At 34.4% G+C, this 110,686-nt stretch overlaps 1 protein-coding gene across 3 annotated transcripts; it reads right to left on the bottom strand.

Moving 5' to 3' along the window:
• Positions 1–30,879: 30,879 nt before the first annotated feature.
• Positions 30,880–98,057, bottom strand: LOC128236720 (pyrokinin-1 receptor-like). 3 transcript variants are annotated; one of them, XM_052951787.1, is made up of 4 exons: positions 97,616–98,057; positions 39,049–39,582; positions 34,365–34,490; positions 30,880–32,691 (listed from the first exon to the last, which is right to left on the bottom strand). In XM_052951787.1, the coding sequence occupies exons 1-4, from the start codon at positions 97,944–97,946 to the stop codon at positions 32,096–32,098; spliced, it is 1,587 nt and encodes a 528-aa protein (XP_052807747.1). In that variant the 5' UTR covers positions 97,947–98,057; the 3' UTR covers positions 30,880–32,095. The 3 variants fall into 3 exon arrangements, with proteins under 3 accessions (XP_052807747.1, XP_052807749.1, XP_052807748.1); XM_052951789.1 differs by lacking the exon at positions 97,616–98,057 and adding an exon at positions 59,049–59,599; XM_052951788.1 differs by lacking the exon at positions 97,616–98,057 and adding an exon at positions 48,212–48,919.
• Between the last annotated feature and the right edge of the window lie 12,629 nt (positions 98,058–110,686).

Here is a 110,686-nt window from a genome sequence, read left to right as displayed (position 1 = left end):
TTGATCCTTAAGAATTCAACTTATGCTGGTGTTTAAAAGTCCCCCTACATCCACACATCCAATAAACACTCTATGTGTCAGATTTTGCGTTGACAATGTGTCAGCCAAAGACTTTATATTCTAAGTCAGCTAGATGACCTGAAGAAATATCTAAATGATTGCTCAACTCACTCCGCCCATTCATTCTAAATCATTTTTAGTTCATATCTTCTAGTATTTGATCAATAAGACTATAGATCGATGTGTTTTAAGTAAAGAAGCCGCGCAAAATGTAAACTTCTTCATTCATTTGACTAAATCTTTATTTTGAAATCAGTTTAGTATCTGTTAGTTGTACTACGAGAACATTACAACATGCGGTAAATGAACTATACACTATTGTCAAACAATTTATAACATATAAGAGGAACACATTCCCCACAACTATTTCCCTAATGTAATTCCATCAGGCGTAATGACTGTTCAAATTGGCACGACTTGCAAAGAGCCAGTTGGAATTACAGAAGTAATGATTTCAACAACATACACATTTTTGACTGAAATGCTCTTCATATACGATATTATTCTCCACTTTTTTCGAAAAAATTCTCGATACAGCGAAAATGATAAATCACAAGCCACTTTCATTTGGTGTTAACTGGTATTTGTTAATGTTTCAATGACTAGTGAATAGACCATGTGAGGCCTATACAGTGTCTGATGTCATGCTTATTTTATAAATCTTCCTTTAAAGTGTGGGTCAAGTTCAATACATTTCCAAACATCACTGTTTATTTTTTTTATATCTAAAACATATTATCATGAACGTCATGCCATCGTAGTTTTTATTTTATTATTGATTAATCTAACAATTTGATATGCAATTATTGCCAAATTATAAAACAAATGTTTGATGTATGGCTTTTGCATTACAAAGTCCAATAACTGGCCAGTGTCTATTAGATACGGTACTTTAATATTGAATAATCGTTTGATTTCCTTATCACTTTTTTTAAGAAATATCCAGGTATATGGAAATTAAACATATATCTGAAGAAAAACGGCAAAATGAATCGAATTTCATTTCCAATTATCTTTTTGAGGTATTCTAGTACGTTGAAACAGAATTTCAATGGTAAAGTTCTCAAAATATCGAAATGTTTCCGGTTTTATATAGATTGTGTTAAACTGAAGATAAACTAGTTAGGTATAAGATAATTTATTGGTTGTCTAATATATAATTAGGATAAGCCTAGTAGCCGAAAAATTTCCGATAACCGTATAGAGAGGCACAAGGTTAATGTGTTCCGAGGTGCAGACTGCTGTAAACTTGCGTCAGGCAACGCTACAGCTCTACCCCATGTTTGCTGACAGTCCAAAACGCCCGGGCACACATCATTAAGCTTTTCAAATAATATTTATATAAATAGATATGGTATTATTAGTATTGTGTTACTTTAACAGTTGCACGCTGTGCGTTTACAGGTATGAACGAAAATAAGAAGACAAGGTAGTATTCAAACGTAAAACAAGGTAAACCATTAACCAGAGTCTATACAAATACGTAATGACTTCCAATAAGTTAATTCGGTTTCATCCAGTTGGTTCAGATAACAGTTAATTTAATCTAGAATTATTATCAAAGACAACATTGTTAGGAAATAATGGTCTTTAAAAGCCATTCGATTTTTAGAATAGTATTACAAAGGATTGCCTCTAATAAGGTGTTTATTCTATTCAATTTCACGTAATTGTTTTATACAAATTAACAAACATCAAAGGTTGCTTGTTTAAATAACTAACATTTTATAAAAACGTATGTATCTATAATGACAACATATATATTTTCCCATGCATAAAAAATATTCTCAATCGTATGGTACATTTTAGAATTATTTTGTTAATTATTTCTCTATAACTATAGTTCGCATACCAATATACTAATATAAACACGTTTTTCTATTAGCCTTTTGTCCCTATTTTACCATTAATACAAATTAACATAACTACAGGGATATCAGATGGCTACTTGTTTCGAGCAGTATGTCATTATCAAAACGAAAAGCACGTAGGAAAGGAAAAGAACCTATCAGGCTTTGCATTGCCGTTTTCTGTTTTGTTTGTGAGCAGACAATATACCAACGACCTTATATACTCGACATTGTTTATGGATTTTATTGTCAAAACTATTACAGAAACACTTTTACCTCAAAGGGAAACTACTTTTGATAAGAGATTTCAATGACATGATAAGTTAGGGAAAAATGATCCGTCGTCTTATCAACGGATGTTAAGAACTAAAATATTGAATTGAAAGAGTTATGTGCATTATTTATCTTACTGTGACTTACGTGACCTATTATATATAACATTTAAAATTTAGTAAATGTTGTTAAGATGTTCCCGTAAGTATAAAGTACTCCCCACAATGTCTGACTTGTCCCCGTGGTATTCTTTTAATAAGTGCATATGATCGTCGCTTAACATTATCGAAGAAGAGATAATAAATTGATATAACAACGACTTTTTTAACAAGCCACTCTCTGCAGTTCTGCTAAACAGTCCAGGTGTTCATCAGCTTCTAAAAGCTTACACACGGGATGTCTGGACAAACGACCAGGGAACCAAACGAAATAAATATGGATACAAAGCTACCACACGGGAGTTCTGGACATACCGAACGATAGAAATGGCTAGTACACGGAAAATTTGGACAAACAAGAGAGAATGGATACACAGTTAGCTCACGGGCACGATCTGGACAAAGCTAGCGTACCGGCGATGTGGTCGTATCGATCGACAGAGGAATAGATAAAAAGTTAACAAACATTTTTTTAACAATCCAAACGAGAGAGGAATTGATACATAGTAAACAAACGCATTTAAACAGACCAGTGTACAACCTGGAAACACGCTTAACAAACTTTTTATTTTTACAAACCAAACGTAAGAGGAATGGATACAGCTTTAATAAACGGGGGCTTTTGACAATCAAAATGACAATCGGATGGATACACATTTAGTAAACGGAGTTGTTTCGCAAACCAAATGACAAAGTAATGGATAAACAGTATGCAAAAAACAATGAGTCATTGCTGCTTGCACACACACGATCAGAAAAAAAAACGAACGTTAGATGAATAGATTATACATGAGACATCTTAAAAAGCAGAACGACAGATGAAATGATACACAGGCCGCACACGGAAATCTGGACAAATCGAACGACTGGGGAATGGATACATAGCCAGCACACAGAAAATAAAACACACGACAGAGAGATGTACAAACAACTTACACATGGAATGTTTTGACAAACTAAACTGCGGAGGAATGGAAGCACAGCCAGTACACGGGAGGTCGGGACAAACCGACCGACAAAGAAGTAGATTCAGAGCTAGCTCACGGGAGATCTTAACAGAATGAACAAAAGATGAATGCATGCACAGTTAGCCCAAATGAGATCTTGACGAACCGAACGAAAAGGTAATAGATGCATGGCTATGTCACGGGAGATCGGGGCAAATCAATCGACAAAGGAATGGACACACACTTAGCACTTGGGAGATCTGGACAACCCGTAACACAGAGAAATGCATAAACAGTTAGTTCGCGGGAGATATGGAAAAAACGTACAAAAAAGGGGGGACACAAAGCTAGTGAAAGGGATTCCTTGACACACCGAACAACAGAGGAATGAATAAACAGCGATTACAAGGGCGATCTGGACACACCGAAAAAAGAAGAAGGGATGTAAAGCTCTAGCACGTGAAATCGGGGTAAACCCAACGTCCGAAGAATAAATACACAGCTATAAGACATGATATTTGTACGAACAAAATGAAAGAGGATTTGATACACAGTTAGTATACTTGAAGTCTTTACAAATCAAACGACAAATGAATGGATACATAGCTAGAACACGAAATACCTGTACGAAACAAATGACAGAGAAAGGATATATACACGGGATTTATGTACAATTCACACGACAGAAGTGGACATTTGTTACAGTTTCAACCACAGCTATCACTTTATATTAAGAAACAATTAATCATTATGTATGTATTAACATCAATTTTATTCATATGAACTCAAAGTTACAATGCATAAAGCAAAAATATTGTATGTCCGGAAAACCAATTAGATAGCATAAATTCACAGACTTGTTTAAATAAGAAAATGTTTTAAAGAAGGAATTTAATTTTACTTTCGATAAATCATAGTGTTTTAACCTGTTATGTTTCCTGTAAATTCATGAATAATATTGTTAATCATTAGTGAAACCAAGGTTTTATTATTATTATTAATGGAGTTGTCATCGTAAAAATGAATCGGTTTGAATGATTAACTGCACATCTAAATTTTAATTTGATCACAAAATCTATATATATAACACTTTTTGTGCAGTTAAATCGACCTCCAATTTTCTGGTAGTCTAGACAGGTGTCTGCCCCCATGCTTATTTTATTATATTCCACGACATTTGACGTTGGAAAAAAAGCAGCGGATTCGGGGTAATGATTGAAAACCGTTGGGACAAATGTGAGGTTATGGCCATAATAAGTAGTTTTAACACCCAGTAGCCCTCTCGTGTTTGAGAACACTCGTTTGACACAGACCCTTTCAATGCGGTAATCCCATCATTTATCAGTCAAGTTATTTTGATGCAACGGCTGTCTGTTTGTGGTTTTGTAATTGCGTTTGTGGTGGAAAGACATTTCTTTCTCTATTTAATTGTTGTTTTGACCCTTGCCTTTTGCCCCCAAATGTAATTTTTATATTTTTTATTATTAACTTCTGGGCTTGTCACTGTAGTTTTAGTAAATAACTGTGTTTCGGGTTTGGAAGGTAGAAACAGAAACGATTCTATTTTTTTTTACTTTAACCTGTACTCTTGATTTTGAGATGACGCCTCTAGGATGTCAGTTCTCCACGTCGTCTAGATGTATTGTAATTTTGACGTTTCACGAAAATCCTTTAAGTAGTTCATGAAATAGGAAGTGAACATGAAAGTGTGACAGACAGATGTACTGACGGACATACGTTAAAACAATACATCTCCTCCTATATATCTGAGGAGGCAGATTTAATTCTTATTTCATTGACAAGAAGTACAAAACTATGACTCATGTAACATGTAACATGTACAGTCATTTAAAGTCTGGACATTTATATATTCAGGTTAAACGGATTTCCATTTTCTAACTGCGGATTTATAAGCCATGTAATAAGAAAGAGAGAATTTCTTGAAATTGATTAATTTTTTTACCGACCGAATGAACATTTCTCATTTCGTACAAGAAATGATACGCAATTAACTTCCAATAATTTATCATTGAAACAGACAAGAAATGAAGACCGTAACACATTTGTTTTAGATCATAATAGTTTAAGTGCCTTCATCAAATTACCTTCAAAATGTTACCGGAACACAACTTAAAGCACCTGCCATAAACACTAAGCGCGGTAAGCAAGCACTTCACTTACATCGCAAATGTTTTGAATTCTTAAGCTACAACAACTGATCATGTTCTTAAGATGACAGTAGAGTTTTATGCATCTGTTGTAGTGTTTGTTTTGGTTCTTACATTTATTTACCATCCACTACTTAGCAGTCTTTTCTCTCTCTCTCTCTCTCTCTCTCTCTCTCTCTCTCTCTCTCTCTCTCTCTCTCTCTCAAGCTTCCATACATGAGTCCCTTCTTCATGACCTGATTATGGTGATGATGATGATGATGCTGCTGCTGCTGCTGCTGCTGCTGCTGATGATGATGATGATGATGATGATGATGATGATGATGATGATGATGATGATGATGATGATGATGATGATGATGCTGCTGCTGCTGCTGCTGCTGCTGCTGCTGCTGCTGCTGCTGCTGATGATGATGATGATGACGATGACGATGACGATGACGCTGCTGCTGCTGATGATGATGCTGCTGCTGCTGCTGCTGCTGCTGATGATGATGATGATGATGATGATGCTGCTGCTTATGCTGCTGCTGCTGCTGCTGCTGCTGCTGCTGCTGCTGCTGATGATGATGATGATCGTCTTCTTTTAATATCATTCCGCCTGGAGGACGCCGGTGCCCGACCTAAACATCGAGTTACCCGAGTTACCCCGAGTTTCAATTTTAGTCCGTAATGGAATGCCTTACGTTTGAAGTCGTCTTGTAGTATTATGCCATATTTATATTCGTTTTGAAGCTCTAAACTTTACTTTATCATCCATCATTAAAAAGTAATTTCTTTATAATATTCATTATAATATCATTCTATTTCCAACGGTTGTTTACTTCACATTGGCACCGTTCATGTCTTGTGGGAATTGCTCTGTGCATAAGCTGTCGTATATTAAATGTGAACATGTGAAAGTTAAACAAAACAGTGAATAACTACCAAAGATTTTATGAAAAACACTTTTTTAAACAAGCAACATTTAATGTCATTAATTGAATATCGGTTCCGTGTAGTTTCGTAAAAATAAGAATGGATGATTGGCGCATCTTGTCTATCTCGCGGACTTATTTGCCATATTGCAAAGCAAGGTGAAAAGAAGGCCTGTTTAGAGATTTCGATGTTCTACCATTATGGTAGGAGTTTATTCATATGTGAATTACTCATTTAAATTTTTCACAAATGAATTATCATCATAACCTCTTCACTAGTATCTTCTTACCTGCTCTTATCAATTCATATCGGGCATGCGTAAATGCGTAATTATTGGTTTTAACATCTTATTTAATTTTAACAGTTTAACTCTTACTGACAAAGTAATAACCTTTACGTGCAAAAATTTATATCATTTAACAGTACAAACAAATTGCATATAACGTGATATATGATTTATATCAGAGATTTTATTTGCAGCTGCCATATGACATTTAAATAAATTTTTATGATTTATAATATGTGATTGTTACTGAAATCAAATAACTTACACAGGTGAGACTATCACCTTGTGGTGGACCCGTAGTGTAGTGGTAACACACTTGACTGTCAAACCATGATTCGCAAGTTCTATTCCCAGCCGGATCACATAAACACGAATCTTCTTCCGGGAAGGACATTAAATGGAGGTCCTTTGTGACAGTGCTATACACTGGTGCACGTTAGAGAACCAGGGTAGCTCTATTTAGGGTTAAATTATGTCTCTCCACTATGCTCCAAAAAAAAAAGTCTTTCAATCTTATCGGAGCACTCTCCGAGCAAGGCCCGAGTGCGAGTATAGATAAGCTTACATACATACTAGCGCTTTATTTTTCAGGCAGAAAACTAGGATCACCAGGAACCTGCATCACCAGTTCATAGACGAACTTCATTCACTTGTGAGGTTTTATGCCTGTATTGGATTAATGTGACACATCTCGTGAGTATTCGTTCAATTTGTAAAGCGATATATTCTTTATTTGACATTATGTGATCTCTAGAGATTGCGCTCTTGATGTTTTCGTAACAATTCAGAGCACCTAATGCAAATAATTTTCAAAGATACGATGCAGTCATCGTTAGAAACCAAAAACATCACACACAGTCTGCATTATAAAATAAAAGGTTTAAAACTGTGTGATCATAGAGTTTCATAGTAAAAAGCATAATTGTACTAAAACTGGGTACAAATAAAGAAAAACGTAAAGTATTTGAAGAAAAGTCACAGCCAAAACACTCGGAGTCAGTCAACACGTGTCCGCCAAAAAAGGTTTTAAAGATAACATGAATTATCAGATTCTTCATAAAAATCAAAGGACTGAAAGTTTAGTTATGAAAGGATGCTATATTCAACCCAATATTTTGTTTCAGGTATTCATCTTCAAAAACAAGACGGCAAGTGCTCTTGTGTTTGTGATGTTTGTGATGTTGTGTTCTATGTCTTTGGCGTTTGCCCATTGCCACTAAACGGGTTTATGTTTAAACTTTTTGCTACTGAGCATGTTTCTGTAGCTTTTTACATATATATTGACAATAAGTATTTATTTGGATATTGTGTTTTTGATAATATCTAGTCCACTGTAAGCACACGTGGTTACATGTTAAGCTTATTGAAGTATTGTAAAAACCCTGCATACATGCTTTTTATTCATATATATATATTATTTTTTTCTGGTATTGTCGAAACAAGTTCATTCGTACATTTACTGCGCAAACAAAGAGTACCTGGGTAACACATGACAAATGACACAGGGTGAAATAATGTTAAACATGATAAATATGTAGTTAGGTGAAAACTTCTGATCAGGATAGAATGAACGTACTATCATCGATTTTAGGTAAAATATATATTATTTCACTGGTAAGTTCGGAGTAATTACAAAATTAGTTTAAACATTATACATTTTAAAACGATTGTGAAGAAAGTTATGATAACTTATACTTATAGTCGCTCTCGTTTGCATGCTGTTGCGCGGGAGTATGGTCATCTGTTGTGGGGAAAACAGGAGCACCCGGAGCAAACACACTTGTCCGGCTTGGTGACCACTAACAAAACTAACATGCACCAGAACTTCATTTGCACATTTGCATGACATTAGAATGAAGCGTTCTTTTAATCACAAACCTAGATAAATCAGGCGGACAAAACAAACAAAACAATACTTTTGTGCAAAACTACAAAAACAAGCCCAGTAGCTAAAAGTTTAAACATAAACCCCGTTTAATGGCACATGGTAAACGCCATAGACAAAGAGCACAAAAAACAAAAACATCACAAACAAGAAACATGAAACAGCAGCACTAAACTCATCAAACAACACAGTGCAAATATACTATATATAAAACTAGGTATGTGTATTAAGGATTGTTAGGTACCGCCTTGGAACGGTCAGTAAAATGTAAATGTACTGGGAGTTTAAACCAGTTTACGTGCACAAACCTCACTCCTATCCATACACTCCTGAATAAAGACAAAATAGTAAAAGGTTAATCTTATCAAAGTATGCATTAGCCTGAGGAAACTTAATAATAAACGAATAATAATAAACAAATACGAAAATCCCAAGTACTTCAATGATTAGATATCGCAACTGTGTTCGCAGACGGAGGAATATAGTTGCTCGATGGACAAAACTCGATGGACAAACCAATGCAACTAATGGAAAAACAAATGGAAAAGCAACTTGATGCGGATATCTTATTGTAGTATTATAAAAATGTATTCAATTCCAGCCGGAGTGAAACCAATAGAGACGCCGTATGCTCTTGAAATGTATTTGCTTTACTTTTAATAAACAATTACATATATTACTTAAATACATAAACAAATGATACGAGTATATCTTATCAATAAATATGTCTGAACAGAAAGTTTCAGATACAAACAAATTAAAACAGATTACGAAAAACTCTACAAGCGACGACTTTACCTTGTCCAATACATATTTTAATTACCGATGTGATACATTTGAATGTGTATGCTATATGTGAAGTTGTTTCCTTATGAGTCGACCAAAAACAGTCATGCTTATCGACATTTACACTCTCAGCGTTATTCTTAGTATCGGGGCATCTGTGGTCGACTCATATTCGTACGTGTCAACCCCGTCGTCTCGTATCAAGGCATTTTGTCTGTTTGGGCTTGCCGTGACACCTTGACGCCGCAGTGTTTCAATATCCTGAAACGATGTCACTTATCCATTTTGTCGCAGCTTTAAAGAACTTTGTCGTCTGCTCATGTAGCGTTTATGACAACACAGTGCATGTAGCCATCCGTCGGAATGAGCGTGCGAGCTGCACGTTGAACTTCGGCTGGTTTTATTTAACAGCGTGTCACGTGTCGACGGTTTTTCTAGCATTTTGCGGCAGAGTAGTGCCTGTTTCTCATTTTTGTAATATGTGACGACCCTTACCCCTTGTTTTTCCTGCGCCGGGCAGCTAATGGATGGTCCCCGAGACGAACCCGCATCACTATCAATTTTTATAAACTTAGCCTTGAGCATATAAAAGGTTGGCAGAGAATAAGCACTCACGAAACATCTGCACAATGTCCACTTGAAAGCCCGACGAAATTTTCTCGACAACAAATTATATAAAATTGGATTAACAGTTGAGCTGAAGAAGTACAGGATTCATGAAAATCCAATATATAAACATGGGTATTAAATTTGACTTTGACGTTTTGAAAACATTCGTCAAAATGAACTTCCTTTTATCACAACATAAATATCAATATTACCTATATATTCGAATAAAAATCTAAAGCTATGAAGTAGATGAAATGGTTTCTATATCCTAATCAAAGTTTATGGTGGTTTGATGTACTAAGTAGCATATATACCCTGTCCAAGGTTTATGTTTATTTGGCCTAAAACATATTAATATTTCATTGGTTGAATATCTTAATGGTGATTAAATTTTCCAAAAATAAAACAAACTCATAAAGCCAGGGTTGTGGTGAAAAGTTATGTAGATTGTGATCTACTTGTTTATCCGATAGGACCCACAATACAATTCGGTATAGAATTCAAAGAAACACACATTTTAACAATGTTCATGAACATATCTAAAGCTAAATGAAAATTATACAAAATGACCTACTTAATCATGCATTACCCTAATTAATATATATAAATACTAACAGTATAAGTTATCGGCAGGCCGGATAAGTGTGTGTGCAATCTGGGTACACCCTTACAAAAATTCGAACCATACCTTGGCATAGAGAGTGAGGAAAAAATGTTGTAATGGCTTTTTTAGAATTGTTTGTACAAGTTAAACTTAAAATGTTATTAAATATTTTTATTCATGATAATGTGGTGATAATAAAATCCAAATATCATTATATATGCAAAATCTCTAAAATTTCAAATTAGCTCAAGCATTTATGTTTAAATGCAATTTGTTTTGTATTACACTGTATATATATTCTCTTATATAGAACGTATATTGCTTTTGTCGATATTTGGTAGAGGGTATTTTAAGGCTTTGATTAGTAGCTTTTAACAAGCTCTTAGTTTGATTCATTTACTAGTAATATCTTCAATGTAGATTACATCGTATTAAATGAATGTAAAATGCTTCCTCAGCGACATGTGTAGTCCCTTGGAATGCACCTTCCCATACTGACATTAGCGAATTACCTCTTGACATTTGATCTATGTAGATGGCAAGTTATCAAGAAACTTAGAACAGTTCATTATTCGTACGGAAGTGGAACCCAACTAATGTTCTTATTACCTCAATAATTAATGTAGATACTTTCTGCCTCTCAATGAAATAGAAAATATTAGCTTATTAAAGCTAAAAACAAATTTCTCATGATGGGTTTCATCGAAAGTAAGAACTATGTGGAAGACTTTTTATAACAACATTGTTTGTTTAGATAATTGAGTAAACCTGCTGTGTTACTTGGTTTTTAACTGAAGAAAACATTCTTCTAAATAAAATGCTTCTACTTTAAAAATAGAAAACCATGAAAATTAATGAGTAACGCACATAATCAACATAGCCTACGGCAACTGGAACCATAGTTAATATTTGACCTATTCGAAAATAATATTATTGTCTTCCACAAGCACAGAGATTCTATATATCATATCCTTCCACATACAAATGGATTGATCAAATTCTACAAACATTGATCTTCAATATGGATTCATTTAACAGAAATGGCTGTTAATACATCCGAAGTGTCTTTTATAGCATTAGAAACAATAAAATCATATATTGCAATAATAATAAACATTCTCAAGAATTAGGTTGACGTTCATTTAATTATTATAAATGTCAAAATTTCAAATACTGGCAGCATACATATGAATTGTTTTTTAAATAAACTTAAAACAAAACCCAATTTGGTTGCAGATATAAACAGCTATTCAATTTAGTTGGACGAATAATGTGAAATTGAACGTTCACTTACTACTAAACTCAATATTTATATGAAAAGCTAGGGAAACAAGCTCAAGACAAAATACTTTAAAAGTTCAAAAAGGTATTCTAGAAATATCACACCTTTATATCAAATACTATTGTTTCGAAAAACTTTTATCCATTTTTACAAGAATCGACGATTACGAGATAAATTCGAATGGAAATCACGATACTTTCTGTATGAACATTTTGAAAATGAATAGTTACGTAACCATGGGGAAACTAATTTGGAGTATTTACTTGTTATTTGAAAGATTGTCTTTGTAAATGTGTTATATGTCTTTGGCGTTTACCCTGTGCAATTAAACGGGGGTGATGTTTGAACTTTTGGCAACTGAGATTGTTTCTGTAGCTTTCCATATACATACTTAATGGACTACTTGGACTCTAAACACGGTTTTATCGTTTAGCGCTTATAAACCAATTTCTGGTCTACAATACATTTGGTCTTGATATGTAGTATAAACAAAATACTTTTTTTACAGTATGTTTTCATAGGCTATAAAGTAAACAACCAATATAATTGCGTTATAATTATTTTAATGGAATTTTAATTGCCATTTAAACAATCCATGAGAAATAGGGTATTTTCATTTTATTGTTTGTATGATTTTGTTTAAAGCATAGTTGCAATATGTTTTAGTAAATCCATCAGCACCTAAATATAAATATTATATACTCATCTGATTACTGCTATTTCTAAGAATAATATTCATAGAGTATGAATACTTGTTTTTATAAAAAACACAACGAATTGTCAGTTTGGCTATTCAAAACAGGAAACAATTAATATACGTGAAGTAACGACCTAGCGGCGTGAAATTAGCGGCCTGGCGGCCTGGTGGCTTAGCGGCATACAGATGAAACGCAAATACATATCTTACAACATGAGAAATGGCTTTTTAAAAATGCTGATAGTCGCTACCGGATGTTAAATTATGCATATAAAACGTTATTCTTCGGAGAACGCATACAAAAACTTTTTTTATTAAATGAAGATATAATAGTTTGGAGTGTGACTTCTTTTAAATGTAAGTTCGAATTTTCGAGAAAATGCTGATAATCGCTACAGGACTTTACCTTTATTTGTTTTTGAAAAAAAAATCATATTCTTTGAAGATGTTTTGCTAGGCCGCAAGGCTGTCATACCGTTAGTAAGAAATACTGCTTGTCCGGCGGGCTCTGGTGGCGATGGCCTTGCCGTACTGTGGGCTGGCGGGCACCGTGAGTTCCTTTGCCCGCAACCTGACGCCGATAAGCATGTAAATGAGCGTTTTGACAACCAATAGGAGAAGGAAATATACAAAAGTGAACAGTTGAAACACCGTGATCATTCGGTCCGTCCATCCATGTGGAATGTTACAAAGAGGCGAGTCCGCGATAGGCCTTTCTGTACACGGATCGCTCAGGTAGTAGAACGTCCGTGTATGTACCGGGTACGGCAAGGCACTAAACGTCGATATAGTCCAGATAACGATGATACAACGAGTCGCACGTGACACGTGAAAACATGGTTGCACTCTAATGGGATGACATATGGCCATGTAGCGTTCGACGGTAAAACCTGTGATGGTGAGCACCGTTGAATATGGAGTCACCTCCATGACGAATGTCTTAATGATGCAAAACGGCTCTCCGAATCGCCACGGGTACGCATCCCATATCGAGTTGACTCCTGGCGGCAGGGCTGAAATATACACGTACAAGCACATAGCTGGCAAATATAGAACGATACAACAAAAGACGTTAACAATATAACATGATATGTCGTCGTTTACGCATGTTTTAAGTTAACACATTATAGTACTTCCTAGACGGACGGTGTAAACACACCATTTACAAAATAGCTTAAACCACTGATTCATTTTTTAACAGTATTGAAGTACTTATACACAAGGACACTTATGAATGAGAAAATTTGGCGACTTAATTCATTTGTTAATATACTGTAAAGAACTGTAATTTGTCAGTAATAAATGAGGAAGTTGTAGTTGGTAAATATTGTTCAAAGAACTGAAGGAGTTGGTGATTTCGAAAGATGCCCAATACGACAAGACCTCTCCCTAGACGCCCGGAAAAAAACTCTGATTAACAGTCGGATGAAGTATACCAGAGATACTACACAGATACATGACATAGAGCTTAATGTCGTGTGAACAATTAATATTCCCCATGAAAGTACAGACCTGATTTAATCAGCCATGTTGTACTTAATAAAATTGTACGTTCACATAAAGCCTATTTAAACGACGTGGTCTGTTTTTTGGACATTTGCGTTTTGTCAATTTCGTCTTAGAGTCTGCGGACACATATATTTAGAAACTTGCTTGTCGTTTGTAACCAATTTATTTTTCATGAAACAGAAACTTGAACCACACGTATATATTTTGGGAAAGGCCCAATGTGTTGGTGACTTATTTTGATTAACTGGTGAGACTCGGCCTCAAATGACAAACAACATTAAAGAAAAGCCAACTAGAACAAATAAAGATTAAATTCTAGTTTGTTAGTCGTCCCGACATTGTCGAAAAAATCTGTTCCGACTTTAAAGACATACATATAAATTTTACACTTATTTATTTTACAACGATCGGAGAATAAGTTTATTATAATATATATTAAACACCCGCGTTGAAAAAATGGCTTGCAGACCGCAATCCAAACGCAAATACATTCAGACCGACAACCAAATCCGATAGGCGTTGAGTGTGCTGCTAACTGGACAACAAGCTAGGGTAAAGAGTTGTTCAAATCAGAAAGACAAAAGAAAATATCAAAACACAAGTGGTTCCAAAAATTAGCTGTGATTCGTTGGCAGACGTTTCTTTAATGCAATGAAAACTACAAGCACAACGTCTTTTACGATCAGTATTTTTTCACTTATAACAAGATGTCGATTGCTTAGGGAACACATTTACCTTTTTAATTTGCTCGTTTATTATCCTGAAAACGCATTTAAACATCATCATCAACAGAAAGCAAATTATATTATTATATATAACGTCACTTTAATACAGTATGTTAAGCACATTTAATTACTCCAACAGATTGCATAGATATGCAGCAACATTAATATAATTTATCTTATTAATATTTGCATTTACTTTATTACATCCTGTAGATGTAAAAGTATATTGTCAACGTCATCGTTGTTTACTTTCAAATCGTAACTGCACTTGGAGATTAATGAATACACTATGATCTGCAGTTATTCTAACAAGAATCGACACAACTATTTCAGTTGAACTTGTTTTTATTTTAATATGCGAACGCATCATCGAAAAATTCACACTTAAAACCTAACGTTGTAAACTTAAACAAAGTTTTGAACAGTCGGCCGATTGTGTCTCATAAAGCGTAAACACATAAGAACTTACACTTATAAATACGAACGCCGTTTAAAACGAAACATGAAATTCATTTCAATTTTATTTTACATAATTAGATTATTCATAGTATTACTCGGATATGATTTATCAACGAAAGCACCACAAGCACGTGCATCATCACATTTCCTACAAAAACTCTACTAAAAATCATGGCGTCGCTAATGTTGATATTTTGCGTTACAACACTCACCAACGATACCTGTATCATACTCTTTACGAAGTGTTTTCGCTATTATCTAAAGAAAATGCCTTAAATAATGAGTTAGGCTGTACTTTCGTTAAGGTTAAAGGTTTAAACTTGCATTGTAATATTCAAAACGATAAGACAAGATGTATCAATCAAAATGGGATAACAGAGCTGAATCGCAGCACTGCAAAAACATGCAAATGGATTTTGTTTTCATATTACCCATTGTATATCGTATTTTATAACATAACTTACGGCGCTGGAGTGATATAACCACATGCAATAATTTACATATATAACTAGTGTAATGACTATGCAAATTACGTAACCGCATCACCTGAAATGTATTCATACACGCTGTAAAAAATGTAATCAAATATTAGAAACGATGTTTCAAAGAGAAATCATGTAGGTGTCAACAATCGCAATTCTACGAAGAAATGATTGGTGAAGAAGGCTTGGCTTAATCAAAACAAACACATCACTGATCATAACACATTTCATCAGACACAATATATTCACTTTATTGTTTGATATTTCTTAGATATTAATCGTCAAAGCAGCTGTGTCACATATACCATGCTTTTACATTCATTTTGTCAATGAAAACTCTGGTGCCAAATTTGGGATACATGTTAACAAACAACACGTTGATGGCGAAATAAATGTATGAGTTCCGTTGGATTTAAAGACTTAAAGAGATTCCATTGTCCTGTTCATTTCACAAAGGTGTTTGACTCTCCGTCAAAATAAACGTTACAAATAATTGGTGTGGTATAAAGCTAGGAAATAAGGGTACCAGCGAAATCACCAATTTAACTTATTTAAATGAAATGCATAACAAAAACATAGCTTACATATAGAATATAAAGTATTGGTCTCAAACACGCTCTTCTGTTGCATTGCATAATAAATTGCCCTCTTTTCATTACAGTCTGTTTTACTGCATTACAATACCACAACTATTTGTGACATTGAGTGTTAGTAAATCTTACAGTTCAAGATATTTCGAGGATAATTGGTAATATGACGATTGACTAATTCCTCTCTTCAGACGTTTTCACAAATCTTTTGAACGCTTAATTAAATTCCTTGTTATAACAATTTCGATATAAGCAGCCAGTGAGGCGAAACTGGTAATCCTATTTGATTTGGTTAAAGGTGGCGTTAATGTTTATTGATTGCTCAATAGTTATCAAATTAACCCAACATTTCATGAGAAATCTTGTTTAAAAATATTTTGTGGACAGCTTATCAATCTGTTATACAATTGGATGAAGGAGACTTCTATGCACCTAGATTATATGTTTCAAAAGTATGAACATATTCGGTCTGATATGTGAGAGCTTCAACATCATTTTCTTCTTTCAACAAAGCGAATAGGATATACTTGTACATGGGTGGTTAAAATGCATATTATAATCTTATAATGTTTCGCTGTGATTCTAAGAAAGGATATTCATATTTAAAAGCATTGTGTAAACATTTATTGAAGATTCACTTCAGGTTTATTGTTAGTAATAACATAAAACATTTTTGGAACAAATTATTCAAATAGAGCCAACTCATAAGCACTGTTACAGTTTGTGTTGCTTGACGTTTGTATTCCCAGGGGATCAACCGCATTGTAGAATCGGTTGCATCATGGCTACGTGACTGCATTCAGCTACTTCAGCCTAAAGCCCCTCGGCCTTGGAGCTGTATTGGTTTCCCATTTAAGTTCTTCTCAAAGAAGCGCAATACACTAGTATGAAAACTCACAATCAATTCGTCATTCAAGATATTTGCTGTCAATGAACACACGCCGGGTAATCATTGGAGCCATAACATTTTGTTATGTGTTTAAAATGCTCCAACGCGTCTTCCGTTATAGTGCCAATGAGTGAAATATGGATGTAAACAGTGAGTATGGTTTCTTATTTTTCATTTTTAGAGGTTTATACGAGTAAATTAAATAAATTGAGAATGTAGTTCCACATAGGAATGGCCATGAGTTATTCTAAAGGTAAAAGTTCTGAATAAAATTTAATATCTGATCGTCTAGAACTTGCATAACTTGCTAGACGCTAGTGTTGACAACGTAAAAATCTGGATTTCCGTGAGAATTGTTCACATACCTTAGGTTTAAGCATTTTCTTTACATGTGTGTGGCTTTTTTATTGACAAAAGGTTGCCGCGTTACAAATTTTAGAACTTTATTTGTTATACTTGCTGCACTTCGCTCGATTTTCTGAACGTTGTGGTGCCAATGAATAGGTTGTGGTGCTGATGAATAGTAATTTAGTAGGAAACGAATTGTGAAAAAACTGAAGCAATTTCATAACATGAAAATAAACAATTAACTGAATAAAAATCATTTTCGATCTTTTTAAAGTATGACCTACTACCACACTGCTTCGCGGACTTTTAGGTTCATTTGGTGTCTAATAAATTAATACTTGATAGCAAATGGTCGTCGCTATTCTAATTATGTATTTCCAGGTATTTTAAGGCAAAAATCAAACGATTATGTTTACATATTTTCAGATTGGTGTCTTTAAAGGGAAAAGGAGGCGGGATTATTCATGTCGAGAACAAAAATCACTCCGTAGCTCAAAATTTGCAAGAAAAAGTATTTTACAGTCATTCACCTAAATAAACAAGCACTCCCTTGCCATCTCAGAAAAAAAATTCCTCCCTTGTAGCATTGGAAAAAAGATAGTAACTAAACGAGCACGGTTTCTTTCGCCGATAACACATGCTGAATTATCTACCCACAAAAGAGAAATCATCCAATGCAAACAAAGGAATCTTAGAAACGTGTAACCTTCAGTTTTATTTTCTTCTTTATTATTGTGGTTATTGTTTTTTTTTATAAAACACACTAGGTGGTAGATGTAAAATAAAAGGTAGATTACTTTACCTAATTCTCGAGTTATTAAATTTGTTAGTGCGATGCACGAGGTATATACTAAATACACTGCAATTTAAGTCACGAGGATTTTGTGAAGTAGCTCATATCAATTCCAATAACATTCAAATCATTTATATCCAATGTTTCATTTACCCCCGTATAAGAGCATCTTGATAGAAACATACATTATACATTGTTTGCTTTAAATATTAATGAACCTCCATTTTCTTTACCTGCTGTATACTCCAGAAATAATAGTCTATAGTTGGATAAATAATCATGCAAACAGAAGCATTCTTTTGCCATTGCAAAGGCATGAGTTCAAACAGATTATTGGTTACCGGTAAATGTTTGTTCGAAATTAAATACTGTCAATCGTCCACATTGTAGACTTTGAACAAACGCGATTTGAAATGTGTTTACATTTGCAATCTTTTCAGTGACCGTTAATAAGCTTTTCGTCATAAAAACAGCTAGGTTTGGTATGTGTATGGCTCAATTATCGTTAAAAATGAATTTTAATTATCACATTATTTATTGTCATGTTTGTTTGTTTATTTATTATGATGTTTGTGTCTCATTTAATGCATTTTTTTATCTTATTATACTTTGTTACTATTGAATTTTCTTTCAAACTTGGATTCCTGTTGACAAGCTACACGTTGCTTGCGGGTCAATAACGACGATACACCAATATTCGCTCGGTATCAAATAGGATTAAACTAATGCACAACGATAAAAAACGCTGTTAACTTATCGGATTATAACACAGCATAATGCGCGTCAATGAATAATTGCGCGCATACGTGTTATAAGACAGGAATTAAACCTGTGTAAGGAAATTTCAATACGTGATAGATGAATGACAAGATTAATTGTGCATTCAGCGAAATTTATTCCTCTTAATATTACAGGGTTATCTACCCAAGATCTTTGAAGTTCCTTACAAAGTTTAAGGAAGACAAGGAAATAAATATTGTTTTGATAATTACTGCCTTTTATTATAACATTGGTTTCAGCACTGCATTCGGGTCAATAACAACGATACATCAAAAGTCGCTTGGTATCAAATAGGGTTAAACAAATGCAAAAAGATAAAAACACGTTGTTAACTTATCAGATGATGATTAGGCAATATATATTTTGCTATAATTACTGCCTTTTATTATAACATTGGTTTCATTGCAGAGGGGTACTAATTTTGAGAACCATAATAATTTAATGAACATCAACAACAGAACAAACAATGTTTTTAGGGTAGACTGTCGCGAATATCGCGATTTATTCGTTGTATATATATATGATAAACACATTTCTTATACATTGGAGCGTTAAGTTGCACCGTTCTTTTTGCACCGTTTTTGTTGCACCGTTTTAATTTTCCCGCCTTTTAGAACGGTGCTGTTTATGGAGACTAAACTGTCACGTTTTCACTAATGCATATTTGCACCGTTTTTAACGGTGCTCTGTGTGGTATATAAATGAATGTTGTTTTGTACTTGAGGGCTCTTTTTCTACTAGATGTTATTTAGACCACTTTTGGATGTTAAACTCGCAACAAAGAATTAAAATAAATTATTTAAATTATAAATTATAATGATTAAGGTGTTTGCTTCGCCAATTGACTTTCATGCGATTGGTGAATCGCAAAGTAAGTAATTTATAAATTCATGTTTTCCTTAACAAAGTTCAAACATCGAACACCGATCACTACCGCTAGTAATTCCAGTCAGGGAATAGTGGTCTTTTTTACTGGCGCTGACCGTGTTTTAGCAAATACGAGGTCACACTTTGCTAACTCTTCTGATGATTGATGCAGGTATATCATTGCTGAATATGCCTTTTCCAATGTTTCGCAGAAACAAAGGAGGCGATATTCCACTTGTTCAGGATTTGATATGCTTATATTTCTTCGAATTTAACACTTCGACACATTTTTAAAGTTTTGATCAATATGTTTTCACTCTTCTATGTCTTCATCAGACAAAAGTTCGTCCCAATCAACTCTATTGTTCCAAAGTTGCTGAAGAAACACTTTCCCTTGTAAACCAACGGGGCTTAGTAGACCCAAGGGATCGAACACGGAGGCAAGCTGTTTCATCACTTTGCGCTTTGACACGCCCCTTTGAAATATTTCCGATGATGATGATTCGATTGATAAGGAATCAGTTTTCAAATCCAAATCGTGACCTCAAATCTTTGTCGCTTTTCCTTCCGCTTTATCTGTTGTTGCAAAATACAACTCTTTTGCCTCAGAAATATTATTTGTACCAGTGATCAGATTGTCAACGTATATGTCTCTCTTAATTGTCTCCGGTATGTCACCATTATACGAGTCCAGGTGTGATTCTATGGTGGCACCTATGAAGATTACCACTGATGGATGGTACAATATTCACTGTAACTTGCAAATGTTTCTCATTTGTTAGTTTCACGTTGATTTTTGTGCATTTTGTCGACACCCGTTTCGCTGTTGTACAACCGAATGTAATAAGATCTATTTCTTCTTCTGCTTCTGTCCGTAGGGCAAGTTTTCGTGCAAGAGCTTCAGTAATGTAGCTTCGATGTGATCCTGAGTCCATCAGAAGTCGGATTTGAGTCGATTCCTTCCTCATTGGATTACATACATTTGCCAATGCTGTCTGCATTAAAACCATTTCATTCATAGACATAAGTCCAGTTTCCTCATTTTCCTCATCAGACTGTTCTACTTCATTCATCACATTTGCTAATGAATGTGTTAACTGAAACTTCTTCGGACACAAACTTCTATGCTTAACATTCATTTCACCACAGTAAACAAATATCCTGTTGCTTTTACATTCCTTGAATAAATGGCCATTCTTCAAGCACTTGTAACACCTCCCTTAAATTCGATTTTTCGTTCACTTATAGTTCTATATTTATCACACTCGTCACTCCAGTGGTGTGCGCCACAAAACTTACATTTCTTAACTACCTGTTTAGAGTTCCCGTTGCCTTGTCGTGTTGAGGAACCGGCAGTTAGCACTTGAGCTGATGAGTGGGTACGCTTATAATCGTTACGTATCGATGGTTTCTGTTGGGAGACTGATACAAAATTTCCCGCCCTTTCGTCGTTAGTACCTTTCATTGCCTTTTCACGAACAACAACGTATTCGCGTAATCGTTCAGTGAGTGCCAATACTGTCCACCTTTTTTCAACACCGTTCTGGACCTCAAGCTGTATCAATACATCCTCGTAACTTTGAACGAATAATAGACACAAACACGTCCTGATTGATGTCTTGTTTAAGGACTTCCAAACTTCGCATGTGTTGTTCGATATTGTCTAACAAGTCCCTCAGACTGTTCACTTTGTTTGATGCTGCATGCAAGTTAAAATTCAACCCACTTTGTTTTTTTACCATTAAACACAGGCATTTCAATCTTTGGCAATTTCACTTCACTCATTTGGTCTGCCTCCTTTTTACGTGAAAACTCATGCTGCTGCATTTGAGCTGCCAAAAGTTGTTGCATGTCCCGTTGCAACTGAACGATTTCACTGATATTGGACTTTTCTTGGGACTCATCTTTAGGTAACACATCTTTCTTTTGGACTTCAAACAACTTTTCTTTAAACTGTTTAAGATCTAAGCAAATATCCATTGCATATGAACATAGACTACACTCTTCATTCATTATTGCATCTATTCCTTCACTCTCGCTTTCGTCCATTCCCGATACCAATTGTTCGCTTTTCTCCTCAACCTTTCCAATATACACTTGTATCTTTTCAATACACTTTGTCGCACCGGCTATGATTTCCTCTTTAACCAATTCTCTTTCATCACTTTTAAGTAAATCCTTAGCTTTTTCAATTTCCGATTCCAATATATGTCGTAAACGAGGCCTCGTACCTATAATATACGTGATACCCGCCATTATGCCACTAATTTAATGCTGAAACTTTAACAAACACTAAACATACACCCTTTTACACAATTTAACCTTTAAATATCTAACATATTCACTTAGATACTTGGACACTACTTCATCACGCTTTTACAATCCACAGAGTTTCTTTAAGTTGATTGTTAACACATTATTCGCACTGTAGACTGTAGACACTGGCCTCGTATCCGGTTCGCGGGACCATTCAATGTGGCGAAGCAAACACCTTTATAATTTATTCGACTGTAAAATTTAGCTTCGACTTTGCACATCGATATTTATTTTCCTTTTAATCAGCGTTTATTAACAAAGAAGAAGAATCACTTTTCAAACTTATAGCTTTTTGCATATATATTGTAATTCTTTGTTGCGAGTTTATCATCGAAATGTGGTCTAAATAACATCCAGTAAAAAAGAGCCCTCAAGTACAAAACAACATTCATTTATATATCAAACAGAGCACCGTTAAAAACGGTGCAAATATGCATAAGTGAAAACGTGACAGTGTATTCTCCATGAACAGCACCGTTCGAAAAGGCGGGATAATTAAAACGGTGCAAAAAGAACGCTGAAACTTAACGCTCCAATGTATAAGAAATGTGTTTATCATTTATATACAACGAATAAATCGTGATATTCGCGACATTCCGGACACAAGAAAAGAAACAACTAAAACATTTAAAATTCTAAATTACAATCAACAAATACACTTTTTGTTCATTGTATGTGTTATTTTCATGATCGAATTTAGTATATTTCGTAAATTCATTTGTACATAGTCAAATATATTCTTAATGTTGTTTTTAACATGGTTTTCACAAATATTCTTAGAATGACCAATAGAAGCTGACCTAACGACCTATTTAACAACTCCATTTTTCATTTTTTCTGTTTTTGATAAGTTGAGGTTTATTGTAGTTATTAACACATCGTCACAATCCTCATCACTGCTTATAGATACCACACTATCTTCGGCGTTTATGTTATAATCATCATCACCATCATCTACAATATCTTGAGCAACACCCACGTCGACATCACCAACATCAACGATAGAGTACCACTTATGTCAGCGTCCACACCACCAATGTCCCCTGAAGCTACACCAACGTCAGCGCCATAAACACTGACGGATACTGGGGAATTACCAGCCTTGGTGATATAAGCGTTAACCGCAATCCCTCCCGTCGCGTCACCAACGTTAACATTATCTAGAGCCCCCTCTACTTCAGCGTCACCAATGGATATCCCACCGATTTCATCACAAACGTCGGCGTCACTGTGTCCCACAATAAGCTGCAATAACTTATTGTTGTTGTTGCTGTTACCTGACACTTCCAGCGGCGTCACTGTGTCCCACAAATAGCTGCAATAACTTATTGTTGTTGTTGCTGTTACCTGACACTTCCAGCGTGACGTATGCGGGGACGTCACTAACGTTAATGTCTTCGGTGACGACATCAACGTCGCCATTTTTATCCATAATGGCGTCCTTTGTAAAGACTGCCTCGTCGTTCCCAACAGATTGTCGACGATGGCGTCGTCATTGCATGTCAGCACTGTTATAGTTGTGATATAATCGATAAGTGAACCAAGATGGCCTATTGTTGATTTGCATGTTTCTACATCCGAAATCTCATCGACGTCAGGCTGATACTTCTCACGTATACTAGTGAGAGACGGAGCGGGTAATTCAGGTAGTTCGTCATCATTTATGTCCTCTAATCCAAATACATTGTTTTGCATAGTTTCCTTTATAGGTGACATTTTAACACTTTTCACTGTTTGGGCTAACTTTTTAGCTGACACCCTTTCAAAATTATGCACTTTTCTTAAGTGAGTAGTGAGGTAGCCACGTCTTATAAAACTTGCATTACACAATGTAATAATGCAATGTTTCAAGTCCACATGCTTTTCTTTCACATACCTTTTGAAGGTTTTCGCATGTTTGTATTCCCTATGACAAAAGTCGCACACATTTATTTTGTACTAATTGTTGTGATGTCAAATGTAGAGCTTAAAATAAGCAACTTTAATTTATACATAGTTTGGGATCCGTTACACGGGTATTTGTAGATTTTCTATGCACTAAAGCGTAGTAAAGAACTATCGAGATTGGAACCGTTACATGAACTTAAAGTAACCGTTCCACTTGGATCGTTTATACTTCAGCGAATTTATAGTTAAACTTGTATACTGGACATTTTTAACTAAGTTTGCAAACAACTCTTAACTTCATGTTTTATTTTGTAGAAGAATATGATTTAAAATGATAATTTTATTCCTGACCGCTCGTCAACCATTGTTTTATTTTCTTTGCAGCTTTCTTAGATGCATCTCTTACAGGTCTGATTTTGCGTGTTTTATCAGAACATACAGATGATGCTCCATCTGGACACTTATTGTTAACAACGTCTTGATCTGATACTTCTAACGGGTATAATAAATTGATAGGTCGTCGTATTTTCCGACCTGAAGGAACGAGTACCGATGCTGATTTTATGCGGTTGTCTCTACTCTTTGTCAATTTGATCACTTTTCCGTATTTACATTGCTTGCCCACAAGAACACGTGTCTTTAACAATGACGAGATCATTTACATTTGGTTGAGAAGGAGATTGAATTCGCCCAGTTTTAATGTTAGTTTGCATTCTTTCTCTTAAGCTTAGTAAATATTCCTCTCTCCAAATTTTCCAAAAGAATCAAGCAGTCTCTGACCTTTTTTCCACAGTGAAATTAATTTTTCAGTAGTTTTCTATTTTGGTTGGTAGTCACTGTCTTCAGAGATTTCTAGATCAGGAATGCCTGTGTTTGGATTAAGTGTGAGGAAGTGTGATGTTGTAATAGCAATACTAGAATTAATATCATTATCGATGTACACCAACGGTCTTGAATTTAACACAGATTCGATTTCTTTTAGCAATGTTTGAAACTGGGAAATTGTCAGTAATCGTCTCCCAATTGTTTTTCGTAGGGATCGCTTAACTAACTCGACCAAACGTTCGTAGAATCCTTTTACCAAAGGAGCGAGCTCCACATATGTTGAATCGATTTTCTTTTCTTGTGTCCGGAATGTCGCGAATATCGCGATTTATTCGTTGTATATATATGATAAACACATTTCTTATACATTGGAGCGTTAAGTTTCAGCGTTCTTTTTGCACCGTTTTAATTTTCCCGCCTTTTTGAACGGTGCTGTTCATGGAGAATACACTGTCACGTTTTCACTCATGCATATTTGCACCGTTTTTAATGGCGCTCTGTTTGGTATATTTTGAATGTTGTTTTGTACTTGGGGGCTCTTTTCTACTGGATATTATTTAGACCACTTTTGGATGTTAAACTCGCAACAAAGAATTAAACGTTTGAAAAGTGATTCTTCTTCTTTGTTAATAAACGCTGATTAAAAGGAAAATAAATATGTGGAAAGTCGAAGCTAAATTTTACAGTCCAAAAAAATTATAATGATAAAAGTGTTTGCTTCGCAAACGTGCTGTGGTATCGCCCGGTCCATCCAATGTGCCATTTATATCCGAAGAGGAGTTGTTAGCCGGTCATGTCGACAGTGGCTTCACGACTTTGTAATCACCATAGCTGCCAATCCTCAGTCACATACCCTTCTTGTCCATTGCACTGTCTCGGTTATTATTAAACTATGGTCGAACTGTTATTATGGAAATGGTCGACTACCATTGTGGTTTTCCCATAGAAACATTCAAATAACATTTCAGACACAAAGGAGACAGCCATATTTGAAATTATTCTGTTCCTAATAAGAGAACATCGCGTCGCGCACATACTTTAAATTAAACGATTGCTTACGACATTATTTAAGTGATTCAATAAACTGTTGCTCTGACAGCTTGAAACTCAAAAGTAAATGAGGCTCGTCTATCAAAACGCATTAAATGTACCCCTGCCAATAATGTGGTGCCAGATTTCCAATACAAGAAACGATGGCTGGAAGGTTTCGCCCATCAAAATCGTTCTAGTTGTTCTTATACAACACAACGTGTTCATTTACCATATCGTCCTATTAAGCTGTTTGCTTAAAATTATTTCTAAATTGATAAAAGCATTGTTTTCAATCAAGTCATTCACTGTTTAAACATATATTTATCATTAAAGCATAACACGAATTTAGAAAAATGATGCACTACTTTACAAAACGCAATCAACTCTATGCCATTAGGAGTCGGGGGATGCATAGATTGAAGATAAAGACTCAGTGTAGGAGCTAATTTATTTTTTCTCAAAGACTGAAATTTGCCATATAATCAAAAATATACAATCTTACACGAAAGTGACTGATTCGAGTTTTCGAACACACCAATTCACGGCCTAATAAAAAATCACTTAGCCAACTTAAATGGGACTTGTTAACTAAGTTGATTCATTGTTGAAATAATTGTGGAAGTATATTAGAATTGGACGTAGAAATGGCGGCTGTTTAAAGTAGATATCAGTCATAATGTCTTGGATTAAAATTAATAAATAAAGATTTCTCTTTAAAGATGCACTCTTACTCCCAAATAAGATTTACCACAATTAAATATATATTTTAAATTCCAAAAAGGATGAATAAATGTCGAAAACAATGGTTCTTATGAAAGATACCGAGTTTAATTTGAAAGAAATGAGCATAACACACGGCCTTTCTACCTTATAAAACTATAGTAGACAACAGTAAATGTTTTAGCATTCACCAATCATTTAATATTTTTGCACTTTCTGCTATTAAATACACGGTTACAATCTTTTTATCAGTAATAAATATGTTCCATAAACGCATAATTTAGTAAGTAGTTAAAGGTTTATCAGATAACATTTATGTTAGTTATGCATGTGTATGTACTGATTTTGAATAAGAGTGTCACTTTAAAGGGGCTTGACACCAGATGATCCAAATATCGGCAGATATATTATTTCCACAAGACTAGCCTAAAATGGTCATTACGAGCTAGCATTAGGTCGTTAAGCATCATCATTCCAAATGATTATAATACTATTTCGTCGCTGTCTAAGCTTAGTTGACCAGTTTAAAATGGTATGTATATTTAGCATGTGAAAATCAGAAGATAAGTAAAGATACAGATACCAACGTATTTTTAAATGTACTGGGATCTACGTGGTAGACAACAAAATATTTCAAATTGGAAAAACAAAACAAAAAATCAATGTTATGTTATGTCATTTCTCGTTTTTTCTTGCAAGTGTAGCATCTGGTGTTTAGTCCCTTCAAAAGTAAACCTGATTCTTAACTGTAGTTGTATTCGTGATAAAACATACTATATACAATAAAACAGTTCTGTTGAACTTACATAGAAGTTTGTTTGTTCTGATAAAATAAAAAAATGGCGAAAAGCCAAGCGAACCTAACTTATATTCACGAAGTGTTACGAAAGCTTAAAACACCCATAATTTACTTATTTTTTGGTGGATTTTAATTTAAGTTAAGTTTAACAATCTGTTTAATTCAAAGATCTGCATTTTAGTTTCCATGAAATAAATACAGAAAAACCAGATCATCCCATCATTGTATCTAAATATATTTAGTGTCCGAGATGGTTTTTAATGAGACAGCAGTATGTTTTAAATAGGTTGTAATAATTTATCTCTTTAAATCAGCTTCAACTAGGAAATGAATACTGTTTCTAAGCGTATCCTCATTATAAGCCTGAACTCACCAAATAGGTTGAATATACATTGGTCATTTATGTCTTAATTTTACAACTTCTTGTAAGAGTGCTTCGGAATATACTTGAGAAATGAAAGAAAAGAAAATGGCCATGTTTGGGAACATAATTTTGTTTGACAATTAAACATTGATGGTTAAAATTTGTATTCAACTCGACTAAGTTGTTTTGGAGTGTTTTTTTTTTTATGAAATAATCATTCCGTGAATCACTATGTTGTGATTCTTAAGGTATATTCCCTTCCATTAAAATATTAGAAATACCATTTGTTTTTAGTGGTTAACACCAACCTTAGGATGCTGGTTTTGCTTCATTTTTTTATTAAACTTAAAGCAATTTTTGCTGTATCAAAAAAAAGAGTTCAAGTAAAATGCTGGCAGAATCTGGAACATGAAGGGCATTGCAAGAGTCATTATTTATATCAGCTACGTTTAGTACTTGATGTAATAATATCTGTAGACATTTGTGCATATCTCGGCACATCTAGGCGTATGTCACTGCCAAGTCATGTTACCCATTAAAATAAAGCGAAGAGCGATATTGAATTGTTATAAGTATTAATCAAGGAGCATCTCCCAGCAAACACCATAAAACCAAACAGTATAATTCCAGCCTGACTTTCGCTGACTAAATCTTTATTCTGGACACGTTTCATCAATCACAGAAAAAGCTTGTTTAAAAAGCTCTGACAAGTTCATACCATTTAAGCCATTTGCTGTAAGTCGTAAAGGCAGAATTCGGCAATATCTGTCGTTCTTCAATTCACCTTCAATATATGACTCACTGTACTTAGCGAATCAGCGGGCCCTTTTTTGAGCGTTTTTTGAAAACAAAAGGTGTCTGGTCGTTTTTTAATGCAGTCAAAGGGCTTATACTGCTCTCGGGGGATCTTATTGTAAGAAGAAGTTTAATTACATCTCAGCCCAGCGGTGTCTCAATTTGAACCTCTTAAGAACTTGAATGCATTGATATCCGGTTCAATTTTAAATCTCTATAAAACCAAGTTATAAACGATCCTTTTTGCTTGTTGTTCTTAGAATTTCGGCAGTAAAAATATAAGTCATTAGATTGAATAAAAAGAAGCGCTAAATGTATCCGTAATTATTTATTTCACTTATAATATGACTTGTCAGACAAATAGCAAGTGTAAGGTCGTGGTCATAGTCATACTTGTTACAGCCCCAGTAGACTCGTGTTTCAGTGAACACGGGTTTCACCGTCTAATCCAAGGCCGTACTGCCATCATTTAACGCAATACGGTATGGCTTTTCTGTCGTGAAAAGTACAGTTGTAACAAAGAATCCAATAGTTGATAGTGCGTGACATTCGTGCAATCATTTTATTTTTAAAAATTGTTTTGCGCTTTCATCAGACTAGAATTAAATCAATTATATGATTTTGCTAGTGAAATAAAAACGTCAAAATGTTTAATTGGATTTAAATGTCACGATATTTTGATGGAACGTAAGCCTCGCAGAAATATCTAATAATTAATGTGTTTCAATTAATATGAGAGGTGTTCCGGTATTTGACGTCCTGAGAAATAATAAGATCTTGGTTCACGTTCGGTTCATTGACTTCGCTGAGTGTACTGTTATGCTTCTCGGATCGAGTAGACTAATCGCAGGGCTAAACATTTCAACCTTTGAATGATAAAATATCGACGGAACATTGCAGACTATACTAATAAAAGAAATTGATGATATATCGTCGACTTTTGCAAATTTCACGTTAAATTAGAATATTAAATTGGACAGACAGAGGGAATATGGTATTCGCCTGTATGTTCGGAGGAAATTTGAGGGTAAGATCGAACGCGTAAACAATATTTTGATCTCCTACCGAAATTCCAACAATGTAATGTTTATAAAAACATGTCTATTTAACTGGCGTTACTTGGAAATTCTTGACTTAATGTCTAGATGTCCTTTAATTGATGTCATTTAAAACATCCTGGACTTGGTGAAGTTAACGGTACGTCACTTTTATTAAGCAAGACGAGAATCAAATCTATGAGAGCAGTGACAATATGTAAAAGGAAGTTCCCGCTTAAATGAAATTAGTAACGGTGAAAATAAAATAATGATTTAACAAAAAAAATAAAACAGTATACTTTAGACAATCTTAATAATTGATACCGGTTCAGGAATAAAACACCTACACTGGAAAGAACAGGATCAGCTTTGTTTTAGCAGAATACTAGCATCAGATGATTATGCAGAGCAAATGAACATGTCGATTTAATTAGCTTCATCTTGTGACTTTGAATAGAAGTTCATTACTTCAAAGGCATAATATAAGTGAGACTTCGGGTGGCAAATGTGAGATAAAATAAATACAGCACTTCACTTTTTACAATATATCGTCTGCAAAAGAACTGAAAATACGGCGGCACCACATATTCACAAGGCTGTATCAGGGCATTCTGAGTCGACAGACAGACAGACAGAAACAGACAGGCAGGCAGGCAGGCACAGACTGACTAACAAACATACGAAGTGTATTCTTATAATCCCCTTCGCACTCCGAGGCGGGGGATTAATAAATCATTTCAGGTCGTTTTGAATGCAGTCGAATCGCTAAAACTGCTCTTGGGGGATCTTTTTATAAATTCAATAATTTCTGTCATGTGTTTACGGTCCGGATTGAGAACCGAAGGCTCCTGTGTTGCCAGGTAATGAGGCTCGCCGAGAGTCGGATTTTTCTATCCGGATCAGAAACACATATAATTATTATTTTTTCTAGCATACCTTTTATAGCATATCCTATCAGTTTTGATTTCGTCTATTTATAACTTGTAACAACTTGCTTAATTGATCGAGAAAATGTCAATATAAAACATTTATTTAAAGCAGTACCCTTGCGTTGTGATTCCAGTTTTCAACATTTTCAACAATTTGGTAATAACTGTACGTCTTAGGCTACAAACTAAGTAATCAATAAAAACGCCGTATTTTCTGGAAATGTAATGGCTTTAATTTCAATGAACAGTAACATATATCATTTCATTACAGACAATATAATATCTTATCAATAAATATGTCTGTACACGAAGAAAGTGATAGTGCAGCGTCAGCAAGTCTCAATGTCAGATAACAAACAATACGGTGCAGCAGTAAATGTTCTCACGTGATACATAAAAAAACGAATGAGACCGGGGCCGGCAGATCAAGCTATCGAAGAAGTCAACATTGCCTGGTCCAAAATAACTTGTTATACACAATTCGGTCGTCTGTTATAACTAAACCCTTAGTTTGTCATAGGATATAAGGTAAGATATAAAAATAACTTAATGCTCCATTCGTGTTGTAACTAATTAAGAATTATATTCAATACTAGACAAATAAAGAAGCCGAATGTTCTGGAAATGTATTGGCTGTACCTCATATAAACATTAACTTATATCACTTTAAAACATATAAAACGAGTATATCTTATCAATACATTTGGCTGAACACGAAAGGCAGAGTTTGTGCAGTGTCAGCAGGCGTCATTGTCAGATAGGGAGAGAAACGTTGCAGCTGTACTCGGTTAAAGGAATTAGACACCTGAAGATACAATTGCAAGAAAATAATAAAAATGTCAAAACTTTACTGAACGCTGACGTTGTTGTGTACAACGCAATGAGTCTTACTTACTGATGTGTTACATCGCTTATGACACATGCATCTTACGGTGCTTTTGAGCATTTTTCCAATACAAAATATACCCTACGGTAATTCTTGTAAGTTGTAAAATGACATCATTATGTTTATCACTCAAAAAGACATGACTTCAACTCGGAAACCATTATGCGCTATTGATTAGCGGGGAAATCCAGATGAGACAGCAACATTATTGTTGTGTTTATTGTTTAAATCATGTAAAATGGTGCATTATCGACCTCCTTTATGCTCGCATTGACAATTCTAGGCTTGTTTTGAGGAAAAAACTGAATTTGCCGATTTTTTCACCATCTGGTGTCTAGTCCTTTTAACGAGATACATGAGTTTCAAACAAATTGAAACTGATACCGACAGAAACCCGCAACTAGAGATAACGGCATTACCAACTAGTCCAACATATGTTACCTCTTCGATACATCTTAATTTGTCTACAACATGTACATTGAAACAGATTATACGTATAATAATGATACGATCTCGACCAACACAGCTGATTGTCATCAGCTACACTCTCAGCGTTATTCGCAGTATCGGGGCGTCTGTGGTAGACTCACATTCATATGTGTCATCCTTGTCGTCTGGTATGTAAGCATTTAGTCTGCTTGGGCTTGCAGTTACGTCTTTACGTCGCAGTGTTTTAATATCCTGAAACGAAGCCACTAATCCATTCAGTCGCGGTGTTAACGAGCTTTTCCGTCTGCTCGTGCAGCGTTTATGACGACACAGTGCGTGAAGTCCTCCGTCAGAATGCGCGTGCGAGCTGCAAGTTGAACTCCGGGTGGTTTTATTCAACAGCGTGTCTCGTGTCGATGGTTTTTCTGGCGTTCTGCGGCAGCGCGGGGCGTGTTTTTCGTTCTTGTAATATGAGACCAGCCTCAACCTGTGCTTCTGCTGAGCCGGGCGGCTGATGGACGGTCCCCGAGACGAGCCCGCCTCGCCATCATTGTTTATAAACTTAGCCTTGAGCATATAAAAGGTTGGCAGTGAATTCGCACTCACGAAACATCTGCACAATGTCCGCTTGAAAGCCCGACGAAATTTCCTCGACAACAAATTATATAGAATTGGATTCACAGTTGAGCTGAAGAAATACAGGATTCCTGAAAGGAGAAAATGAAAACATCTTAAATATATAAATATGGGTAGAAATGTGACTTTTGATAGGTTGAAAGTATTTCGGATCGTTCGACACATTGAACTTCTTTTTAAGTCAGCAAGAATATCAATTTGACCTACCACTTCTCTCAATCTTTTGAACAGGCTTATTCTTTATGGATAGACAAAAAGCTGATTTAGCCAAATCAAGATGTTTAGTGCTTCATCAAAGATACTAGCATTTACAATGATAATATACGGACAAGAAATAAATTTCTTATATAAAACATATAAAGCCTGAGCAAGGTTTATGTTGAATCGTTAGACAAAATAACTTAAAAAAGTCTGACCGATGTAAATGTTTATTAAGTAAACAAACCAGATATAAAGCCGACAAAAAAGCTTAGTAGGTATGCAATGTAGCTTAGTAAGCATATATTGCCTGCAGATGGTTTATGGTGATTCATTAGATACAAAGGCTTCCATTTCCTGGAGGTCAGTTATCAGACCTGACCGAAGTTTATTGTGATCAAGTAGACATGAAAGCTTATATTGCCTGACCAATGATTATGGTGGTTAAGTATACAAAATAACATTTATGGTCTAACAAATTGTTAAAGTGATAAAGGATATAAAAATAATAAAGCATGCCTGATCAATGTTTATGGTGAATAAGTAGACAAATACCTTACATAAACTGGTCAATGTTTAAGGTGATCTAGTATGCAAAACAGCTTATATTGCTATAGTAACTAGCTTACATAGCCTGACCAAGGTTGATGGTGATAACGTAGACAAAAAAGATGACATAGCATGACCAAAATTATGGTGATTAAATATACATACTAGTTAATATAGTCCCATCAATGTTATTGGTGATTAGGTAAACAAAAACGCTTGAATTGCCTAGTAAATGTTTATAATGATTAAGTCCACATAATAAATTAAATAGCCTGATCAATGTCATTGGTGATTAAGTATACAAAACAGCTTACATTGCCGGATCAATGTTATTTGTGATTAGGTACAAATTAACAGAGAAAGCTTTAAAACCTAAAAAAAAGTTATGGCCACAAGACCATTTTATAGCGTGGCACCTTGGAAAGGAGTACGAATAACTCAATGCGGTCATAGCTTTGTTTTAAAATCGTTTTGACTTGAATAGTAAATGATAAATGCTTCCCCACAGAAATGAGACGAACCTTTCAAGGTACTTGCTTATTCAAACCGTTACGTTTAACCTCTTGACATTTTCAAAATACTCGAGCTTTTCATCACTCAAATTATTAATATGAAATCCACCCCTTTTTCTCATTACGTAAACCATAAGTGCATAGTTAAATGTCATACTTTCCTTCATCACAATATTTAAGGTAATTGGAATTTATTTAAACTGAAATTGGGCTTTAGACATTTATTGACTTTTAAGAAAATAAATTAATAGCATGCAGTTTATCAATTAACTGATGTGAATTTAAATCCTCTACCGCATTCACTTTATATTTAATTGGACTCTGTGATAAACCACAGACGCTTGTTCGAAAATATGATATACTCATATGTTTGCTGTCTCTGTGTATTATGTTCTTGCTGTATTAACTCGTTGTTTGTATGAAGTAAATTAAGATATTCCAAACATAAAAACAAATAATTATCTGTTATCGTTATGCGCGTTTACCAGACACATAGAAGAGGTATCCCTGCACTTCGATGAGCTTTGAAGTCCAGTGTTCCACGTACAGGGTCATGAGTCGCTGAGCGTGGAAAGGAGCCCAGCACAGGAAGAACGCTACCACCACCGCCACTAAAATAAACACATTCAAATTTTGCAAACGTAATACGGCTGAACAGTATAGTAGTACTAAGTAGTAGCATCAACGTGGTGGAACGGTGCCCAACACAGGAAGAACATCATTACGGCCGCCACTGAAATATACACATATATAAACGTGAAACGGCTTAAGGATAAACTAACTAATAAAGCCATCAGCGTGGAACAGAGACCAGGACAGGAATAGTGCCACCCCCACAGCAACTGAAAAGTACAAAATTTAATATATAAATACTATATGGCCGAACAGTATCAAATTAGTTCTGGGGGTGTTACATAGTGTCTTCACAAGTAAGATAATAAATTATACGATTTATAGTTTCACGTGTCTGTTTATTATTAATGGATAACGTCCCGTATAATATCAGGGCAAATTTATTATCATTATTCTGTCGTTTGACATTTAAAACTTTGCTTTAGATTTATTTTGAGTAAACGTGCCAGACTTTCAGCCGCAGCAAAATCCAATAACTGGCTTTTAAGTGACATGACTGATTCTATAACTTTACAAGCAATAACGTTTAAACATATGCCCGCCTCTGAAACATATGCACTTAAATTTGTTTCTTGCTTAAAATCAAAATGGCTACCAGTCAACTTATCGGAAGAATTATATACTACACAAGCAAATTTTATTTATTTTTTCAAACATTGTATTTAACATAAAGGGAATCAGACGCGAACAAAGTTAAGGTTGATTAACAAAAGAAAGCAGCAAGTATTTCTTGAAGTAGTGTACACTATAATCATTTGATTAATAATATGTTATTGGTTGTAAATAAGTTAACACACATATTTCAGCATATACATATACAAAAGGGTTAGGCCATGAGATGTTACAACGTTAGAAATCCGCTCTCCACGTTTTTTGTCAGACTAATACCCTCAAAAAGAAATGACATAGCTATATATATATAATTACTAAGATGGGGAAAAAAGAAAAATAATAAAAAGTTTGCCAGAGTTTTTTTATTCTTTAGATATATTTGAACTTGTATAAATATGAACTCATTTTGTTTATTAGTTAAGTTATCACAGCCATACAATAATTTGTTAACGTTCTATCATATATTTTACACGCTAGAAGTAAAAGTGTTCGGCGCGTTCAATATCAGGTCCACATGCACATGAAGGGCTTTGCATTAAGTAATTATAATGGATGTCAGCTTTAAAATTGCCACCTTTGTTTCGCATACGCACAAAGTGAACAGTTTCTGAACCAAATCGTTCAACTGTGTAATATATAGGTATTGTAGGTGCTTTGTATAATTATTTAATTTTTGTTTTGAATTTTGCTTAGGATTCCGAGTCTCATGTTCATTAATTAAGATCATTTCATTGCTTTTGTCTTATAATTGTTGGAATATGAATTATAACTAGCATATTGAACATTATGCGTGAAAAGTTGACTAAAATATGAGGGTAACATACTGTTTTTTTCTCGCTATATACTAATATTAGTTTTTGTAATTTCCTTCTTTCCATAAAGGAAACCCACCCGATTTATTTGATTTAGTTATTAATGGAAACTGATATCTACAACCCCGTTGCAATTCTTGCAGCTTCATATTATATTTACTTCGTTTTCATGTTGTGTACATTATCCCGTTAAAGCGACGCATTTTCTAAGAAAAGAAATAAAAATAGGTTGTAATGATTTCCGTGTTATCTTAAACCAAATATTTTCATAGAGCCTAGCATCTATGAGGCATTAGAAACCATGTCAGTGATGTGATGATGCTATGAACCTTCTTGGCAAAGTGTTACTCGTAGATGTTCGTGAAAAGTGAGTTTTGTAGAATTAAAGGTAAGTCTTTGTAAGTTTCTCTAAAAACAACATGACCTTTTTTAATGGATTTAAGTTAAGGTGCCTCTGTTTTGGCCGTTGTAGAATAATGTCGAGATCATGATTTAATGTTTCTTGAAATATCTGGGCATCGTGACTTGATACTGCTAGAGAGTAATCATCAGCAAAGAGTCTAATAACGCTACTGAGTGACATTGCTTTCTCATTTACATCAACTAGAAATAATAAAAGGACCTAGTACCGAGCCCTGAAATACTTCGCCGTGTAATGTTTTGGCATCAGAAAAAATATTATTGACATTTAGTTTTGTTTACGATTTGTAATAAATTGCTCTAACGAATTGAAAACTTTCGCGCCAATTCCATTCTGTAAGTCTAAACAACACTCTATCGTGACAGACTCTATAAAAAAGCTTAAGAAATATCGCAAAATGAAACACATTTAGATTGGGGTTTTTTATCAAATGCTGTACATATTTGTTTATATCTATCGATGAGTTGATATACTGTTGAGTGACCTGGTAGAAATCAGGACTGTTAAGAGTAAATAAGACTGTTTAAATGCAAGTAATTATATACGTGTTTTAAATGTATTCGTTCCATGACTTTTCGGATACAACTCAAACAAATGAAATAGGTCTTTAATTGACGTGCTCTTCCTTCATGATCTTAATGATGGCGTTACATGTACATGTTTCCAAAATTCTGGATGAACACCAGTTTTTATTGAACGGTTAAAAAATACAGCTTTACAGAGGAAAGCACAGTGTTTCAAACGTTATTTTTAACATTCTTTGACCTATCTGGTCTGGACCAGTTGATCTGTTAATATCTAGGTTGTCCAAATTGTCAAATATTTACTGTTCGTTTATGTAAATAGGATTTAAACAAATATTTTTTTAAGTAAAACATTGTAATGTACTACTTGAGTCATTTACATTAGAAAATTTAATGGATGTAAAAATAAATTAGTGCCTTTGCCTTTTTCTTCGTATGTTTCCGAATAAATTCCATCCCTGCCTAACAACGGAAGTATATCCACATATTGTTACAGTTATTCTTTACCAACAATGTTACATCTTTCAAATACTCATTCGAATTCATTGACCAGGTTTCGTCCAAGAAATTATAGGCTTTCTAATCTAAAGCTTTGACATAAATGCTGTTTGTATTGTTTTTCTATGTCACGTGAGGATTTTCTCGTTTGTGAGTTGAACCACGCCTTATCGTTCGGTCTTAAGATACATTAAGTTTTATCCCAAAACCAACGATACAGTGGGACGGTCTATATATCTTGCATAATAAGTAGCTATTGTTACGATCATGAATTCTAATCCATAACGAGTCACTTGAATGTGATGTAACATCTTTCTAAATATGTGCTGGAACCCCTTCAAATCTAAGATGTTTTCTGCCATATTAATCTAGTTCACTTTCGGTGAAACAATGAATGCTTAAGTCAATTGTTCTTTGTATACTCTAGTGGTTGCGAATACCTCTTTTATTTCAATACAGATAAGATAAGCAGTGGTCATTGTGTACGACTGGTCCTGGATTAATTTCAATATCGTCAGCTCGGTATAGTAGTAAAATGTGCCAAACGTCAACGGAAGTTATCGTATTTGCACCTGTAACAATCACTTAAATGATATTGAAAAAAATAGTGTGATCATTAGTATGTTGAATAAAAAGCATCTATTTAATATCCACAATGTTTCATTCATTTTGCACATTTTCGTAGCAAAAATAACATTTTAAATATAATGAATACTAGGATAATCCCACAGCTGCCCGCTGCATGACACAATCATCATAACTTCATGCATCAAGAATACCAGGTTTCTGATTTTTATAACAGAATTCTGTTTTCCATGCTACGATGTATATTTATTTATTAAGATGTGAACCGCAAGACATAAATTATGATTACAAGTAATTTGTACAGAAAATATTCAGATAAGACAATTTAAACGTTATTGCAGCACTGCTGAGAGTATTAGTGTTATTCATCGAGAAAAGCATTGTTAGGAAAATTGGCAAATATATGGTTTATTTTATTCCGACTTGGCTTGCTCTCAAAATATAAGTTGGTCTCATCGTCGTCAAATCTAAAGAAGATATCAATATGAGAAAATCATTCAGATGACGTATCGGTTCCGTTTTATTTAAACCTCTAAAGATTGCCGAAGTTTGTGTGTACGTTCAATAACTCGGGATTTGGGTGCAGTAACTATAGCTTAGTTCTGTTTAAAGCACACAGCAGTGCTATATATTAAATTTTAAGTTGCATTTGCAACATTGATATTTAGCCGAAACTAACGTCGGACATAGCTTAAAAGTGTAACATAATGCATTACGTATTTGGCAATGTCTTATGTGTTATGCAATGTGTACCGATATTGGTGGTATTTTGTCGTCAAACTGCCTTTCAACGCTTTCCCCTACCTTAACTTGTACTTTGAGTTGGTCAGTTCAAAACAAAAATGCGCCAAATCTACCGTATACTTTTTATAACAGAAACGTGTTGTCATTTTGAATAAATGACCAGCAAAAAACTGTACTTAAACTTGGCATACTATTTTAGACGGAAAAATTACAATTAAGATTATTTCATTCATTAAGTAAATAAGTAGATGGTACGACAATGAACTAAACGTCTATTTAGTTCATATAAATTTTCTTAAACCAGACTAGTTGAAGTTATTGACTCACGTGTGTAACTCACCGAGCATTCTGAGGATGGCCCGGCGGGCTCTTGTGGCGGTGGTCTTGCCGTACTGTGGGCTGGCGGGCACCGTGAGTTCCGTGGCCCGCAGTCTGACGCCGATGAGCACGTAAATGAGAGTGATGACAACCATGGGCACGAGGAAATATACAAAAGTGGACAGTTGAAACACCGAGATCATACGACCCGTCCATCGGTGTGGAATGTTACAAACAAGCGAGTCCGCGATAGGCCGTCCCGTCTGCGGGTCGCTCAGATAGTAGAACGTCCTTGAATGTACCGGGTACGGCAAGGCACTGAACGTCGAAATAGTCCATATTATAATGATACAGCGAGTCGCCCTTGAAACATGACAGCATGGCTGCAATTTAATTGGATGACATATGGCCATGTAGCGTTCGATTGTAAAACCTGTGATGGTGAGCACCGATGAATATGAAGTCATCTCCATGACGAATGTCTTGATAATGCAAAACGGCTCACCAAAACGCCATGGGTACGCTTCCCAGATCGAGTAGACTTCCGGCGGCAGGGCTGAAATATAGAAGCGCCTAGATGGTATGTGTTGGACCCAAATGACACAGGTGCACCATATAGAACGGAATTTTTGCAGTCTAAGCATATTTCACGTAAATAAACATACAAAATTACATTCAAGATGGACAATGGAAAACACAATTTTCTTCCCAGATTATTCGCCGGGTCCACTTCAACAAAACAATATTATGATTATTACAAAGGAGAGCACTTTTAAATGAGAAAAATGTCAATTCGGTTCATATGTTATTATGCTGTAATTAGATTGATATTTGTTTATTCTAAATGAAGATGATTAAGTTATGTTGATTTGTGTCCATATAGGACAACAATTCAGCGTACATGTCCAGAAAGGAAAAACAAGTAAATAGTCGTGTGAAATAAACGAGAACAAATCTGCCTTGTGTGTCTTGTTAAGTGACTGTTGTCATTTTAAGCCGTTGTGTGTCTCGGTAAGTATCCCTTGTCGTTTTAACCGTTGTGTGTCTCGGTAAGTGGATGTTGTCGTTTGAGCCGTTGTGTGTCTTTTTAGATGTCTGTTCTTTGTTTGCCGTTGGGTGTCTCGTTAAGTGTCTCTTGGCGTTTTAACTGTTGTGTGTCTCGTTAAGTGTCAGTTGTCGTTTTAGCCGTTGTGTGTCTCGTTAAGTGTCTGTTGTCCTTTAAGCCGTTGTGTGTCTCGTTAGGTGTCTTTTGTCCTTTAAGCCGTTGTGTGTCTCGTTAAGTGTATCTTGACGTTTAAGCCGGTGTGTGTCTCGTTAAATATATGTTGTCGTTTTAGCCGATGTGTGTCTCGTTAAGTGTATCTTGACGTTTTAGCCGGTGTGTGTCTCGTTAAGTGTATTTTGACGTTTTAGCCGGTGTGTGTCTCGTTAAATGTATGTTGTCGTTTTGGCCGTTGTGTGTCTCGTTAAGTGTATCTTGACGTTTTAGCCGGTGTGTGTCTCGTTAAATGTATGTTGTCGTTTTAGCCGGTGTGTGTCTCGTTAAGTGTATCTTGACGTTTTAGCCGGTGTGTGTCTCGTTAAATGTATGTTGTCGTTTTAGCCGTTGTGTGTCTCGTTAAGTGTATCTTGACGTTTTAGCCGGTGTGTGTCTCGTTAAATGTATGTTGTCGTTTTGGCCGTTGTGTGTCTCGTTAAGTGTCGGTTGTCGTTTTAGCCGTTGTGTGTCTCGTTTAGTGTCGGTTGTCGATTTAGCCGGTGTGTCAGTTGTCGTTTGAGCCGTTGTGTGTCTCGTTTAGTGTCGGTTGTCGTTTTAGCCGTTGTGTGTCTCGTTAAGTGACGGTTGTCGTTTTAGCCGTTGTGTGTCTCGTTTAGTGTCGGTTGTCGTTTGAGCCGTTGTGTGTCTCGATTAGTGTCGGTTGTCGTTTGAGCCGTTGTGTGTCTCGTTTAGTGTCGGTTGTCGTTTTAGCCGTTGTGTGTCTCGTTTAGTGTCAGTTGTCGTTTTAGCCGTTGTGTGTCTCGTTTAGTGTCAGTTGTCGTTTTAGCCGTTGTGTGTTTCGTTTAGTGTCGGTTGTCGTTTTAGCCGTTGTGTGTCTCGTTAAGTGACGGTTGTCGTTTTAGCCGTTGTTTGTCTCGTTAAGTGACGGTTGTCGTTTTAGCCGTTGTGTGTCTCGTTTAGTGTCGGTTGTCGTTTTAGCCGTTGTGTGTCTCGTTAAGTGACGGTTGTCGTTTTAGCCGTTGTGTGTCTCGTTAAGTGACGGTTGTCGTTTTAGCCGTTGTGAGTCTCGTTAAGTGACGGTTGTCGTTTTAGCCGTTGTGTGTCTCGTTTAGTGTCGGTTGTCGTTTTAGCCGGTGTGTGTCTCGTTTAGTGTCAGTTGTCGTTTTAGCCGGTGTGTGTCTCGTTTAGTGTCGGTTGTCGTTTTAGCCGTTGTGTGTCTCGATTAGTGTCGGTTGTCGTTTGAGCCGTTGTGTGTCTCGTTAAGTGTCGGTTGTCGTTTTAGCCGTTGTGTGTCTCGTTTAGTGTCGGTTGTCGTTTTAGCCGTTGTGGTTCTCGATTAGTGTCGGTTGTCAAAATCAAATTCAAACTTCTTTCTAATTTCAAATGTTATGAGACCGACTCCGACTTGCTATTAGTATATTGTTTATTTTTCAAATTTCTCATTTAGTGATGTGAATATCGAATATTGAATAGCCAGGTATCCGTTTAGTATGGCTACAAAATACTGATAAGCTGTAGCCACGCCTGAGTCCTTATATATGAGAAACATTCCCGTAGTTTTTATCTCCACAATCACTAAAATGTCATTTACATCTTTTTATACTACGGCAATATTATCCGCCATTCCATTTAAGGGTCATTGCATTCTTGGCAGGAGAACGGTAGACTACTACATATTCCGTGAAGTGGTCCTTAATCTAACAGAACATTCGTCGATAAATTGAGGAAAAGTAAACTAAAGCTGCGTAATATAGCGTGGGAGGAACAAGGTAAGAGGCTGAGAACTCGTCAGTGGTTTGGCATTCTAGTCAGAAAAAAAACATGTGCATTTGAGTGTTAGTAAGAGAACATGCGCAAAGAGTTATGCCTCTTTGAGGAAGGTAATCATTAAGGTGTAAGAAAATGAAATGGAATTGTAAAACTATTTGAATGAATCGAAGAGCGGGGTCAATTTACAGAACACACATTTTACACACCACCGATAGCCTTCTGGCATTTAAGGTTACAATACAAACTACTAATTAATTTCCTTATATAGTTCAAAGTTTATAGGCAATAATGTCATTTCTAACGTTTACTGTATAAGACAACAAAATATTTCTTACATTTAGTTCAAATTTAATTGATTTCAGCATTAAACAGGTAAAGGTAGGTCATGTTCACTCACTTTGGAGATAAACAACGTTAATTTTCATGTGATCCGTTTGTATAAGGCCGGAAGTTAGCAAAATTGCAATCCAGCAGATTCCTTTGAACCATTATCCTATGCGATATATTGACCACAAATTAAACTTTATGTAAAAAGAAAATGACGGGGTAATACATTTTGAAAGGGAAAGCCTCAAAACTTAAAATCACTAAATAAATTTAAATTCAATTAAGAAGAAGAATGACATGCACCACAACACTTGCTATATTAGACACAACATTGACAATACGTAGTTTAGGCATCTCTTTCAGCACTAGGTTGAAAATAGCAATACACATACACAAACAGAGAAATAACACTTCTACAAACGTCCACTAAAGGGAAACATACAATCTATACGATCCATTGCTCTTTAGAGATATAACATAAATATGCTTTAAAGGCATTGTATTATCCCAAAAAAACATTGTCCGGGTTAATGAAAAATCTTTCAAAGCGCACGTCTTCATGCAACCGTATGGTTTAGTTAAAGCTCACATAATCAACAAATACTCAAAATCATGACGACGACATCCATTTGTATTTTGAGTTTGTTGGTGATGTTTTGCGTTATATCTCCCAAAAACAAAACTCGTACAACCCTCTATGCGCAGTGGTTTCGATATATTTGTAAAGCATTTATTTTCAAAAAACCCAATAGGAAAATCAAGCTTTGTCATTCAAAATTGGATAGCAAAACTTCATCGGAGCACTCCAAAATAATATTTTAATGCAAAATGATTTTTTGTAATTTTCATTTGCATCGTATTGAAAGCCCTTAATAATTACGATACAGTGCATGTTACAACATCCATTGAAAATAAATGTAAGAACAATTCATAATAAGCACAAGGACAATAAGAGTGGAGTTCAGTTAAGTTACTGGAGCGATGGAATATGAACTTCGGACTAATGTAAACACGTGATGTGCATGCCGATAAAGCTACTTTTCGGTCAACTGTTTGCAAAAGGATTTTCTGGTTTCGACTAGAAACGAATACTTGCCACACCTCTACAAAATATACACATTATTTAACTTCTGAATAACTATTTTTTTAATAGTAAAAACATGTATTTCAAGTGTGTCTATTGCCATTTGTCTAATATTAATTATAAACACTTTGTGTCAGACCATTTTATCAGGTTCATTTATTTCAATTATTAACATTACTGTTTACCATTTTTGAGATATTTGTCCTGTAAGCAGTATGTAACTTAAACCATGTTTTGAGATTGATTTTGACATGAACCCCTGGTGCCAAATTTTTGATTCAAGTAAACAAGCAACAAATCAATGACCAAACAAATGTGTATTCCGTTTTAAAAACAAGATAAGCAACTTGTCCTGACAGAAGACTTATTTGTTTAAGATGACTGTCAACTTTGTTTGAATCAAATTGAAATTTAAAGTGGTTAGATTTCAGTAGATCATTAAATTGTATGCTCTCAATGGTTCCAAAACGACGGACATGTTACAGCTAATGCTTGTTTACAAAGGTAACTCGTAAGAACATATTTCCATTAATATATATCTTTGCTTCATTTTTTTTAAAAACACATAATTTTATCATCCGCCAAAATGTTCGTAACAAAAGTAAGTAAGTGGTTTTTAGCTGGGAATAAATGGGAACAACAAAACATCAAATTCTAGGAATTTGATTAATATGTTAAGTCATATGCAAAACAATAATGTTTATTTCAATAATATGGCAATGCGAAGTGTTGGTCTAAATCACGGTCCTCAATTGCATTATATACTGAATTTCCCTCTCATAAAAACAGTCTGTTTTACTGCATTACAATAGCAATAATGTCTGTGGCATCGAGTGTTAGAAAATCTGAAAGTTAAGGGGGTTTCGAGGACTGTTGGCACAATCTTGATTTCCAAATTCCACTCTTCAGAAGTTTTGACAAATTTGTTGCATAATTAAGTACATTTTGTTTAATATTATTTTTTTATCAATAGCCAATTGCAGGTAATACGTTATTTGTTTTGACCGGGTTAAAGTTAGCTATAATAATCTGTGTACTTACCTATCATATAATTTTTATGTGCAGACAAGTCTAAACATTAGGTGGTCATCTCATTATAACTTTGTTCAATTGACTACAGAAGCCTTCAAGTTATAGATAGCTATGTAATTAAAATGTGTTGTGAAACTGTACAGAAGTATCTAATATGTTCCAAAAGACACAATATAGAAGAAGCAGTTGATAGTCATGTTGTGTAGTCAGTTACCTCCTGGAGTCTGAAGCCTCTTACCCTCCGTTCAAAGGAGCGCATTAAGCTGATACGTTCTATCACCATCAAATTGTTATTCGAGATTGTTGATGTCTATGAACAGTCTTAAGCAAGGACAAATACATTTTCCTTCCGAACGATTTCTATTCCTGAATTTATATGTGACGTTATTTTAATATCAAACACTTTTGATACGAGTAAGTGGATTCAGATAGCAAAACGTCATACGTAAATTAAATGTTAAAAAAAAATCAAATTGAATATCAGTTACCTTTGAGGATACGCTGGCACCAATTATGTTGTTTTGTATCAGTAAAAAGAGCCTTTTTAGAAATATATTTGAAATATCAAACGGAGTACTCCATTTTGGAAAATCATTAAGTAAATGCAATGGAATTGTCCAATCGAAAACAAAAATAATCTGAACCTTTCATATTGTTCATTTTCTTCTCCATTATTCAAGTAATTGTTTTAATAAGACATAATTAGAGGTAGAAATAAAACAAGAAGTGTTTCATTTCACCCACTACCCAAGAAAATGAAAATAAAAGTGTTATATGTTAGGTTTGTACAAAACTCACTGTACTTTCAAGCAGGAGAGCATGTTGTAGTGACTGGTTAATTCCATACATTTGTTACGTTCTGTTAAATCAGGAAATAACATTCAATAGTTGTACAAACACGAATGCAATCAGAGGCTCTCTTATGCAAACTGTATGAGTACAACCAGATTATTGTTCTCTAGGTGCATTTTGGTGCAAAATTGTTTACTGCAACTCTTTTACATTGCCAGACATATAACATGCACAATCTGGACCTATTTTTAGCCTGTTTGCATTTTGAATCTAATAGTTTTCATTTTCTATTTACAAGACTGAACTCATTTAAATGAAGATTATGTGGTATTTAATGAATTAAATTTAATAAATATCTTGGTATTGTCTTTAATATCTATTGTGCATCGCATTATTAATTTTCCTGTTTGTTTGTTGGATAACTATGTTGTTTGTGTCTAATGATATACATCTAGACGCATATATAGGGATACATGTTTGCAACTTTCAATGGGAAGGTGTCTATGAATACATTTAACACCTCTTACCTAAAATGAGTGGTCAAAAACTATGTTGATACGCAAAAAACTTCCAAATCGGCCTATAACATAAAATTAGCCTTATGTGGTATAACGAGCTATTATTTCACAAGGTTAAGTAAATCTCATACGAGTTGATTATGTTGAAAATATTTACATTCTACTAAACGATTTGTATACACGTCCTGCAAGTAAATAAGCATGTCAGAATATACGGACATACTCTGAATAATAGTGTCTGTATTTGATAAAAAATATTAGCGACGTATTAAGTGACAAATTTAAATTTAAATGAGGCCAAAATAGTTAATCTTTGTTTCTACTAACATCGCCAAAAATGGGGTAGAGAGGTAGGCATATTTTTCTTTCAATTTGTTTGAGAACGGGAACCATTGAAGAACGTTTTGAATATATAATGGTCAAATTTAAGCATGTAAACTAAATTAAATTCATTTGTGAAGAAAAGTACTAAAACATATCTATTAAAACGCGGAAAAAAGTACAGGGTTCGGAAAAAAGGGTTGGTCGGGTAAATGGAAAAAATACACAATCCATATGATTTAAAAACAACAATATATTTAAGTGGCAAACACGAAGCTTATTGCCTAAATCTAAACTAACTTGATTTAAAATGAAATTTCAAAGCTTTATTAAACACGATTTACACGACTTAAAACAAACAAAATATGATAAAAAAGAAGCCGAAAAGGACCAGACGGCATTGACCCCACACCACTGAGTTGTATCGGTGATGACGTAAGGTACCATTCTAGATATTCGTTTTTGAGATTACGAATGTCTGAGATGGTCGAGTTACTACGATTATAGTTCGGATATGTCAGTGCTCATTTGGAATGTTTACAAATTGCCATGTCACAACAGTATAACAACTTAACCGTTAGTTGCCCAACACGCGAGTACCCTCATGTGGACATCAATAAATATACAGTTATATTCAATAACACCCATTCAGCCTTGTATCAGCATTCATATAGTAATACTCTGAAATATTGTGTTGTCTTTAAAAGCTTGCGGATCAATTAAATTGCAACGATTTATCAATATCCACACGGTTTCAATTGCAATGAAACTTATACAAACAAATTAATAAAAACACGTTGTCTATTTATGAGATTGGTTGAAGAAAGTAACATAAATTTCCGAATGAAGAATTGTGCGAAGACGCTTCTATTATCATGGAAGTAAGTATGTGTTTTAGAATGATAATGGATTCCGGTGTTTAATTATGCAAAGCGCATTACCATACTAAGAGAGATAAATTCCTAAATTAAATCAAATCATGTTATTTGTTGAATAAGAAATGAATAAATAAATATATGACCAAACGACGAACAACAACAACCTTTATTGCATAGACGATTATGAAACGGCAAACATAGGCTTCAGTTATTAAATATCGGATGAGGGTATCGAAGACAGAAGCATAACAATTGCAAATAAAATGAAATATTGTAAAATCCTGGAGGGAACAACGAAAGTAACTTTCAGGTTTCAACATTATAACTAAAGCAAGCGAAATATCACAGTGAGGTCTTGCAGATAGTACATTTTCCAAATGAACAATACAACAGCATAAATTCACCTTGATATCAATATGCACGGTAATATGCAAAGAGATGCTGATTGAATTTAGCATCAATTGAGAGTATTACACACAATTTTACAGTAAGCCATAATCTGTTTCACTAAAGAACAACCATTTCACTTAATTTATGAAGTTTATGAAATTTGACATACATAAACATAGGTACAAGTATAAGCCTATTATTGCGTATGTTATGCAAAACAACTCGCAAAATTGAGTATTTGAAGTACTTGTGCCGTTTGCTATGGGAGTGACTAGAGACAATTAGCTGCAGATGATGCACGACACGCGCGGGTCGTTTTCAAAGGGATATGTATGAAATTTTTCTAATGTAATGTTTTAATATATGTATACAGTAAGAAGCCTTGTAAAATCAAGCGTACCACATCTGTATTTTGAAGTATGAGTTTTGTAACGTAAATGAAATGAAAATATATTTATACTAATAAACACATTTACGATTTGAATACAAATAGTAGCCCCAGATATAAATTTGTTTGTTATCTATGAAATGAAATAAGATTTTAATACGAAAGTTAACACACCTAAAAACAGAATTAATTAAAGCTCATATGCTTCGAAATAAGTAGAAACTATTTTGATGTTCGTTCAGAGACCCTTTACACATCTGAACATGTTCATGGTCATGTTTTTATAAAACCAATTGTAGGCCGATGCCAAGGACAGGAGTAAAAGAGGCTCGTGTCGCCTTTTACGTTAACAAAACTATTGTCCAAAAAAGAAAAAGCTAACCGATGCATCTGCAAAAGGGTGTTGGAAAAGGGAGCTGTACATATCCCGGATTGGGTTTGTTTTGAACATGAAAGCTATACGTACCGATAAAAAGGGTAAGAACGTCTGACACGGCAAGATTGAAAAGGTAATAGTTAGTCACCGAGTGCATGTACGAGTTCCGCCAGATTACGATACACGTGCTCAGGTTGCCTAACACGCCCGTGATAAAGATTGCGGTGTAGATAATTGTGAGGAGAATTACTGTGGTCACTCCCTTCCGGCGTTCTCCGAGAGTCCTCAGTAGTAGGGCGGCGTGGTCGCCAGAACTAGCCCACGTGCCGTTCACGTACGCGGAGGTGTTGTTGGCCGGTCCAGGCGACATCTGCTCCACTATTTTGCGATCCCCATAGCTACCCATCTTCACTCAGATACACTCCGAGTCCCGTATCCTTCCTCCATTGTTATAGCTACTATTAACGAACGGTTAATAGACACAAGCGTTGACTTGGTTGAATACTAAGTACTCCCAATAGAAACATTCAAACAATATTCCAGACAACGGGAAACATCCATATTTATATCAATTTGTGCCTAAGAAGATATGCATCGCATTGCGCACATAATTAAGGATTGCTTACGACATTATTTAAGTGATCCAATAAACAGTTACTCGGATAGCTTGAAACTCAGAAGTGAATGGAATTCGACTAGCAAACCGCGTTAAATATTTCCAATAGTGATCTGAGAAGATGCCCTGCCAATAATGCGCTGCCAGATTTCCAATACAAGAAACGGCGAATGGATAGTTTAGCCCATGGATGTCGGTCTAGTTGTTCTTGCACAGCATACCTCGTAGATAAGATGGCTTCAGAGTTACCGTATATTCCTATCAAGCTTCATAATCATGTACGAATAATATCATTCGTTGTTTGATTAATGTATTTTGCTCCAGCAACTGGCAGTTTCAACGTGAATAACATATTAATCATTTAGGCATCGGAATAGAAGAAATGATACTAATTTACAAAACGCACTCTACTATATGGCATTAGGAGTCGGGGTTGGATTGCTTGAAGATTGAGATTTAATGCAGCTGCTTATGATGTTGTCAGTCAGAATCCTTCTCACAGACTAAGCATTTTGGCATAATCAGACGTGAACGATCTGACACGAGAACAACTGGTTTTAGTTTTCGTACACTATAAATCACGATCTAATAAATGGACACAGAAAGTCACGATATGAGATAGCAACTTTTTATTTAAGATTTCTCTGACGTGAAAACTAAGTTAACTCATAATTAAAATATTTTCTGAAAGTGTCTAGAATTGGACGGAGTCATGGCGACTATTTAACGTGGTTATGAGTCACAATATCTTGACAATATATATTTAAATTAAATTTCTTTTTAAAAGTAAGCATATTTTGATTCTTGGCAGTTGTCTCTGTTATTAAACATTTCTTTTAAATAAAACAGTTAGGATAAGCTTGCAAAGACACGTGTTTGTTCTGTTCAAAGAAGATGCAAACACTGGCGAAAATCAACGCCAACCGCACTTATTCATGTAGTGTTAAGAAAACTTAAAATATACATATTCTTTTAATTGATTTGAATTTAAGTTAAGCTTAACCATCTGACCAATTTGAAGATCAGTATTTTAGCTTTCTTAAACGAAAAACCGAAAAACCAGAACATACCAATCTTGGTCCTGAATATATTAAGTGTTCAAAATTAAATGTTTGCCAATGAGATAGCAGTATGTTTGAAATAGTTCGTACATTTATTTCAGTAGATCAGCATAACAGGAAATGAATATTGTTCATGACTACGCCCTTGTTATAAGGATTTACGCATAGGTTGTATAATAACTAGCCAAACCTGATTTAATTGAACAAAATGTAGGCTTATCCTAATAACAAATACATTGCTACTCATATATCATCTGCTATAGATACAAATAAATGCTTAGCTTCATTAGATTAATATGTTTAAAGTTATGCCAGGCTATGTTATGGGTCATACTTTTACCATTATGACCACATTTTGATAAAATGATTTCATATCAATGTCAATACCATTTTCTTTACAATAATGGCTTAGTTTAAACCATAAATCCTAAGATATTGAAAATTTCAAAACGAGAGGTTCTAAGTTCTTAAGTGTCTATATTACTATAAAAAAATAACATATATTGCTACTTTTGAGTTTATATTTAAATAATATATTGTTAATTGGTACTATGCATGTAACCTATCTATATTGAACAGAACGTATAGATAATACTTAAATAGCACTTATACAGCGAAAACAATATTCTAATGAAGATGTTGTATACACCTTTACTAATTGCACTATGTACCAATCAAGTTTAATTATGAAAACAATAGTGTTCAGTTGATCCATATCACAAGTAAAGTAATTTCGCCTTTTCTCGGAGTCAAACTTAAAAAAATAGGTTAATTCATACGTCAGTGTGTTTAGATTAATTTTAAGTCTCCATAAATTACAGCAATTAACAGTTCGTTTTAAAGACGCGGGCACTTAAATGTTAAAGGTTGTTTAATTGATGGGTTTGGCACGGCGCTCGTAGAACAGACCCACCCCGAGATTCCCGCCGGCATATAATTGGCATGACAAGTTAACAATAATCAAACAATAATGCAAGATCATGATTTGCTAAGTGCATTCCGGTAAAACATTCCATTGTATGCACTAGTATAGCACATTGTTATTAGGCACATTTCAGGTGCTTTGATATTTATTGTATACGCATATGTAGAGTGCAAAAAACTTGTATCATTGGTACGTATTCTACTGCGTTACCACAGCGTATATTCCCTTACAAGATAGCACTATTTTAAAAAGAAATGTTTGATATAAAGAATGTTCCATTCAGGTCAACAGTTTTTAATAAAAAAAATAGGAATGCAAACGAATGGCAAAATTGATATTCGAATATTCGGTAATTCTTTCGATCGAATATTCGAATATTCGATTACCGAAATACATATTTTGGAAGATGTAGTAAACTACTATTATTATTCACTTAAGTAATAGCCGTGGCAATTTGACCCTATTTGTCGTAGCGGCGGACCCCGAGTTTCCCCCAAATAAGACTTTGAAATTCGCAATTTTCAGGAAGAAAAATAAACAACATTATAAACAGACAAACAACACAATCGTATAAATTCAATTCCGCTGCCTTTATATGTGTAAACAATGTGAAATTAGATGGATTCCTAGTCAAATAGAGTTTTGCGCCAACGGAGGGTCTTTTCGTAGGACAAGCAGCCTCGTTCTGAGATTGATCTTTTAATTGACTAAATATAACTATGGAAAACCCAAACCAACTCGGGAACTAGTAAAATTATAAAACGAAAACATATCTGGATATGACTCATCCAGTGTTCAACAATAGAGGAAATATATCCTAAAACGCTATACTATACATTTACATTTTAAAGCGCGAACATTGTATCGAAACATGGAAAACAATTTAAAGCACATATATGTAACAACATTATTTTAGCACATGGTATTCATATCATCACGGCGATTTGAGCTATGTCGCCCAGCTTAATTTGCAGCCAAGACAAAACATTGGTGTTAAAGCCGATTTCTAGTCAGTTATTGTAAAAGTAAGGGGACTTTTTACAGTACCCGACGATATGTCCTTTAATGACATATGACACGTGGTTCACATTCACACCTCTGGCATTAGTCGTTGTTAAAACAAAACAAACAAACTTTTTTCCGAATATTCGAATACCGATTTTGACATTCGAATACCAAACGTTTGATCGAATATTCGAATATTCGAATATTCGTTGGCATCCCTAAAAAAAATATTAGTAAGCCCGGTTGACAGATAATGAATAAGATTTCCAAACTACCCACAAATATGCAGTTGTTTGACTCCATCAACGGAAGCAAGACATTTCATATTCAGCATCCTTGATTACTCTTGATACTTTGGTAGGTATCAAGTACTGTTATAATATGAGCTACGTTCAACACAATATATTAATGTATACGGTTTTGTATACCGCAATGCTGCAACAATAACGCCGCAGTTTCCATCTAAATATCATCAATTGATAAACGCGTTAAATTGAACGTGCAAGTTAATTACCAGAAAAATACGCCTTGGCATATGAAACAACATATGGGTTTTCATTGTCAAATGCAGTTGTTTCAGGAATAACCACAACTACTGAATTCTACGCAATTTTTAACACGAATAATTCTGTTAAGTCGAAGAAATCTTTCAATGTTAGTGACGTTAATTTCATTAAAATATTTTTGAAAAAAGGATAATAAAATAATTCTTAACATGCAAATGACTATGCTATTTCCTGCTAAACGTGTGCATGAAATATTAATGAAATGCTCGTATGTTAATGTTGCAATCCTAGGCAAATTTTCAGCATTGCATCGTTCTACGAAGTCCGTCAAGTTGAAATCGACCGCATAGGCTCTCTGAATATCTTACAAAATGTTTCACAGCACCATTATAAGCAATTATTACCATGAATAATTGTTATGTCTAAAAATCACGTAAAATTTCAGGGAATAATAATTTGATATTCATGAAATTCCTTAGACAACAAACAAATCAGCAGTCTTGATCTATGTTCTCCAGTTCGCAGGACAGTATGAATATGTATAGAAGATATATATTAGGGCAAATCAACCCAACACATCAACAAAGGTTAGTTACGACTTTCCATGAAAGTTGATTACATATTTGATTGTACAAATACGTGCACACATTTTTTTGGAAGCACAATACAAACAGTAAGTGTACGTATTGTTTTAAACATATATGTCTGGGACAATTGTTCTAATAACCTAAAGAAGACATCGAATCCGTCCAAAACAAGGCTGCCATAATAAACAAAGGAGCCACAAAATTCTGTTATATCAATCGGCTACTTAAGGAGCTTAACTAGATTTCTATGGCTGAAAGAAGACGCCATCATAGGCTCATACATTTTTACAAAATGAAAAACAACCTCAGCCCATCATATTTATCCAACCGCATTCCTGCTCACAACAACCAAGTCTACTTGCTCCGCTCTGCCAATGACGTTCCAACAATACACACTCGAACACAATCCTTTGGTTCCTCCTTCTTGCCCCTTACAATCAGGGGATGGAACGCACTTCCTTTTATTGTGCGTTCAGCGCCAACACTTCGGGCATTCAAAACAAAACTACAAAGCAGAACAATACCATGGTCAGCACATCTTTATAAGTTCGGCACTAGAAGAATGCAGATCTATCATACACGCCTTCGTCTTGGATGAAGTACTCTGCAGTTTGAGCTCCATCGTCGTGATCTATCCGAAACTCCCCTATGCATCTGCGGTGCAACTGAAACTCCCACTCACTACCTTATTCAGTGTCCAAGATATCAAGATATCCGTCCTCTATACTTTTCTGACTTGCCCTGTGCGACAACTGCTAACAACCTCCTGTATTGCAACGAACATCTTTCACAGGAGGAAAACAGACATTTCTTTACACGAGTCCAGAACTTTATTGCTGCAAACAAACGGTTTAACGTGTGGCGTTGAGAGCGCGGTGCGGGCTCACCATTGATGACGGACAGCCGGTCAATATGTGTGACATCATTTCTTACTTTTTAACATTTTTGTTCTTTCTTTAAAGTAAACCATACTGAATCAACTCATTTAGTATGCACACTCACATACAATTATTATTTTTATAACTCACCACGTTTCTGCTACTAAGCATGTTTCTGTAGTTTTACGACACATTCTAGTCCACACCCTTATCAGCTATATTACCGAACTTCATTAAAATCTAGATCATGTAAACTTCAACACGGAAAGGAACTCATATAAGCATTCAAAATGCTTGTCATCCAATCTGCTCAGAATCATTTTATATTATACATTCGTACATTGTGTATTGATTTCGTGTGTTTATTAAACTGAACAAATATGTTTAAACTTAACATATACATATTCCTTTTGCCATTTAAAATGAATATCTGACTTATTAAATACTTAAAAACAAATGTTTCTTAGCAATACCTGAAACTAATACCATTTATTAAATTTACTTGGTCAGATTATTACAATGCATGAGGAAACAATGGCTTAAAAAAGTTTGCGGCTAACCATATGATGGAAATGGCCTTTTAAGAAAACACCACAGGTGCTAATACTCATTCTTTAAGTGTTTAAGATATCATTGCCAAACTTTCAGTTTGTGTTGCATACAGCCTGAAATTGAACTATAGGGATTTTGAAGTTTAAATGCAAAAACATTATATGCAACGACTGTTTAGAAGAGAAAAGCCAGGTTAGTGTTTATATGAAACATTAGCTAAAAACAATTGTGGTCTTGGGCCATATTTACATACTTTTAACAAAGGTGACTTCATTTGTTAGTGTGATAGCCTCTTCATCTGTGTCAATGTGAACAAATTGACCCTTGTGTATTACTTCAGTTTGGTGTTAATCTGTTTCAGATCGGAATCCATCACTTCGGTACCGTATTCATCAGTAACGCAGGATACCAGATTGGCATCTGGGATTGATCTCTTCAGTACTGTATTCACCAGTAGTGTTTTATCCAGGATACCAGAGTGGCATTAGGGACTGATCTCTTCAGTACTGTATTCACCAGTAAAATTTTATCCAGGATACCAGAATGGCATCAGGGATTGATTAATTTAGTACTGTATTCAGTAGTAACGTTTTATCCAGGATACCAGAGTCGCATCAGGGATAGATCACTTCAGTACTGTATTCAGCAGTAACGTTTTATCCAGGATACCAGAGTCGCATCAGGGATTGATCACTTCAGTACTGTATTCAGCAGTAACGTTTTATCCAGGATACCAGAGTCGCATCAGGGATTGATCACTTCAGTACTGTATTCAGCAGTAACGTTTTATCCAGGATACCAGAGTTGGCATATGGGACCGATCACTTCAGTACGCTAGTATACCAGAGTGCATATTCGATTTGGGATTGATGACTTAAGTACCGTCATCACAAACATTTAAACAAAGAGACAAGAATTGCATATGCATCTCAAAGTGTTTTCAAAAGAGCATCATAAACTCTAATAAATATCTTTTTAATTTTGATTTACAAGTGAAAGTGGTTAAATTTTATGAAAAAACTTCATTTAAACACTAGTGTTGTTTTTTCGAAAGTGTTTGTAGAACATCTTTATTTCCTTTACAAACCTTTCTAATCATATTATAAATTATTGAAATTGTTTTAAACATCTTGCAGAAAAGTTATTTGTCAGTATTGTAGAATTACCTTTCATGATTTTGTACCATATGATGGCACATCTTCTTTAGCTAAAAAACAGGTCCTGATTCCATTATATTTCCAATTTTCATAGATATTTGTTATTGGACGTTAATTTTTGTTGACAAATGCAGGGCTAATTTGTCCATTTTTTTGCATAGTATTCCCTTATCGCTAGATCAATACATCATGGTTTATTTTAGTCATCTGGTCAGTAGGCCACTAATCCCTTGCCAGGGGAGGGGGCAATTAACTTTGTATAGAATACCGTGCGTTGTTAAAATTAAAACTAAGCCTAGTACGTTCTGAACAATTAAGTGTATTTGCAAAGGATATAGTTTTAAACTGAATGAGCTAATGAATGAGCTAATGTAAGCATAATTATAGTACATTCTTGTTCTGATTATGTTGTGAACTGTTAAACTGCTATATTCTGAATATATTAACATATATATATATATATATATATATATATATATATATATATATATATATATATATATATATATGTTGTAAACTTGTAATATATTCACATATATATATATATTTATATTATATTAATATCAATAACTCATGTTTTGTTGAATAATCTATGTGCTTGTTTTTAAAAATGTTATTAAATACATATTTCAACTATCAAACCGAGAACTCCATTTGGCAAAACACGAAATAAATGCAATGGAATTGTCCAAAAATAGTGAAACTACACTTTATCTTTTATAAATAATGTCAACCTTTCATTCTTTTCATTTTGTTCTTCATAATTATTGTAATTGTTTTTATAAAGCATACTTAGAGGAAGATTAAAAACAACAAATGTTTTATTTCACCCACTACCCAAGAAAATGAAAATGAAAGTGCTATATGCAAGGTTTGTACAAAACACACTGTACTTTGAAGCAGGAGAGCTTAGTGTAGTAACTGGTTAACTCCATACATTCACTGAAACGCAACTTCGCTACGGTCTGTTAAATCCGGAATTAACATTCAATAGAGTTGTACAAACACGAATGCAATCAGAGGCTTCCTCATGCAAACTGTATGAGTACAAACAGATAATTGTTCTCTGGGTACATTTTGGTGCAAAATTGTTTACTGCCAATCTGTTATATTGCCAGCCACTGAACATGCACGATCTGGATCTATTTTAAGTATGTTTTCACTTTGAATCTAATAGTATTCAGTGTCTGTTTATAAGACTGAACTCATTTAAAACAAGATTATATTGTCTTTAAGGTATTAGCCACGTAATACAAACTTTTTTAAAGTTTTAACCATAAACATAGTTATAATCATGGTACACTATGGAAATTTTATCCATATTTTAAAGTGTTACCGTCAAGTGCTATAAAGAGCGACAAGTAACTATTTTGTTTATATTGAAAAACAAGTATGACATTATCAGAAATTAAGAAAAACTTCAGTAAACAGAAATCTAAAATTCAAACGAAAACAATATTGAAAGAACTGAAAAAATCATTTTGATTGATCTTGTGACTTTTAGGAATAGAGCAATTTTTCGATGTTTGAAAATATATCGCAGTTTTATTATATTCGTAAAACAATAGTTAAGTATAAGGCCAGCTGGTGAAATCATTTTCAATATTTTTTATGATGTCTATTGAACATCTTAAAATATATTTTTTGATAGTTTACCGTCCAGTCTTAAAGAATATATATATATATAATGTCATGTAACCATACATTTTTATACCTTATTAAATGCTTAAAAATCAACCTTATTCTTGTAAACAATAATGAAGCTCAATTTAACTTAATCTTTAAATGTATTCTTTCAAAACAGAATTTTACTTATGATATTAAATCAGAATGCAGTGTTAATAAGTGTACTTTTTAACTGAAATATGTAGAAACAATAACACTTAAGCGGGTGGAAAATTGTCCTCCAAAAATGTCAAAGTGAAAGTTCTCGACTATGTTTTTAACATGTAAAATATGTTTGACCATCTGTTTTAATATGTCATTTGTATTCTAACATTTAGGTTTTTACAATATTTCTTCACTATTAAACAACTGATGTTTGGTCTTTTTCCCACGCGTTTGTATTTGTAGAGTGTGCACAGACGATAATTAATCAATGCTGAGTTAATGCTGATTTGGTTTACATGCCGCTTTAGTTGCATTACCCATCAATAATGTTATGCTGTAAAGAAACATAGTTGTACCTTAGAACATTTCTTACTTATAAGTATAGATAATTATGCCGGCATACATATATAAAATGAAAGATACACAGTTTAATATTTCTTCACCTTATTTTTAAAAACAAGCTGATACATATAAATTCATAATGTTTATCAGAGCTGTGCGACTGATGAAATTAATTGATACATATAAAGTTATAATGTTTTCAAAGCTGTGAGACTGATGAAATTTATTGATACAAATAAATTTCTAATATTTTCAAAGCTGTGCGACTGATGAAATGTGTCGATAACCACCACCAACACTTCATTGAGGAAGTAAGTAGATGTTTTATATACTAGCTAGATGCCGATGTTTTCATTGTGTTGAACGTATAACCATACTAGGAGATATTAATTTCTAAATCAAATCAAATTATCTGTTGAATAAGAAATGAATGAATCAATGACCAAACGGCGAACAACAACAACAACAATATTTATAGCATAGACGATTATGAAATGGCAAACATGGGCTTCAGTTATTTATTATCGGATGAAGTATATCGATGACAGAAGCATTTTAATTGCAAATATAATAAAATATTGTAAAATCCTGGCGGGTACAACGAAAGCAGCTCTCAGGTTTCAACATTATTACAAAAGCAATCGAAATATCTCAATGAGGTCTTGCAGATAGTACATTTTCCAATTGAACAATACAACAGCATCCATTCACTTTGATATAATCATGCATGGTAATATGCACGGGAATATGCAAAGAGAATGAATTCATCAACAATTGAATGTATTACACACAATTTTACAATAAGCCATGATCTGTTTCATTACAGAACAGCAATTTCACTTAATTTATGAAATTTGACATACATACACATAATTACCAGTAGTATAGGCCTATAATTGCGTATTTAATGCAAAAAAACTCGCATATTTGAGTATTTAAAGTATTTGTGACGTTTGCTACGGAAGAGAATGGAGAATATGAGCTGCAGATGATGCACGACACGCACGGGTCGTTGTCAATGGTTTATTAATGTTTTTTTCTTATGTACTATTTAAGATGTGTATTCAGTAAGAAGCCTTGTAAAATTAAACTCTTCGTTTTTTGAGGTATGAGTTTTGTTAAGTAAATGAAATGAAAATGTATTGATACTAGTAAATACCTTTACGTTTTGAGTACTAATAGTATCCCCAGTTATGAATTTGTTGGTTATCTCTGACTTGAAATAAAATTTATACAAAAGCTAACACTACTTATGTGAAAAACACATAAAAAAGAATTAATTAAAGCTCTTTCGCTTCATAATAAGTAGAAGCTATTTTGATGAATGCTCTTTCAGAACTCGAGTCGCTTTTCACGTTTATAAAACTATAGTCCCTTAAGGCTAACCGATGCATCTACAAAAAGGCTTGAAAATGGAACTGTGCATATTCCGTATTGGGTTTGTTTTGAACATGAAAGCTATACGTACCGATAAAAAGTGTAATAACGTCTGACACGGCAAGATTGAAAAGGTAATAGTTGGTCACCGAGTGCATGTATGAGTTCCGCCAGATAACGATACACGTGCTCAGGTTACCTAACACGCCCGTGATAAAGATTGCGGTGTAGACACTTGTGAGGAGCATTACTGTGGTCAGTCCCTTCCGACGATCTCCGAGAGTCCTAAGTAGTAGGGCGGCGTGGTCGCCCGAACCAGCCCACGTGCCGTTCATATAAACGGAGGTGTTGTTGGCCGGTCCAGGCGACATCTGCTCCACTGTTTTGTAATCACCATAGCTGCCCATTTTCACTAAGATACTCTCCGAGTCCCGTATCCTTCCTCCATTGTTAAAGCTACTATTAACGAACGGTTAATAGACACAAGACGTGGGTGGATACTAATTACTCCTAAAAGAAACATTCAAACAATATTCCAGACAACGAGAAAACATCCATATTGAAATCAATGTAAGCCTAAGAAGATGTATATCACATCGAGCACATAATTAAATTTAAACGAATGCTTACGAAATTATTTAAGTGATCCAATAAACAGTTACTCGGATAGCTTGAAAGTGAATGAGTTTCGTCTAGCAAACCGCGTTAAATATCTCCAATAGTGCTCTGAGAAGATGCCCTGTCAATAATGCGCTGCCAGATTTCCAATACAAGAAACGTTTTTCCCATGGATGTCGGTCTAGATGTTCTTTCACAACATACCGTATAGATAAGATGGCTGCAGAGCTACCATATATTCCTACCAAGCTTCATAAGTATGTAAGAATATAAGCATATGTTGTTAGATGAATGCAGTTTGTTCCAGCAAGTAGCAGTTTCAATGGGAATAACATATTAATCATTAAGGCATCAGAATAGAAATATGATACAAATTTACAAAACGCACTCAACTATACGGCATGAGGAGTCGGGGATACATAGCTTGAAGATTGAGATTTAATGCAGCAGTTAAGAATGTTGTCAGTCAGAATCTTTTTCACAGACTGAGCATTTTGCCATAATCAGACGTGAAGATCTGACACGAGAGCAACTGGTTTTAGTTTTCGTACACCATAAACCACGACTTAATAAATGGACACAGAAAGCCATGAAACCAGCTTAGATGAGATAGCAACATTTTATTTAAGATTACTCTGACGTGCAAACTAAGTTAACTCATTATTAAAATATATTTTGAAAGTGTCCAGAATTGGTCGGAGTTATGGCGACTATTTAACGTGTATCTTGACATTATACTCATAAATTAAAATTTCCTTTTAAAAGTAAGCATATTTTGATTTTTAACAGTTGTCTCTGTTATTGAACATTTCATATGCATAGAACAGTTAAGATTAGCTTGCAAAGACACGTTTTTGTTCTGTTCAAAGAAGATGCAAAAAGTGGCGAAAATCAACGCCAACCGCACTAATTCATAAAGTGTTACGATAACTTAAAACATACATAATTTCCTTATTTTTTATTGGTTTGAATTTAGGTTAAGCCTAACCATCTGACCAATTTGAAGATAAGGATTTTAGCTTCCTGAAACGTAAAACAGATAAACCAGAATATTCCAATCTTTGTCGGAAATATATTTAGTGTTCTAAATTATATGTTTTCCAATGAGATAGCAGTATGATTGAAATAGTTCGTACATTTCTTTCAGTAGATCAGCATGATAGGAAATGAATGTGCCCTTGTTATAATGAATTACGTACAAAATACGTTGTATAAGAAATAGCCAACTATGATAAATGTAACAAAATCTTATGATATGTGATAAGTCTTATGATCATACTAAATATATTGCTTCTCGTTTATCATCTGCTATAGATAAAAATAAATGCTTGGCTTCATTTAATGAATATGTTTAAATTTATGCCAGGCTATGTTGTGGCTCATACCTTTTCCATTATGACAACTTTTTAATAAAATGATATTAATGTGTTGCTTTTCAATTTTCCTTTTCACACAATTTATATTTTCAATGAATACCGTTACTTTGAGTATCGGCAATGTTTTATCTATGCAAATTCGTAACATATTTACTTAAATTGTCTAACTACATTAATCTGGTAAAGGTAAATCGACGGTAGTAAACAGATGCAATATTTTATAGTCTTTCGTATGCGCAACATGAGTTTACAAACACAATATAGCAAATCCATTTGCTTGATATCACACTAACGAAAGGTAAAGCTTGCATTTTAGTAGTGCATCAATGAGCTGGTTTGTCATTGTTATGCTCAAACTAAAATATATTTAAAAATGCATACAGGCAAGACCTTGGAAGGGAGTAACACTTGAGACAACACAATTTCCCATAAAGAGTTTATTCCGTAGCCAATTAAACGATTGCTCACGATTTATATCGCAAAGATCCAATACAAGCAGGAAACCTCATAAGTGAATATAGTTCGTCTTTGACACTGTGTTTAATTCGAGAAAAGTCACTGCCAATATGGGTTTGAAAGATTTCTAACCGTAACGTTTGTGAACACATCCGTGGTTTCTGTACAGACACAACTTTTCTTTGGTCATTTCATTTTTTAAACCACAGTTACCATATTCATACAGTTATTTTAATGCGCTAAACAATACTGTCATGTCGGAATCTTCCTAGTTTAAGGTAAAGGGATAATTTGGAAAACAATATCCACTTTATATTGAAAAAGTGATATTCTTATCATAATACAAATACAAAACAACACTTCCAAAGAAACATGAATAGAGAATATACTTAACCCTGTTTTCAAAACGATATTAGAACATAGAAACATCTGTAAAAGGTGGACGGTGAAAAGTAAGGCATATCAGCTATAACTATTTGTATACTCACATGCGAACATATACATACACGCGAGCGCATATTCATTCCAACAACATTCAAGCACGCACGCTTGCACGCACGCACGCCCCCCACCACACAAAACACCATACAACAGGGTTATAGTAACTAGAGAGAAAAGAAGAAAAAAAACAGAGAAGGATGGCCCTGTTATATTTGACCTAATTTATACTGGTAGGGTTCAATTTTTTTAAAGTGTGACTCCGAATTGTCAGAAAAGGCTATTTGTGAATAGAATTTATTATAAGTATGTTTGAATAGTTCAGATATGCATTAAAATGTGGTTTGATATTCCTGTTTTTCATATTAAAAATAAAAGTTTTCAATAAAATTATCATAAAGATATCACATATTTGCACTAATGTCTAAATTATCCAAAGAAAGCTTTACGTCACGCTATACCACTTTCAATACCATTTTCTTTCCAATAGTTGCTTAGCTTAAACCATAAGTCCCGAGTTATTGAACACTTCCAAACGAGAGCTTCTTAAGTGTCCACATTACTATAGCAAAAACATATATCGCTACTTTTGAGTTTATATCTAAATAATATAATGTTTATTGGTACTATGCGTATACCAATCTATGTTGAACAGAGCGTAAAGATAATATTTAAATAGCACTTATACAGTATTTTTTTTTATTCTAATGAAGATGTTGTATACACCTTTACTAATTGCACTATGTACCAATCAAGTTTAATTATGAAAACAATAGTGTTCAGTTGATCCATATCACAAGTAAAGTAATTTCGCCTTTTCTCGGAGTCAAACTTAAAAAATAGGTTAATTCATACGTCAGTGTGTTTAGATTAATTTTAAGTCTCCATAAATTACCGCTAATTAACAGTTCGTTTTAAAGACACGGGCACTTAAATATTTAAGGTTGTTAAATTGATAGGTTTGGCACGGAGCTCGAAAAACAGATCCACCCCGAGATACCCACCGGCATATAATTGGCATGACAAGTTAACAATAATCTAACAATAATGCAAAATCATGATTTGCTAAGTGCATTCCGGTAAAACATTCCATTGTATGCACTAGTATAGCACATTGTTATAAGGCACATTTCAGGTGCTCCGGTATTTATTGTATACGCATATGCAGAGTGCAAAAAACTTGTATCATTGGTATGTATTCTACTGCGTTACCACAGCGTATATTACCTTTAAGATAGCAATATTTTAAAAAGATTTTATTTTATATAATGACTGTTCCATTCAGGTCAACAGTTTTTAAAAAAAAAATGTTAGTAAGCCCGGTTGACAGTTGATAAATAAGTTTTCCAAACTACCCACAAATATGCAATTGTTTGACTCCATCAACGGAAGCAATACATGTCATATTCAGCATCCTTGATTACTCTTGATACTTTGGTAGGTATCAAGTACTGTTGTAAAATAAGCTACGTTCAACGCAATATATTAATGTATACAGTTCTGTATACCACAATGCTGCAACAATAACGCCGCAGTTTCCATATAAATATCATCAATTGATAAACGCGTTAAATTGAAAAGTGCAAGTTAATTAACAGAAAAGTACGCCTTGGCCTATGACCCAGCATATGGGTTTTCATAGTCAAATGCAATTGTTTCAGGACAACTCACAAATGCACTCTAAATAGTTTACAATATCATCAGCTGCTGAATTCTACGCAATTATTAACACGAATAGTTCGAAGAAATGTTATCAATGTTAGTGGCGTTAATTTCTTAAAAATATTTTTGAAAAAAGGAAAATAAAATAATTCTTAACATTTAAACGACTTTGCTATTTCCTGCTACACATGTAAAATATCTATGATATGCTCGTATGTTAATGTTGCAATCCTAGGCAAATTTTCAGCTATGCATCGTTCTACGAAGTCCGTCAAGTTGAAATCGACCGTATAGGCTCTCTGAATATCTTACAAAATGTTTAACAGCATCATTCTACGCAATTATTACCATAAATAATTATTATGTCTAAAAATCACGGAAAATTTCAGTGTATAATATTTTGATATTCATGAAATTCCTTAGACAACAAACAAATCAGCAGTCTTGATCTATGTTCTCCAGTTCTCAGAAAAGCATGACAATGAATAGAAGATATCTATTAGGGCAAAACAACCCTACATATAAACAAAGGTTAGTTACGACTTTCCTTGATTGTTGTTTACATAGTTGATTGTACAAACACGTGCATACATTATTTTGGTAGCACAAGACAAACTGTAAGTGTACGTATTGTATTAAACATATATGTCTGCGACAATTGTTCTAAAAACCTAAAGAACGACATCGAATCCGTCCAAAACGAGACTGCCAGAATAATCACAGGAGCCACAACATTCTGTAACATCAATCGGCTACTTAAGGAGCTTAACTGGATTTCTATGGCTGAAAGAAGACGCCATCATAGGCTCATACATTTTTACAAAATGAAAAACAACCTCAGCCCATCATATTTATCCAACCGCATTCCTGCTCACCACAACCAGGTCTACTTGCTCCGCTCTGCCAATGACGTTTCAACAATACACACTCGAACACAATCCTTCGGTTCCTCCTTCTTGCCCCTTACAATCAGGGAATGGAACGCACTTCCTTTTATTGTGCGTTCAGCGCCAACACTTCGGGCATTCAAAACAAAACTACAAAGCAGAACAATACCATGGTCAGCACATCTTTATAAGTTCGGCACTAGAAGAATGCAGATCTATCATACACGCCTTCGTCTTGGCTGTAGAACACTGCAATTTGAGCTCCATCGTCGTGATCTATCCGAAACTCCTCTATGCATCTGCGGTGCAACTGAAACTCCTACTCACTACCTTATTCAGTGTCCGAGATATCAAGATATCCGTCCTCTATACTTTGCTGACTTGCACTGTGCGACAACTGATATAGAAATAGAGTAGAGTTGCTGACCAATTGCTGACCATATAGACAAAGAAGGAAAAAAAAGTTTTGAAATTAAAGATTTTTTAAGAATTATTTTGTTTAATTTATTTTATATACTCCTTAAAGTGTACTTAAAGACGGATGTTTGTGTATTTTTATTGAAAATGGCAGTTCATTGAAATGAATTGAGTATTTTTTTTGCTGGTTTGGTAAAAAGATGAGAAGATATCACGGATTAAATTACTTTTTTAGGTGTTTCATTTACGATTGTTTGAACCAATTATTTTAATTGTAAATGTAGCTTTAAATGTTAGTCTCACAACTATCTGTACTACATCAAAGAACGATCAAAAGAATGTTGTTTGCCAATCCATTATTGATCATTTTAATTAAGAAATGATTTCTCTTTAATCTGTTGTATTTTCGAAGTTGTTTTTGCTTTCAATGGTTTATACAAATGAACTAGTTCATGTATATGGAAAGGAATTACTTTAATCCCATTGACAGCTGTGCTTGTGCAAGAACTGTAACTTTGGTTCGCCTTATTTATGTCTTTCGCCTAGTAAGCAAGAAACATATTGATTTAATGCTGTTTGTCTGTCAAAAAACTTTGTCCCCTGTAAAACTTATAGTTGTACTGAAACCTGGAAGAAGTGTTTAATATAAACTGTAGTTGTGCATAGACTAATGTTTTACCAAAATAGGTCTCTTTGAATTCCTTCATAGCCTTGACTCAACATTAGCCATCACCAACTTCAAAATATTTACATGGTAGATCTGTTTGTGGGCCCGCTGTGATACTTTGTATTACAGTTTTTCTTGTACTTATTTAAGCTAAACATTATTTGTTCTTAGATGAAAGTATTTTGTACAAGCACGTCAATTTGTTATGGTGGTTTCAATGTGTATAACATATTTTTCATAAAGGCATCGGAACAGAAATAAAGCGATACTACTTTACAGAACGTAATTAACTGTATGCTATGATGATTCGGAGGATGCATAGATTGAAGATTGAGAGTTAGTGCGGCGCAATTTAATGTTGTCAGTCAGAATCTTTCTCAGATTGATCAAATTGCGATAACCATACGTGAACAATCTGACACCAGAGTTTCTCCGTCCACTTTTCATCCACTATAAATCACGGGCTTATAAAGGTTTACAGAAATCCACATAGCAAATTGAATTAGATAGCAAATTTGTTTTTTTCTTTACTTTACATACTTTGTACTTAGCGAGTACAGCGAATTAAAATCCTGTGATGATGACAGTCATAACGCAGAAACATATAAATACTTCAAATTTAAAAAGACGTAACGTACGAATGTTTATGGTTTTCAAGGTGCCACGTCTTTGTTTTATATAGTACTTATATAGTGCTCTTATGTTGCAATACCCATATCCTGATTTGTTTTTCATCATTCTATACATTTAATATGTTAACTTATATTTACTAAACGATCAAGTATTGATTTGGCCATCTTAAATGGTTTTATCGCTCCTGTATGTTACGCTAGAAGTAGGAAAACGTTGTTATTTTAAAATACTACTTATAACCGCATTTCTACAAAACATTGACTTAATCTAAGTTTGTTTCCTCTTGTTGGTGGATGATAATGCCTTCAGTTAATCGTTTTATTTTTGTATGAAGGAATATAAACTTGGTCGGAATAAACTTCTTAATCTTCAGCAGTGTATTTGGATTTCGTGTCACAAAATTTAATTTGAAATACGTGCATTTATATTATAATGACAGGGGTTGGAGGTCAATATACCACTAAACGGTTTATAGATTTTGTCTTGTACTTTGTCATGATAAAGCACGCACAATTTAATCACGAAGAAAGTAAGCGAAACAGATAACGAACAGGGTGCAGGAGCTCACTATCAGCTTCTATATCTTTATGCAGTTATTAATTTATTGCACTAAGTGATGAGGAGATGTTACTCAGGTATGCATCTTTGGGTGCAGATTGGATACAGAACGACTGATCAGCGAAAGGGTACATTTAGTGCCGTTTTTACAGGAAGACATGTGTTTTTAGGACAACAACATGTCCATGCACATCATCATTAATTGACGTTGTAATGTATTTAGCATAAAAAAAATTGTATATAGTATGCATGCACTGTGCTGTTTGTGGAGTTTTGTGCTGTTCTTCCATGTTTCCTGTTTGTGATTTGCTTTTGTTTTTGTGTTCTATGTGTTTGGCGTTTACCCAGTGCCATTACACCGGGTTTATGTAACATTTGGCTACTGAACTTGTTTCTGTATTTTTTCGCATAAGTATTATTATGAAAACAATCTTGTTCAGTTGATCCACACGACAGTTATATTAATATTGCTTATCACGGAATAAAATTAATTTAAAGGTACGTATTTAATAACGTGAGTGCTTATATATTTATTAAGTTTCTGGTAATGACGTAGATTATTGTTCTATTTTAAGACACGGGCACTTAAATGTTAAAGGCTATCCAATCGATGGGTTTGCCACGGCGCTCTTAGAATAATTCAACCTCGGGATACCCACCTGCATACATTGGGCTTGACTAGTTAACAATAAACAAACAATCATGCAGAATGCTGATAAGACGAGTGCATTCCGCTAAAACATGCAATAAGATTAATCGTTTGATAATCTAGTAAGTATCAAGTACTGGTATTATTTGAGCTACAATTACATACAATGAGGCAAATCAAATCAGAGACAATGTAGTTAACATTACAGTCTAGGTGGATGTTATTGCGCTCTTCTTGTTGTTACTTTTTGTTTGTAATCATGTTAATTTATATTTGCTATTGTGCTTGCTATGGTGATTATTTTGATGATCATAAGCTGTATATGCTCGTATCTAAATATATGCCCTGCTCTGTTCAGATATAAAAGATACAACAAAAAAACAATGCAATCATTACAACATTTTAATGTATACAGTGTTATATAAAACAATGCTGCAACAATTACTTCGTAGTTTCAAGCTAAACTACTTCAATAGATGAAACGGTGAAAGAAAAAAGTGCATGTTACTTAACGGTAAATTAGTTATTGGCACATAAATCAGCATACGTTTTTCCATTGTTAAATGCAATTTTTTCAGGGAGACACTCAATATATCTTCAAATATGTTCATCTTCATTATTCTACGCAATTATTACCATGAAGAATAGGTAGGTGTGTTGTGGGTAACTTGATTTGATACTCATGAAGTTCTTTAGACAAAAAATCAAATCAGAAGTCTTGATCTATGTTCTCTAGAACGCAGGAGAACAAAAATATGATAGAAGATATCCATTAGGACACATCAATCCAACACATCAACGAAGATTAGTTACGATTGTCTATGATAGTTGATTACATAGTTGATAAAATAACGTGCACACATTCTATTGGTACCACCAGACAAACTTGTTAATGTGAAGAACGTATTGTATTGAAAATATACTTTCCGATTGCCTTTGGAAATATTAATATCTGACTTATTACTTATTAAGGAAACATGATTCATTTTTAACAAACACAGATATAATTGAATAAGTATCTAAGATGAACATGCCATCTAGGTGTAGTGTCTGTTTGATTACTGTATTCACAGGGAGCCATATATTAATCTTAAAACAAGGCCGTCAAAATAACAAAAAGTAAAGGAGCTTGTCACGATTTAGAACAACATAAAATAAGTCCAATTTACCTCCAGTGTGGCATATGTACGCCCATCTCGCAATCTCCCCTAGAATACGTTTGAAGGAAGAAGGAAGGAAATTAAGCATTTTACCAAGGCGGCAGCGGGTTCGATTTCCGGCCCTGGGGTATGTGAGTTTGGTTTTTGGTCACCAAGCCGGATAAGTGGGTTTTCTCCGGGTACTCCGGTTTCCCCCACAGCACAAGACCACACTCACGCGTAACATCGTGTCAACAAGAATGATTAATGTATACTTAGTAATAACTTGTTTCGCAATCGTTGTAAAATAAATAAGTTCAAACTAAGTAGGACATTTAAGAAATGATATAACATATATTTAAGACATCGAGAGAAATATTGCTATTGGTACGCATGCTATCAAATAAAATATACATCGCTTAGACTATTAACCGATTTCCCACGAGATGTATCGCAGTTAGCCAATACAAGCCTGAAACTCTGACAAGTGAATGACGTTCGCCTTTGAGACAGTGTTCACTTACCCCAGTCGTGATTCGAGAAAGGTCACTGCCATGATGGCGTTGACAGATTTCTTACACCAGCTTTTATGATCGCCTCCATGGCTACTGTAAAGTTTAAACTTTTTTAGGTCATTTACTTTTGAAAACAGAAATATTTTTATACAAACAATACTGTCATATTGGACTCGTAAGAATTTAAGGTTATTATGGAAATAAAGAATATCTATTATAACATGCATTCCGGTGATTTAGTGGGACATATCAGTGAAATGAAAATGCTATTTCACCGTCTCAAATAATAAAATAACATTTTATGTTTTTCACTGTTTTTTCACTGTTCAAAAATAATATTTTTTCACTTTTTTGTCTACGAGAGGTTTAAATCAAATGTCAGCGCGCACAGGGCTGGTACACACATACAACGCTGTCAATTTCGAGATGAGGTTACATACAAATTTTCGCGCATATCTAAGAAAGACAACTGCAGTTAACTGTCATTTTAAACCCTTCTTAAACATATAATAGAAAGCTCGTGAAATAAAGCCTTGAGTGCTCAATAGGTGAAATATATAACACGTTCTTTCACTGAAACACATATTTATCATATGTGTTTTATATGATGAAAAAGCGATATTTTTGCATAATAAAAATACCGAACAACATATAGTGCATGTTAATAAATGATAAGGTACGTATTGGCATAATATCCAGCATACGTTTCTTCTATGCCAAAATGCAACTGTTCAATTATTACCATGAAGAAGTCCAAGACATTATGTTATCGGTAAAATTGTATTTGATATTCATGACGGCCTTAGTCAAACAAACAAGAAGTATTGATCTGTGTTCTCCAGTACGCAGGAAAAATCCAACACACAAACAAGGTGAGTCACGATTGTCTTAAACCGTTTTTTACTTAGTTGATTGTAAAGTAACGTGCGCACATTAGTTTGGTTGAAAAAGAAAAAAATAGTTAGTGTGAAGAACGTATTGCGTATTGTGTTGAAAATATATGTATTCCTATTGCCCCAAAATTATAAAATTGTATGACTTATTTAATATTAAATAACATATGTTTCGTATGTATAGAATAAAATGATACTCTTTTTAAAATTCCCTTGCAGTGATTTGCAATATATATTTTCTTTTATAAATCGGCACAGTTTAGTTAATTAAGGGCGTTCAACAATGCGAAAGTCGTTTGAAGCACCAAAACGAAAAATGTTAAAAAATCGTTTTAATTTAGTTTTGATGTTCAATTTTAAGCAAGCACATTTCACATATCCGTTCAAAAGGCATTAACATTATTACGGACTTGTCTTCATACAAAATGAATATGTCAAAATTGTAAATTTTCCCAGTTGAAAGTCTCTTGAGGCTTTGTTGAGATTGATTTTTTAATATGATATTTGCATATTTGTAACCAGGAAATGAATTGAATCCACTTATTTAAAAAAATCGTTTTAATAAGATCGTTCCTAAAACTAAATAAAACAGAAATTTTCAAAACGTTTTAATTGTTGGCCTTCTCCACCCACAATTTCAATGTGGAAGGCAGTTAAAAGACGAAACACGGTTAAAGAAATCAATTTTCGGAAACCTAAAACGTTATGGTTTCTCCTGCTATCTTCGGTATTTTACAACTTAGGAATATAATTGGATGATTTCAAAAGAAACACATCCTCGTTATTGAGCAGTTATTTTTAATTGTCAGGTTGATTATCATGTTCACAGGGAGCCGTACTCCGATCGTAAAACAAGGCCGCCAAAATTTGAAGAAGAAAGCAAGCCAGATAAGTTTTAGAACAACATGGAAACCATCCAGTGTAGTATACGTACACTCATCTCGCATTTAGTTCCTCTTGAATACCGACGAACAAATGACTGAAAGGAAGTTAGCATAGTAAAACAAAACTGCAAAGCTTACCATTCATCAAATTGTCATCACAAGCTAATTAAGCTTGAATAACCAAGTCGTGTTGTGATCTGCCTCATTCCTAATAGTTTCAGATGGACCGGTTAATGAGTAGCAATATATCGAGGATGCCTGATTAGTTCCTATACAGACAAAACACTTGTGTAGCGGATATGATTGTAAAGGGTCAGATCTTAGGTAATGATTTAGGTAAATATTTCTTGATGAACTCTTTCCTTAATTTCAGCATGTCAAAAAACTTGCAAGGTACACGAATACTAAATATATTTAATATTGCAGTTCAGATCATAAATGTTTCCGCAGAAGTCTTCTGGTTGTGTCGGTAGGTAGATAAAATAAGGCATTATTCCGATGTGTCTATGGTATTGAACTACTGCTACATTTGAGTATTAAAAGTATTTGTGCAAGTTGCTGTAGGGGTAAAGAAGATCACAGGTCGTTATCATTGATAATTGAAAGAAATTGTTCGAATGGCATAGCTATATGAAATATGAAAATCAAAGAAGCTCCAATATTGACATAATAATTTTGAGGTTAAGTTTTGTTCTATAATTGAAATGAATAGCAAGTATACTAGAATATACAATAACGATTTCAAACATGAAGTAGTAGCACCAAATGTAAACTTGTTGGTTATTTATATATTGAAAGAATACATTTATTATTTTAGTATTACGACAAAATTACCACACACAAAATCAAACTAAATTCAAACTCTTATCATAAATACAAAAAATAGCTATATTAACTGATGGCCATTTGTAGAAGGGCAGAACATAAACGAATCGGGCGTCGCTTTTCATGGTCATCAAAATATGGTCCAAGAGTGAAAATTCAAACAGATGCATCCGGAAAGAGGGTTGTACACATCCCGGTAGGGTTGACTTTCAAACAAAAATGCTGTATGTACCGAGGAACAGGGTAAGGAAATCTGATACGGCAAGATTGAAAAGGTAGTAGTTAGTCACCGTGTGCATGTATGAGTTCCGCCAGATAACGATGCACGTGCTCGGGTTGCCTTACACGCCCGTGATAAAGATTGCGGTGTAGACACTTGTGAGGAGAATTTCGGTGGTCACTCCTTTCCGGCGATCTCCGAGAGTTCTCAGTAGTAGGGCGGCGTGGTCATCTGCACCAACGCAATTGCATCCAGCGGATGTGTTGTTGGTTGGTCCAAGCAACATTTGCTCCAGAAATGGGTATTCCCCATAGCCACCCATCCTCATTCACAAACACTCCGAGCCCCGAATCCTCTCTTCATTCTTAAAACTACTAAATCAATAAACGGTTATTATAAATAAGTATGGATATGATTGATTCTACGTATTTCCAATAAAAACATTGAAACAATATTCACTACAACAGGTAAACATCCAATTAATTTATGCCTAAGAAGAAATACATCGCATCACTCACATAATTAAACTCAAACGATTATTTCCGACTTTATATCAGTTTTTCAATTAACTGTTGCTCTAACAGCTTTAACTTAAAAAGTGAATGAAATTCGTCTATCCAGCCGCGTTAAATAACTCCAATAGTGATCTGAGAAGAGCCCCTTCAAGTATTGCGTTGCCAGATTGCAAATTCATGAAACGGTGGCTGGTTTAACCGATGGAAGTCGCAATAGTTGTTCTCGTACAACCATAATCATACGTAAACGATCTGAAACGAGAATGACTGCTTCTAGATTTCGTACCCAATAAATCACAGCCTAATAAATGTTTAAGGAAAGTCACGTAGCGAACTCAAATGAGATAGCAACTTTACTTTTAAAGTGAAAACAGCGATTCTGATGTTGACAGTCAGAGCGCGGAAACGTTTAGATATAAAAGTTATAAAAAGACGTAACGTATTAATGTGTATGGTTTCTAAGGTGCCACGTGTGTTATTTGTTTAACGTAATTACACAGTGAACATTATTCTTACAAAACATTCACCTGACATTTATACCATCATTCAATGAGGCTTAACATGTTTAACAATGAAGTAATGGTCTGGACATTATCACTCAAGTATTTTACGCTAGAAGTTAAATTAACTGTGTAGTAAAATACTCGCCATTACTGTATGACTCCAAAACATTCACTGAATCTGTGCTTGTTTATCATGTCTGCAGTAATGTTGGTTACATTCGTACGAAGGAATGGAAACATGAACATCAGTTCAACAGGGTAACATTACCTAGTAGGTTGTTGTTTCGTAAGCTTTACCTGTATATTGGCACCTCGTGTCATAAAATATATTGAAAATATGTGCACTCATATTCTTATATAAGGAGTTGGATGCCAATATAACAATAAACGGCTTTCATATGTTGTCTTGTATTCTGGCATAGTATAACACAACAGTTTTAATTACGTGCACGTGTACATTTTTGGTAAGAATGCTGTAATGTATTCAGCAAATAACTTTAATGAAATAGCAAGATGCTGTATATATTTTTTCTAGTAACAGTGAAGAATAACTATAAGAGTTTCATAACGTACAAAATTTATTCTAGTTAAAGTCTCCGGAAATTGCGACAATTTACAGTACGTTTTTAAGACACGGGGGCTTAAGTATTAGAGGATGTTGAATTGATGAGTTTGGCACGGCGCTCTTAAAAGCCTTATATCCTAGATACCCAGCTGCATAATGTGCATTGCAAGGTAACAGTTAGCAAGCAGTAATACAGAATGCTGACTAGCAGAGTGCATTCTAGCAAGACTTGCAATAAGGTGCCACTTACCACTTCATTTCAAAAGAAAATGTGATATTTATTCGTAAACTCCATTATGCATATTATGTTTCTACCACTCTACAGTATTGTGTTCTTCCATCGGTCTCAATTAAGTCGATCCAATTACAAATATACCACGGCAGCAACAACCATATGGGCAGTAACAAGAACAACAAGGACAGGAACAGAAACAGCAACAGTAACATCAGCAGCAGCAACAACAGTAACAGCAGAAGCATAAACAACAAAAACAACAACCCTTTGATTTTAATTCGCAATAGCAAGTTGTGGAATAAATCAAATGACTACTGTATTATTTTGTCGGTAATATACAATAATGTTTCAAATAAATGCAAATGAATTGAAGCAAGCTACCATGTTATCGAATTAAAAGTAACTTTGAAGAAAATAAGATATCAGTCTCGTGTCCAATAAATAATTGCAGTATTGATATGATATGATATGATGTGATTGTGAGTTCATTAATGAGGAAAACATCGTTTGTTTTTTTTCCAAACGTAAAGACCGTATACTCAATATATAGATTCATTTTATTTCTGGTCTGACACGTTTGTCAAACAAACGGGTCAGCAAAACGATGGTAAAAAAGCAAATAGTGTTCAAATAATATCTTTCGTAAACCGAAATTCATGAAATGTTATCATAGTGGAAATATTTAGACTTCTTTCTGCAATTTCCCCTGCTGACTTCATAGCATAGCATACTATATATACCTATTCTGCAAAACTGGACAATCTTACATCACAAGACAGGAAACATCTTGTAGTAAGGTCAATATATATAATTTAAAGGGACCGGAAACGTGAGTGAAACTGGGAAGTTGAAGGTAGGAAGGTTTAACAGATAGGTGTGTTGGTGATAAACAATAAAGCGTATAGATATTGTTTTGAATATTTAATATTTCAGTGAGAATTGTCGTTTGGAATAAACACTTGCATTTTATAATTTACAAACTTGTATTTTCTTGTACATAAGAACGCACAAAGCCAAAACAAGTACCTGTATAACACTTTGTCATTCACAAGCGTTCATTGTATTAAAACAAATTAATAAGAAACAAAGCGAAACACTTAACATGAATGTTTCTTGTGAAACTAACAACACATCATTATAGTTAATTAGAGTCAAACTATATACAGTTCAATTTGAGAAAAAAGCGCAAGCCTCAAAAGTGATCGTACCGTCGGAATTCTCTGGCAAGGAAGAAACCAGATCATTAGAAAAACATTAAACACACTAAGGATTACAGGCTTATGATCTTGAACCGGATAATGCGTGATTTAAAGGTTTTGATTATCTAAACCGTAACATTAACGTCAAGGTTTGCAAACAAATCTCAAATAAACGATATGTGATGAAAATAATTTAAAAACAAAATCTGCAATGGTGGTTAAAAGAGAAATAATAGAAATTCTTTCATTCATTTAAGCAAACCACATAATTGCCAACCGCACAAAAATTAAAGATATCTTATTGCAATGCATCAGTCACAATTGCTGCGGCGGATATTGGGTCAAACATATCTACGACCAATAGCACTGCAGCATTCCCTCAGTGACATACTGTAGCAGTCACAAATGTTAGGGTAGCCGCACAGAGTATGTTGACTTTGTGGAGACAGATAGTATATACGCACACAACGAAGGGTCGGTTATCAAAATGATTATCAGTGGTGTAGCCCACTATTCCTTAACCTCTTTGGACATATTTGGCACATTTTTTCTCCTACACTAGCTCATTCAGGTTGACAGACCGATTCTTTTATTCAAAACAACTATGCAACCCCCCATCCCACGTTTTCAATCTCCTTTCACTTCTCATACCGCTGTGTGATCATGTATTAAGTTAATATTCATTAAACAACACAAATAAAAGCCATTTTAAAATTGTAACCTTGACTGGTATTAACATCGGAAGCTAGGCCAATAATTTCACATGTTGAACTATGATTCTAAATAATGTTTATTGTAACAATTGTGCGCCTGGGTTGTTCTGACTTATTTTACGAACATATTAAAACAATGAGTGCGGTGATTCTGACAGTGATCTTGCTAAGAAGGCTGGGTTGACTTTACATGAATGATGAGGAGATTTAATTTCGGAATCTTTTTTTCATATATCGGTCTGACGAGAACAATCGTTTGCTCTTAATATATCACGAATTAGACGAATTTCTACGGCAGTTCATTGTTGCCATCTAATATCATGATGTCGCGGCAAATGATTTTATTTTGTAAGTCTCGTAAACTAATGAAATAAATGAAAACTGTAACTGAAAGTATCTGTTGGCGCTGTTCGGTTGCTGAGCGACCTTTTGATGCTATCGTTAACTGTGATTTAATGGCTTAAAGGTTTGTCAATGTAGTCTCAGAGGTTTCATGAACATTCGAATAGCATTTGCGTGTCACAGAACCTCATGGCTGAATAAACAGTTACAGTTTTCAGTCGGTTTTCTCTAGAAGAATATATATCTCAAAATCTTATTTGAATGTTTAAGGCTTACTTTTGTTCCTTTAAAGAAATTGCCAATACATTGGTTCTTAGACGGCAGTAAGAGCGTTAATGTGTATGTCGTTTAAGGAATAAATATACTGCTATAATAATAGCTACTGCTTGGAAGTTGGCATGTCTTTCGAAGACTCATCACCGAGTTATCCACCTATTACTTTAATTTAAGATCACAATAACTCGATTGAAGTCTTGATGAACATGTACATACCTTTAATGGACTTATCAGACGCACGGATAGTTTTTTTTTATCATTTTCGGTGAGGAAATCATAAGGCATGGAAACAGTTTTATATTATAGTTTAACTAAAATTATTTACACTCTTGTGAACACATATAAGTTTTTTCCTTCAAATAATGCGGAGTTCGAAACTTCAAGAAATTGCGTTGACTTGAAGACCATCGAAATTGATATGTTAGATAACTATATCTCGTAGAATTATGTAGCCATTTATATTCCCCAGGCCAAATCTGCGGATCAACATGTTGGCCTTTATGCTGTTTCAATTAATCTTGAACTCATTCTTCGAAGAAATTTCCCTCCTGGTACTTGTCCGCTATCGGACTCGTGCCAGTTTGAAGCTTGGTGTATACCACCCGCTTTGGGTTGTATTACTAAAAAAACACGGTTCCAGGGTAGCTCGAAGGTGCTGCGATCAGTCCCTCCAAGGGCGTGACACACTCTCTGGCTTATACAAAAACATATGTTAAATATTCGCAACTGTTTTTAAATTTACATTTTCATCTATTTCAACCAGTTTATGTGTTGAACTTCTAAAGCTTTAAATATAGTTCTTTGTTCAGCTCTTTTGGCAGCAAAATTAACCTTATCACTTGTGATTGCCTTTCCCCCAATGCAAGAATGAATCAAGAACAATTCCGAGCAATTTCTTAAAAAAACTTCATCTATATATAAACGGGATATCTGAGAACATAATCGGTCTCCATAAAAGGACGATTCAGAGAAAAGATATTTACGATTAAAAACAATTTCATGTGAAACGGAAATAATGTAACGCCAGACAAGCAATTATCGGTATCTAAAGAATAATAATAAACCTAGAGTTTTTGTTACCAGTGATTTTTGCCGAAAGTGTCTTTTAGTATGAAGTATTATAAATGTTCCTTGTCAGCAAACTGTTCGATAACCCTGCTATATTGTAATAAAGATTTATTGTTTGATATATAATTATGTGTGAACTACTATATGCACGTTGAGATATTGGATTTGCGATATCATTCAGATGATCCGAATATCCGAGACGATGGATGTTTACAAAATAATTTATCGTATTTGTGACACAATTGTGTGTGCAAAAGATTAGGAACATCAACTTTCTAGATCAGGAACATAAATCTTGACAAAATAAGCTCTTTATAACAATACAAATGTCGAAAATACAACAGACCAAGTAAATACAAATAAGAATGGCGTCCCTCTCTTGCGATGAAGGCGAGGGATCCCTTTGGGTAGCGTAAACCCGCCCCAGTGCAATGGTTAAAACATGAAGAACCTTTTTTGATGTTGTTAATATATTGGATCAGACACATATTATATTAACTGGGTTGCAGAGACTGAATTGGTTCTGGTGATATAATCTTGATAAGCTAGACAATAAAGTGGCATTGATGGCCTTAGAGATTCCATTTAGTGGCAGAAACATTCAGGTCATGAAAACGAATTCAGGCCGCCTAGGGTTACAATTTGAAACGAGTGTAATATTAGAAACATTGCACTGTATTGAGTTTAAAAACATTGCAGCGTCATATGTGTAAGGAAATATTGCACGGCTTCTGAAATAATGAATTAATATAATCATATTTCTATAATCTGTAAACATAACGGTCATTGTTCGTCGCAGGAACGGTTCCTTGTTATAATATTTTAAAAATAAATATTGTCCTTTATCAGTAACGGAAAGGATATCATGCATAACATTTTTATTTAGTATAGTGTAAAGTCTGGCCTCAATTGTTTGTATAATAATAATCATGTTTGGTATTGTTACATGCATTACTAACAAACAATATGAGTCTTGCCGTCATTATACTATAAACGCTTTTATGTCTGAACTGTCGTTTCGATGTCGTGTAAGCAGACATATGGACTACGAGCTTTCATTATATTTTTATTCCATCTGATAGGTATTGAAGGGTATCTCAAATAAGAACTGAATACTACAATATTATGACACATTGAAACTTATATATTTAACACATTTTCTCTTTAAATATCCAAGGATTAAGACAAAAACGTCATCGATGTATGCAATATCTCAATAATCAACGAGCCGAAGTAGCATTACAATTAATTCCATTGACAACGAGATTAGTAGCTGGAATACTTGGCATAGCGTCATCCCCGTCCTATCTTACCAGCATTGTCTCTGTCCCACCTTACCAGCATTATTCCCGTCTTATCTTACCAGCATTATTCCCGTTTTATCTTACCAGCATTATTCCCGTCCTATTATGTCAGCAGTATCACCGTCCTATATTACCAAAATTATCGCGGTCTTATATTACCAGCAGTATTCCAATCCCATTTAACCAGCATTATCCCCGTCCTATGCTACCAACATTATTACCGTCCTATCTGTCCAGCATCATCTTAGTCCTATCTTACCAGCATTACTCCCGTCCCATCTTACCAGCATTATCCTCGTCCTATCTTACCAGCATTATCCCGTCCCATCTTAAAAGCATTATTCTCGTCCCATCTTATCAGCACTTTGTCCGTCCTTTTTTACCACCATTATAAACGTCCTATCTTTACAGCATTATCCCAGCAATATCTTACCAGTATCATTACTGTCCCAATTACCCAGTATTATTCCTGTACTATCTTACAAGCATTATTCCCGTCATATTTTGCCAGCTTTATTCTTGTTCTATTTTGTCAGCAGCATTCCCGACCGATCATACCAGCATTATTTGCGTCCTATTTTTCCAGCTTTATTATTATCCCCTTCCTATTTTGCGAGCTTTATTCCCGTCCCATTTTACCAGTATTATTCCCGTCCCATTTAACCAGCAATATTCAAGCCCTATATTACCAGCATTATCCCTGCCCTAACTTACCAACATTATTCCCGTCCTATCTTACCGGCATCATTCCGGCTCTATTTTATCAGCATTATACCCGTCTGTATTTCCTACATTTTTTCCAGCCCTATCTTACCAGCATTATCCCAGTCCTATCTTGTCAGCATTGTCCCCGTCCCATTTTACCAGCATCATTCCAGCCCAATCTTACTAGCATTAACCCGTCCTATCTTGTCAACATTATCTCCGTCCTATTTTACCGGCATTACTCCAGTCCTATATGATCAGTATTATCCCCGCCCTATCTTACCATGAATAACAAGGTACTAAGAATATTGGTTCAATATTTGTAGTTATCGAATGAACGCATCTGTATGGTGTTTTTTTCGAATCGTATTGATATGGGTGTTTTGCTATGAAATATAATATGTATTACAAAGGCATTGAAAGCATAGCAGTTTATTTCGTACAATATTGTAGCAAATGCTTGCTCATTGGAAGGTCTAGTAGATGTGCATGCGGTAAAAACTCGGGGAAAGGCAGAAGCCAATTTAAAAAGTCGGTCAGATGCTTTTTCATAACAAAAACACTGTTTCTGTATGTTTTCTCTTTGTGGTATGTTATCGTGTCTGCAATACAGGTTGTTAATATATATCTGGATTAAACAACAATGGTGTGCCCAGGTGTGTGCGTGCAAGGATTTCGCATGATTTAGGATGTTGTGAAACTAATATGTTATTTTGTAAAATAAAAAGGATGGATTTATTTGAACATGGTTATTATAGAAAATACATTGTCATAATTTGCTGGCAGATTTCATACAGTCGTTAGCAATATGACAACTGTTAAAATGAGTTTATAACTTAATGTATTACGCATTTAACTAAAATATTTCAAGGAAGCGTGTTTCACTTTGTAAAATATTTCTGATAATGTTTCTGAAGAAACAAGATAACAAGATATACTAAAATATTTCTGCCCCTACATGTTTGTCAAATATAAGAGCAAGCAAAACAATAGTTAAAACAACAAATAACGGAAAGTGAAATGACGTTTCAGAAACCGAAATTCATGAAATGTAAGCATACTGAAAATATTCAGTATTTTTTTCTGAAGTTTCTCCTGTTAACTTCATAGTATAGCGTGCAACACACCAATCTACTTGGTTGAATATAGAAAAGGAACAAACCCCCTTTATTGGGAATTTAGTTTTTATTGTCTGTATGATAACCATATTTACAGAGAGCCATAGTCTGATCTCAAATCAAGGTCACAGCAAGCTGAAGATGAAAACGAGCTAGTCACGCTTTAGAACAACATAGAACCTGTCTAATCAAACCATCAGTGATGCCTGCGTACACCCATCTCGCGTGTTACTCATTTAGAATATGGAATTAAAAATAATGTAAGGAATGAATCATAATTTTAATTAAAAACATTTTTAGATAAACAAGTTATCTGATTTTGTTCTTCCATCTATTCCAATTAACAACGACAACAACAACAACAGAAACAACAACAATAACAGCTACAACTACAACAATAACAGCTAGAACAACAATAGCAACTACAACAATATTACACAACAACAAAAACGACAACAACTAAAACAACATCAACAGCAACAAACTTTATTGCAGACGATAATTAATCGCAAGAGCAAATTGTGGAATAAATCTAGCCACTATCGTAATATTTTTTTATGATTATCATGCAAGACTGTTTCGAATAAATGCAAAAGAATTGTAGCAAGCTACATTAACAATAACTTCGAAGCAAATAAGATAATGGACTCACGACTCCCACTATTTATTTCAATCTCGTGTCCATTCAATCATTGCAGTATTGATATAATTCAGAGTTCATTATTTGAGGAAAATAGCGTTTGTTTTTCAAAATGTTAAAACAGGCAACTCCGTAATTCTAAATATTGATTGACAATTTAAGGGGAAACCGTGAACGGAATTGGGGAGAGACAAGAATGAAGGTGATAACTGTTGGTGAAAAAGAAAAAAAGAGTATATATATTATTTCATATCATTATAGCAGTGAGAATTTCCGTTTGGATTAAACACTTGCATTTGATCATTCACAAACGTTTATTTCTTTAAAACAATTATAACACACCAAAGCAAAAACACGAATTTAAAACATAATTTACGCAAATATCTGCAAACTAGTGATATAATACTGCTGACAAAATATCGGATCGCAGAATTTCATAATTTCGTTCAAAAATTAACATTTTATGTCTAAAAGCGTTACTAACGGTTTAGGAAAATACATAAAACATCAATTTCTTTACTTAAATATGGTTTCCACGCATTATCGCATGATTCGTTCCAAGACAATTTGTTTTTTTTGTCAAAACGTTTAATCTGTCAGAGTGCAGCTTTAAAACACTCAACATGAATTATTCTTGCGGGGAAACTTGTCATTATAATTGTAAATAAGAGATGAACTGTATATTGTTTAAACAATTAAGCTGCAGCCTCACTATTGATCGTACTTTCAGAAATAACTTGTCACGATGACAACAGATCGTTAGAAAAACACTGAACGCACGAATAATCAAAGCTCTAATCTCCAACACACGATACGTGGTGAAACTAATTATGAAATAGTTTCTCCCATGGTGATAAGACGAGTAAAAAGAGATACTCTTCCTTTCATTTGAGCATATCACATAATATGCCAGCTAGACGAATATTAAATATAACTAAATTGAATACATCAGGCACGTTTATCGCGGCGGCCATGGGGTTCAAAATAACTACGAATTATAGTATTTATATGGCCACCACAGCATTCAATCGGTCACATACTGTAGCAGTCACAGTGTAGGGGTAGCCGCACGGCGTAGTTTGAGTTGCGGAGATAGATAAAACGAGCTTCCTCGAACGTTTCTAAAAAGGGTAGGTATGTTCATTGGATGTATTCCGATGTATCTATTCCATTGAAAGTTTAATTCGTTCACGTTAATTTTAACATAAACCTAAGGGCATAAGAAAGCCAAATAAACACACACGTACAAAAAAACGGGGGGGGGGGGGTAAACAAAATTAATTATCCGTACGAAGTTAAATGACTTGAATTGTATTTTGGACAATATTTGGCTTATTTCGTCTTCTGTTCTTGCTTATTTAGGTTGACAGAAATATTCTGTTATTCAAAGAAATACAAGTATGATGCATTGCTTTAAATAATTACACTTGTCTTGTGAATCGAACAAATCCCTAAAATATACACAAACCGTCTTAATTTCTCATACCGCATGGTCATCATGTCAGACATTGTAATGGTTAAAGTTCATGAAACATGGAAAGACGAAAACCATCTAGAAAGTGTAACCTTGCCTGGTGTAAACATAGGAAGCTTTGCCAATATCTTCACATCTGGAACTATGATTTTTAACCACTCTTATTGTAACAAGTGTGTGCCTTGGGATGTTCTTGCTTTTATTTCGAATATTTTTAGAAACTTGAGAGCCGGATTCTGACAGTGATCTTGCTAACCAGGCTGTGTAGAATTGGCATGAATGATACGGAAATTATTCTTTCAGCTTTCGATCAGACGGGTGCGACCGTTTGCTTGATGCATCACGAATTAAACGAATTGTTGACACCCAATATGATGAAGTCGAGGTATAATTATTTATACTGTATGTAACGTAAACTTAAAGAATTAAATGAAGACCTTTGCATGCAGTTGAATGAATGCGCTATTCGGCAGCACAACACACTTTGGACGATATTGTTAACCCCGGTAAAGCGTGTCACCGAGTTCATTGAATGTTTACTTCACGACTGAATAAACAGTTACTGCTGTCATTAATGATGTGATCAGTCTATGCTTATAGAATAAGGTCGCTGTGTTTTTCAGTTATTTAAGAAAACTCGATTAAATTCAGAATTACATTTCAATAATTAAGACTTGTTTTCGTTCCTTTCCTTTTTTGTCAATACACAAGTGTTAAGAATTTGGTAATTTCGTTAATGTCCTCGTTTTAGAGACGAAGCAACTGTAATTACAATGACTATTAAATTGGGTAATGGCATGTCTTTTAGAGACTTTTTCAACACCGAATTATCCATTGTCGACAACTACAGTACTTTATTCCACTACAGTTCATACCTACTGTGGTAAAATGGATGGGCAAAATCTGGTTTAAATGAGCATGCATGAGGAAAAACAGCTATTCTTCAAGTGAAATCATATGCTACAATTGCATGCGGTGGTTCCAATGACTGTTTTAAAATGTTAAGTGATTCGTCGGACCGAGTTTAAATGGAGCTTTCACCGATATACTTTTCTACCAGAAAACGTAAGTATGAGTGTCTGTGCATATTTCCGCATTGGTTCCCTGGGCGTCAAATGAAACTGCTTCGTTCATAATTAATTACTATATGATTGTTTTAGCCAAATCGCCAATGGTACACAACGGAGCATAGAGTCACGTTTCGGGTTACGGTTGTATCCAGCAATGTGGGCCATTTTTGTCAGAGAGTAAAATATTAAGTTTTTTCGATCATACAACGGTCTGGTGAGACGAAATGTACTACTAAATGCTTTTTACAAACTCGTTGTTCCCACAAACATGAAATTTATTCACGTTTAAAGCAAACAAAATATTAATTGAAACCAGATTGGCCGTGTGTAAAACTTATCAAATGCCGTTAAAAAGAAAGGAAATAAATCGACACCTGCCCAAAAGCAATTTGTTAAAAGGCTATGTTTCAGTATCCTTTAAACCTTTATAAGTGATAGTGTAAAGTCTGTGTTTCGAGGCTACGGATTTATTTTTTTGAATACCCCACTCACCTTTCCCTTCCCCCAAATAAACTACCAACACCGATATATCTTCCTCAGAGGACTAGCCAATAAATTAGCTCATATGTTGGCACATATGATTGTTTAGCTTATGATAAAAACCCTCTTAAATAAAATAAAACATCAGATGAACAATGAAATACATTATACAAATGTTAACATGGAGATTGATATCCTCTTAGTCAATGTAGAGTCATAAAGGACGGAAAAGCGCAGCTTAAAAACGACCCGCTTATATAAAAGATAAATGGATGATCTTATCCACTATGGCATAAAAATGTGCCTGCACGTGTTCAAAATTTCAGAGGATGTTCCTTGGGAGGATCTGAAAAAGGAAATACCTGACCGTGCTAACATAAAGGGTTTAAAGATGACCAGGAATGGTATTGACAGGATCCATGAAATGGGACGACCGAGAAATATGAGTTATATGACTAGTATTATGAAGTTCTCGCACTCAAAAGCCAAAGATAAACTGTATTATGTTTGAAAAACCATGGGCTATGGCAGTTTTGTTACCGAAAACCTAACATCGATGAGATGAAAGCTTGCATTTGGAGCTAGACAACTTGAGAGACAGAAGGTTGCAAGGTCAAGTGTCAGAGGCCAAACCAGCTGATGAGTAGGATCATCAGAGATATGATTGACATTTAGTGCCTTCAGGGAGGGAAACATCTCCCGGCGTATGAGAACTGAACTATTGATGAACATTGCTTAGGGGGATTCTTGATTGCGTACGTAGTTATGTTTGGTCCAATTAAACATTGTTTTCATAGTAAACACTTCCCTCTGTTTATCACTATTCATTCCAATGTTTCTCTCTGATAATTATTTTAAAGTCCAAATGTGAAAACACTTGAATAGATCACTCTGTAAAATTAACTTTCACCGGAGTATTTGACTAAAGGATATGCATCACCTATGATAAACTTAGTGTTGTTCATCTTTTCACAACCATTTTGCAATTGCGGGTAATTCTTTATGACCTCCTTCTTCGTTTGTTTTAGTAAACATTGTTTCTAATATACGCCATCGTTCTCTATTTTAACTAGAATAGTGTTTACACTTATCAGTATCTAAATTACTTTGTACACCATTGCCCCAGTTGTTGGTACAATCGCTAAACACATAGCGATGACGATTATCGCTATTTTGACGCGTTTCGCTAAATATTTCGCTAAGGCACTCGCTAAATTATTTAAGGGTTGTTGGTACATATAGCGATAACGATATCGCTATATTATGGCATGTTTAACGAAAAAATATAGCGGAGCATAAGGGCTTCGCTAAACACACATAGCGAATAACAAAATGGCTGCCGTTGTTGCTGCATTAAACAGAGTACGAAAAGAAAAAGATTTCAGGGCGCACAACTTACATCTCAGTTTCACAGAAGATGAACTCAGAGAAAGGTACCGCTTTGGCATGGATGGGATTAGATTTTTATGTGAATTATTGGGCGAAGACATTTGCAGAACAACCTCCAGGAATTGCAGTATGTCCGTTGAGGAGCAAGTGTGTATAACACTGCGATACCTTGCCTCCGGTGCATTTATGCAAGTTGTAGGTGATACTTTTGGACGGGACAAGGCAACTGTGTGCCGTGTCATACATTGCGTGGCTGACCTCATCGCCAGCAAGTCAGAAATGTTCATTCGATGGCCTGACCAAGCTGAGCAGGATAGGACGAAAGCGGCGTTCAGGGATGTGGCTGGATTTCCTTGTGTCATCGGACTCATTGATGGAACCCATGTAAGAGTGATGAAACCCAGTAAAGAGCAGGAGAGGGGATTTATCAACCGTAAGGGGTTTCCATCAATCAATGTGATGGCAGTTTGTGATGAAACAGGTACTGTTAGTTTTTAAAAAATATCACAATAGTTGTTACTTTTGTAAAACTGATATCTTTTAAGTTTTATTCAAAATGTGACATTTGATTTCTCAGATAAACTCATGATTTCCTGTACTCAAAATGTAAAGATTAATTATGCAGTAATGCTTACCAATGCTGGTATGTCAAATTTAACACATGTTCCAAAGTTGAATTTCATCAGTTAGAACTTTTTACACCCGATAAATGTGTGGAAAAGCACTCACCAATGCATTTTGTTATCCGAAAATATATTTTGTTTCTTAAACGAAGGTCAAGGTTACGAACCATGGTTATTAAGACAAAACGGCGACATGGGTAACGGTGTATAATAGCTTACTGGTAACTTCTATGCATATTTGGTGCTTAATTGCGAATCAATTGCCAACTCGATTAAAACCTATTGTTCCATTTGAATTTTGTAATCGATATAAGTTCTTTATAATGATGCATACAGTACATCAGGTTTGATGAGCACTTACAGAACTGATACAAATGTGTATTCAAATGAAACCTACTGATTTATTGCAGGGAAGTTTATGACCATCAATGCCACCTGGCAAGGGTCTGCTTATGACAGCTTTGTATTTAAGTCATCTGCCTTGGGGGCACACCTAGAGACACAGCATCGCGGCCTTGAAGATGGTATCCTTCTCGGAGATAGTGGGTGTGTATTCAATTTACGTCGGTTCAAAGAACATACTTATTCGTTTGCATTTAGGAAGTGCATATACAAGACAAAGGTTAATTTTTTACAGTGTACCACCGAAACCCTATAGGCAAACAAAGTAAAGTTTTATATGGAAGCAGACCTTCATTGGATCAACGTTTGTAGACGCACTGCAATGCCTGAATTCATTGCATATATAAAAGTGTGGATATAACATGGATGTAATTGTGCCTTTTTCTCATGGAATGCTCCGAAATTGCACCATTTTGATTCTTATTTAGAAAGAAATGTTTTATTTGTGTGTGTGTGGGGGGGGGGTCTTATCCCTAAACTCACCTAAAACCATCGGACCTCCAAGTTTCTTTAGGCCTTTCTACGCCCCTGGATCATATATATATGTCCGGTTGCGTAAATGCCCATCAGGGAAAATACTCTGTTTTGTAGAGTTTGTAAAAGACGTATTTGACACCTCTGAATAATTTTGCAGGTATGCATGTGCCAGATATCTTTTGACGCCATTCAGGACAGCAGACACAGATAGAAAAGCTGCCTATAACAGAGCACACTGCCGAACTCGTGTCATTGTGGAATCCACATTCGGGAGATGGAAAAGGCGCTTCGGCATACTACATGGCGAGGTTTGTTGTTTCCATTTTTTATAATTGGATGAACAAAAGACAAATAACTGAAATCGTTTATAATTAATATACCTCTATATTAAGGTTTATTAGCAGTAATGGCATAACCAAGATGATGTGTAAGTATAACAATTAAACTGATGATGATGATGATGATTATGATGATGATGGTGGTGGTGGTGTTGAGAATGATGAAGACATCGACGACAGCTACGACAGCGACCATGGCGACAACAATGATATCTCATGTGGCTAATAATTCTGAAATTCTCAATATAACAGATGTTGGAGTCCCTTATACGTCACTTTGACAGCTCCTTATCGTTACTTACTATATGCGTTGTGTTTTAAAATACAGTGAGCTCCAAACCGACTGTGTGAATCTAGTGACACCCAAAACAGTTTTTATTAGAAGTTTTTAAGAAACTGCTTACACATTTATATTTTGAGTGCTGGAACCACATGAAATTGTAACACGCAATGTTGATGTATGTTTGTATTCTCAGGTACGACTAATCCCTGAAAAGGCATCAAAGATTATCATGGCATGCGCTGTTCTGCACAACATCGCGATTATTCTTGGGGAACCTGAGGTAGAAGGAGATGGATTTGGGCTGGATGGAAATGTTGGACAACAGTTCATCGGACGAGAGACTGGCTTTCACACCAGAGAGTCCATTGTGCAACAATACTTTTAAATGTTGGAAATATGAGACATTATTAAGAGTTAAAACACTTACCTCTCTCATCACTGAGTATTTGCAGGAAGCTACTGGCTTCTTTTTGTTCCAAGTCTTTGGTTACCCTCTCAAAAAAGCGTCGCTTTGCTTTTGATGTTGCAATCTCTTCTATCATGAGTAGCTTTTACAGTTTCACCTTTTCAGTTTGTTCTTTGAAATAGTTAAGTTGTGCATCTTGAAGCTCTTCAGAAATAGACCTGCAAAAAACATATCTTTATACCAAATTGTTTTATCACTTTCATGTCACCTGAGCACAATGTGTTCAGCGTAAGCTAATATTTATTGGGTGAATGATCTTCGTAGTTGTCCGTCAACATTTCCCGGCAAACAAGTTATCCTCTCTAACCCCTTGGTCAGATAAATAGCAAGTATATATTTACCATGTGTTCAGGGATTTCTTTTAAATATTAACAACACTCTTCTTTCGGCAGTGCGGTGAATATTAAACAATAGATCGAAAATATAATCTATCCAACGTTAACTATCAATAACATAAGTAGTATTTTAAATGTGATCGCATACATATAGCAACTATACGATTAAAACTCATTTTCGCTTCTTGGAAGATTGGCTAGAGCTGCATTGCTTCTTGTTTACTTGTTCACTGTCCTGAAATATAGATGTTTTTCTGCATCGAGTTGCTTAAGGTAAATAAATAAATATGACAATAAATAATCAATTACAACATAAAACCTCGGCTTTTGACGTCATCAACCGAATGGCTTAGTTTAACTTTACAACACTTATTTAATTAAAACCCTCACTGGCTTGCATTCATATTGTACAAAAATGTTACCTTAATGCTTACTATGTTCATGCAAGTACTGGCACTGCTACAGCCAGGAACCATAAAAGGGGTGCTTGGCATCTCGTTTCTTTCAATCAGTACCTGGAATTGTTGAAGTGTTCATTAATATTCATTTTTAAATGGTTACTGTTATAAATACACGTGCATTATCCTTTTCATACCTCGTAGAAGGTGGAACATGGCAAGATTGAATTGAAATGGTAATACTTAAGTTTAATAACAGTTTGTATCAATGTATGCGAGCCTATTGTGATAGCAGCTGAAAGGTTAAAGAAAAACATAGCAAGTATCTTAAGGTGTATATACCCATATAAGCTGACTGTTTTAATTCAAGAACTTTCTTTAAATAAATTTAATCCATTACCGACATGTTCATGTTTTACTATTTTTGGGGGAGGTAGAGTGTATGTGGGGTGGTATGATCTTGCTACCCATCAGAGGGAAAGCCACAGTTTTATCAAAACAAGTCTTTTAATTTGTTACCTTTGATTTAACATAATCAACCTCATCAGATGACCCAGAGCGGACGATATTAACATTCAGCAGTTCACTCTTCGTCGGGGCTGGTCCTGAAAAATGCAATAATGTTACACCGTTTATTTCGAGAGACGTTTTGACTACTACAGCATTATCAAGGATATTCGACCCATAGACGTTTCCACCCATGGATAATTAAGTATTTCAACCAAGACATTATTTCCTTATAGTGAATGCATTGAACCCCTCCATTGCAGTGAAGCCATTTCCACTAACGGATCCATGGTGGTGGTGGTGGTAAGGGTCAACCCGGCGCCCAGGCCAAGCCCCTTAAAATGATCTAAATATACCTTTATTTTCAATGAAGATATTGTAAAATTATCTTGGAGGAGTACCCCGGCCTAAATCCATTTACCAACACTTTAATTTTTTTTAATGCAGTTCTCAACAAGGGGCGCAATTCAGTTACATCTAAGTGACCCCCCCCGCCCCTTCTACTGTGAAATCCTTGATGACCCTTGATTTCAATGACAATCCGTTTTGAATTAATAAAAGTGTATTATAACATAATCATGGGCACAGTTGGAGAACAATATTTGATAAGCATATGGAGAGCTGAAGCATATAGAGAGCTGATTTTCATTCTTGTGTACAGGTGTTCTTGTTACAAACACGGAACTGTTATGATTGGTGCCGACGGGAATATAAGTCAAGTTTGCCAATATATGAAGCAATCTCTTGCCATAGTTGCTTAATATTATATATGCATACTTTTTTCCTTTAATTGTTTCATTTCCTGACCTGATATTAATTTCGAAGGTGTCAAGAAGGAATGGGTTGAATGATTCAATTGTAATGGGGCTGAATAGTTCACGTTAATAGTGTAAAAATGTTAAAAAGACAGAGAATTTAAATTATTTATCACACAAGGGCTGGTGTATCGGGGTTTGCAACGTCTATGGGTTGAAACGACCTGACATTGTAGTTATCTCCCCTAGATAAAATGGCGCATTTGAAATTGAATAACGCGCACTTTTGATTGTTTCAATTGATTCATGTTGGAATGTGATATACATGGCGAGTGTTTTGAAATAGGGTAAGTGATGTAAACATGTTTAGCATTTCTAACTATTATATATTATGAAAATGACCGAAACAAACTTGAATAACCGGTACATCTAAAATCTATTTATAGTAACAATAACAAAGTTCAGAATTCCAGTTTTTAAGCAATGCTTGCAGACGATCTATCTCAATTCTCTTCATTTGTACTATATGAAACTACTTATAACTGCTTAACTCAAGATATAAAGTTCATCATTCATTACTTGGCTTACCCAAGCAGATCTTTGTTTGGTATCCACCAGTTATCCCACAGAATGACAGGTCATCTGCGCACAAGTCCACCACCCTCTGATGCAGAGCTTCTTCTTTCTTTTCCTTCACAGGCAGTCCTTCTCCTCCTTCATTACCCTTTCTTGTGTGCTTTCCTCCATTTTCCCATGCATTTGTAGGTTGTCCCATTGGTTTTTTACATTAATTCCCGTTCTTCTACAAACTCCTAACACAGACAGCTGCTCTGCAATCCCGTCCCATATCATTCCTTTAACCTCCAGGCTGGTTTTACTCGACCGCAGCTTGTCTTTATTTTCTTCATACAGAATCAACAACAAATCAATCTCACCAGATGTAAAATTTACACTTTTTACCTTCTTCTTACTCTCAATTTTCAGGCACACATCAGCAGAAATCAACTTTGATGAACAGGAAGTAACCAGTAAAACCACAAGCCAACAGTAACCGGAAGTTATGTCAATTTAGCGAGTTCGCTTTATATTTTAATGATTTCGTTATGTAACGATGATCGCTAAATTGATACCAACAACTGAAAATTTAGCGACTCGTCAGGTAACGGTAGGTCAGATATGTAGCGACCGTTAAAATAGCGAATCGTCAAAATTTAGCGATTGTACCAACAACTGGGCCATTGTTCCCGATGTCTATTAACCATTTTACATTCCTGTTTTAAGTTGAAGCAAGGTTATAAATGACTACCAACTCTTTGGCTATTTATCGTAATGTACATTGTACACAAGTGGCTTTACCTTATAAAAATGCATAACGAAGTCATTGCATTATAAAATGTTTAAGGTCACATACATTAACTCGACAATTATCTTTAAACCAAGAGGAGTCCAATGCATCGTCACTCGATCAGTATTTTTTATATACTCCGTTCTAATCTTTAGTCCTATTTTGATAGAACCTGAAATATGTTTAATTACGTCATTTGTCAAATAGTATTATTCTTCAAAGATAGAATGCACGACGCCCTGTATTCTTTATTCTAAATTTCGATAATACTTAATCACAAACACCGTCTTTGAAGTTTTTTTCATGTGATGACGAATTTGTTTTATTTTTATTATTTTATCAACCATGTACATCGTCTTTAATTAATATTTTATCTCAGACATGGTTTGTATTCAATAATGTTTTTTTTTCTGGTATGTAATAACAATGTAACAAATCGAATTGCCCGATAAAAATAACTGACCTTTACAGTGATTGGAGTCGGTGAAGTATGATCTTATGATTGGGATAAAGATAAAGTTCCATATTGAATACCACAGCTGAACTCGTTTTGCGATCCTATGGCTATCGCTTACAACTCAAGTGTATTCATAAGCCTTATACCAATATGGGAAATGATGAAATGGCTTTGCAGGTTGTCATTGGACTTCCTTATAGGTGACTTGTTTAAAGAAAGAACTACGTGAATGTTCAACACTTCTGACCAATATTATCGAACATTTCTTACATGTTCTATTTTCAAATAAATGACTTCCTAATATTAGAGGTGTAGCAAAGAAGGTGTTGTCAACAACTCATGAATTCGTACTGAGCGTGGCTACTACTTGTATACAAATTAAATTTCTGCACAATTTATATGTATCAATTATAAACAACTACTCATGTTATTGTATGGTAATTTGGAAAGCAATCATGATCTCGAAAACAGTACTAACGGATTTTATCAATTGCCCACGAGAACATAAGAAGTATTCGCAATAAAGTACAATATACTTAGGCACATTTCTGATTACAATAGTCTATTGTTTACCGCAACACAATTAACAAACGACAGAAGCGACGATGACGTGTCTGAAGGCTAAAGACACATATTTCGAAAAGAAGTTACACCTCATTCCAGTGGTATTGCCGTATATTCATCTGTACAGTTATGTCCCAAAATGATTCACCGATAAGATAAATATACTACCAGAGTCGTTATGTTTGAAAATACGCAAAAAAATCGGAGTTATTCTCTATAATATATGTGTTGTCTATATACCTTAACAATCTGTTGGAACATATTGAACACGGCTATCGACCATATGAGGGATAAATACGAGAAAATTATTATGCTTGGAGAATTACATAGGCAAAAAACATTGAAAGGTATAACTTTTTCGCAATGAAGTTAAAAATGTGTGTTCATTGAAAGGCTCATTTGATGGGCCTGCGTTTAAATCTGAGGAAAAGAAAGAAGATAAGTTAAAGTCTCGATCAGATGCTGAGAGACAGGTCAAAAAAGCTAAATTGTGTTAAATGATATTGTTCTGTTTACCGCAACAAGACACTTAATAATTGTGTTTGTCTGTTGCTGGTGTGTTGTCATGTCTACGATAATGGCTGTTATCTTAAATGAAAGACTGAAAAAAACACATTTATCATCTCAATAGTATAATGATGCAAGGTTTCACCAGTAAGCCAATATTTTAGCATTTGGTTTTAAGTGTTTTTGGATTATACAATTATGGTTATATTGTGGGCCCAGGTGTGTGCGTGCAGGAATTTCATTCAGAATGTTGAGAAATTGAATGAAACGTTTGAGTCTTAATAATAAGAGATAGGATGGATTTAATTAAACATGAAAATACTGTTAGAAACATTGTCATACATTGCTATCAAAATTTAAACAGCCGTAAGGGATATGGCAATTACTCAAATTAGCTTCATAACTTCATGTATTACGCATCAAACCAATGTACTCAAATGGAGCTAAAACTTTACGTTTCTCCAGAAGAAAATCACTTACAAGTTTATACCTAATCAATGCAAACACTTGCTCCTTAAACATCTCATAAATTATTCCGAAGGGTCATCTTCCAATATAAACAAATGCTAACAGATTCATTAAACAAATATTATCCCTCACATTTCCCACAAGTTGTAACACATATAGACCATATGTCGCATAAAGTCGTAAACTATTTATGATAAAGCTCCCATGAAGGCAGCCAAATGTATATAATATTTTGTCCTACATGTTTGTCGAACATACGAACAAGTAAAACCATAATAAAAAAAAAACTTATGGCTGATGATTTATTGTCAAATGTCAACTTTATTTGCAACAAGGCTTTTATTTTTCAAATAAAATGCATTATAATGCAAACTTGCAAAACAAACACTCGTGTGGTTAATTTGTCAATGACAAAGTCGCATATTTCTGGAGACAGTATAAAATAATAAAATCATTTCAACACATTGTCTGATATTTGAAACTCTAAGCGAAAGAAATATGACATATATCATCATTTTGTACAATTCTATTGTCAATCAATTTTATTATTTTTTATTACCCAACATTACCCAACATAGCTCTCAATATACACAAGTCCATTTTATTTCGAATGATCTTCATTGAGTTCAAAGCATGATATGGAAACTGGCTATTTAAAAACAAAACACGTGATTAATTAAGATTTTAAATACAAATTTCACGACGTGTTCAACTGTGATTTTAAATAACAACATATTGAGATTAAAAGATGAACGTTTGTTTCATACATGTTACTTTACAACTTCCTAGTGAATGCCAACGGTGTGTTTGTGTATTTTATTCTTTATCGACGTAGAATTTCCAAATAAATGCTAATATTACGTTATGTATACTCCATTGATTGACATCGATCTGGATAATGCCAAAGGTTCATATGTGTATTTATGCATTGAACATTTCCAATATCCAAGTTTATATGTTTAGAAAGTCTTTATCGATTTACATGCGTATTTTGTTAATGTATAGTCAAACGTTTTGATTTCTGTATTAATATTGAGTGACAATGGTACGTATGTGTTTTTATTCTAAATCAGATCACAACTTCAAACACCAATCCATTGTTTCACATCCAGGGCAAATTCGTCAATGAAATATGAATCGATTAACGATTTATATACGTTCATGTTTTTTTAATCATGTAACCAAATAACAAATAACAAATATAATTAACAACAGCATATAAACGTCAAGAGGGCTTTCACGTTAAAAATGATAATTATATATTTAATTAGCATACGAAATTGGACAATTAAAGTGACACTCGTATTTAAAATCATTACATACACATTTATAACAAACAAATTATCAGTGATTAATTTTCAACTACTTATTAAATAATGCGTTTATGCAATATATAAATCACTCATTCCAAGATTGTAACAGTGTACTTGATAGCTGAATACGCACACATATTAAATGATTGGTGAATGCTAAAATAATTACAGGGATCAACTATCATTTCACGTGTTTTCTGCACCTTTCATTCAAATTCAACACGGAATCTTTCATAAAAACCATTGTTTTCGATATCTTTTCATCCTTTTTTTGTAATTAAAATAAAATGCATTACTTTAGGTATAACTTATTTGGGAGTAAGAGTGCATTTAAACATTCAAAAATGAATATCGTGCTGATGCGACATTACATATTGGACATTCAGAAAATGAACGTTGTGCTGCCAATACATTGTGCATTGCTTATATATTCAGTGTACGTCGTACATTGCTCATTCAAAATACTCAAAAAATGAAAGTCGTGTTGGCAAGACGTCGGACTTTCAACAATATATAAAAAAAGGTCATGCTGGCATCACATTTCACAGAACGACATTCATTTTTGAATGCCCAATGTTCAATTTCGTTGTTTTGCTAACTTGATACAGCCATCAACGTTGTTAAGGAAAGATAATTTGGTTCAAATATTCCTCCGTCTGAAGATAGAGTTGATCTCTAATCATAGAAGTACTTAAGGTTTACCTATAATTTTATTATTATTTGTTTCCTCAAGTTAATGCATACTTAGATTATTGCATGATAAGATTTACCATTTGCGTTTTTTTTTTCGTTTTTTTTTAGGATTGTTGGGATTTGTGGGTTTGTGCACTTACACTGGTTTAACCCCCCAATAAATTTACTGACCGTTCAAAGGCGGTACTTAACAATTCTTGATAAACACCTATTTTTTATATATATATAGTATGTATGCACTGTGCTGTTTGTGAAGTTTTGTGCTGTTCTTCCATGTTTCTTGTTTGTGAATTTTTATTTTTAGTTTCTATGTCTTTGGCGTTTACCCAGTGTCTTTAAACCGGGTTTATGTTTAAAAAATTTGCTACTTAGCTTGTTTCTGCAGTTTTTCGCATAAATATTGTATTAATCTTTGGTAAGAATTTCAAGATAAGACAGGGTTCGAGAAATATAGATAGAGTAACCATATATGAAAATGTATCATTCGTGTCCGTGAAAGAAATCACAAATGATATTTCAGTAAACTGCAAATATCTTATAAGAAAGGTGTAAATCAAATGGATAAGCATATGTGTCTAACATTGAACGCAAGAAAACAGTTGAACAATTAAAAGGTTTCTTTTTGATACATGATTTGATAGAAATTTATATTTAATTGCAAACCATAATTTAATTTTTAATACGAATGCATCTCATTTGCAATGTTTCAAACCTACAAAATGAGTGCAACTCAATAAACGATGAGAAAGTTATAACCAATAACAGCAGTGAGGAAATGGTCCGCGAAGAAAAGTTGTAAGCTATGCCGTGTAAAAAGGATTTGAGGAGGAGAGTTTCAAGGCATGGTGTGCGAAAATGGTCTGAGAATAACAATTTCAAGGTTAATCGTGAGAAATGGGTCTGAAAAGTACAGTTTCAAGGTCAATTGTGAGAATAGGGTCTGTGAATAACAGTTTAAATATAAATCGAGAGAAAAGGGTCCGAAATGTACAGTTTCAAGGTATATCGTGAGAAAATGGTCCGAAGAGTACAGTTTCAAGGTATATCGTGAAACAAATGGGTCCGAAGAGTACAGTTTAAAGGTATATCGTGAGAAATTGGTCCGAAGAGTACAGTTTCAAGGTATATCGTGAGAAAATGGTCCGAAGAGTACAGTTTCAATGTATATCGTGAGAAAATGGTCCGAAGAGTACAGTTTCAAGGTATATCGTGTGAAAATGGTCCGAAAAGTACAGTTTCAAGGTATATCGTGAGAAAATGGGTCTGAAGCGTACAGTTTCAAGGTATTGCGCGAGAAAAGAGTCTGAAGAGTACAGCTTCAAGGTATATCGTGAGAAATGCGTCGGAAAAGTACAGTTTCAAGCAAAATTGTGAGAAATGGGTCCAAAAGGTATAGTTTCAAGGTATATTGCGGGAACTGCGTTGGAGAAGTATAGTTTTCAAGGTATTTCGCGAGAATTGGGTCTGAGAATATAGTTTCAAGGTATATCGTAAGAACTGCCTCGGAGACGTATAGTTTTAAGGTATATCTTGAGAACTGCGTAGGAGAAGGAAGTATAGTTTCAAGGTATATGGTGAGAACTGCGTCGGAGAAGTATAGTTTCAAGGTATATCTTGAAAACTGCAACGAAAATTATAGTTTCAAGGTATTTCGTGAGAACTGCCTCGGAGAAGTATAGTTTCAATGTATATCGTGAAAACTGCATAGGAGAAGGACGTACAGTTTCAAGGTATATCGTGAGAACTGCGTCGGAGAAGTATAGTTTTAAGGTATATCGTGAGAACTGCGTCGGAGAAGTATAGTTTCAAGGTATATCGTGAGAACTGCCTCGGAGACGTATAGTTTCAAGGTATATCGTGAGAAATGGGTTGGAGAAGTACAGTTTCAAGGTATATCGTGAGAAGTATAGTTTCCAGGTGATGAACACAACTAGCCAATAATAGCAGAAAAATAAGTTTGAGAAGTGTAGTTCAATTTATGTCGTACTTGCGTTGTTGACAAGTATCTCAATCAAATATCATAGTACCTGTTGATTATGCACTACGTGACGCCTGCTTATAACCTCACTGTACAGTTTGCACATTTGCTGAATGAAAATGTTCTGATGCAGCCAAAATGGCGTTATGTTACCTAATGTATGTTCAGATATAAAAAATTGTAAACTTATGATAATAATACTTAAGTTAGCAATGCTTAATAACTAATTAAAATATAATGTAAAATTAACACATTCAATTTATAAACTTTAATTGTTGATGGCTTTAAATTTTGAACTGTAAGTACTGCAACTTACCTACTACTATTGTTAAAACATCCGAAACGGCCAGATTCAACAGGTAAATATTTGTTGATGTCCTCAGGTAAGGGTTTCGTAACATCACGATACACGTACTCACATTGCCAACGATGCCGGTGAAGAAAATGATGACATATATGACGGTGAGTACGGCCGCCGTTGCTGGGGCATCTCGACGGGGTCCCAAATTGTGCAAAAGAAGTAACTGGGTGTCGTCGACTCCATCGCTTGTACCTATATAAGTTCGGGTGAAGTTGGGACCAAGCATGCGAACCCTAACGTCACCGCTATACGACAGTGTCACGTTGGTTTCCGACAGGTCCGCCATGACCTGTCTTCAAAATTTCACTTTTGTATAAATCCAACCACTACATGTGAACACCGATTAAAATATGTTCGTGCATCTAAAAAATCAGCAAATGCGTTGCAATTGCTGCTGTTAGTGTTTCTAGGTTATCTATTTCACAAACTTAAAAGACTGAGTAATTATTTAAGACGGAAGCAAATAAGCGTAATAATGCATATATCAGTAAAGAAATTTATTATTGTTACGACATCTGACAGCGATGTGATTTCGTTGTCTTTTTTAAAGGGCAAAGACATATTTTATCTGAGATGACAGTTACACCAACAGTAAATGTTCAAGTAGAAAACAACATCAAATCTATAAAATAAGGTGAGTAAAGCAATCACAATACAAGTTATGGCTATTGTTTCATTGCATGCGCTTTTAGATTCATATATAAATGTTATCGTTTCGAACGACCACATTTAGGTACGTTGGATCATAGGATTTTGTCATACAGGCTTTGTTTAATGAAAATACGAAAACAAATATACTGGTTTAAAAGGATTTTTAATTTTACTAATCCAAAAACATGTAGTTTGTAATATTGTTTTTATCTTCACACGTGTTAGTTTTTGTCTTCGAAAGAGGTTAAAAGAGTGCATTGATGCTTTGAAAAAAGTCCATATGTATCTATTTACAAATAAAATTCATGCACTAGCCGTTTTTTATTCGTTATTTTACCATGGCTACTTACACCGTATTGCTAAATCACAGGGGGCGTGTTTATAAAGACTTTTATTAGTTGCCTTTTTTGCGTTAATATAAATGTCACTTATAGCAATACATCAAACAATGTTTTTCCATTATTTCATTTTCAAGGACGATTTTGTTCAATTTTTGAAAAGGTTTGACGGTTTCGTTACACTCAAAACGCTTAATATGGACATTACCATCAGAAGCAATACTCCATAAAACACAGAAACATAGAGCTTATGTTAATCACAGTGGAGCCAAACCTATTTTTCTATTTCATCAAACTAAAAGTAGGAATTAATAACCAAGGAATCGAAGAATACAAACGTTTCTTGCTTTATTAAAATTTTAGATTATATTTTACGTAAAGGGTTCATTCAACATAATTTAGTTATACCAGTGATGTTAATCGGTTCTTTCATATAAATCAGCAAAATCATTGTTTCTAATAAATACGACCACGAAACGCAATATTAAAAGGGGAACCAGCAATAAACTTAAACCACAAGAAACAGTTTACCTAACAGCTTGACAAATGTAAATTTAAATACGTAACATGAATATCTAAATACCTAGAACAAAGGATTCGTATTATTTATATTTATTCTTTAAATATTAACAGAACTAAATCCATACGAAATGTACAACCACGTACTACAAAATCCTCAAAAACTTTCTCTTAAATGTTGTAAGGATCGGGTTTATTCTAAAATATGTATTCATTGAATAAATAGAACATTTCTAACAAATCCTGATACATATATGCTAAAATATAGTAGTTTATTTTCATGAATCTAAGTAAACTTACACTGGATCCAGATTAGTGAATAATGAAGTATTGAATTTAAAAACCAACAACAATATATCACTCAACTTCTAAATTCCAATGAATACGATTTCCGTTGGGAATATTTCGAAAACGCAGGGACATCTTCTCTATGGAATTTACAATTTCTTAGGTAATGTGATCGCAGTTAAAAAGATTTATTTTATTCCATCATCTATTCGATAGATTTAAACTTAATCAAAACTCAAACACAATATTAAACAATATCATTTGATTTTACTTTGCTTATGGAATTCGTCATATTAGGTATGAGAAAACAAAAAAAAAACAGCGCGCCAAGGTTTACATGCATTTTGAGCTATGTTACAGTAAGGGAAAGAAATGGAACGTGAAACAGCTCTAATATATGATAGTATAAATGTTATGATAACTAATGGCATCTCTTGAATTACTACATTATTGCATGACAGCCTCATTCGCTGCTCCGTTAACAGTCTTCTTAAATCATCTTGAAATATTCTCTTATCTTTTACTTCTAGATAACGGAAATCCTGCCAACATAAATTGTATAACATCGAGCGCTTGAACACATTCCATGCTATAACAAAAACTACACAGTCACAAGTATCATGATATACAACACGATGATTACAAAACCCTCCCTTTTGGTCAGTCCCCAAAAATATAAATGAGTAAATTTATGAGAGGTATTATTTTATGGTTTAACGCAGCTTTTAAACATTGTTCACTGTTGACTGGCCTTGTTGACAGAATGTCTTAAACATATGTCATATTGAAGTACGTTTTCACTGTTCATCTGTCACTTCAGCAATTGCGCTAGCCTATACGAGTTCTGCACAGTTGCACATTTTCCTTGATATAAAATTGTTAAAATTAATTTGCTGTGTAACATACATGACAGAAAGCCATAACATATCATGGAATGTTAAATAGTGTTGTATTAAGTGATTGATGTTGAAGTTGAAGTTGATGTACCATCAAGTAACTTCAGGGCAAAGTTTTAAAAGTAAGTAAATAAAAGAAATTAATATTTTCGAATTAATCTAAGCAGTTTGGTTGTGTATGCACACTTAATATACAAGTTTAAACCATAACTATGCAAAAAGGTTCTTGTGGTAAAATGAAACCTACAAGTTACCATTTATTTTTTAAAAAAAACATCAGAAATGAGAAGATTTGACGGGTAATCTTTGTTGTTGTCCGCCTGAAAGTATATCGTTGCATCAAATTACACATGCGCATTTGTTGTCGAATCCCGTTGAGGAACACTGTAACGGTGAGAACGGCCGCAGTGATTTGGGTATACTGAGTGTGTCTCCAATTGTGAAAAATGAGTAGGAATGTGTCGTCTTTCATGCTGCGTGTACCTTTATGTTTTCACTTTGCATTGGGACTACTCATGCGCCGCGTCATTTCGTCGGCTCCGGACACCGAGAGGTTATACGACATTGCGATGTACCGACAGGCCCTCGGGAATGCATTCTCGTGCACATACAAACTTTACACACGATTAAAATATTCAAATAATCCAAAACAAAACGGAAATGTAACAACGGTGTTAGTTGTTCAACGTTGTCTATTTCACAAACATTATCAGCTGAGTTATATTTAGTGGAAAACTTGACTGTGGTATGTAAGATTGTTTTCATTTTAACAAGTGAATACTACACAAACGCTCAAAATGAAATTCATGTTAAAAAAAAACCCAACGGTCAATTTACATCGACTCTACTAACTTTTGCATTCTGCCAAAACTAAAAGGTGTATTGTTCTTTTTAATATTTCTAAGGCGTTATTTTTTCGAAGAAAATCTAGCATATGCCGGTTTTCAGTCAGAAAATTGAATAATTTGCCATGATTGATGATAGTTGAGCGATTGGGATCGTTAGACTGTTTGCATCTTCCAAATAGTTTAAAATAAATTATTCCAAATGCAAACCTCTCAAACGGTTGAAAATATTGATGTCTATGGTATAATAACGACACGGTCATAAAACCTGTTTCATGCCTTTGATTTACACCAGCTACCATCTCCGAGTGTGTAATTTGAAAAGAACTAAAAAAGACCCGACAATGAAAATCTTCTTTACAATGTAACTCCTGTTTAAAAAAGGACATGCAATTGGAATAATAGCAAACTACTTAATAAACTACTGTGAATAGAAATTGCAAATATGGCCGTGTGAGATGTGTGCAATTTAATAGGTTTTGAAAGGCACACTCTGAAATATGAACTGGTTAACGACAAAATTTACACTCAGCGTAACAGGATCCCGACACACCTGGGGAATATAGAGAGATGAGTGTTCAGAGTTCATTTCAAACATATTAGACAGCATGCCTATACGTACACATGCAGTTAAACAAATAGAAGATATTTCATTGTCAATGGTCATCATAATACCACAGTATATTAGTTCGAACTTCACAATTTTAAGTTAATAACACAATTTAATACATAAAGAAGCGTGATGTGGTTATAACTAAACATTATTACAAAACCAATTCTTATGTCGATAACATTAAATGCATAAATCGCTAGTTTTCCATTTCCATTTATTTATATTGATGCATACCATCAGAATGTTTTAAGTGACTTGGATAAATTTAGAAACTGAGGTGACAATAAGCTAGTGAACATGTATATTCCGAAAAGTAAAGTTGTTTAATACGGAAATGTTCGATAGCCATTACAGTGTAAAATGCTAGACATTCATTATCTGAAATGGATTTACAATTCATAAAAAAGCCATGGTATCCACTTTTAAAGCTATTTCATGTTTAACATGTATGTCACCTGAGTTATAAAGTAAACAATGTTTTTTAACCGGAATAATGAACATCACAAAAAAAAGATAAGGAATATGAACCGTTATTAAGTATTTTACTAAGTACATATCGCTAAATGACAATGGTGCTGTACTTTGGTACCTGGCAATAAAGACATTACAACAAATAATATATATATATATATATATATATATATATATATATATATATATATATATATATATATATATATATATATATATATATATATATTATTTGTTGTAATGCCACCATATACCGGTAATGTATTGTTTAATATATTGTGGATCATCTACCGGTTATGTATTGATTAATATATTGTGTTCGTTGTGGTTTGGGGGTCTTGCATTGTGTCAGGGTTGATTTTTGAACGTTTGACCGCTGGGCTTGTACCTGTAGTTATTGATCCTCTACAGGCTTGGTGTAGAAAGAAAAACAACCATACTTATTTGAAACAGATCAACATGACCCGTTATCAATTTGATGTAATACAATGGGTTATAAATGCTTGTATGGCAAAACAGATTTATAAACAGATTTATTTTTATCACACTTGTATCAATTTTATCTATAAATTAAAAACAATTTTCTAAATATATCAAGTATGCTATATATTTTTACTAAATGTCTATAAACGGTATAACTAACGCACAATACTATGATTTTTATCATTTAAAAATCAGCACAAAATTCTCCTATTATACTTCAATGGATAGATCAGACTGAGGTTTTGAACAGATCTACGGAAAACAAAAGAAATAAGCGTGAACGTACAATTATGTATATTTGTCATCGATACGATCAGCTGGTTGTGCGTCAACTTATTCCGAAATATTAATTAATCTCTGTACGTTTCGTTTTTCCTACGTCTAATATAAAGGGTACATTTTCGACTCTATGCTTAAACAAGCTAATCAATACATTTTTGTCACCAACAACTGGTGTATGCCATTGAAACAACAAATACACAACTGGCGCGTCGCTAGGGCCAATTTGGGATGATAACGCAGATCGATGCCTAACCCCTTTATCCCCTACCCCCATTCGGTTTCTATTTCAAATTAGGAGTTTTTGGTATGACAGTTCCCTCATCTTTGTCTTATACCAATGTCTACATTATTGCATACTATCCGAGCAGTCTATCACTTCAAACCAATACATTTGAACAGAAACATATCGTAGATGAACAAAATATGATCTTCCTACAATATATATATCATTCTGGGTTTTTTTCTCCCCTTTTATATTGACTTTCAAAATTAAGTATGTAAGCATTTTTCACATAATGAATATGCCTGTGTCTGTAAAGAATTATTCAGTTGTCTTTTTAAATGTTTACATAATCATAAAAAATAAGAAACTTACAAGTCTTTTTTTAACACCTTTCGCTGGTAGTTCCTTGTACTTTTGCAGGAAATAACATGTCCTTTTTTCATTTCTTTGTCTTTTTATTTCAAAATCGGTTAAGTATGGATTGGATGCATTATTCGTCTGCTGACATTGAGAAGATTGCCGAATTACGAAAATACTAACCAATCACTTTGTAACATATGTTCCTGGATGGAAGAAAGACAATTCAAACATTTATTGCAACGACGTTATTCCATAAGGGGCAGAGATATTTAATAAAATGATACGATCTGTCATGTTCCAGTCCTCTTTCTAATTAAGGGTGAGCCTTGCGCAGATGGCTTGTTGTTAACCGATATTAACATTTCTAATTGTACAAAAATACTTGTCAATGCAGCAGCAATAAGAATACGTAAAAGGCGTCATACTAAGCTAGACGCATGAAAAGTGAGTTTCCATAATATTCTCTCAGCCAACATCAAAATGAACTTTAAATCAAAAATACATATTCCCTTGAAAGTACCTTCCTGAAAGTGTTGCTCCTGGAGTACACTCTCCTTATTCTGTTATTATTATATATAGACCTTCGTTCAAGGTTATTCTCGTCTAACAACTAATACTTCGTGGTTATAAAACAGGACAGGCGGACTTGTGGCAGCTAAATGAAAATTCTACGCGTGTGGTGGAGTATTAGGACGGAATCAATTCGGATGGAAAATTGACCAACAAAAAATGGCCTTACAGATTTGTATAAATCTCATTTATCACTACTTTAACGCGGCGACGTTTCGCTTAATCCTGGACGTTTTTAAATAAAAATATGAATTATTGCAATGTTTGCAATAAAACTGTACGCACAAATCATTTAATCTTAATTTGCTCTACCTGTCAACACCGGATTTATAAAAAGTGTTCTTAAGAAAAGAAGCAATCAAGATCTAAAATCAGCATTAAAAATAAATCCATATGATACTTCATTTATTTGCCCTACATGAGCGATATACCGGGAATTTAATCATTGCAATCATTTTTTAGATATTTTTATTCTCATCCCCCCCAAATAATATCAACGTAGAGACCAGATGTACGAAGATCAAACGCAATTGATAGTTGCGAACAATTTTTAAATGCCAGTGACTCTTTTATTCAAATTACAGATCCTGAACAAGACTTTCTATAACCTGCCGAGGACACAATAGCGAACACCACAACCCCAACGACAAATGTTGCTGTGTTATCTTGCAACACGAACAAAGGCTCATTTATTTGACAATCCCAAAGCTCATAACATATGAAAACATTAAACGTCCGATGCTAAGCTATTTTAATATCAACAGCATAAGATAAAGTTTATATGGTTCGTAAAAATACTGAATATACACTTTCAGATCTGCTCGTTTTTGCTGAAATCAAACTGTATGACAGCTCCAACAACAAATTTTTCACCATTGACGGATATAAGCTGCAAAGACGAGATCACAACTGCAATGGCGGAGGATTGATGGTCTTTGGATTGATCCTCTCTTCGAACGCCGCAGGTACCAGGAAATTGACCAATTCGAGAATGTAAGCTTAAACTGCTACTCTAGAGGCGTCAATTCATTGCTTGTATTGCAAACCGCCGATATCAGATACAGAATTGTAAACCTCACAGTATTTAGACAAAAAGTTGATTACTTCGATCATCAGCATAGGAAATTTTAATTATGACTTATTGAAAAGAGTTGAAAAGAGTTCAAAAGAGTTGAATGTTAACGTCTTCATAATATATGTGATAACCTTGTGCTGGAAAATATTATCTCAGAGCCTTCACGTTTTATGACAAAATGCAAGCCCTGATGTATTGATGTCATCCTCACAAATTAAAAGCAATTTATGATAAAGGAGGTCACTTTTACGTCATACAAGATTTTTGACAACAACTATTTTAATGAACATATTTCCAATATACCGTTCCATCTCGCACATATGTTTGAGTACATGGATGTTATATATTGGACTCACGAACACCTTACAAAATAAGTCATTGACGAGCATGCCCGTGTAAAACAGAAAACCCTAAAAAGGAATCCACCACCTTACACAAACTCTTGGTACCGTTAACGTATTTACAAGACTCGTCAAGCAAGAAACACCTATAATAGAAATCAGCACATGACAAACTGGTTTAGCTACACGAAATCTTAAAACCAAGGCCAAAAGAGAATCTATAGCTGTTTTTTCCCAAGAACTTTGTAGTGCAGGATCCAAATCTAAAGACTTCTGTCCGACAATTAAACATTTTATTTCGCAGAAACCTACAGCAAGACCACATAGGAAATTAGATTTGTCGTGTTTTCATTTTTAATAATGTTTTTTTTTGTTTGTTCCTAGTTTTAGTACAATGATACTTTTTATTATGGCTCTATGATCACACGTTTTTAAACCATGTATTTACTAAGAAATATTGTGTTATGTTCATAGTTTCAATAAATAACTGCGTGTTTTCTTTGAACAATTTTGAACAGTTTTTGCGTAAGGTACTCTGAATTATATTCGTTCGTCTGCAGATAGAGTTGGGATCCCTAATCATTGAAGTACTTGGGGTTCACCTATCAGTTTATTATTATTTGTCTTATAATTAAGTTTCCTCCAGTTAATGCATACTTTGATAAGATTCACCTTAAGGTTTTTACTTTGTTCTGGATTGGAGTGAGGTTGTGCACGCAAATTGATATAAACTCCCCAGTAAATTTACATTTTACTGACCGTTCCATGGTGGTACCTAACAATCCTTGATTTGCATACATAGTTTTTATATAATATATATACACTGTGTTGTTTGTGGAGTTTTGTGTTGTTTCTACATGTTTCTTTTTTGTGAATTTTTGTTTTATTGTTCTATGTCTTTGGCGTTTACCCTGTGTCATTAAACGGGGTTTATGTTTAAATTTTCGGCTACTGAGCTTGTTTCTGTAGTTTTTCATATAAATATTCTCATCAAAATATTGCGCCGAATTTATCTCAATATAGCCGAAAATGTTGGAATATTAAACTTAAACACCCTAGAATTTGATTATATATATTGGGCTTTCCAATACACCCAAGTTGATTAGAAAATTCCAAAACTGATGCACCTCCCTACATAACCTACATAAGGTATCTTATACTTATTTACAATACTAAATCTTAATACCAAGGTCAACAGAGAATTTATTGCTGTTTATGTCCAAATAACGGTGTAATAGACGACCCAAGTCTGAAGACTTCTGATTGACAACTATTAAACGTTTTCTCTGACAGAAACCTACACATAATACTCACATACAACAATTTTGTTTCTGATTAATCGCTGGTGGCAAATGAACTGAGTTTTCATCAATAAAGAGGAACCTTTTGGATGTTTGGAACTCGGTTTGAAAAGTAATAACCTAGAATTGACAAAAACACTGATAAACGGCCAAATGTCAGCTGAATTGCATTTCATCCATGTCAACAATATTGAAACATATCTTTAGTGTCACAAATCTCATTTTACATTTATATTATGGTATTATTATTTAATACAATTTGCTTGTACTAGTTTAAACATTGATTTAAAATCAATCATTAGGTAGTATTGTATCGTAACACTTGACCAATTTTCACTGCTCTGACCATTTTTACGTCATCATAATTTGTACATGTTTTGGGTGTGGAATTCTCTAGTTAGTTGGGAACAGGTTTTTGACCAAGACAGACGTGTAACATTCTCTGGGTGGACGGACGGAACTGCCACGTCTGCAGTTATGCAGCCGAAAAGCTGTTGGGGAATGAATGACACCAGGGTAAGTGCCATTACATTATAATTGTTTTATAGACATTCTTGCATTACAATTTAGGTTTGTAAATACAGTAAAATATTGTCTCTTGTACATGTACTTTGCAATTGTCAGGTTTTTATATTGCAAGTAAGCGTTGTAAGCATTATTTGCTCATATAATTATCTAGAGAACTATTTTCATTCGTGTTAAACTATAATTGTTTAGATTCTCACAGTTTTGCCTTGACTGGGAATGAACCGACATTTTAATGTTTTGCTTTGCATAATTGTTGAGAGTAAAAGTGTATAATCATTGTTAACAGCTTGTTAAATATAATTTAGGTAAGCAATGATATAGTAAATAGTATGACTTATGTCGTAATTTTTAATGTCAGGTTATACGTAAACAACAGAACATCGTTTGCTATGGTTGCCACGTTACGGTTACATTGGCTCATGACGTCAGAAAACGTTTTCAACATTGTTGGGCTTCCGGACGCTAACAGTGCGGGATGTCAGTGGACCTCGTGTTTGTACCGGTAACGCAGGCTGGTGCTGAGGACGGATACGCCTAGGTGGGCGTTGATATATCCTATCATGGACGTCGAGAGGCGGAACGTGTATTGGGATTGGCATCTGAGTGACGTCAGTGTTGACGTCTAAGTGACGCCTGTATTTCCTGTGGTCGGCGTCTGTGTGACGTCGATGCGTCTATGTGGTGTCTGTGTGACGCCGTTGTCGACATCCGGGTGACGTCTGTGTGACGTTTACGTTAGCGGGAGATTGAGATAGTGGAGTGGTAGACTGGTAACAGCGTAACAGTGTGGCAGTAGTGACATTCAACCATATAACATAAGAAGATCTCTCTTTATTTATTGTAATTTATGTAAATAATATATTTGTTAAAACTTGTATTGCCATTTGTCAATTTCTTCATAACAATTAGGACTGCCCCTCTCTATGCCATTCCTGACCTTTGACAATAAGGTAAACAAAAATAACTAAAATGGATCGTATTCCTCCCAAAAACATAAGTACTAGTAAAGATACTTGAAAGGTTTCGATCCGAAACATAGCCTAAACAAATTTGGCAAGGATCATTTCCAAATAGTCTCAAGCTAGTACAAGTTACCCTTTTCTTCAAAAAATGACTTCTTTGAAATCAGAACTATATACCAGTTAATTATGTAATATCTCTGACTAACTATATGAATAAAGCACTAATGAGCAACTGATTAGTCATTTTGATAGCAATTATATCCTTTTCTGGCAGCTTTCATAACAACATATGGATGGCAATCTGCCATGTTAAGACTTATGGTAGACTGAAGTAAAGAACTTGATGGGAACACATAAACGTGCAGTTTTAAGGAACTGTCAAAAGTATTCGACTGCCTGCCATGATCTAGAAAAGATCTAAGAAGAGCTTAATCCATATTGTCTCTCAGCCGAAGAATGTGACTTTTTGCACAGCTATTTTACATACCGAAAATAACTGGTCAAATCACCAGTGAGTGGGACACCATCCTGAAAGTCTTGCCAAAAGGATCCATGTTTGTGCCTCTTGTTTTCATTATTTTTCTCAATAATATCTCCTACTTTATCAATAAGGTAGCCTTGTATAATAATCAAACGGCATTTCTCTTTCTGTTTGTGATAAAAGTCTTGATGTTGTTAAGACAGCCTTGGAGAAGAATGTAACATTTTGACTGGTTTACTTCTAATCAAATGCAATCTAACCCTGATAATTTTCAAGCATTTGCGGCAGGCTCTAAGTTTGTCAATGAAATGAAGCAAATCAATGTAAATCTTCATCACAATATTGCTTAAAATGGGCAAGCTTAACTTTTAGGCGTTGTGGTTGAAAATGAATTGTCAATGCTCAATGTGTAAAGATGTAATAAGTTAAAAAAAAATCGAGGAAACAAAAATAAAAAATAGAAATGTAATTATTATTTAATACGTTAACTATTTAGAACATATTGCTTTTATTATCGGGTCACCGGATCATTATTAGGTTGTTTTTTAAGTTATTCATGTCGGAAAAGACATCTCATTGAACTAAAGTTTATTGTTATCATATAGCCAACATTCAATAGGATTACTGTTTCTTGTATCTTGATTATTCTATTTTTATATTGTTACGGCCCCTTTAGTGTCAAGAAAAGGACAGTTTTCTGCTCTTCAACTTGTGCGGTTCTTATCCAATGTTTGACAAGTTGTAGTCAGTCGAATAGGCATAAATTCTTAAAAGCTGTCTTTATTTTTGTAAACTAAATTGATCAATTTAAGGAGTAAAGCATTTCTCTCGAGTACAATAGTCCTACAAATAGATAATTCGTTCAGCACTTTCCATTCAAAAGAGGGCTCTTCGTGCAGGAGTTTGCATGCTTATGGTTGAAGCCTTATCATAATAAGCTTGCAGTCAAAACATCAAGATTTAAAATAATATATATTATATATATATAACATTTGTTAAGTTCGTATTTGTTGATCCAAAGTACTTTTCTATCTCATATTGATTATAACATAAAACTGGATAAATGTGGCGAACCATCTTGGTTCCACAAATTAAGACACTCACAGTAATTAAATGAGATCAAATAGAGGAACAGTTTTCTATCGGTATTGCAAAAATAATAATGTTAATTGTTCATCGATTGAACAGACAATAATAAGTATTCTACATTGCCAATAGTAAGAAAGTTCATTAGAAGACATTTTCTTTCAAATTAAATTAATTCTTATAAAATAGTTGATATGTTACTTCAGAAACAATATAAGAGCAGTACCTCTTCGAGTACTTATTCAAAAGTTGGCGTAGGATTGCGGTTTTTAATATTTTAGGAATGCTTGACAAGCGTCCTGTGTTGACTGGATGTCAGATCCCCTTGAAACGCCGAGTGTGTAACATGTAATAAAGCCGTTTATTATCTTGAATTAAACCTTCAAGAAGGAAATAGACAACAGAGACGGTTCCATATAATGATTATATAATTCGTATTTCTCCATTACTCAAATATTAAGGAATACTCATTATTTCAAATAAACATACAACTTATTACATAATCTGTTAATACTTTAAATAGCACGTGGTAGGTAACTTAGTCAAACACAGGTGTTATGTTCTCTGTAGCATTCTCTTCACCGTGTCCATAATATTCGATTGAACTCATTATTGTTTTAACATGTTTAAACTTTAGGAATTGGAAGTTTAATTAAGTCTGAATGATTAGTCAAGTCAAGTCATTTGATATGTCCGTAGGTTTTTAAGATTAT

Source organism: Mya arenaria, chromosome 6, assembly GCF_026914265.1.
Source record: "Mya arenaria isolate MELC-2E11 chromosome 6, ASM2691426v1".
NCBI lineage: Eukaryota > Metazoa > Mollusca > Bivalvia > Myida > Myidae > Mya > Mya arenaria.
The sequence above is the reverse complement of the archived record's forward strand: the minus strand, read 5'-3'. Positions and strand labels throughout refer to the sequence as shown.

Excerpts from the sequence above, each read along its gene's own strand:
- LOC128236720 (XM_052951787.1), bottom strand. The coding sequence starts at position 97,946 with ATGGCGGACCTGTCGGAAACCAACGTGACACTGTCGTATAGCGGTGAC. Across the intron at positions 34,491-39,048 it reads GGCCATCCTCAGAATGCTCG|TGGCGGTGGTGGTAGCGTTC; the intron begins GTGAGTTACACA and ends TGTTTATTTTAG. Across the intron at positions 32,692-34,364 it reads ATACCTCTTCTATGTGTCTG|GAATCCTGTATTTCTTCAGC; the intron begins GTAAACGCGCAT and ends TTCTCCTTTCAG.